Source organism: Nelumbo lutea, chromosome 8 (assembly GCF_056320005.1).
Source record: "Nelumbo lutea isolate HS-2025 chromosome 8, American lotus-T2T, whole genome shotgun sequence".
Lineage (NCBI taxonomy): Eukaryota > Viridiplantae > Streptophyta > Magnoliopsida > Proteales > Nelumbonaceae > Nelumbo > Nelumbo lutea.
In genome coordinates, this window is record NC_142691.1 from 13,950,437 (window position 1) to 14,059,445 (window position 109,009).

General features: G+C 38.7%; 9 protein-coding genes and 1 pseudogene across 25 annotated transcripts; 6 read left to right on the forward strand and 4 right to left on the reverse strand.

Moving 5' to 3' along the window:
• The first annotated feature begins 2,646 nt into the window (after positions 1-2,646).
• LOC148842857 (uncharacterized) lies at positions 2,647-8,964 on the forward strand. Of its 6 annotated transcripts, none has more exons than XM_088958472.1 (11): positions 2,647-3,156; positions 3,448-3,647; positions 3,750-3,843; positions 4,107-4,221; positions 5,343-5,379; positions 5,507-5,576; positions 5,731-5,835; positions 6,424-6,574; positions 6,725-6,807; positions 8,375-8,468; positions 8,550-8,964. In XM_088958472.1, the coding sequence occupies exons 3-11, from the start codon at positions 3,813-3,815 to the stop codon at positions 8,635-8,637; spliced, it is 774 nt and encodes a 257-aa protein (XP_088814598.1). In that variant the 5' UTR covers positions 2,647-3,156; positions 3,448-3,647; positions 3,750-3,812; the 3' UTR covers positions 8,638-8,964. The 6 variants fall into 6 exon arrangements, with proteins under 6 accessions (XP_088814598.1, XP_088814596.1, XP_088814597.1 ...); XM_088958470.1 differs by having other exon boundaries at positions 2,968-3,156; positions 3,591-3,647; XM_088958473.1 differs by having other exon boundaries at positions 3,024-3,169.
• A 1,881-nt stretch (positions 8,965-10,845) lies between these two features.
• LOC148842858 (uncharacterized) lies at positions 10,846-21,185 on the reverse strand. Of its 4 annotated transcripts, none has more exons than XM_088958478.1 (11): positions 20,790-21,185; positions 19,734-19,894; positions 18,665-19,541; positions 15,494-16,212; positions 15,333-15,407; positions 15,066-15,249; positions 14,881-14,979; positions 14,721-14,787; positions 11,902-12,046; positions 11,178-11,782; positions 10,846-11,083 (listed from the first exon to the last, which is right to left on the reverse strand). In XM_088958478.1, the coding sequence occupies exons 1-10, from the start codon at positions 20,847-20,849 to the stop codon at positions 11,197-11,199; spliced, it is 2,973 nt and encodes a 990-aa protein (XP_088814604.1). In that variant the 5' UTR covers positions 20,850-21,185; the 3' UTR covers positions 10,846-11,083; positions 11,178-11,196. The 4 variants fall into 4 exon arrangements, with proteins under 4 accessions (XP_088814604.1, XP_088814602.1, XP_088814605.1 ...); XM_088958476.1 differs by having other exon boundaries at positions 11,902-12,064; positions 20,790-21,161; XM_088958479.1 differs by having other exon boundaries at positions 10,846-11,093; positions 20,790-21,005.
• Positions 21,186-33,431: 12,246 nt separating this feature from the next.
• On the forward strand, positions 33,432-41,553 carry PWP2 (periodic tryptophan protein 2). Of its 2 annotated transcripts, none has more exons than XM_088959951.1 (8): positions 33,432-34,743; positions 35,008-35,259; positions 35,337-35,429; positions 35,670-36,041; positions 37,420-37,764; positions 37,860-38,087; positions 38,205-38,401; positions 40,955-41,553. In XM_088959951.1, exons 1-7 carry the CDS (start codon positions 33,514-33,516, stop codon positions 38,373-38,375), a joined length of 2,691 nt encoding a protein of 896 aa, XP_088816077.1. In that variant the 5' UTR covers positions 33,432-33,513; the 3' UTR covers positions 38,376-38,401; positions 40,955-41,553. The 2 variants fall into 2 exon arrangements, with proteins under 2 accessions (XP_088816077.1, XP_088816075.1); XM_088959949.1 differs by having other exon boundaries at positions 33,433-34,743; positions 38,205-38,406.
• A 2,082-nt stretch (positions 41,554-43,635) lies between these two features.
• On the reverse strand, positions 43,636-46,330 carry LOC148842860 (uncharacterized). 2 transcript variants are annotated; one of them, XR_016103379.1, is made up of 3 exons: positions 46,103-46,330; positions 44,052-45,278; positions 43,636-43,914 (listed from the first exon to the last, which is right to left on the reverse strand). XR_016103379.1 is itself a non-coding variant. In XM_088958480.1 (2 exons), the coding sequence occupies exon 2, from the start codon at positions 45,171-45,173 to the stop codon at positions 44,127-44,129; it is 1,047 nt and encodes a 348-aa protein (XP_088814606.1). In that variant the 5' UTR covers positions 45,174-45,278; positions 46,103-46,243; the 3' UTR covers positions 43,931-44,126. The 2 variants fall into 2 exon arrangements, 1 of the variants encoding a protein (XP_088814606.1); XM_088958480.1 differs by lacking the exon at positions 43,636-43,914 and having other exon boundaries at positions 43,931-45,278; positions 46,103-46,243.
• Positions 46,331-53,977: 7,647 nt separating this feature from the next.
• LOC148842861 (plastid transcriptionally active protein) lies at positions 53,978-68,708 on the reverse strand. 6 transcript variants are annotated; one of them, XM_088958485.1, is made up of 7 exons: positions 67,526-68,708; positions 65,154-65,188; positions 64,389-64,446; positions 60,558-60,682; positions 59,346-59,513; positions 58,146-58,294; positions 53,978-54,265 (listed from the first exon to the last, which is right to left on the reverse strand). In XM_088958485.1, exons 5-7 carry the CDS (start codon positions 59,478-59,480, stop codon positions 54,223-54,225), a joined length of 327 nt encoding a protein of 108 aa, XP_088814611.1. In that variant the 5' UTR covers positions 59,481-59,513; positions 60,558-60,682; positions 64,389-64,446; positions 65,154-65,188; positions 67,526-68,708; the 3' UTR covers positions 53,978-54,222. The 6 variants fall into 6 exon arrangements, with proteins under 6 accessions (XP_088814611.1, XP_088814612.1, XP_088814609.1 ...); XM_088958486.1 differs by lacking the exon at positions 67,526-68,708 and adding an exon at positions 65,434-67,238; XM_088958483.1 differs by lacking the exons at positions 64,389-64,446; positions 65,154-65,188; positions 67,526-68,708 and adding an exon at positions 60,861-61,504 and having other exon boundaries at positions 60,558-60,673.
• LOC148842862 (cellulose synthase A catalytic subunit 4 [UDP-forming] pseudogene) lies at positions 54,984-57,348 on the forward strand (annotated as a pseudogene).
• Positions 68,709-72,711: 4,003 nt separating the features above from the next.
• LOC148842863 (uncharacterized) lies at positions 72,712-74,326 on the reverse strand. The gene is made up of 2 exons (XM_088958025.1): positions 74,086-74,326; positions 72,712-73,776 (listed from the first exon to the last, which is right to left on the reverse strand). The coding sequence occupies exons 1-2, from the start codon at positions 74,137-74,139 to the stop codon at positions 73,015-73,017; spliced, it is 816 nt and encodes a 271-aa protein (XP_088814151.1). The 5' UTR covers positions 74,140-74,326; the 3' UTR covers positions 72,712-73,014.
• Positions 74,327-76,533: 2,207 nt separating this feature from the next.
• LOC148842864 (uncharacterized) lies at positions 76,534-77,547 on the forward strand. Its single transcript, XM_088958171.1, has 3 exons — positions 76,534-76,761; positions 76,907-77,032; positions 77,191-77,547. Exons 1-3 carry the CDS (start codon positions 76,705-76,707, stop codon positions 77,335-77,337), a joined length of 330 nt encoding a protein of 109 aa, XP_088814297.1. The 5' UTR covers positions 76,534-76,704; the 3' UTR covers positions 77,338-77,547.
• Positions 77,548-85,965: 8,418 nt separating this feature from the next.
• LOC148842865 (protein kinase PINOID 2-like) lies at positions 85,966-87,694 on the forward strand. Of its 2 annotated transcripts, none has more exons than XM_088956592.1 (2): positions 85,966-86,593; positions 86,726-87,694. In XM_088956592.1, the coding sequence occupies exons 1-2, from the start codon at positions 86,016-86,018 to the stop codon at positions 87,585-87,587; spliced, it is 1,440 nt and encodes a 479-aa protein (XP_088812718.1). In that variant the 5' UTR covers positions 85,966-86,015; the 3' UTR covers positions 87,588-87,694. The 2 variants fall into 2 exon arrangements, with proteins under 2 accessions (XP_088812718.1, XP_088812719.1); XM_088956593.1 differs by having other exon boundaries at positions 85,978-86,593; positions 86,789-87,694.
• A 9,672-nt stretch (positions 87,695-97,366) lies between these two features.
• LOC148842866 (early nodulin-93-like) lies at positions 97,367-98,653 on the forward strand. The gene is made up of 4 exons (XM_088958573.1): positions 97,367-97,695; positions 98,049-98,110; positions 98,208-98,283; positions 98,376-98,653. Exons 1-4 carry the CDS (start codon positions 97,605-97,607, stop codon positions 98,468-98,470), a joined length of 324 nt encoding a protein of 107 aa, XP_088814699.1. The 5' UTR covers positions 97,367-97,604; the 3' UTR covers positions 98,471-98,653.
• Positions 98,654-109,009: the final 10,356 nt, after the last annotated feature.

The following is a 109,009-nucleotide window of genomic DNA, read 5'->3' on the forward strand; positions in this document are numbered from 1 at the left end:
TGTTAAGTTAAAGATAAACACTAGAAACATGTAAGAGTATATAATTATTTTATATAATAACTAATAGTTATTTATATTTATATACTACTTTTAATATTTCTTATAATACAAAAATAATAATAATTAATTTTAGATAGAATTATTTATCAAACTTAAAGATGACAAATTTTCACATTTCCCTTATCCTCGTGGGGGTTTACCCCAAATGAGACAGGAATGGAAATGATTTTCCCCCACATGGATCCCCATCCCCATATATATATATAAGAGATTTGTTTATGCTAACTTGCGTAAAGTTATAAAAATCTCATAGTGACAAGGTGGCACCATTTATTCTCAAGTAAGATTTAATTGTTATTTCCCATTCTAATAGAGTAGCTTCACATTTAATTTCTTAGGCTTTATGGGTTTTTATTTATTTATGATTTTTATGGGTAGTGCCTATGGGAATAAAACAAAATCTTCTAGAATGGCCATAATACCGAGTGTACGGGAAAATGTATTCAGTGATCATAAACTTGATGGGACATGCATCCAAAACTTTTACTGATCAGCTATATTCATTTAACACCGAGGGCCTGTTTGATTTGATAACACTTGGAATGGATGACTGAATAGCTTATCGCTTTGTCATCTAACAAATAAGTCATGCATTGAGTTGTGACTTGTTCGTTTTTTAATGGCCAAATGGGATGTTGGGTTGATTATTATACCCCCTAAGTATTTTTCTAGTATATTATTGTTTTTATCCATACAAGACAAAATAATAAGTCATTCAGCTCTACCACCTTAGCCTCTTATCAAACAGCCCCTTAGTAGATGAAGGTGATTTTTCAAGTACATGGTCCGAGTGAAAATTGTATATGATTAATTTCATGAAGGGTAGGAGGGAAGGAATAAAACAAACCCAAATTAAAGCAACCAGTTTTTGCTTTTTAGGCCCATTAATCCTTGAGCCCTTGACTACTTGACTAGTACAAGCCTACAAGGGCCGTTCATATAGAACTCTGCTTTTAAGTTTTAACCAGGGATTGGATAATTTCATTTGGTATTGGACTCATGCCTATTCAATATGAGGTTTATCACTTCTGCTACAAAAGGAAGTGCCATCTCATGTCAGTTATTGAATGATTGATTCTAGTTCAAAACCCTCAATTCTTCTTTCTCTCTTTGTGTTTTTCAACAAGTATACAACTTTTGCTAGCTCAGAACTCAATCTCGAGTCTTTCGTCGTACAAAAATCACCACTTGGGTTGTAGGTCATATCAATGATCAGCACAACTGGCACCCAATAAACAACAAGAATGTCTATGACCCCCCAGACCCCAAACAGATGTAACAAGGCATCTACCTCTGCTACCGTAAATTATTAATAACCCATCAATGTCCATATACTACACAATTATTTAATTAGAAGTTGTATGGTACTCTCCGGATTTGAACCACTCTCAAGCAATTATATTAAATCAGGCTGAATTCTTATCTTAAGAACCAAAGTAGTGGCAACAGCATATGTTGTCTTACTATTAAACAAAACCACAAAGCAAACGTATTGTTGTTTTCAACTCACATCTTGTCTATTCCAATGTGAACACTTGCTGATCATCTCTCAAACATATAGTAAGGAATTTTCTGGTTCTGACTAACCATGATTCTCTCTTCATTTTATGTGGGGTAGGGTAAGAGTTGACAAATTAAAATTAATTATGCTCTAAAGCCAAACTTTTCCCATTGATGTACATAATATGGTTTTTTTATGCATTCCATTTCCTGATTCTCATGCTCTCATCAGATTTTAATCTGAGAAGTGATATAGCTCACTAGCTGCTCTCAGACATGGTGAAAGGTATGAATCCACCTCAAACACCTATGGTAGTGGCCAATATGATGGAGTGCATGGTAATAAATTTGGCATTTTAGAAATAGTGAGACCAGCCAAACAGTCACTCTCCCAAAAGCAGTGCTGAAGATAAATGTGTAAAAGGCATCCTCCTTTCCCTCTCCAAACAATCTCTTGGCAATCTGTTTGTTACTTGGGAATTACAAAATGGTCTTATTTCCCTTTAGCTTTTAAAAGCATATGCTCTCATACAAAAAGTAGTTCTTCTTCCTCCTCTTTTTGCTTTTTTTTCTTTTTCTTCTTATTCTTCTTTTATTTATTTTTTCCTTCTTTCATGTTGTCATGCTGTGAACACCGATTGCCTATTGTTGATCACCTAGATTCAAGCATCTTACAAGAAAAATAAATAGATGGAAAGGGACACACTCATTGGGTATGTGACACGTGGCAATCGGTAACATAGATTTGGGATGTCAGGGGAAACATGGGAGATGGCAATGGCCTGCCTGCATGGACTCTAGATGCCATGTGAAATGAACCATTTCATTTTAATCTAATTTAACATTTTAATTCACATTATCATCATTCAGTCAGAACAATTACTTATCTTCTACCTAGTACTTTCAAATTAGCTATTAACAGTGGAAATTGGAAAAGAGTGTCATTTTTTTTTTGTAAAATGTCAGTATTAAAAATGAATTTTTTCCTTTTGCATTTTCCTGTTAAAATTTATTATCATTGTGATGATAACTATTCTATTTTAAAAAGGAAAGTAAAAGAAAGAAAGACAGAACAACCCTGGCAGTGGATTTGCAAGCTCAACAAGTGAAGAAAGTTGTCCAGCTAACATAAAATAACTTGCCTAGATCGATTCCTAATTTTTCTTAATTCGCTTTTTTTTTTTTGCCTAATTTTTCTTAGTCTGCTAGAACTTTTTAAAGGGTTGATTTTGTATTTGGCTATTATATGATTTCCATTCATCATACAGTAAACAATTGTAGACGGATCTTGAAAATAAGATTGCCTTTAGTGTATTGATTGACTAAAAGTTTCTCCTAAATGAGGAATGCCGTGGGGACTCTAGGGGCAGAAGAATAATGATAAGGGCATTGTGGTCCTATCAAATGAATTTGACTATTCTAGTTTTGGATTTTTCAGCTCTGTTTGCCTCTCCACTGTTTTTGTATCTGTTTACATACAGTCATACACTGATGCACATAAACAAAGGGAGGGAAGGAAAGCAAGAAAAAAAAAAGTGGGGGAAGAGAGAAAAGCTCATATGCTTTTGTGTCTCCTCCACAAACAGTGAAGTCCAGGTTGGTGTAAAAGGCAAGGGATGAAATACCCAACTCTTTTCTCTCCTCTAATTCCGGATTATTTCCATTTTTATCAATTTTTTTTCTATTTCTGCAAAGTTCATGCTTCCATTTATTTTCTTTTATTTTTCTCCTGAACTTTGAATCTCTTCTTAATGTTCGCCCATCAACCACGTAAATAATAAACAAAGAGATATTTCACGATAGCATTGTTATTTTTAATATTTTTGATTTGAAAAATATTCTTGGGTTGTTGTGGTTGAGGTGCTTTATTTTGCCCACTGCTTGCAGGCATAGATTCTGTCAGTATTAGAAATCGAGAGACCCTCTTAGTTGGGGGGTCTCATTCATGCATGATGTGCTTTGATTTATGGTGGATTCTCTGCTCATAAAGATTTCCTGCTTTCCCCCCCTTTCTTTCTCTCTCCTTCTAGTGGACGCCTTTCTCTTTCTGGGCTTCTAGGTGGTTCCGGGCACTGCTTATAGCTGGTGTAAGCAAGAGCAGCTGATGTAGATTCACCAGTTTTATTCCATTTTCACCCACCCAGCTGGGTATAAATAGAGATTGCCAATTTGGTGCTTCTTCATCGCAGGAATTCTTCTTAATCATTGTTGCAATAGGCGGGCCTGTTGGCGCAGTTCTTCGGGCAGTCGAGATGAGTTTTACTAGCCATTCTGCGGGTTCTGGTTAGTCTCTTCTTCCCCTCTTCCCTATTGTCTTATGTGCATCTGGATTTTACATTTGGTGTAGTTTTCTATTAAGAATGGCAATGCATGTTGTGGATTCTGGTTATGTTCACTTATTTTCTCTTGGTATTTTCTTAACCTAGGGATTGAATGTATTGATTTTTTGTAATATTAATATGCGAATGATGATATTATTGGTCTGTATTTTTTGTACTATTAGTTTTTTTTTTCCTGTGCTTGACTCCAATTATGCAAAATATCAGGTAGTAGAGCTGCTAGAAGGACATTCGAGTTTGGGAGGACCCACGTGGTCAGACCCAAAGGAAAACACCAGGCAACTATAGTTTGGCTACATGGTCTTGGTGATAATGGCTCAAGGTATTATTGCCATGTTTCAGTTGCCAACCCCAGATGCCATTATAACGAATGCTTGTTTAGCATTGTTGCTATTTGAAAATTCAAGGCCCGTGGTTTTCTTTAACTGCTTTTATTTAGTACTTGTTTCAGAAATGTGCTGTTCATTTTAGTCTGGATTTACATACTGTGACTGGTGAAAATGGTATACATGGTTAACTTCATTTATTAATTTCTTGATCAAACTTGTACTTGATATGTGATATAGTTGTTCCTTATTCATGGTCAGTGACAACGTGCATGAGTCAACAATGGGTGAGACAGGGACTAGGATGCATTTATAATTGCCTGGATTATTGTGTTCATCCTGTCCTTTGCACCAATGTCTGTTAGATTCCATTCTTTATCTTTTTATCTTGAGTATATTCTTTGTGTGGAAGACTGGGCGACCTTTTGTACAGAAGAAAGAGAGTCAAAATGTCAAATGCTATTTATGTTCTCTTACAAGGGTGATTTATATTTAGCCATCTTGATGAATACATCCTTTTCATCAAGATTCTTATTCTGAGTGATTGGATCGGGGAGAAACTGGTTCCATGAACTAATTAGCACATGGTTTTTTGTCTCTCTTTTTTCTCTAAGCTTTGTTATGGAAGCCTCGAATAAGAAAAGTGAATATGCTGAAACATTTGAATGGGGGACCACTAGCTCACCACATGAGTCATCCAGCCAACTGAACAAATAAATTAGTTTGGCCTCATATGGAACCCATCTCCCAAAAGATATTTATATCATTATGCAAGTAAGTAAAGGATGGAATCTGTTTTGCTTGCATGCCTAAGCACTTTTAGACATTCATTTTAACAGAATTTGTAGTTTTCTGCCACTAGGATGATAAAGAAGATGCTCCACTTTGAGTGTGCTACCATGATTAGATAAATTAACACAACTGTAGCTGGTGAATCTTTAAGTTCTGCAATAACGGTCTTCAAACTTCTTAAAGAGTAATGAAGACTATTTCAAAATCTGTTCCTCATATTTCATATTCTCAGATAGGTTATTTGTCCTGCTCTGAAAAAGAATATTTTTCTTATTGAACAGAGTAAAAAAAAGTTCTCTTAGTGTTGTCTTTGTTTTTTGTGCAGCTGGTCTCAGCTCCTGGAAACACTTCCTCTTCCAAATGTAAGGATAATAACTATTTTCCCATCTTATACAGTGTTTCACTAGTTTTCATCATTTTCATTGACTGAAAATTTCTTCCTTTATTGATCAATTTGTTATTTGTGTTTATTGAAATTCTGTGCTGCAGATTAAATGGATATGCCCAACAGCTCCTACTCGACCAGTAGCGATCTTTGGTGGTTTTCCTTGTACTGCATGTAAGATTGATTTGCCTTGGAAAAACTGGATTTGGAATCACCTTCTTGTGTTAATTTACTGCAATGGAATACTTTTTCAAATGCTTCAAAGTTGAGTTTAGCTACTGCACTAATGCAAAATATACTCTAACAGTGCTTTTGTGATTTACACCAGGGTTTGATGTGGGAGACCTTTCAGAAGATGGTCCTGATGATGTGGAGGGTTTAGATGCTTCTGCAGCACATGTTGCAAACCTGTTGTCAACGGAACCTGCTGATAGTATGTTTCCCCTCTAGTAGTTTTCAGCACTCTTTTAAACTCATTTTAATGGGAAAAATTCTTAGGTCTGACTACTGTCTTTTATGAAGATGGATTATTTTATGTAGACCTAATAATACTTCATCAATTTGAAAGGCTTATTTATTTAAAAAAATGACAAAGTTTAATTCACTAGTTGTTTAGAAAACTTCTTGGGGGAAAGGGACAGAGGACCCTCGTTATTTTTCTCTCTTCTGGTGTTTGTATGCTTACCCACACTGTATCATTATCAACTAATCGTATCCCTCCCCATTTTTCCCTTGTAAATTAATTTCATAATAACAAATCTTTAAATATAACTATCAAATTATTTTGATATACAAGCGGTATTCATATCTCGCACCGTGCCTCGTTATGTATGCTCACATATTCAGTCTGTAGTTCAATTGATCAATCTTCTACCTGTAACATGAGGTCTTCAGGTTCAATCCTTGCTTATTCACTGGTTCTGCAAAAATACAATAACCACACCAAGAACAAAGTACAAACTTACATTATCTCAAAATTTCATTGCCCTGGCACTTATCCTCTATTCCTCTTTCTTAACAGTTAAAGTTGGTATTGGGGGGTTCAGTATGGGTGCTGCAACTGCCCTCTATTCTGCAACTTGCTGTGCTCAAGGGAAGTATGGGAATGGCAACCCATACACTGTCAACCTAAGTGCAGTTGTTGGTCTAAGTGGTTGGCTTCCGTGTTCAAGGTCTGTATTTTTTCAGCCTGATCTTTTGTCCATCATCCACTGCTCACTTCCACTCCCACCCGTGCACTGTTGTAATGGCCATTTATGCACTCTCCCTTGATATATGTAGTTCATTTTTATGCTTATAGGTTGATGATTGTTGTTTTCTAGGAGTTTGAAGAACAAGTTGGAAGGGTCAAATGAAGCTGTTAGGCGTGCCACATCTTTGCCCCTTCTATTATGTCATGGCAGAGGTATTTTATATTTATTTCACTGTGATTTGTTGATATGATAAGTTAATTCACTCAGAATTTATTAATTGTTTTATAGTCTGTGTTTATGAGAAAGCATGCAAACTGTTGCACATAATGAGTTCAACCACCACTTCTGTGATCTTAGGCTGACTTAGTTTTCTATTTTGTGCCAACACCACACTAATTTTACCGTAATGTGTATGCTTGCCTTTGCATAATTGATAGGTTTGACAATTATCATGATGTTAATTCAGACCATTTTTCAAAAGTTTTTCTTAAACCCACTGTAAAAAATAATCTTATTTTCCCAAAGTACCAGAGAAATGATTTGCTGTTTCCACCTTATGAAACTTGTACATCAGTATGACAACATTTTCAAGAAGCATAGGTCTGAGGAACTTATTTCTTGTCTTCACTTTTTTTTTAGTTCCTGACTTACTGTATTTTCTAATTTCATATTTTTTGCTAATTCAAGAAAAACAGTTCATCAAATTTGAGTATCAGTGGACTTATTTCAAAGCATAGTCAAATATTTAATAGGCACTGAAATCTAGAAAAGGGCGACGAATGAAAAGATGGAAATAATCATTTTTTACCATATCAACTGAGATATCAGGTACCTAATTATCACAACAAGATAACCGTGGCTGCTCATCTCATGTGTTTTAACTTTTAAGACTTGATTCAGGATTCCCTTTTTTGCTCCTCCTTGATTCAGGATTTCCAAGAACCTCTCCTAGAGCCAGTCGATTTAGAGGAAACTTGGTCTAAAGATTGAGATACTTGGAAAAATGATTGTAATAGCTGAAATAAGCATGCAAAGGCTATTGGCATCATCATCATTGTAGTCCTTAAATTATCCATTTCAAACCTCCTATTATTTGCTTAAGGTCCCAAATTCTAAACGAGGACCATCATGCTCCTCACTGATGTTATTCTAGGCCTTAAATTCTCCATTTCAAACCTCCTACGATTTTCTCAAGGTCCCAACTTCTAAATGAGCACCATCATGCTCCTTACTGATGTTGTCGGTGGTTTTCATTGCACAGGTTGAAATTATCTCGTTTAATTCTCCTTTATTTTATGACATATTGAATTCATTATTGGTTCCATTGGACAAGATGAAGCTTATTTATGATCTTTATCTTCAATTTCTATTTGATATGATCATTCTCATTCAATCTAAATGAACAATTAAAAAAAAATTGCTTGTAATTTCCTGGCCACCAACAATCTGCTCCAATGCTCTATAGCCTATAGATCATAGCCCTTTTTTTACAGTTTAGAAATTTACACTTTGTATTTCACAATGTCAACCGCATAGCTTGCATCCTAATTGAGGTTGCTTCTTGTGCTGCCTTTCATTTAGGATGCAGTGTCGAAGTCAGGTTCTGAACTTCACATCAGGCTTTACCAAATGTGCTGATTTGCTCATTATAAATGCCAAAATATTGTCATTTACTAAATAATTACCCCTATACATGCTTTAACCTGCAGAATGCAGAAGGTAAATTAGAAACGTTATTTTTTATATGGAGATTGTTGACTTGTAATTTTCTTCTGGCAGCCGATGATGTAGTCCTTTATAAGCATGGAGAGAAATCTGCAGAAGTGTTAAGTTCATCCGGATTTCGTAATCTTACCTTCAGAACCTACAATGCGTATGATTCTAGCCACAATGTTCCTGATTAATATTTGCAAGGAGACCAATCTACTTAAAAGTATTTTGTTTTACTATGCAGGCTTGGCCACTATACGGTTCCAGAAGAGATGGATGAGGTCTGCAATTGGCTTACTGCAAGGTTGGGGCTTGAGGGGTCCCGCCCGTAATCATACCGCCATTTTAATTTTCAAATAATAGCTTAATTACAAGAAGTGTTAAGAGGGTGCCGGGAAATGATATTATTATCTCTGTAATGAATAGAAAGTGAGCAGTTAGGAGTAGATGTGGGTGTGGAGTATATGGTATAGTGGCATCAATCTAGTTCTTCCCTTTTGCTCTTTTTTGCCTTTCTTAAAAGGAACTTTTGAATATGCTCTTCTCTCTTATTTAGGAGTAGATTTTGGCACCTAAATGGATTGGTAATGGCGCAGAAGAAGCATCCAAAGTTTTTCATATGGTACTTGGAATTCTTTTATATATTTGCTTTTATCAAACCAAATGTGCTAAATCCCTTGGCATCAAAGTGTTTGTTATAATTATGGTATTGCTACTTTGCCTGTTCTAATAACAATATTTCTTGCACAGGTAGAACTCAAATGCTGAATTATGGTTATGTCCAATTGATTGGGGCATTAATAGGGTTGGTTCGGTTTTATGAAAGCCAGTTATCGGCTTGTTTGTTCACTCGCCATTAATCAATGGAACAGCTAGTTGAGTAACTTTTAAATTGTAGAATAATTAGGGAAATTTGAGAAAGAGAAACCAATTAGAGGGAATCGGACTTTGTTAAACACTCAGCCTCCTAACAGTACAACACATTGTAACGTTCCCACTAACCCACTAACCCAATAATCACTTTGATAATTAGAAGAATAAATTCAAATAACACAACAGTCAGAATCAAAAGAAAGGGGGATCATAACCTTGCCCACTCGTCTGTTTCTGAATGAGATGTCTTCAATAGAAAGAGAACATGTATACGTGTATCATCCTGCGCATCAGTGAGTCCAAGTCGGGGATATCAACCAATCAAGGGTGTCAATGGACCGGTTTTGATCGGACCCCGTCCAGTTAAAAAATCATTTTGGATGGATTGGATGGACCAACAAGACATTGGATTGAACCAATCTGGTCCAAAATATTTATTAGATTGGATTGGACCTGGTCTGTCCATAACAAGCTTATATTAGATTGGGTTGGATTAAGCCAATATCTAGTCCATTGATATAAAATAAGAATGTGTCAATGGAATGGACCGGGTTTGGGCTGAAGCCATTCTAAATCAAAATGAATTTGAACAGATTCAACGGTCCTAACTGGCCCAAAACATTCATTGGATTGGATTGGACCTGATCCATTTATAATGAACTCACATTGGACTGGATTGAATTGGACCAAATCCAGTCCAATTGACACCCCTACAACCGATTCCTGCTTTTAAGTTGAAGTGATAATGAATGGATTTGGAGGATCCCCTCGGACCCCTCCATTAGGGCTGCAAACGGCTTCTGTTTGCAACCAAGATTTTTGCAGACCTTTCATGTCTCACTTTTCTCCATGACCAGGAATGCCAACACCTAATCATGCAACGCACTCGTTTGGTTGAAACATGTCATGAACAAAGCATTTGAAGTTTTTGCTTTAGCATTTTGCCATATCCGACGGGGGGCATTGTCATGCACACGTTTTACGATCATTTCTGCACAACCATTGATGTGGTAAACTACTAAGCTCATTGTCATGAAAGGTAGTCCGTAGTCATGCCAAACAACACTAAGGCTGCATTTGCCATTCCTTATTTAAAGGACTTGTCTCCTTTTTGGGTGTTAAAATGCCCTTATAAACACAGAATTTTTAACTGCAAAAAGGAGACAAATCCTCAACATAAGGAATGCCAAATGCAGCCAAGTGTTGTAAAACTGGAACGGTAAAGGCGTAAAGCTATAAATATCAGTGTAAATTTTACAGCCTACAGTCTAGCATTCATGTTACCACTCAGTAGTCAGTACCACAAAATGTTTTGTTAGAACTTGTTAATCTATCGAAAGCTGTTACTCTCATTTCAATATTGATTTAGCTGCATTCATGTTACCAGTACCACAAATTTTTTTATCTAAATCAAGAACCAACTACCAAGCCAACCAGGATTATGACGAACATTGGCCAGTTAAATTCGTATCACTTTCCGGCCGTTGGGGGCAAGAAAGCAGAAGTGCGGAATACCAACACGAGATCCATCTCCATGATGGTATACCTCTTTTTAGTAAAGGAAATGTTTTATATTAAGCAAACACCAAATAGAATAAAAAAGAACAGAACAGGAACAGCGAGAAAGGAAAGAAACCACACACACACACACAAAAAATAAAAACACGGAAACAAGCTAAAGAATTTAAAAGAAAAGTGCTGCTGGTATCCAGTCCTACATGAGTTGCCATTTTCCTTGCTGATAAAACAAGCACAGAGCACTATTGATAAATATGGGGAGGTTTACAAGTGCTGCTGGTATCCAGTCCTACTACCATTCTTTGATGTTTGAAATGCTGCAGTACCTTGTTGTAAATGATGCCATTCTGAGTTCAACCATTGCCTGGCTACCCAAACTATAATAACCTACAGGACCCTCCAACAAGCAAACATCAGTTAGCACCTCTATTAACCCTGGAAGAAGGTAATCAAATCTAAGTACAAGCATGATTAGGCTTACCTCATCTCATGTGCATAACTCACTTTCCAGTGCCACTACATTTAGGTTCACTATATGGAGTAAGAGGAGGAAATGAAGGTACAGCCTGCAATATGAATTTGCGCCCACTTTTCAAGCCAGGAGAAGAGCTTGACCTCAACTCATGCAAGCGACTGTGAGGAGGAGAAACTCGCTTCTGATTCGGGGAGCTTGCTTTCACTGCCTTGATGGGTGTCCGAGTGTCCTTCAGTATATCAGGTGTGTCATCCTCCAGGATGTCAAATAGCCTGTTATCAGAATCAGACTCTTGGAGTAGCTCACAGCCACCTAACCTAGAAATAGGAGTGATGGGTGAACTCCGCCATCGAAGGGAACCTATTGCTGACAAACGGCCACTTCCATGACATAGTTGGGTTCTTGAAACCTTGGTACAGTCTCTGGAATTGGATGAAACTGAGGAGGTTGAGAAATTGTCTCCACTCATTTTTTGTCTTCTTTCATTGCTGTTTGATTTTAGTGGAGATACCGGGGACTTTCCATAAGATGATAAAACAATTGAATCAGATTCTGGTGATGGGAGACATCTTATAGCAGGAAGCCTGGATTTTGATGCATCTTTCCCATGGCTGGATATAGAAAGAAATAAAAATGACAATATGATATCAGATCATTGTAACAAGTTCAGACCTGAATCCAAATCTATGTTCCATCAAGGAATTTAAATTCACAACCACTGAAATCATACCTTGAGTACTGAAATGATGGTGTGAGGGGTGAGAGGTTGTGTGGATGAAACTGCTCTGGGTCAAAAATATCATGTATTGTCTCCTTATCCAGCTTCTCACTAGATGTATCCTCCCATCTTTCTCCAGCCCTTTTATATACCATTTCTGTGATTTCACCATATCCTAAAGAAAAGTAAGTTTCTTGGTACAGATAAATGGAAAGAAGGAAACGCAGTACAAGCAAACCAGCAATGAAAGATATTTTAAATAAATTGCAATATTTAGTTACAAATTTCAATTAACTAAGAGTCAAGTGACTCAGGCAAGACTGAAAAGAGTCATCACTTGGACTCGAAGGAGTCATGGCTTGGAGTCAACACCATGACTCAGCCCCCAATGCTTAAGAGTGAATTTGTGGGAGTCAAGGTATCAACTTGGGACCTGCAAATATACTCTTCCGTAAGTAAAATCCTATTTTTGAAGGACAATTCTGAGGTATTTAAACCATGGTTTTGAAAACCAGACCGGAAACAGAAGCATTTTGGCCACTGGTTCCCGGGTCAAACTGTCCAATTGCCAGGCCAACCCCAGGCTGGGGCGGTTTAGGGGTCCAAAACCAGGCCCGGACCCATGGACAGTCCCAGGTCAACCAGTCCAACCATCCACTTCGATCTGGTTTTCAAAACCATGTATTTAACATAAGATGATGAAAAGGTTTTTAGGGGTAAGTTCCATAACCAACCCTCACTCCCAAAACAATCATATTTTTACTGAATTGTTATTTGGATGGAATGAAGGTACCTTTGCAGAATGCGGATAAATTTAAAAGAACAGGGTAAGGTAAAATACTGTTGCAGGATGTACTCTATAGTTTAATAAAAAAAATTAAGGTGGCCACCAGCCACCCGGAAGAAATGGGTACAATATTAATGTAACAGAGAAGAAAGAGATAAAAACTAAAGAAACCCTGAAGGAAATCCTTTACTTCCAGGTAACCCAAAAACCTTTTACGTGATTCTTTTACTTGTTAAGCTCATCAAGAAACACTTCCTATCACTTCAAAGTAACAATTTCTTTTTAAATTTGTATCAAAATGAGTGTTCAGCTGTGGAAAAAAAAACAAGGCCCTGGCTGACTTGCTTCGTCATCTTCTGATGGTTTTGGCTATAGTACCAAGAAGTCATGAAAGTTAAACTCCTAGAATTGACACCTACTTTATAGCATGCATTGTGCATGGCACAGGAAAAAGAAATTGAACCTCAACCAATATCAGCGAACCAAACAGGAAAACAAATGGAAATTACATAAATAGACAAGTTAGCTTCTATTGTCAAGAACAATAGATAATGAGAAAAGAGGATGAGAATGTTTACGCAGGTAAGGATTAATGGTAATTAGTTTTCACCACCAATGGTTATAATGCACCTGTTTAGAATTATGTGCAAATAATTATTGGACCATAGTACCATACATGTAAAGACGGTCCAAATCAAATATCCCACCACAGCAACGTTATATTTGGGCAGATGAGTTGCCTTCATATGGAACCATGGATGCTGGTATAGAGTGTTTTATTGCTCTCCAGTGCACTTGAAATATTGGCATTTTCAATCACAAATTTGTCCTATGGAATGGAGAATGACTTTGTTCTCAAATAGCACCATCAAGTATTTCAGACTAAAAAAATTGCAAAAAGATGAAGAAAACATAATGACAATTTTGATATACTCCCCCCATGACTATATCATTTAACAACTCAAAATCCATGAAGAGCTGTTAGGGTGACCAGCACATTTTTGAGACATTTTCCAGTAATGCCCAAACCTGTCACGGTACAAGGGTATCCCCCTTACACTCATTTGCTAATTTTACAGGTATAGATTCCAAGAAGGCATCAATGGAGAGGCTTTAGGTGGGCATCGTTTTTCTGTTGAAAATTTATCTTTGTGATTTTTGTAAAGTTTGCATCTACTTTTTCTAAAGTACTAATTTAACTTTGGAGAATAACAGTGAGACAAAGTATGTTTCTGTATATGCACTAACATGTGAGACTCGGGCCTTGATTTCAATAATGATTATCAACAAATTGTATGAACTAATAATATAGTCATTCACTACCAACTATGGCATCTGTTTGGAAGTTTTTTTGTCTCAAAACAAAATTGGTAGGGGCACAAACGGATCGGATTCAGATCACCCAGTCTGATCTGAACTGGCCTATATATTATATATTTATAAACATATTTACTTATAAAAAGGCATGTATATACTAATATATTTATTAACACATTTATTTATAAATATGTTTATATTGCATTTTTTGTAATTTTTGTATAAAAAGGCATGTATATATTAATATATAATGAAAATAGTTGAAAAAAATACTTATACTTTTTTCTTTATATAAACTTTTATGTTTTTTCTTTGAAAATTTTGTCAAATTTTTCATAATTTGAATCAAACCGGATCATATTCGAATATCTGGCACCCTTAACGGATTCGTATTCGAATTCAATCACCATTTATGGGATCCGAGCGGATCTTTGATGTGTGCATCAGATCAGATCCCGGATATACCCTGATTTGAATCCAATCCAATCTGTTTGCATCCCTAATAAATGGAATGCTGTTTTCCCAAGCTATACTACCTAAAATAACCGGCTACAGGAAACAATACATAATATTTGCATCCCAGTTTGCTCCTCCAGAAATATTCATCCTATTCTTCACTTTACCAGGAAAAGATTTCATTATAGCATGAACAGTGATTAAACATTGTTATATTAGTGAAAAAACATAGATCAATCTAACAATAACTTTCTAATAAAAAAATACTTACCTTCCTTCACACCAAAAACATTTTTGCACCCCTCACATCGGCATCCATCAGAGCATCCAACACCAGCCTTTTATTGTCAAGGAGAAGGATGTGTCCAATCAGAAGAAGTTCAAAGCATGCATAGCAATACATGAGATTAGAGAGAGCGAGAGAATCAAACCTGATAGCACTCACAATACTTTTTTAGACACATTGATTTCTTGCAGTTACATCCTCTTTTGTGCCTGGCAGAAGATGGCGTCATCCTGTTACCGTCTTCCTGCAGAAACATGACTATGAAGTGTCTATTTCAACAATGCAAAAGAACAATATTCCCATTGATTTAGAGAAATAGAGAATTGTTACCCCAGTGTTTGCTGGAGATTCAGTCACATGCCGTACAATCTTTGGAGCGAATGCAAGTGGGTTGCGGGATTCAATCTGTTGTCGGGTCCCAAGAACTGTGTCTTCATACTCAGGCTTGTTGAAACACTCTAGGCATGCACAAGGTTCTGCACAATATACTCCAGCTGCAAAGCACTCACAGTAACTGCCAGAAGGAAGAAAATTGCACGTGAATTGCAATGACAAGAATGTTAAGTTGCACTCATGGCCAAACCTCATATCACTTACAGTTTCAAGCATTTTGACCTCTTACAATTGCAACGCTTGCAGCCCTCCTTCTCAATTGTGTATGATGCCCTCTTCCTGAAGATATCAATGCTCATCATAGTGCTTCCAGTAAGGCAAAAAAATCCAAAGGCATATCTTTTAGGACAATCATTTACACTTACCTCTTCTTTTTGGGGCTCAGTTGGTTTATCTCTTCAAACCTGTCAGCATTCTCTGAGGCAGACCTTTTTGCATCAGGAGTCATGTGATGCTCAGCAACCTTCGACTTCTGTGAATTGCTGCCAGACTTCAAAATTTGTGGGGACTGTGAAGGGACCACCACTATAGCCAGACTTTCTTGTTGATCATCAGAAGTATTAGCTGAAAATTTCTCAACTGTATTTGTTGCAAGAGAGATCATCTTTGAGTCTTCGGGTAAGTGGTGGTCAATAACAGCCTCTGACTTCGCCTCTAATATGCTAGGATGTTCCCTTTCAGTGAATTTCATGCTTGCAGTTGCACTAGAGCCCATCGCAGCAGCATTAACAATGCTATTTAGGTGCAAGCCAATACCAGATGGCCTAGGAACAGACAAGAGAGCATTTCCACTCTTTTGAACAGATCTATCAACCTTATCTACATTGGCTTCTGTATTTTCAACTGCACAACAAGACAACCTGGAAGTTATAGGCTGGGATAACTTGACCGGTTGCCTCATGCTAGAAGTCACACTTGATTTGAGATGAGATGAATCCAGAATCTCCAAAATAGCAGGTAACTGCAAATTGTCCATACTGTTCTCCGAGTTGCAACTATGGCTGGTCCCAAGAATGTTCCTTTGAGCCTCAGCTGCCTCAAATTGAAGGCAACGCCTACGGGTGCCACGGTTTTGACTGGCAGCCTACATTATTGACTGATGCAATTATTCTACTGCAAGGAATCTTCAAAAGCATTGATAATTTAAAAAATAATAAAAGCATGCCAGAATTGCTTGCTTCTGTTCTCTCAGGATGGGGAGAGAGAGAGAGAGAGAGAGATCTAGCCTTCCGTCAGTAAAAAAAAATCAATTTTCCAACAGCATTTCTATCAAGGATGATAGCCCAGGAAGAAACTAGAAGAAACCATGGAGTACCTTAAAAACAGAAAAGAAAATGAACTGTGGTTTCTGAAGTAATATTAAATTTCTGAAAGCAAATGCTTCACATCCATTCCGTACGGATAGCCTTAACCCCATTGGCCCTTACTCTAACTAGCATGAGTAAATCAATTACCACAGCCCCATCCATCCCCAAGAAGTTAAAATAAGCAAATAATGGTAAATATCATAAGAATTCATAGAATCCTTAAAGAAGCTAAATGCTACAATTTCAACAATAATGCATAAATATCATATAAAACCCTTGAATATCAAAACGCTTGATAATAAAATCTTAGCATGATGTTCCGGTGCAGGGGGCCAGGACTCAAGGAAGTCGTACCTGGCTTTCATTGACCACTGCTACATCCAGTGCGGTTTGATCGGAGGAGTAACAGTGGCAAAGTTAACAGGGGTAAGGAAGACAACCCAGAAGTTGGCACTCCAGCACCCATGACTAGGGGTGCTCATAAAAAACCAAAAAAAAAAAACAACCAAAAATGCAGTTAACCAAACCAACCAGTATATCTTTTTATGTTATATATAATATATATGCCACATATTATATATAAATATATATATGATATAAATATAAAAAATCAAAAAACCGAAAAATTGAACTAGTCAAAAGCAGAAACTGGTCAACCAGTGGTACTGGTTCTGTTTCAGTTTGGGAAACTGCAAAAACCGTGAGCACCTATGCCAATGGTTGTTCAGAACAGAGAACTAGTTGTCATTCTGTTTGAGGCTAGATAGGATGGTGACCACATCACTCGACATTAATCAAAGAGTGATTAATACTCCAGGGGTGCCAAAGGCCCACTAATGCTCTAAGAGAAAGACTAAGTGCCACCATCACCAGAGGAGACAGAGGAGACCAATGAGAGTTGCTTCGACATTGGGTGAAAGGGGTGGCGTTTGGGTCCAAAGACTCCAAACTATGGTGCAATCATCACAAGGACACCTAGCGGTGGTTCCTATGATGTCAGTGGTCGGTGGAGGTAATTTGGCACCTAGTCAAAATCCCAAAGCTTTTTTATTCAATTTCTAATTTTTAGTCACCCTCATCTCAATTGGAAACACAAGTAGAGAAGATGGAATCATGGAATCAAGCTTGAGTTTGGATGCATTTGGCTAATGTTGTTCATTCATTCATTCTAATAAAATATCCTCTTAAAAGGCAATTAAAGTTATAAATTCATTATTCTTTAGGTGAGAATTAAGAATTTAGGACCCTAACATGGATTTGTTTGGCTTGCCTCGAGGGCCGTGATTGAACCCCCCCCATCTTGAGGGGGAGTGTAGAAATAGTTAATAGCCACGAGTGTGAGGTTCCATACCCACACTTAGGCTCTAGTGTGTGTGGTTCCATACCCACACTTAGTTATTTTAATCCTTTTAAGCTGGGTCGGCTGGCCTTATCCTATGTTATGATTTGTTTTATTCTTTATAGGACTAGAATTTATCTTTTTTTTCTCCTATTCTTGTAAAGAAACTAAACTATATAATGAAATTTATGGGGCAGCAGAATTATCAACCAAACCCCTTTCTCCTCTCTTCTCTTCCCTTCTCTCCCTCTTCCCTTCTTCTATTCGAAGCCTAGTTCTTTTCTTTCCTTTCTTTTCTAAATTGCAGTAAGACAGAAATCTACTAGCTTTCTTTCAAGTCAGGTCCTGGTTCTGATTTACCAAACAAAAATAAAATCCCAGTTCTGATGTACAACTCAGCCTTAATCTCAATTATTTTCCAGTTCTAATTTACAACAACAAAAAATCAAGTTTCCTAGGTAACCACAAATATCAACTTCAGTATTGACTGGACATAACCGCAAGTAGTTGGCTCTAGAATCCCCCCCGCCCCAAAAAAAAATCGGGAAGGCCATGGTTAACTCTAGAGAAGTTGAGTTTAGTCCAACTTCTAATATCCAAAACCATGAGAACACCTAAAACCCTTAAACAAAAATAAAAGATAAGTCAACAGAAGACTAGGCAACAACTTCTGTAACTTTTACCAACATACTTGCATAATTGTAGATTTGTAGTTTAAACTTAGATTAAGCCACATAGAAACAGTAATTGTTGTGACATCTTCCTGAGTAAACCATGTGAAACAACTATTTGGTTCAAACTTTTTTTCCTTATAATTAAAATGAGATTATGATGTTACCTCATTTAAAGAAGAAGAAGAAGAAACAAATTAAGAGGCATGTTATTTCTACCTCAAGATCTTGTGGCATCTTTTTCTCAAAAGATCTCCTTGATATTACTCCTGAGTTCTTATCATGATCTTCATCTGCCTGAGCAATATGCAATGATTCATTCAGCACCTCAGTAGTACAATCCCATTTATCCTGTTTCCTCACCTCCGTATTCTGCAGCTTAACTTTTTGAGATTTATTGTGACAAACACTTATGGACAAAGTAGACCTTTCATTGTCAAGAGACTCAAGACCCACAGTTTCATGCTCCGTTTTCTTTGATTTTATGAAGGTAGATTCTGTAGAAACCTGGTCCACTAAGTTTTCATCGTTCTTTGTAGCAGAAGCAAGTTCAGGAGACAAATCTGATTCAACAAAATCATTGACTTGCTCGGACAATAAACATGGAGACTCATTGGACAACCTTTCAGCATCTTTTTGTTTGTCTTTGGTTTCAACTAATTTAATAGGCAACAATGACCTCCCTAGATAGTTCCTTTCACTTTTCTCTAAAGAGGTCTCACATGCCAAAGCTCTAGAATCTGTATCTTTCTTGGCATCAATCTCAATGTCAGACTTTACAACAGTTTCTTCTGAGCTGGTACATTGATTTTGTATTTGTTGAGGTGTATCATTAGATTGTTTCAAATGTGAATCAGCTGAATTTGGAGAATCCGCATCCACAGGATCAGCCAGATATTCATCAATGTACCCTGAAGGACTGCATGAATGAACCTGTGGAGAGTCATTGCTATCACATTTTTTCTGAATATTATTGCTTATACCAACCATTGGTTCAGTAATAGATGGTCCAGACACATCTGAACTTGCTATAAGCATCTTGACTCTATCATCATTCTGAGAAAACTCTGTATTTGATGAGTGAAAATATTGGGGCCTGAAATATAACCAGGATTTCCATATGACCAACTTTTTTTATATTGTAGTAATGAACTATTCAAATTATAGAAACAGAACAGGTAAAATGAAGGAATGAGGGAGTCCCAAAGAAGCTTGCCCTATTAAATTAGGAAATGCCTATAATGTTTTTTATTAGCAAATGCCCTATTAAATTAGGAACATCCAATACCTCTTCAGGAAGCTTGCTTCACGCTTAGTATTGATGCGAGGTGAGGTAAAAACAGGTGCTGGAGCAGAAAAATTAATCTCTGAAAACCCTTGTGCAACACGTACGGTCTTGACTGTCTTTATAGGTGACAGATTGCTAAGGTAATTGAAGAAGGGAGAATCCTATAATAGAAAAAAAAATACATATACACAAAAAAAAAACATACTTTAGAATGCTATGTGTGCAAAAAAGGCCAATTCAGAGAATATTTTGTCAATTTCAGAAATGCACAGTCCATGATAAGTTAATCCAGAGAGCAATGACCCAATAAAGATGTCAAACTAATTTAATGCTCAATATCTTCAGAGGTTGGTGCCTTGTTCACCCAAGGGGGGAAGACCAAAAAAAATCAGAAAGTGATTATATGTTGAGCTTTTCTCCATTCAGCTTTCTACCGTAAGATTGTCATTCTCTAAGCAATTGCAAATCTATAAACCCTCACCAAGACTCAATGGACAAAGATGCAAATAGAAATAAGAGTTGAAAGTGGAAACCATTAAATGATTAACAAAATATAAAGAACAATTGAAATCAGAGAGTAACTTCATGAAAAATCCAAACAACGATCTTATTTCCAACCAAAATTACTCGGTAACAACTCGATCTCACAACTACCTGGTACCCAACAAAAAACTTCCCTTTCAAAATCAGTAGAACCGTCTTTCAAATCTACTTCACTCCTCAACCCCCAAACCAAAAAGGAACCACCAGATGCTACAATGACAAGGATCAGAACCCTAGACATCATGTCCCAACAAAAGGTCCAGAACAAAGCCTCAAACTCAGAGCATTAGAGCATGAACAAGCAACTAACTCCCACGCTTGTTGAAAAACAAATGGACCAAATAAAAACTGAAAAAAAAAAAAGCATCAAACAATAAAATGCAGGACTAAATGGCAACCGCTGCTGCAGATTAAGCAAAACACCAATCAGCAAAGAACCAGGAAAGGACAAAAGGACTGAAATATTTAAATAAAAAATAACCGATTAACTGCTGACAGGAGAAAAAAGAATACTTGAACGGGGGGAGATGATGATGATGTAGTGACGATCCGGTCGTTTTCAGGCGAATCCATGATTCGAAACCCTATCCTTATCCTGGAGCCCTCTCTGCATCTTCTCTCTCTCGTTGCCTGAAACCGACTGAAGTCTCTAAAAAAAAATGAGTTCCTTTTTTTTTCTTTTTTTCCCCTCTCTTACTCAGGAGATACAAGTGAAATGAAGAGAGAGAGAGAGAGAGAGAGAGCGCCAACTCTTAAATCCGGGCGGGAGTTTGCTTACACCGTGATATACGGAGTATATACGCTATATTTAATAGAATAATGTATAAAGCACCTGTTTTATTACTACACTAGGGTTACTACCTCCAATTGACTTAGTGGAGACTCGAGACAATCAACAAGAGTTTTTGCGGTTGTCTTAGGTCAGCGTAGGATAAACATTAAACGGTCCACGCAAGGCACAGACCCTTGTCTGGATGATTAAAATTCATCTGCAACCAAACAAGCCTGTAAAATCGATGTGTATATTCAAATTCAGTAGGGTCGTCAATGAGTCGGGTCGACCCATGGACCTGAACCATTTGAAGTGATTATAATGGTTCTGGTTCTACGATTTTGTTTTAATTAATAATTGAATTTGTTCTAATTTTTGCTTGTCTCAAATTGATTAAAACATATAATCAATTATTTTATTAAGTATATATAATATTTTTTTACTTTTCTTATAATTTGTATCATAGTTTAAACTTAAATGATAAATTTGATAAATAAATAAATAAGATAATATTATTTAATTTATTAACACAAAATAATTTAATATTTTTTACCATTGTTATTAAGATTATGTTATTAAAATTTAAATTTTAAATTATTATTTAAACAAATAAGTATATTTTCAATATAATCGAGACTATCAAGTCTAGACTGTTCAGATTAAACTGGTCGGGATAAATGTTGCTGCACTGTACATCAAAAAAGCTCCCGGTATATTATCCTCCAAAAAGAATGTTGCAATAGGCAATAGCCACCTTTGTAAGTCCTCTTTTCTCTTGGGGTGTTTGGTTGTATTGTCTTTGCATTTTAAAATTTAAGTCGATCAATACAAATTTGTATGATAAAAATTTTCTTATCGAAAGTATTTTGAGTTCTCAATATAAATTGTTATTTTTATCTAAAACATTATATGTGATGTTTCTTGTACATGATGTTCATATATGATACGGCAATACATCTTTTACAGATTTGTATTGATCAAACCAAAACGTAGGAAAAACAAAACACCACCTACCAAACACCCCGTTTGTTAACAAACTTTTCACCTTTCCTTCTCAAAAGAAAAGAAAAAAAAATAGTTCATGTTGATCGACATTTGACAAAAGTTGGATTGTATGCTCATTTTTCGAGGGTGTTTGGTTCCGTTTATGTTTATTCAATAAACGTTTATTAACAATACCACATAGGCACCACTTCAGCATTTTCTCTCTCTTGTTCTTCTGCATGCATAAAAAATGAATATAGTCAACTTTGGCATAGTTTCATTGGATATGAATTAATCCATAATGCTTCATAAATGGGTGTTTAAGCCAACTTTTAAGTGTTGAGGGTTGATGGCGTGTGATACTAGTTTTTTTTTTTTTTTTATTGATTACTGGCCTTTGACTCCATAGGGCCCTAATTCAATTTCCATGGCATGGTACAGCACTTTTGGAATCATTAGTAACGGGGCTTGAAACCACATCTCGTCTGGGGCTTACCCAATTACGTGCCAACTAAGCCACCGCTCGATTGAGTGTGGCACAAATTGAACGGCTGAAATGTTGTTTTCATACTATAGATTTTTTTTTCCATATCCAATTTCAGTTTTTTTTCACATTACAATTGCTATTATTTTTCATCAACTCATTATTGACCTTTCATTTGTATTTGTACTCTTTCCAAACCAAGCCTCAAATTCAAATTTGTTTTTATCATTAACATCTATTCTCCATCCTCTCATTAACCCACCATTAGAATCCCTTGATTCTCTCTCTACTAGCATTAATTGCATTAAATTCTCTGGATTAACTATTAACCCATAAACTCTATAGTATAAAATATACAAAGACTATTCAAACCTTTTTTTTTTTTGTCAGAAGACAACAAATTCACCATATATCGAGTTAAAAGACACTAAGGCCTCGTTTGCTTTTTGGTAAGTTACTTACCCGGGTAAATGCATTTACCTTAAAAACACTTACCTGGGTAAGTGCGTTTACCCATATTCTTTTTATTTTCCATGCAAATAAGACAACATCCATTTTAGCCATAAAAATCCATTATTACAATGGGCAATTTTATCTCATTCAAGTGTTTGACAACTTTCTCCTAAGGTGCAAAAGTTATTTACCCACCTAGGAGATGGATACCTAGGAAAATAAACTTTTTCTGATTCCTACCTAAATATGAAAAAAGAACATGGAATTCTTGACCAGTGGGAATCAAAATCTCATTGAGCAACTTTCCCTCCTCTCAAAATCCAGAAAAAGAATGCCCCCTAAGAATTACAACTAACGAGAGATGGATGATAGACCAAATGTGCACATCTGAGAATCTCCCTCTAGTCTGAATGAGGACGCCCCCGCCATGTAGCAAGAGCTGCTCGGGCCTCTAGCACAACTGGATCACTATTCACTAAACAGACATTTAACAACTCGACCAGTAATGATCTCTAATAGAAACCCTAATTCCTCCACAACATTGCGCTAGCTGAAGTTCCATCAAAATTTACTTTTATCTGTGGAAACAATAGGCTTTTGCCACGATGAAAATAATGACTATGCTGAATTCAATGAGGGGCCATCGGACAGTTTGTGTTCTGTGCACCCATGGGTACATTGGACGCATGAACCCACCAATAAGGAGTTACGCATTAACATTTTGAGTTTTGGCTTTAGTTAACAGGCTTTCTATCGTTAGTAACCGGAGTCCGATTGAACCGAACACAAAAGGACAAAAAATACATCAAACCACTAAAGGATTTCATTTGAACTCATTCCTTTCCTCCACCGAGCCTTAACTCGAAAACATCCACATCCCACCGGCATTCGTGGATGCAAAATCCACTAGCGGCGGTCCGGCGGTAAGTGGTCAATCTTCTTCTTCTTTTTCTTCTTCCCATTACTCTTCTTCCTCTCCTTATTCATCTTCCTCCAATCTTATTCTTCTTGCTCTTATATGAGTTCACGCTTCTCGAATCCGAACTCTTTTATGCAAGCTCAGTTCCACTGATGCATGTCTTTCCAATTTTATCAATGTTCTTATAAATCTCTCTCTCTCTCTCTAACGACCTAATTAATGACTGCATGCCTTTCCAATTTCCTCTGGTCTCTAATTTTTCCCTTTTGATTTTATTGCTTTAAAAGTAATTAGTGATAAACCTATTGATTTTTCCTCTGATCTCTGATTTCACTGTTTATATATTCATCATCTCGTATTGTTAAAAGCCTCTCTAAAAGCCTTTTCTGTGAAAGCCAAAATCTGGTCTGAATCATCTCATTGATCTTAAAACAGTGTGTAGATGTCGGCAACATGGAAGCTTGTTATACCCTCGCCAATGGGACGTGGGATGTGAGATGTTTTTGGGTTAGAATTCGGTGGAGGAGAGGAGGAAGAGGGAGTTTAAAGAAGCTTGGAAGAAGAGGAAGGAGAGGAGGGCGAGTAATGGGAAGAAGAAGAAATGAGATTCTCTGCTTACTGCTAGACTGTCGCCGGTGGATTTCGCATCCACCAATGCCGGTGTAAAGTGAGAGCGCCGGTGGGATGTGGGATGCTTCTAGGTTAGGGCTCGGCAAAAGAGAGGAGGAAGATGGAGTTCGAATGGATTTAATGTATTTCTTGTCCTTTTGTATCTGGTTCAACTGGATACCAGTTGATGACGGTAGAAAGCTCGTTAACTAAAACCAAAATTAAATACGTGGTAGCTTCTTGTTGGTGGGTTCACGCATCTAGTGCACCCATGGGTGCATAGAAGGGTGACTCAAAGAAATATGACATTCAATTTCTTCAATCTATGCATGGGTTAAGATACCCACCTAGAGATGATCAAAACCATGCCTATCCATAATCCATTGGCACTAGCATTTCCATATGTGCCACATGAAGATCACTCATTATCTATGGAGAACAAATGATAGAGCCACTTTGATAAATTCCAATCCATCTAACTATGAACATGAAGAGAAATGTTGGAAGCAAACCAATTTGGTCGAGTAGCTAGGCATTTGAAGAATAAGTGTTTTTTATCCTCTCATTGTCTTCTCCACACATGATATTCTTCCCTTCGAGTGCAGCTATGTTAAGGCTGCAATGCATGAAAGAAGATGGTCATAGAGTCAAATCCATATTAGAGGGATGGAATGGTTGTTTTCTCTCCCCAGTTCCCACCCCAAAAGAGTAGTGGTAGTTGAATCTCCCCTCTCCCTTCTTATGCAATCGCCACTAAAATTTTTCCATATAACTTTTGTGAGAAGCTCACCTCGCTCACTACAAACTTCTAGTGGGGCTTCACTGATAATAACCATATCTAATTATATGAAGAGATAAATGGTCAGTTGTTTCTGATTCAAAAGAGTTTGAGTGCATGATTAGGCTTCACTAAAAACTTCTAGTGTTTTGTTTTTGTTTTTTTAGCTAAAAGGCAATAGATTTCATTAATATAGAAGGGTACATAAGAAAATGTACAGTGGAGAGATTACAAGGGCATAACTCTCTCAATGTGTAAAATGCTTTTATGAGTTCCAACTTTAGCCAAACTGCCTACTATAGAATTTAACTCTATGGGAATCCAAAGCAATGATGCATTCAAGGATTCCAAGATATCTCTAGCCTCATCCAAATAATGAGCTAATCTCCATCATCCTCTAGTGTTTTTCCCTAACCATCTGATGGTGTAGATCAAGTCCCCTTTGATAATTAGGGAATGGTTTATATAGTAATTTTAACTTATCAAAATATGTCATGGGCTATTGTAAAAGTATAGAGTACCTTTGGTCATGGAAGAAACTATTGGAATGTAAAATCTAACACCAGTTGCAATGATTTGTATGTGGTCCATCATGTTAAATTGTTGTATGCATTTCATACAAGGTTCAACTTGGGTGGTTGGTAATGGATGATGGATAAAAGCCTTTTGGGACCCTTGGCTTCCTACAAGTGTTGAAGCACCCTTGGTTGCTAACAATATCAAAGTATGAAAATGGTGAAGATTGGTTATAATTGGTACAAAAGGATACGTGAGTTCTTTGGTGAGGGTTCTACCAAACTATCATGGTCATTCCCCTTATGTCTGTTCAAATTTGAAGACTTCATATTTGAATTTGAATCTTAATTGTATCAAGCCATATTCGAATTTAATTCGGTTTTGTTCTATTTTTTTAAATACAAACAGATTAAAATTTAATTATTTTCAACTTTTATATAAAATAAATTAATATAAATATAACATACTGAGTTTATTACATATACATATTTATATATAATATAATATATATTAAACATATTTTATAATATTAAATATAATTATATAAAACTTATATATTAAAATCAATAAATATTAAAATATAATCATATTCGGATTGGATGGGTCAAACCTGAATCCATCCTGATTATTACTCGAATGTAGAATGTAACATCCGAACCCGATCCGATTTCATAAATACATCACATGAATCCGAGATAATTGGATTGGATGTTGGATCAAGCCTCAAATTTTAGATATCATTGAACGGACTAATTCCCATATCCTTCATCCTAAAACCATAAAAATGATGCATTGGGCTGGAGAATAACTTTTAACAACTACTTGACTACCTCTTCAACTTATAAGGAGCTCTCATTGGATACCTATTATTTCTTCAATTGTATCGTATCATTTGGGTCCATCTAGGGGTGTCAATGGACTAGTTTTGGGATAAGACTCGCCTAAATCAAAATCAAGTTGAATGGATTAGACGAACCAATAAGACACATCAAATTGGACCGGTCCATACATAATGGTCCAAAGTATTTATTGGATTAGATTGGATTTGGTCCATCCATTATGGATTTATATTAAATTGGGTCAAATTAAACTAATATATGGTCCGCTGATATAAGATAAGAATACAAGTGTCAACGGGCCAAGCTTGGTTTTAAACAAAACTAAATTAAAACCAATGTGAATAGATTGGATGGTTTGGATATTGAATTCAACTGGTCCATAATGGTGCAAAGTCTTCATTAGATTATATTGGACCTGATCCATCTGTAATGGATTTATATTAAACCGGGTCATATTGAACTAATATATAATCCATTGATAGAAAATAAAAATGCAGGTTCCAATGGCCTGGGCTTTGATATAAACAAATATTAATTAAAGTTAATTTGATTATTTGAACATATTGGATAGTCTAGATGTTGAATTGGACCAGTCCAAAATGGTTCAAAGTATTCACTAGATTGGTCCAGATGTAGTTCATTTGCAATGGACTCATACTGGACTAGATTGGATTGGACCAAATATGATCCAATTAACACCATTAGGTCCATCACTTGAAAACTATTTTGGCATAAAATTCATCTCCCTCCTATGGTTCATTTATTTCTGTGTTATAGAATACAAACTTGTTGAGGACATCACCTAACAACTTAAGCTTTTAGGTTGAACGGTTTATTGAGATGATATCAAAGTACTACTTGACAAAATGGTCTAGTGTTCAATCTTTATTGCCCCCATTACAACTAATTAAATTTCATCACAAGGGGGTGGACTTGTGATTGTCCATGCTTACAACTGAATAGGCTTTTGCGTGAGGGGTGATGTTAGATAATAAAAGGAGGACATCACCTAAGATCTTAAACTTTTAGGTTGAATGGTTATAAATTATATGGGTTATAACTTGTTATAATTATAGGGGTTATAAAAATACCCCTATATCATATATGAGTAAATTTCTTAAACTACCCTTATGGTTTAGTTAATTGATTAACTCTACCCTTACTGTTTACATATTGTCTTAGAGTAGATCTATTCATGAGGCGGGCTTTCACTCTGTATTAACAGATTCTTCTAAAGCCCGAGCTCGAACCTGGACCGACCATCGAACCTACAACTTGGGCCCGAGCCTGGCCCTCATAAAAAGCCCAAAGCCCAGGCCCGAAATTTAGCCCATGTTGTTACTACTATTGAAGCGGCTGAATAAAGAGAGATAAATTATAAAGAAAGAATGTATATATTAAATTATAAAAATATATATATTTTAATAAATATTATATTATTTATGTATTTTATATAATATATAAAATACACATTATGTATTTTATAAAATATATAATGCTGAATCGGGCTGAGCTGGGCTAGTCCGGCCCAAAACACAATCGGGCTTACTATGTTAGGCCCGAGGTCAGACCCGTGGGCCTAATTACATGTCCAAGCTCGATTGGGGTGCGGGCCGGGCCATCGGGCTACCCGGCCCGTGAACATGTCTATCTTAGAGTACCCTTACTATTAGCTTTCCATTACATGTGATATCACATGATTGATATATTTTTCAAAAATTCCTAAAATACCCTATCATTTAAGTCCACTTCATCTCCATCTCCCCCATTAAAATCTACCTTGTTCTCGAATAACCTTGGGAGCATGTGGTCGCCGATGGGGTTACGACACAAAGAAAGATAAAAGGGGGGGGGGGGGGGAGAGAGAGAGAGAGAGAGAGAGAGAGATTTGAGGGGAGAAGGGAGTGTTGTTGCTCCACCGCTAGGTCAATTGTTCTCAGTTTCAATTTTGTTGCTATACGCTTGATTATCAATCAAGTATATATGAATCATTTTCACACAAAGTAAACCTTTCATTGTCAAGACCCACATCTTCATGCTCCTTTTTATTTGATTTTATGAAAGGTAGATTTCTGTAGCAACCCGGTCTACTTAAGTTTTCATCACTCTCTCTAGCAAAAGCAAGTTTAGGAGACAATTCTAATTCAACAAAATCATTAACTTACATTGATATTGTAGTTGTTGATGTGCATCATTTGATTGCTTTGAACGTGAATCAACTTAATTTGGAGACAAATCTTCATGCTCATTTTTATTTCATTTTATGGAGGTAGGTTATGTAGCAACCTGGTTTACTTAAGTTTCCATCATTCTCTGTAGCAGAAGCAAGTTCATGAGACAAATCTAATTCAACAAAATCATTGACTTACACATTGATTTTGTATTTGTTAAGGTGCATCATTATATGTTTCAAACATGAATCAGCTGATTTTGGATCCGTAGGATCATACAAAAAATGGTTTTTGAAAACCGACCTAGAGACTGAATCATGGGTCCGATTATCGGGTTGAATGGTCTGACTGTTTGAACCGAATAGTTGGCTTGTTTTGACAAAAAAATTATAAATAAAAAATGGTCAAAACTGTTCAAATGGTTAACCGCCTAGGTCAACGGTTTACTGACCAAAATCAACAGTTTTTTGAGAAATCCCGGTTTTAGGGAAAAATGGAACTGGTCACCTAACTGGTTCTCGATTTTTCGGTCCAACCGTCTGGTCCAATTTGGTTTTGAAAACCATGATACAAAACATAAACCCTTAGTCTCAATATTGCAGCCTCGAAGAATTAAAAGGAGGCAAACCTCAAAGAAGCTCCCCCACAGAAAAATCAAGAGGAAGGTTTCTTCGTGCAAAGAATAGAACTGCAATTGGGCGTGCGGTTTAGAAAACACTATCATATCATTACTTCTTCCTCTGTCTTCGTCCGTCCACTACTAGTGCAAGGGCCGACGCAATCTCAGCTGCAGCATAAAGGATGCCATGTCCTTCCTCTTGATACTCGAAGATCCACTTAAATGAATGTTTCTCCTTGAACTCCAATTCTTAGTGCCAAAAGTTTGGCGATTCTAGTGGTTCACTTATGGCACTGGGGAAGATGACGAGAGGGAGATAGAAGAGGAAGATTTCAACAAAATCGTCGGATTTGGGTGAACTGGTTATAGCAACATTTGAAATTGGTTGATGGATCTGGTGTGCTATTTTGACCTCAGATTGACGATGGATCACCTGAAGCTCTTCACTTTAGAGTTTAGAGGCACAGGGGAAAGAAAACAAGAGATGGGTGAGATGAACAATACTATTGGTGCACGTTGAATCAGTTATGGAGTGCATTTTCTTTTTCCTGTGTGCATTAAACATAAAGGCCCCGTTCGCTTTTCAGTAAGTTACTTACCCAGGTAAATGCAATTACATGGGTTACCCGAGTAAGCGCATTTACTCATGTTCTTTTATTTCCTAGGTAATTAAGGCAATGACCATTTTAGCCATAGAAATTCATTATTAAAAGAAGACATTTTTGTCCCATTCAAGTTTTGACAACTTTCCCCTTATGTAAGAAAATTATTTACCCATCTAGGAGATAGGTATCACTTTTTTGGGTAAGTGGTACATAGGAAAATAAACTTTCCCTCGTTCCCACATAAAACCAAAAAAAGAATATGAAATTATTGATCAATGGGAACTAAAATCCCATTGACCAACTTTCCCCCCTCTTAAAATCCAAAAAAAGAATGCCCCCAAAGACTTTTCTGAAGGTTGTGTTGACCACTAGTGACAATTGCACTTAAATCTAAAGCATTGTAATATAAGAACAAAATTGTGTTTTGTCTCCCTGTCTCCGTTCTCTTTTGTTCTACCATCCAATAGCGATGGCTGCACTGTTGGTACACATTCCCTCCCTCCCTCTACCTGCTCTCTCTCTCTCTCTCTCTCTATCTATCTATATATTATATATATATCATGGTTTATTTTGAAATTTGAATGAAAATAATGGATAAAATAGTCATTTTAGTATCTCTGTCAATGGATGTTAGTGGCAAGGAGATTTTAAACAATTGTTAGAAAACTTAGGAGTACTCTAAGACACCATATAAACAGTAAGGAAAGAATTAGTCAAATAACTATAAACCATAAGGATAGTTTAAGAAATTTGCGCATTTACAATTTGCATTGGGGGTTGATGCATCTTCTATTATTATAGAAGGAGGCTCTCATGCGGAAATCAAGAGTTTGTTGAAGGCAAATTTTGTTCCTCTATGGCACATACTATTGATGATTTCTTAATGGTGCATCTCTCTCACTGCTTAGTCATTTGGATATCCATGAAGTGCAAAAAAGGTGCCCATGTTTTAGCCATAAAAGCACTTCACATACCTAGAATGTTCACTTGGACTATGGCACCTCATTTTATGTTTGAAACTTTGGTACTCTATTATATCGGGTGTTTACGAATGAATTGAGGCCCGTGCATGCTGCATTGGAGCCTACTTTGCCATAAAAAAATTTATATGGATTATAAATTTTAGGTAAATGTTTTAAACATCATCTTTCTTGTTTTATGACAAATGTTTTTTAGACCTTCCATGTACTTCAATTTCTATAAATTTCTCCCTATAGAATATATACAAAGAGGCTCATTTTGTTCGTTTAATGCTATGAACCAATAAAAGACGATGACATCATGCTTCCAAACACTTCAAAATTCCTAACATGCTAACATATGATAATATTGGAGTTAGGGGCGTAAATTGGGATGTGCCACTTGCTGCTCGGCCCAACACACAACACGGTATGGCCCATGGGCCCACAATGGGCCGGGTGCAGTCCGTATGAGAAAATTAGCTGTTGGGGCCCTTGGGACCCCCCAAATGACTAGTGTTAATTTTTTAGGGGGGTTAATATAAATACCCCCTCAATCAACAACTATAAGCTTAAAAATAGCTATATAAGGGATTATTTATGTATTTTGTCTTTTAAGGAAATAGAAAGACAATAATGCCTTTTCAACAGTTATATCTTATAATATAACAGTTAGTTTGAGACTTTGGGGCATTTAGATAAAGTGATAAATGACTTTACAATGATCAAAGTATCCACCCCAATAATTTAAAAACGATTAGTTTTTAGAGTATTTTGGATAATTAAATTATTTTCAATTTATATAAATAACCTTATCCTTCACCATTTTCATCATACTAATTCAACAATTCTCTTCTCAATTCTCATACTCTCTCAGTCTCTCATCTCATATTGTCATATGCTTAGCAATTTATGAGCTTTTGGCCTTTGAGGCTTCAATAGTTTAAATCAAGTTTAGATTTTGAATTGGTAATCCAACTATCCGGGTAAGTGTAATTAAATTAATTTTATTTATTTTTTAGAATTAAAAAAAGATCGAGTCTTCCTCTTGAAACAAATTCACCAATGGTAAGTTCACTAGCCCGATTATAAAGTATTTAAAGTAGAGGAGGTTGCCAAAAATGTAGGATTGACTTTGCCAAAAAAGGTTAGGAAGGGAAAAAGAGTTGTTTGTCAAAAATGTATGATTGACTTTAGCTTCAATAGCAATGGTAGTATTGTCCACTTGAGCAAACATTTGCCCTTCCATGAGAAACAAGAAAAAGACATATACTTTAAAGATTTGTTGGATGTTGAAGATAAAAAATCACTACTACACTTGATGAAGCAGATGATTAAAGTCAAGGATATGGAGTGTTTTTTTTTTCAATTTTATTTAAATTATTTGTTTTTTTCAACAATGTATTTTTTATTTTCATTTTGTATTTTTCTATATTTTAAATAAAATAAAATTCCTATTTTTTTTCCAATTTGTTGTCTATTTTGTATTTTGATAAGTTTTTTTTTTCATTTATTTGTTAGATTTTTTATTTTTTTTTTTAATTTGTTTTCGAAGGAAAATTAAGTATTTTAGTTTTACTTATAACAAAATAATAACAAAAATCAAAATGTCAAAAAAAAAAAAACAAAAAAAAAAAGTTTGGGATTTTCTGCCCCAATTCAGCCTAAGCCTACGATACAATCTATAGCCTACCCGGTCTAGACTTGTGGCATGGCACGGGTAAAATAATACAAATGAAGTAAAATAATACATGAAACTACAAAGTAAAATAATACTGTGGTAGTGCAAACTACAAAGTATTTGGGTGTAAATTATGGTTTATTTTTGTTTCAAATTTTACCTTGTTTTGTTTGATTGCATTATAAATGAAGTAAAATAATACATGAAACAAAAGGTCCCATTTGGCACATCTTTCTAGGTGGGCTATCGATAGTTTAAAAGTTTAGCGGTTTGTGTTTTGGTCTTTTCCCATTTGGTTGGGAAAAGATCTAACTGCCAAAAAATGTCACTCAAAGATATAAGAAGCCCATTTTGGGCTATTTTCAAGAAACTCTAAATAGAGTTTTTTTGACTTTTTTCATTGCTTCTTCACACGGAAAGATGCGCCTTAACCAAGCAATCTTTAGGCTATTAAGATCTTAAAGCAAAATCTCACATCATCTTTTGTCTCCTATATCTGTTGGAAGATCTTTTAAAAAAGACTTGTGAGACAACACCTAAATTAACATCCAAAACAAAATTAAACCAAAATTTGCATATTTTTCATTTGCACTCACATGCATTTGTACTAGTGCAAATAAACGCGCACTGACCAAATGCAGCCTAAAAGGGTTTGTGTCGGGTGACTCGGGTCGCCTGGAGCTAATGGGTCGGTTCAACTTCCCCCGCAAAACCGCGCGATCAGAGAGCTCTTCGTTTTAGGGTTTAAAAGTGAACCAGAACGGTCAGGGTTTAGGGTTTAGTTTACAAAACATCTTCTTCGTTCTTCACCGGTTTGCAGGAGTGTCAAAGCTCAGAACATCGAAGCCATGAATTTCCGATTTCAGAACCTTCTTGGCGCTCCTTATAGAGGAGGAAATGTAGTTGTTTCCGGCAACTCTCTACTTATCTCTCCCGTCGGCAATCGAATATCGGTCACCGACCTGATAAAGTCCGAAACTTTCACTCTACCCTGTGAGAGTTCCTCCAACATTTCCCGAATTGCTGTCTCTTCCGACGGTAACTTTCTTATATCTGTTGACGAAAATCTTAGATGTCTATTCATCAATTTACGTCGTCGAGTCATTCTTCATCGTATGTCGTTTAAGAAGCCTGCTTCTGCAATCAAGTTCAGCCCCGATGGGGAGTTGATTGCGTTCGGTGTCGGTAAATTGCTCCAGATATGGCGGTCTCCTGGGTTCCGTAAGGAGTTCTTTCCGTTTCAGTTAATTCGAACTTTTGCCAATTGTGATGCCACAGTTACGTCATTAGATTGGAGCCCGGATTCGAACTATATTCTTGCTGGTTCAAAGGATTTGACGGTGAGACTATTCTGTTTGAAGAAATTGAATGTGTTTAATAAGCCATTTTTGTTTTTAGGGCACAGGGATGCCATAACTGGTGCTTTCTTCTGCATTGATAAGAAGTTGAATAAGGTTTCTAGGGTTTATACAATCTCACGTGATTGCGCGTTATTCAGCTGGACTTACAATGATAATGAAGAGAAAACTGACGATTTAAAGGGGGAAATTTCTGATCCTCCTTCTCCGGGCACACCAGAGCTAAGACCTCAGGGAGACGCGAACAGTGATTTGGTGAGCTTTCCCAATGGCAATATTAAGAAAAGGAAGAATATTGAACATCATGCCGACAATTTAGATGAAGAACGCGGACTTCTTCATAGAGGGAAGTGGGAGTTGTCCAAGAAAGACTATTTTACTCAGGCATCAGCAAAATTGACAGCCTGCGATTATCATAGAGGTCTTGATCTCGTAGTTGTGGGGTTCTCTAATGGCGTTTTTGGGCTTTATCAGATGCCTGATTTTGTATGCGTTCATTTGCTTTCGATATCAAGGGAGAAGATCTCAACTGCTGTTTTTAACGAGCTTGGGAATTGGTTGACATTTGGGTGTGCAAAACTTGGACAGCTGCTTGTGTGGGAGTGGCGATCGGAGAGTTATATTTTGAAACAGCAGGGTCACTACTTTGATGTTAATTGCCTTGCTTATTCACCCGATTCACAACTTTTGGCCACTGGAGCGGATGATAACAAAATAAAGGTGAATGATAATATAAGTGAAACTCATGGTATTCTCATTGTCATTTATTTGTTATCTGATGCCAATCCTTCATATGCAATTATACTTATATTTTGCACAATAATATATACCTGCATGCATAACATGTATAGTCAAGGTTTAGAAGGCTGAGTGAATTGGTTGGATTTCTGTGACACATGTTTACCTTTCCCCCTGTATTTATATGTATGTTCATCAGTTTGTATGTGGAGCTTGGTCAGCAGATTTATTGCTTCCTTGCACCAGGTATGGACAGTTTCATCAGGTGCTTGTCTTGTAACCTTCTCTGAGCATACTAATGCAGTCACAGCAGTACACTTTATGGCTGGTAACCATTGTCTACTTAGTGCATCTCTGGATGGTACTGTTCGAGCTTGGGACTTGTTCCGCTACCGAAACTTCAGGACATTTACCACTCCATCTTCTAGGCAGTTTGTCTCCTTGGCATCAGATCAGAGTGGTGAAGTTATTTGTGCTGGAACTCTAGATTCTTTTGAGGTATTTACTTTCCTTTATTGATATTTAAGGCAGCTCTGCATTCTTATTCCTGACAGAGTTTGTTGTTAAATTTATAGATCTTTGTTTGGTCAATGAAGACTGGCCGACTGTTGGATGTCCTTAGTGGTCATGAAGGGCCAGTTCATGGTTTGATGTTTTCGCCTACAAATGTAAGTGCATCTAAGTCTAGTTATGTCAGGTTGTCATAATGTTTCCTTACATTCAGTTATGTTGCTTTGCTGTGACTCTAGATTAGTCACAGGATTATGTGAAGCCAATCCAAGTGTACCATTCCCATGTTAATGGGAGATTTTACTTACTAGTAGGCAGAAATAACTTTTTCGTTGTTGCTTCTTCTTATGTGATGTAATGCTTAACATTTTAATAAGATATTTTGCTTCTTCCTGTAGGCTATATTGGCTTCATCTTCATGGGACAAAACTGTTCGATTGTGGGATGTTTTTGATGGAAAAGGTGCTGTTGAGTCATTTCCTCACACACATGATGTTCTCACACTAGTTTACCGTCCTGATGGAAAGCAATTAGCTTGCAGCACATTAGATGGTCAAATCCATTTCTGGGATCCTATAGATGGCATATTAATGTATACAATTGAGGGTCGTAGGGACATTGCAGGTGGGCGACTCATGACTGATCGAAGATCAGCAGCTAACTCAACTTCAGGGAAGTTTTTTACCAGTTTGTGTTATTCTGCTGATGGGAGTTGCATTTTAGCTGGAGGGAGTAGCAAATACATTTGTATGTATGATGTTGCCGACCAGGTTAGCTCTCATGCCTTTTTACCATTCAGGATGCATTTCTTTATATGTTTTTTATGCATCTATAGTTGATTATGAGGGTGTGGTGATGTGGAATCCTTTTGACTCTGAGTGGACCTGGCATCCAGAAGCCTTCCTAGGTTGATTATTTCATTAACTGCATTTTCGCGGATGGTCGAGTCAACATATTTAACAATAGAAGCTAGTGAATTGTTGCCCTAAGGTTGAACTGGTGAATCAAAAAGATATCTGGCTCCCATTTTATTTGACAGTTTTTGCAGATTGAATAATTGAACTGTCAGTTAAACAATAACAAAACAATAGAAAAAATGTTACCCCCAGGTTCATAGGAGGGTAATGTCATACTGTGAAGATGAGTTGATAACTTGACAAATGCATGTGGATATCCTATTGCAGTTCTATCCTGTCATTTCCATCCATTGGGAAGGTGATTCAAGAGCAATCTTTTTGTCAAGAGATTTGTTTACAGTTTGATGGCATCTTGCTTGGCACCCATCACCCATGGGCCTTGTGGTGTATGGGAATTCCTGATAAGCAGTAGGTAGGCCTTATGGGCAGGATTTGATGGGGGAAGGGTTTTGGGAGGCGTCCATGGTAACTGTTGTAGGAAAACATTTTTTAGGTAATGGCAGAGGTTGGGTCCGTATCCAGTCCATCCTCTCAGGACCCCAGATAGCTGAGACCAACATTGGGTAATGCATTAATGGCCTTTTTTATGCACATCCGGAGATTTGAACTCCAGTAAATAGTCTAATTGGGTCTGGAGTAGACAGGGGGTGGATGTAGAGCAGATCTTCATTGTCTTAAATACATGTATAGCTTATTTCTTTGTACTTCTATTTATACAATTGAACAAAGTTAAAAAAGAAGTAAATCCTGTTTAAAGGGAAAAGAGCATGCCATGCTACATGTGAGGCAACAAGTTGGTTATTGAGGTAACAACCTTTGATATATTCCATTTTTTAGCCTAGAAATTACTGATGGTAGCTTTAGAGGTGGGAGGGCCAAGGAGGGGATCATAAAAAAAAACCTGGAGCTGCTATGGCAGCAGTTTCAAAAAGTAAAAAAAAATCACTTAGCAATAGATATAGACAGATTGGCAAAAAGAGAGAAAGGTTAACACTTAACAATGATAATCTGTGTTCTTGCTGATGTACTTACATGCACTGATTGCATGTGACTGGTTCTTGTACTACTGTTTTGGATATCATGTTAATGAAGCTGACTATAATGGATGATTTCTACTGTTTTGCCTTTTATTCTCTTGCTCTTGAGATTTCAGATTCCTATACGAAAAATGCTTGTGTCTACTACAGTATTTGTCAACTAAGACGTTCCGTTATTCCATTTTATATAATAGGTTTTGCTGAGAAGGTTTCAGATAACACATAATCTCTCTCTGGATGGAGTTTTAGACTTTTTAAACTCCAAAAAAATGACAGAAGCTGGTCCTTTGGATCTGATTGATGATGAGATTAGTGATGTAGAGGAGGGCATTGACCAACAAACCCGAGCAAAGTTGGGGTATGATTTACCGGGATCCATGCCAAACCGTGGAAGGACAGTTATTCGAACAAAATGCTTGAGGATAGCACCAACCGGCAGGTGTTGGGCAGCAGCAACAACAGAGGGAGTCCTGGTGTATTCTATAGATGAATCTTTTGTCTTTGATCCAACTGACCTTGATATTGATGTCACACCAGAGGTATCTATCTTTTCTGTTTGGCATTTCATGAGCTTCTGAATGTGCTTTTTTTTGTATTTGTGCTTTTACCTTAATGTTCTCTTTATTGTAAACAGGCAGTTGATGAGGCTCTTAATGAAGATCAACCTGCAAGAGCGCTATTGCTTAGCCTTCGTCTAAATGAAGATGCTCTTATTAAGAAATGCATTCTTTCTGTGAATCCAGTTGATATACTAGCTGTTGTTTCTTCAATCCCATTCAGATATTTGCAGAGGCTAATTGTGGCAATTGCAGATCATATGGAAAACTCTCGACATTTGGAGCTTATTCTTAAATGGTGGCAGGTCTGTTTATGGCTGTGGTTTTGGGACTTTCTGCCATTTGTGTTAGACATGGTAGTTTACACTGCACGCGTGCTATATCTATATAAAAAAAATCTCATCAGCTTCTTTGTGCCACAGGAACTCTGCAAAGCCCATGGTCACCATATTCAACAGAATTCCAGAAGCCTGCGCCCGTGTCTAAGATCCTTGGAAAAGGCAATTATTAGGTCACATCAGGATCTGTCTGAAGCTTGTTCTTCAAATGAGTATACTCTTCAATACATATGCTCAACAGGTGCTAAGAGTTGATGCTGGCCTTTCAAATTGTTAGACATGTATGGTAAGATTTGTGGAAATAACTGTAATGTCTACACTAGTCATTATGTTATGTGGATCTTATGGTGTAAGATTCATGTATTTTCTTCTTTGTTTAGTGATTGATTCCTTGGCTTTTATTCAGTTATTGTTTTCAATGTTACACTTCCGTGTTTATTTTTACCATTGTATTAGTAAATCATCTGTTAATAGTTTAAAGCTAAAGTGTCTATACAAGTCCGTTTGTTATGCAGTAATTTGCAGTGTCAGTGTGTCACTTCATAGTGTTCCTCTTCCAAGGCAATCTGGACACTGCAAACTTCCTATTTTATTTTATTAGAACAAAATACAAATAGGCTGAGGACTTGAAACAGTAGTTGAATATTATGTCCATTCAATGCTTGCTGGAAAACTCTTGTGGTTGCAAGAAGGTTTACGAGTGGACGAAACACCAGGTTCCTCAAGATTCTTTTTTGCTTTTTGTTTAAAAAATGCTTCTAATGGTAAATTGTTAATTGTAGAATATTTATTAAAATAAAACAACAGAAAAGATTTTGAAGATGAGAGATGTGATGATGGAATACCCTAACAAAAAGTGTTATTAAGGCTCAGTTTGGAAGGAGTACAAATATAAATATATACAGTGCAGATACATACAAAATAATACAAAATACAAGGTTTTGTACTCTACATATTTGTATTTGTACTCCTTCCAAACTGAGCCTAAATACATACAAAATGCAAGGTTTTGCACTCTACATATTTGTATTTGTACTCTTTCCCAACTGAGCCTAAGAGACTATATATAAAGATACAACTAATTACATAATGAACAATAAGACCTACAATGCACTCCAAATATCCTTCACAAACCAGGCTGTATCAGGACTAAAAATCCAGTCTAGAATAAAAAAATCTAGTACTTGACACATAACCTCCTTGTTGATCTTTTCTTGCCCTAAAGGTTCTTCCATCTATCTCCCTGTAGATATCTAAAAAAGAACATAAAATGATGCATTCTAAAATATTTTTGCCTTGAGACCCTCATAGAAGGTGGGCCAACCAGAGATATTTTCAGGGTGTCCATGGGTGAATGTACTCCACTCAGAAAATTCATCAATTTAGTTCATTCCTAAATACACTGTGAAAGGGATGCCTTAAAATATATTCTTTTTGCCTTGCAACCCTGCAGAACAGGTGGGCCATCTCGAAAAGTTACCTTGATGATGTTAAAGTATCCTTCCAAAAGTTTAGAAGCAAATGAAAAGTCCAAACCTTTTGAAATGGATAAAACTGTGACTATATTTGCATGGAACTTTGGTGGCACACTTAATCTAGCTAATTTCTTTGCAACAGATATTAGTATGCTAGTTTTTTATAGTAAATACAAAAGAATTTATTTTTTAAGAAAGGAAAAGATGTGGTGATTACATCAATAAGCAAAGAATCATACCATTCTGCACATCTATGGTACCCCACCCTATAATCCACCACCAAAAACCGCAAATTAGAAGTACCGCCACATGCCCCTACTAGTTGCCTTCTGCAGATTGTAAGGTTGTTCTAGCATTGCCGGGTGCCTTCTGGCAAAAGGTTTCTCCTGCAAACTATGATTAGGTTTTCCAATTTTAAGTTGAACAAGAAGTAGATTAAGTATTGGCAAACCTTTTCAAGGATTTCCAGGATTCGTAATTTCACTTATGATGAATAGTTCACTCTGGGCTAAAACTGACTTGTCATTTGGTTGTCATCATGCATTCAGTGTCAAACAATGTTGGTTTGATATTCTGGTAATCTGATGACCTGACTAAACAGTGTGGACATTAAAATTCCAGTTAAATTTGCAGTTAGACCATGCACCTCATACACAGGGAATTGGTATCCCTCCACCACAAAGAGATAATAAAGGAAAAGGGGGAGGGGTCTTCATTATTAATAAGCCACGGAAGCTTTATCTATTGCATGTGTTCTACTAGAGGTACATATTCTACTAATAATGCTTTGTGATACATGATTTGCAGTTTTGCACTATGCATTTTGTTGCTTCTGGATACCACCTTTTGGGCATTGCATTTTAGGCTGGTTGCCTATCCGGCTATCCCTAATCTGGTTCATTTGCAAGAACAGAACTATACTTTCATCTGATCTATATTTTCCCACTTGAGAAATGCCATTTTATTCTGCAAACAGTTCAGCTATTCACTTGCTAGGGGTGGAGTTTATAGGGAAACTTTATGTTGGGGTAAACCGTAAATCTAGGCCAGGGTGATCAATGCAAAGTTTTTGGGTAGTATGTGGAGATGAATGTTCCAGCTTTTAGCTGTTTATGATTACAATTCTTCTACAGTTGGCACCTTTTCTCATCTTAATATTCTTTACTGCTGATTATAAAAAATACCATTCAATGAATAGAAATTGAGAGTAATGGGATATTCTTTGCTCGACTTTGAGCTACCGATGGTCCTACAAGATTGCTTTTTTGTTGGTTTTATCTGTGCATGAATCTTGTTACCCAAAAAAAAAAAATCTGTGCATGAATCTCATTGTTTTATTGTTGACTTTTATGTATGCAGGTATCTCACTCCAGTGACATGACTCTAAACTGGGTTCTTCCAAATTTTCAAATGGGCCCAAGTTCTGACAGAAGATGGGGAGACCCTGGATTTTAGAAGTTATATTTGATATAATGGATTTACAGAGTTAAAGATGTTAGAAAACTTACGGTGAGCTGAAGGGTACTTGGGAGGTGACCAATACTGAGGTGGTCGAGTTGTCGATTGTGCTGCTAAGCCCTTATTGGTGGCCTTGTGTACTTTATGACTGAGTTTTCTGCTTGGGAGTCATCCTTGTTGAGAACAACACTCCCCATTTTGACAAGTGCAACATCTATTGATGGCCAGCTATTCAATTTTGATTACATTTCTGAAATTGACAGAGGGTGCATAGAAAACTGAATGAAAGGCAATTTTCCCCGTTTGTAAAAGGTGGTTTTCTAGTGTTAGCTTTCCTGAATTTTGATCTTGTTTTCTGTAATAACTTAACAAAGCCTTATTATCCCAGTCATCTGGTTGGTGTTTTTTTTTTTTGTATTTTTTCCTGAAGTAATTATTTCCATGATCCATAATTTGTACGATAGGAATGATTTTAATCCAATGTACTTTATCATCCATAATTAGATTATTTCCATAATCTAATTTGTACGATAGGAGGCAACGCGAAGGCAATGCCGTGACATTACACAACCACACTAAAAAGCACAGAAACTGGATGACTGTCTGCAGCAAGCTCATGGTTGAAAGATCATGCCAAGGAAAAAAAGGTCCAACAATTCAAAGAAACTGTCCAAGTGTCCATTACTCTTATAATACCCTCAATCCGTGAGGAATTCCTTTTTGCTTTTCTTTGGCACGGGGAGTAAAGCAAAATGCAGAATGCTCTGTTGTAAGCTCGAAATAACTCGTTATGAGTCCTCTCAATCCTGGTTATTGAGGAGTCCATATGTGATCCTTGAAGGAATGGAGTGGATGACTCCATATCCAGCATTGCAAAACATGGCCACGTATTATGAAGTTAAAGGTTCCTATATGGTTTTTAATCCATCGGCAGAACTCAGAAGTATCGTTTCTCTCCCTAAGGAGTAAGGAGCAAATGTTCATTAGTCTCAGTTTGGGAGGAGTATAAAATACAAGTGTTTAGAGTGTAAAACTTTGTATTTTGTATGTATTTACACCATACATATTTGTATTTATACACCCTCCAAACTGAGTCTTGGAAAGTGTACAATTACAAATTTGTATAGTGCAAATTAAAAATAACATTATACATATATTTGCACCGTAGATATTTGTTTTTACACTAGCCGAGTTAGGAGCAGGGACCCGAATGACGAGGATTAGGCCTACAAAGACCACAAGTGTGTAACTCCTCATATACATCCATGAGAAGACTGAGCTCAAGCCGTGGTGGGATTCTCTGAACACATGGAGCTTGCATCAATCAAGAATCAATGGGTTGAGACTTGAGAGGACTCGAATTTTATTTTATTTTCTGCTGAGGATCAGGGGCGAGAATCCTCGTTTCCGTTCAAACATGGAGACGGGTGTTAAAAGAACAAGAAAGTAGTAAAAATTTCAGGGAATTGCAACTGCAAATCTTTCCATGTTTACGAAGAAGTAATAAAAGAAAAGCTCTTTCGGTGACTCTAAAATATCAAGCAGGAGTTAGAAATATAATATCAATGGCATATTTAAGCATAGCAGTCCAGGATGTTGTAGCAAATATGCAAGAGCATCTGGCTCGGGTCCATATACTATATTTATTACATACCCACGATAATAATTGAAGGAGTCTGGGCCCCCATCAACCGCTGTCTGGGTGGCTCTGGGTCTGTCCAAGAGTTACTGCTTCTACGATATGCATTTTTGGACGGTGGTCAGAACTCAAAGGTTCTACAACTCCATATGATAAGACACCTTTTAACATATTATTGCCTTATTGGTGGTTGGCGTGTTGTCCCTCCCTAAGGTTATGTAGGCCCTGGACGGCAATTACCAGTCCTCTGTCGCCACTGGCCACATTCAATTCCATCTCATGTGTGTTCTCAGCTGTACAACGCATCCCACCAAAAAACATACTTGTAACTTGTAACCTTGTTTGTAACGGGCTAAAACGCTGTTAATACAATCTCGATTGGATGAGGATGTCTGTTGTAACTTGTGAACCTTTTCTGTGTTCAAAACGTTTTGGAAAAAGACCTTGACAAAATGTAAGTGTTGTATCGTGTAGGGAAAAAGAATGTAGATATTAGTCTGCATATGTTACCCAACATTCCATAACTATGCATGGTGGGGTGGGATTGGGATAGTTAATTATCAACTAATAGTTTGTTACCTGTGGGATTGGCAACAGGAGACTTGTTCAATAACTGTCCTTTGGGACTACAACTTGAATACTTGATAAAACTCATGTCTTAACTAGTACAAAATTTCCCCTCAATTTCCTCTTAGCCTTTGACCCCAAGATCCCAATTGATATTTGTTAACGACGACATCTGCATTGCTTTTTGGTAATGTCCCCCCTCCCCTCCCCCCAGTTACTCAGGTTGCAATTATTCTCAAACACCCTCTGATGCCGTTTAAATAGGACAAGGGGCTCACTGTCCAGTACTGAGAGTTAATGCCCACCTCTCAGAAACAATCCATACATTTTCAATGGCAACAAGAAAAAGAGTGAGAGAGAAACAGAAACAGAAACAGAAACAGAATTCGGCAATGCCTTTGCCAACATCTAAATGGATTATGAAATATTTGAAGAAAAACACAATTGATGGTAAGAAATAAATTTCAACTCAGAGATTCCGGTTTTTTCTCCATTTCCGTTGCTATTCTTTTTTGTCTATAATATCACATCACTAAAACCCTTCAAGCCAGAACAGTTCAGCACTCTGCTGAGCAGTCTCCGTACTCCCCCTTCTCAAGTGAGAATTGAGAAAGTTTGCTTTGATTGCTTCCTCCCGACCTCCCTCCCCCTTCCCCTGAAATGCCAACATATATTCAATAAAAAATTTGCACTTTGTAAACATGAAACGGTCAAACAAGGAAACGACGATCGACGTGAGAGGAAATAGGATATTCCAGGGGGTAAAAAGCATCGAGTGAGGTGTCACCTCACCTTTGAAACAAGAGAATATATAACCCAGACCAGCTGACGAGCAATGCAATCACATAGGAATGAGGCTGTTCACTTTCATGGCTCGTTATCTGGTGATGTCCGTCGTCGTCGTCGTCGCCACAGAAGCGACACGCTCTCCAATGACTCGATGTCACCCTCTGCGGTTGGAGACCCATTGTCTGTATCATAGCTCTCTCCCCACAGGGTTGTTCTCCGGCGGCTCCTTGGCTGCCCTCGAGCTCTTGAGGCACCAGACCAGCTGCTGTTACCGGCACTGGAACCATTCTGGACGCTGAAGAATAAGAACACGAGCAGCCTTCCTCCAAAAGGCAAAAAATCGTCATCCCCCATCCCCATCTCCTCTCCAAGTGCTGATCGAATCGTGCTGACTACATCCCCAAGGTCCCTTTGCCGTTCTAGCCTCCGCCAATCACGCTGTCTCTCGGGGTCCGCTTCTGATGGCCGCACAAGGGGGTGTACTAGTCTTGCATGCTTCCTGAGGTCTGTATACGTCCCACTGAAATCGCACGTCTCACACGAGCAACTCCTAGATTTTGCATTCATGAACCGGCGAGCAGCCTCCACAACAACCCACCCGTTTATTTTCCCGCGACACAGTGGGCACACAAGATTCGTACTCGATTGGCCCTCGCAGAACAAACTGGTGTCTTCGGGGTCAAGTTCTCCACCTGGTGGCTCTTGTATATCCATTGGAGCAACAGCCGAGGTCACTCTACCAGAGGCCGTGCTCGATTGAAGAGGTGTTACTTCTGCTGATGGAGTCTGTGAAAATGCCTTGCGGAACTGGTCAAGACAGTTCGAGTGGCGATAACTTGTATCACACATGTAAGGGCGGCATCCCTTCTCATGGGAAGAACAGAGGAGGAGGACTGCGTTGTGGGGATGTTCCATGCAGACAGGGCATCTAGCTTCTTCCCACTCTTTCACATCCTCTAAGGATTCCGACGGCTGTTTGGATGAAGACCTAGCCTCTTCCCATTCTTTCACGGGCTCCGAATGGTTTTTGGATGAAGACCGCCTGGCGCGACTAGAGCTGCAAGGAAAAGGAGAAGCCCTAGATCTGTCAGAAGACAGCGAACGGTCTCTTCTCTCCTTCGGCATTCTGCCACTTTCAGATACGATCACCAAACACTAACTATACAGAATGTCACTCTTTTAATCTCAGAAGAAGCAGCAGCAACAGCGGCAAATTGAAATCTTGAATTTCTATAACATCATATCAACACAAAAAAGCAGTTCTTTAAGTACTCGTTTACTAAAGACTAAACGCCCAAAAAACCACAAGTAAAACAGATAATACTAAGTGAATCTGATATCCCAACACATCACAATCGCATTCAATTTGAATCTAAAACATACAAAGGAAATTAAAGAGAAAACCCATCATCTTTATAAAATATTAGGGAGGTCTGGGGTAAATACGAGAATACAAGAGAGAAAAAAATCCCCCCGATTGAGAATAGAAGAAGTGAATCCACGACTAGTGAAACAATTATAAGAAAAACGAATTAAAATCCACAGAAGATGGTGGGTGGAACAAGAATTGAAGACTCAAAATTTAAAAGTCAAACTAACAAAAGTATATTTATTGGGTGGAGCTTTCATATAGTTCCTCAAATTAAAGAGGCTGAAAGATCAACAACACTGTAACCGTGTAACGAAGCTTCCCTTTTCTTTTTAGTTTTTTCTTTCTCCTTTTCCAAGTGAGAATATGAAATAAAGAAAAGAAAGGCGTACATCAAATTCCCAACCATGTACACCAATCGCATACATCTCGAAACAACAAACCAATTGCGAAACCCCGATCACAAACAACAACAAGATCCGAATTTCTTCCTTTGCAATACAAGGTACCATCCTCAAACACGAAACCCTAATCAGACACGGGAAACGAACGGAAACACCCAACACCAAACCCCAGAAAAAAAGCAATCCGAGACTAGAACGACCGACGGAAAGCAGAAATCCACTGGATCCCACCGGATCCAAACCATAAACGGGGACTAAAGTATTCTGTACATAGGGTTTACCAGAGCCTTCAATGATCCGGAAACGATTGGATAATTAGATCCGTTGTCCGTCAAAGGCAATCGCTTTCATTTGCTGGGATTGAGTTGACACAATCGGAAGCAACTTCGAGCAGGTTAAGGAAGAAGATAGTAGTTCCTTTTAGGGCTCCTTCCCCTGAGGAAGGAGAAGAAGACGACAACGCTTGAGAGAGGAGAGGAGAGGAGAGGGAGAGAGAGTATTAAGAGAGAAGGGAAAAGAAATTATGTGGTATATTTATAAGGCATCTCTATGCTGACGTGGATGGCTCGGCTTCTCGCATGCGGTGTTGAGGAGTGAGAGTCTCAACAAACTTTATGAATTTTATTTAATTTTAAGTCGGCGGTAAATATTTTTTTTGGGAAAAAAGCCGGCTTCCCTAGTTTAAAATTACCAAAATAACTTCTTCATCGAAAAGTATTTAAAAAGAATAACATGGTAAAAGGTTACAAATCAAACCTGAGGTGAGGGCAAAACGGACAGTCAAGAGAATAAAATCTTTTTTTTGGACTTTTTGGGGTGGCCAATGGATTCCAACAAATGGAGTTGGATGTTAATCGAGTTCGAAGGGTAAGTTTTTTTTATTAATTATTTATAACTCGGATTTAATCAATAAAATTAATTAGTGAGTTTGATTCGATTAAAAAAATATAAAATATAAGAATATATTATTTATTTGGCTGAATTCGAATTGATGGAATATTAGTTATTTTGAAAGGTAGTGGAATATTACTAGCGCTAACCCGTGCATTCACAAGATTTATGTTAATGAGTTGGATTTAATATGGGTTTGTGTCAATCCTAACTCAACTCTCCAACACTCCGATCTGAATTTGATCCAACCCAACTTAAAAATACATAATTCTTGAATCAACCTCACCATATAGGGTTTAACTCGATTTTCATCCAATTTGACTTGTATAGTTTTAAATGTATTTTTTAACACATTTGAAGATTTAAAATACATTAATTTAAATAAGAAAATTGTTTTATAGATTCTAAGATGTTATTTTTTCCATTTAAAAAAAAGAAAAAAAAAATCAAAATCAATATATAAATAAATTATAAAGCCTATAAAGTTAGAAGTCAACAAATTGCAAGAATACTTAATATATGTGCAAGGTATCATGACCCTATGGGGGCAGGTCAATCAAAACTCGAACTTGACTCGGGTTAAAGAATCAAAACTCTAACCTGACCCTAAACCAAATATACTTGACCCTAACCCAATCCTATAGGGTCGGGTCAAGCTGGATTTACCATCTAACCCGACCCATTGGTATCCTTATATACAATTATTTTATATAATAATTAATAATCATTTATATTTTATATACTACTTTTAAAATACAAAAAAAAAAATTAAATTTAAATAGTGTTGTTTGTCAAACTTAGGGATGACAATTTTCTCCATTTCTCTAATCCTTGTGGGGATTTGCCCCAAATGACAAGAATGGCAATGGGACGTGGTGGGGAAAGAGAACCTCTCCCCATCCCCATTCCCACAAAAATTCCCATCCTCGTCCCTACGAGGATCCCCATTCCCCATGATTTGTTAAAATGTTAACCATTTTGTTTTTATTTGTTTTTATTTTATTTAAAACAATAAAATAAAATAATTGAAATTTACAATACTATTATAAAAGATTCAAACATATTGAACCATATTTTCAAAAATATTAATATATAGATGTATGTGTACATATATACATATATAAGGTATGCATAATATAAACATATATAGTAGTGGGGATCCCACGGGGCGGGGATTAGGGTCCCTACGAGGCGGGGAGTGCTCTCCCCATCCCTGCCCTGTCCCCATTAATGGGGATAAAGTTTTCCCCATCCCCATCCCCATCCCCATCCCCACCCCATTCAGGGCAGATCCCCACGGGGATGGGGATGATTCCCCCCCCCCAATGGGGGGAAATTTTCATATCCATTAGTGGGGATGGTGCGGGGACGGGCAGAGAACTCCTTGCCCCATGTGGACCTCGATCCCCACTAATATATGTATACACACACTTAGTTTATATATGTATATATATGTACACATACATCTATATGTTAATGGTTGAATATGTTTTAAATTTTTATAATATGATTGTAAATATTAATTAATTTATTTTTACTTTTTAATTAAAACAAAAACAAAAACATAATAGTTGACATTATAAAGAATCATGGGGAGTGGGGATCCCCGTGGAGACAGGGATGGGGATAACTTTGTCCCCGTTAGTAGGGATGGAGATGGGGACGTGGATGGGGATTTTCGTAGGGATGGGGGATGGAGAGAGACTCCTCATCCCTACTCGGCCCCGTTGCCATTTTGAATCAAACTAATGAAATTAACCAACTTGATTTATAATATTTATAATCGGTTTTAGTTCAACAATTTCCTATTCGACTAGGTTGGATCAATTTCGCTTTGGCCATTTGTAACTAATTAAAATCTAACGACTCGACCATAGATATATATTAATATTTATATTTTAAATATATATTTTTAATACAAGAGTGGAAAATTCCAATATTTCTTAGTTTAAAATAGTTTATATCATAAATTTAATTTTTAATAATGCCATTGTATTTTTTAATTTAAATTTAATTTTTTAAGTTTAAATCTTTTGAACCGATCGACCAAACAAAAAATTGACCCAAATCGATATAACCTGAGTGACTAACCCCCCAATTTGACCAGGTCGATTTGGTTGGCCAAATAACGTACAACTGAAATGAACCAACCATGAATAATAGTTTAATCTCCAATAATTATTAAAAATGTATAGCCAAATACACAGTAAATTAAATTTAAAAATCTAAATAACTGTAGTTTAAACTCCAATAATTATTGAAATTTTTTTATTAAATAACAAAACAAAAATAGATTTTTACATAATTATTGAAAATATATTTATCACAAAAAATAATAAATAATTACTAAAATACAATAAATATTAATTTTATTATAGATAAATATATAATAAATAAAGATTAAAATTTTAAAATTATATTAATAAACAATATTTTTTTGAAAGTTATTTTCTATAATTATTAATTGTATAAATGGAATAGGCTATTTACAATATTATTTATTTATTTAAAATTTAAAATATTAATTACTTATTAAATTTAATAATTCATTAAATTATAGTATTATTAATACATAATTTTGTTATTTTAACTATTTAAAATATATTATTATTTGAATAACATTTAGATTGAATAATCTAGAAAATCATAATTATATTATTTGTACTTAATTTAGTGATGAATTTTGTAAAAATATGTAATTATTAATAATATAAATAATATTAAATAAATTATATTTTTTGTCTTTTTAATAAATATTTCAAAGTTATTATATGTTAGAATATTTAAATAATTCTTAATTTTTTTAATTCAAACTTTCTTTAGATAGATGTAGTTAAAAAGTGAGGGAGAAGATGAGTAAGAATCAGAGATAATTTAGGGGAGAAACTCTCTACTAAATTAGAAATAACTTAAGAGAAAGTTGGGGATAGTGGGGGAGGTTGTTTAGGAATAAATTTTAGGATATTAGATTTTTTAGGTTATTGGAAGGTGTGTGGAGAGAGAGAGAGAGAGAGAGAGAGAGAGTACTTTTGGTTCGGTGGAGAAAAAGTTCTTTTTTACATTTTCAACAAATAAGAAAAAAAGGGCATGTTTGATTGGTTGCTTTTCGGTCTCGTTTTTTTTTTAATTGTTGTTCATTTTGACCAAGAATAAGCAAGAGAATGAATAACATTAGAGCCTTTGATTACAAAATTCTTGTCATGGGCTTCATTTTTTTAGAATGAAAAAATAAGCCTATAACACAAAAATTGAGGTAATCTGCAATATGAAAAATAACCATGGCCCATGTTACTCATTTTCATTCTTTGAAGAAACTCTATGCCAACGGTCATAAACTGTCAGGGTAGGTCTTCAAAACTGTTATGGTAGATGTTTGTTGGCGGATTGCCATGAAAACTTACACTAATGGACAGGCTCTGCAAGGAACATAAATACAAATATATATAATATAAATATATACAAAATATAAAGTTCTGCGGTCTACTTTGTACAAATAAAATGAAATGAAAGTTAAAGAAGGTAATTGTCATTGAGCAGCTATACAGTACATGGTACAAGTTATGGGGTCTACGTCTACCTTCAACTCAAACTCAAACTCGACTACAAAAGAACTGAATTGAAGTCGAAAGTGAAACGAATAAGACGCGCCCAAGTTCCACTCGACTCGATTACAATTTACACCGCTTCTGAATTCTGATGATGGCCGGCTTAAAAAAAAGGTTTTATTTTGCTTTCTCTCCGTCAAAACCACCACCAACGAAGAAAGTAATGATGGGCACACCCATGACCCATGACCCATATTGACTACTGGAGTCTGGACATCCGGTTTGTTTAATGGATAATTTTTTTGGATGGTAAAGAAAACGGTCGTGGTCAACTTTCCCGGAAGGAAGGTTCATCAGCCAAATTTGAAAAAATTAAGCCATAATTCGGTCACATATATTAACGAGGTGTGTTGAAAGTTGAAACATGATGAGATCATGAGAATCAATGGTGGATTGGTTCATTGCATGGACACCCACCCATGCATAAATCGAAATGTCCCACTTCCTACCAATACCATGAATGTTCTCAGGTGTCGGCCGGGTCACCATTGTGACGCCATCGCGATTCGCGAAGAGGAGACTGCATTGACATTCATGCACGTGAACCGGACGACGGAATCAAGGTCTCTGATGATGCGGCGAACGATGTTGGCAATAAGCATTTTAGAGGGAGAGAGAGAGAGAGAAAGATGCATTGCTTACAGACAGGTGGCTTGGAAGAATAACGAGGAGTCTAAAACTAATGGTGCTGTGGGGGTTTGAGGAATGTGGAAGTGGAGGGCAATTGCAATTGGATGAGAACCGATAATCAGATTGCAATTCAGGCCTATGGTGAGAATGGATCAATCCGTAGGTGCCAATTTGAATATCTCACTCAAATTGGTTCTAAGGAGTGTCAATATGTTGGCAGAGGGCCTTGAATTGTTAGGCTTATGTCTGCCTATTTCTGTGAGCAGTTTGGTACTTAGAGTTCAGATTGGCACCCGACAGAGCGTGCCCCACACACGCACATCTCAGCGTGCATTGGAAGCATCTTCGGTAGTCGTTATGGAAAGATGTTCCCAACATGTATTGCAAGACGCCCATGCAACTTCTGCTATTTGTTCCTTTTTTTAATAAAATATTCTGTTATCTTCAATTATGGTACCGGAAAACCATGATACCGAAAAAACTTACAACCAAGAACCAACAAACAGGCATCATAAAAGTGATACCAAACACATGGATTTTCATCAAAATTCACGGAGGTTGTGATTGGTCAAAGCCTTTCCGGCCCCTACAGAAAATTCTTTTTAGCCGAAGATGAGCAAGGGACTGCAAGGGGTAACTGTCATGTACTGCTCCCAAACAGTGCAGGATGTTTTTAACTTTCCTCATTTATTTGAATATTTGGACGTTTTCATGGAAAAGTTTAAGGGCAAAAAGCCTTACGCCAAAGAGATTGATATGAAATTCTTTTCCTCGATCCAGTACAGAAAAAGTTCAGTTTGAGAAGATAAAACCTTCTCTGTGAGCCCATGATAAGCTTTTAAAGCCAAACAGCCAAACAGCCAAACAAAACCATCAGGATTGATGTGGATCTCGGGGCCCATGTTTCAACTTATATCGATAGCCAGATTTTTCTGTACGTTGTGCTCACACTTGACGTTGTTTGCTCACACCTTCCCCCCTCCCCCCTTCGGGTTAAAAGGACTTTTGGCTCAGTTTGGGAAGAGTGCAAATACAAGGTTTAGAAATACTGTTTCCATGGTTTTGCGCTGTAAATATTTGTATTTTGTACTCTTCCCAAATTGACTCTTCATTTCAAAAAACCAAACCAATACAATAGAAACAAAGAAAACAGAATCAACAAAGAAAAGAACCAGCACCAGACTCAACACAAGACTCGGAACCAACAAAACAAACAGAAGACCCGAACCACTAGACTCAGAACCTAACAACAGGACCATGAAAACAGAAGAGAAACACTCAGAAATGATGGACAATAATTCAAGAAGCAACAGCCTATCACCCCTGCTGTCTTCACCCAAAACAGCTTCTAACCAACTTGGGATACACCCTGTAAAAAAACCAGATTCAGATAAACCCCTTTGAGCGGCAGCATGAGCTGCTCTATTTGCTGATCTCTAACACTTCACTGTCGCTATTCCTGCCCTTCTGAGCCAACCGGTCCATAACTTCATAATCACACATCACAATGATCTGATCTAGGAGCAATTGCTTAGCCTGCCCCTCAAATTTCCTCCAACAAATTTGTTCAATATCCTTTGTTACCCTCTCATAGTTGCACAATGCACTCATACATTAATGATCATGTCTTTAGAGCCTGAAACCTCCTGTATGGAGTGAGTTCTCACATCAGAACCTTTATGCGACTATAGATGAGCAATGGATCCTTATCTTAAACAATCACTTGGAGGGTACTTTTTAGTTCTTTGGGATGACAATAGAAGGGGGCTAATAGGGATGAAATAAGGTATTAGCTCTTCTAGTGGATGATGAATCACTAAGGTTGTGTTTAGCACTGTTGGTGTTTCAACTTGAAGCATTTTGGGTTGATGCACTCTCCATCTTTCATGCTTGTATCCTGTTCAGTGGAAAATACGTGTTTAATGGGAAATGTGTTTCCTCTTGGAGAAAATGTGTCAATTTGACATTTCTTCAAATACACCTGATATGGATTTCCATGCAGAGTATTATAATTATTGACTGAACATTTTCCAGCCAAAAGAAAAAGCCTATGGAGATCTTAACACCCATGTGGCATTAATGCAACTGACTTACTAATCACAGTACCAAACACCTCCTAAAGGAGCAATGCTAGAACCAGTGGCCCTCAAATCACAAAAGGATAAAACATAAACAGGTTTTTGCACAAAAGCAGGGAGAGTTTGTGGACATGTTGTCTTTTAGTGATTCAAGGACTCTATTGCAGGCAAGCTCATCAGACTGGGATTTGTCACACCAAAGTTTTCTCTCATAAAGAATGCAATTGCATGACTGTCAGGTTCATAGGAAGAAGGAAAACAGAGAAAGAGACGTGGACATGCTTTTTCAATGCACATAACCTTATTCTTTTCTAATCTATCTCAGGTAGGGAAATGATGTAAAATGATATTGATAAAAAAAAGATGGAAAATGACAGCATTTCATGTTGGTCTGCTAATTGAATCATTTAGTGAAGGATGAACAATCAAGGAATGTTGTGGCATCAACTTTGGAGCCTCACTTACTGTTTGTATATATTTAGGCAAATTTGAGCCCCCAAACCCTTGCCACAAGGCCTGAACAAAGCTCTTTTTGGGAAAGTTTAATATAAAAATATTGAAAATTAAAATGGCCAGTTTCACTTATGGCCCTGACAGAAACACCAATAAAAGGTGGGATGTGTTTTAAAAGATTTTTATTAAAAATAAAGAAAAAATGAGATCCCCTCTTCCTCTTCATCCTCCTCCTAACCCCCCTCCTCTTAAGGAGGCTTACACCTCCTTGCGTCAAGCCTCCGCGTTTTAAAACATTGGTGGGATACAGGGTAGATATGGATTAATGGAAGATTGAACAGGTGACCAATCCAGAAGAACCCTATTCGGTGGATGGCTTGGATGGTACCTCCTATTTTTGTTTGGGGTAGCTTATCTTTGTATTTCCACTGGTTCTACTTTTTATTAAAATCTGAAACTATCAGAAGAGAGTGGTGGCAAAGAGGTAAAAACACCCCTGTGAACAGTGATAAACTGATAATAATATCATATAAAAGAGACTACCTACAAGGCTACAATTACAACAACTATAGTAGTATGCAACAAGAAAAATCATTTTGCAGAATTGCAGTCTGGCATGTATTAACACAAATATAGTAATGAAAACGGATATAGCATGCTGGGGCAACAATTAGCAATAAGCAGTCCTTGTTACAGGCTGGGAGTATTATGTAAGGGTACAAGAATGTACTTCCACCTCTTAAATTAGAAGTAACCCTTTCCAAGACAGTTTAGACAGCGTTGCACCCTGTAAAACCATGACAAACCTATAAGATTATGCACATAGGCTTTAAACTCAGAATCAAATTCAGTCTACAACCTCTTTTTGAGTTTCAATGCTTGAAAGATCATTTAATGATTGAGGTTTTCAGTATGGGATCAATTCATGAAAGTCAAGTGTTATGGACGCCTTCCTCGGGAAGACGTACCATCGCCGCCGGCAGCAACAGGCCCCGGGCCCACCAGCAGCAGCAGCAAGGATTCAGTGATGCTCATCCTACCCAGTTCGGCAACAGCAGCCTTATCTAGATTAGATTAGCTCATTTTGCTTGTTCTTATCTTATTCTATTGTTCTTATCTTATCTTGTTAGTAAGTTATCAGATTGGATTAATTTATCTTGTTATCAGATTAGGATTAGTTTATCTTATTATCAGATTAGGATTGGCTTATCTTATCCTTAGCAAGATAGAGTTGGAAGTCTCCCTATTCAGCAAGGAGACTCCCTAAGATTAGGACTTTTGTAATCTCCTATTTAAGGAGCTGCTATCAGTCAATGAAGATATCGAATATTCAGTTAAAAGAAGTGAATTAGGAGAGTTGGTGATCTCTTGAACAAATCACCAAAGGCACCAAGATAGGTTCATCAAGAAGGGACAAGGGAAAACATGAGGTTTTCCCCGTGGACCGACCCGTGACGAGATCCTATTTCCGGGCCCATAACAACTTGGTATCAGAGCCTACCGTCATGGGAGATCTGGAGCAGCTATCATCCAAGGTCCACGAACTGGAGCATAGGCTCGTGGAAACCTGCGTGGAGGTTCGTGAGGTCAAAGACGATGTCCGGGAGCTGCGACGCTTGCTGGAATCGTATTTCTCTAACAAGGAGAGGGATCCAGAAGGGGCTGTAACCACAAACAGCCACTGACCAGACTTGACGGAGTCGTCCAGTGAACAACAGGTCGTCGCCCCGGTAGCCACAGTCATCCCCAAGTACAGCAGGCTAGAATTCCCGTCGTACAACGGCAACGGAGACCCCTTAGGCTGGCTGTATCACTGCGAGCAGTTTTTTCGGAATCAACGGACAGATGACCGGGATAAGGTAAATCGTTCTATATTGCTAGAAGAGGATCATGTTAAAGCAGAAACAGAACGTGCCAAGGCACCAGTAGATTTCACTACATTGCAGCTTCACAATTTGATGTATGAGAAAATTCATTTTGGGAAAGCCATAAAGGTGCGCAAAGATTTCAAGTCAAAGTATCCGGATATTGAACTTGTGCCTGAGGAAGGGTTTTTCAATTCAGCCCCTCAAGATATTAAGGGATCTGTACTATCAAAAGACAGTGCACATGACTGATGCTAAGGCGGCTTAATTTTGAGCTTTTCCGGCGAAAAGAACTCTGCAAACTTCATGAGAAACTGGAGCAACACAAGAAAAGCCTTATGGAGACCATTGCACACTGAAAGAAATTCCTTTCAAGTCTCCCAAAATCTCTGAAGAAAGCATCATTGCTTGTCCAACACCAACTAGGGGTTCTGCATACAAAGAAATTAAGGCAGCATAATTTAGCAGAATTACTGCCACCTCCACTCTATGTGATTTACAGCAAGGCTGTAAGGGAAGCCATGTGCTTTCTGATGGATCCTCAGCTTGGAAAGAAGCTAAGTTATGTCCAGTTTCCACAGAGGTTCGAAGGTATTGATCGGCACGATAGATACGCTAATCGCAATATAGTGTTCCTTGATATCAACAAGAAAGGCTTGGATGGGATCCAAGGACCAGTCTACGTTGGAACTGGTTGTGTCTTGAACAGGCAAGCATTGCATGGCTATGACCCACCAGTGTTTGAAAAGAGACCAAAGATGACTTGTGATTGCTGGCCTTCTTGGTGTTGCTGTTGTTATGGTGGATCAAGGAAAAAGTTGAAATCAAAGAAGGGAGAAAGAAGTTTGTTTGGAGGGTTTGACAGCAAGAAGACGAAAGTGATGGCAAAGGACTATTCCAAGAAAGGCTCTGCCCCTATCCTTGATCTTGAAGAGATTGAAGAAGGGCTTGAAGGATACGATGAGCTAGAGAAATCATTTATCATGTATCAGAAAAACTTTTAGAAGAGGTTTGGACAGTCACCTGCCTTCATTGCTTCCACACTTATGGAAGAAGGTGGTCTTCCTGAGGGTACCAACAACACAACCCTCATTAAGGAGGCTATTCATGTTATTAGCTGTGGCTATGAAGAGAAAACTGAATGGGGAAAAGAGCTTGGATGGATTTATGGCTTAGTCACAGAAGACATATTGACAGGGTTCAAGATGCACTGCAGAGGATGGAAGTCGGTGTATTGTGTTCCTAAACTAGCTGCATTTAAAGGTTCAGCTCCTATAAATCTTTCAGATCGTCTGCACCAAGTTCTCAGGTGGGCTCTTGGATCAGTTGAGATATTCCTTAGTCGGCATTGTCCTCTATGGTATGGCTATGGAGGAAAACTAAAATGGTTAGAGAGGTTGGCCTATACTAACACCATTGTTTACCCTTTAACTTCCATTCCTTTGCTTACCTACTGCATCATTCCTGCTGTCTGTCCTCTCACTGGAAAGTTCATCATTCCCACTCTGAATAATCTTGCTAGCATATGGTTCATTGCCCTCTTCCTGTCCATCATAGCCACTGGTGTGCTTGAGCTCCGATGGAGCGGTGTTAGCATTTAGGATTGGTGGTGCAATAAACAATTCTGGGTGATAGGAGGTGTCTCAGCTCATCTTTTTGCCGTCTTCCAAGGCCTTCTTAAAGTTCTTGCAGGAGTTGACACCAACTTCACTGTAACTTCAAAGGCTGCAGATGATACAGAGTTTGGGGAACTGTACCTCTTCAAATGGACTACACTTCTCATTCCTCCTACGACACTGATTATCTAATGGTTGGAGTTGTTGCTGGAATATCGGATGCCATTAACAATGGTTATGGCTCATGGGGCCCCCTATTTGGGATTGATGGCTCTCAAGAAGGACCTCAGAACAACATCTTATGCAACTTGTTTCCTGATGATACTGGTACTGAGCTCCCCATCAGTCAGCTAAGCTCTTTGTTGGTGCTGCTGTTAAAGTCTTGGTAGAATGGTGTAATTTAGCTTCGGCCGAAGCCACATGGCTCCCATTGGCAGAGTTCCCAGGCCACATATCCAGCTTTTGAGCTTGAGGACAAGCTCGTAGTCTAGGAGGGGAGTAATGTTATGGACGCCTTCCTCGGGAAGATGTGCCATCGCCGCCGGCAGCAACAGGCTCCGGGCCCACTGCCAGCAGTAGCAAGGATTCAGTGATGCTCATCCTACCCAGTTCGGCAACAACAGCCTTATCTAGATTAGATTAGCTTATTTTGCTTGTTCTTATCTTATTCTATTGTTCTTATCTTATCTTGTTAGTAGGTTATCAGATTGGATTAGTTTATCTTGTTATCAGATTAGGATTAGTTTATCTTATTATCAGATTAGGATTAGCTTATCTTATCCTTAGCAAGATAGAATTGGAAGTCTCCCTATTCAGCAAGGAGACTCCCTAAGATTAGGACTCTTGTAATCTCCTATTTAAGGAGCTGCTATCAGTCAATAAAGATATCGAATATTCAATTAAAAGAAGTGAGTTAGGAGAGTTGATGATCTCTTGAACAAATCACCAAAGGCACCAAGATAGGTTCATCAAGAAGGGACAAGGGAAAACAGGAGGTTTTCCCCGTGGACCGACCCGTGACGAGATCCTATTTCCGCGCCCATAACATCAAGCCTCTTTGATTTTATCTGAGTCATAATGGAGTTCAACTATCTTGACAAATTTCCAAGTTTTTGACCAAATTTAATTTGTGATAAGCCTAAGTCATGTAGCATATACCAGAAGAGAAAAAGGGAGGAGTATAGACCTGTTTCCTTCACATGTAGGGCAAAGACAAGGATTTATGACAACAGGATCATATAAAGGTGACCATTCTATTGTAGATTTCCCTTTGCATAATTTGCACGGATAGAAACCTTTTCCTTTACAAACTCCACACGGCATTGCGACTTTTTTCTATAGAAGCCAAAAATGAAAAATATAGTTAAGCACAATAAAGTAGAGAGTTGTGAAAACAGAATCCAAATGAAAAAGGAGGTTCAAAGAGAGGGGAGGTTATTTTGGGATAAAATTAACTTCAAATGGTGCATTGACTTGGAAGAATGACTCCAGATGCTAACTAACTCAAATCTCTTGCATTCTCTTTTTATCCTCTAGCAGTACATGGATCAATCTCCACAAATTTTATTTAGTCATCCTACATCTAAAATATGTGAGGGCAACTATATATTGGCTGGTTAAAATTTCCCTTGTGTGTGGTAGAACCTAAAATTCAGTCTACTTGGCCAAATTCTTTGTCAACCAGTTGACTTTTCCTATGAAAATTAAGTTAAGGAGATGGAACTAGAACTCAATATCCAAATGGGTTAAATTCTTCTCTAGAGTCTAGATGACCTATTTCAGCCATGTTATGATAGATATTGATTTGATGTCCCACCATATACTGTTGAACAGTTCAAGTTTATAATTCCCAATTTTAGCATGCCCCAAAATGTCTTTGCATTGCCATATGCAGGGCTTCTAGGCTGAAACTTGTCCCTTGAACAAAGGGTGGAGCAGGAAACATGTAATCTCTTCTTGTCCACTAAAAAATTTGTTAGGTGGAAGGTTCCTGATTATCTACATGAAGCATTGAACTAGGCAGTGGAGATATGACCAGGCCAGGACATCTTTAATCTTGTGAATGGTTTGTGAGGGTCACATCTTCCTCCAATGGCTGAAATAGAACTGTTAGTGGGTTTCTCATTGCTCCTGTAAATTGCTCTGTCAGAGCAAGAAGGCTCCCTTGCTTCAGGAGGCTTCACTGGGAACTTTGCAACATATAGATAAATAAGTCAAAGTATCCATCTTAAAAAAGGATAAACAATTCAAAGAAGAAAGTAACATTCTCCATCCTTCTCAGGAATCCTGGCTAGGCATGACATTACTTTTAAAGCTTGATATTAGTGGCATTTTTTTTATCAGCAAGAAAGCTTGATACTAGCATTAAATAAATAAATAAGCTTACCCGTTTTGCTTCGGAAGTAGCTTGTAATGCTCGAATGGTTACAGAAGATGCAAGTGACATAGTAAACACTCCCCCAAAGAAAATAGCAGCAGCAGAAGCTACCATGTGTAATGGATAAGGAATACCATTTGCCATTTCTGTTTAGCTTCTCATTGACATTACCTAAAGCTGTTAATAGAGTCACAAGCGGTTGAGTAAAATGCATGTGAAAAGAAATAGATTGCTAACTTTTGAAGGAGAAACATAATTTATGATCTACTATACTTAGGGTTGAATTCCATAATTTTTAATTCATCTTAACGGAAAACCTAAAGTATTATCTTACAACTACGAAGATTCTCCTGATTTACATTTTTTGTTAGAAAGAATAGATATCATTCATTCAAGGTGGAAAATAAGGAGCACAATCCAGAGGGATAGAGTTCCACCAACTGGGCCTAGGGCCAAGCTCATCACTACAAAATAGGGTAATAGACACCTGAGAGGTAAGACAAGGAGACAGCTTGTTAGCAGTCGTTCTAGAGCAGGAAAACTTAAGCTGGGTAAAATGGCAAGATAACTGCAGATTATATCTGGTAACATAGTCAGACTGCGATAGAATTTTTGTGTTTTTCTTTGTAATTTCAGTGTTTACTCACAATGCATCAGACTCCAAAATGGACTGGGAGAATAGAACCAAGCAACTTGTACGGCATAATAGAACCTTGGGAAATTGAATTAATGACAAGATGTAGGATTGGTGGGTACAATTTGGTCTGGAGGAAGTGTTAACAAATGTCTGTTGAGTAGAATACAGACTTTGTATGATGTATTTTCCCACAAGGAGTAAGAACATATTTAACAAGGAGACATAGAAGATAATGCCTTCCGACTTGCATAGTTATAAGGGTAGCTCAACTCTTTTTTTTAATTGGAAATGGTAAAATTCATTAAACCGTTAGATTAAGGAGTACAATTGTCAACCACCCACAATGAGGCTAGCACACCTATTTCTTATCACATCCATTTGTTAAGCATACAAGAAAATGCAGCTTTCATCAAAACAATGTGCATGAATTTACACCTAAAAGTCTGAAAGTCTACCCACTATTAAAGGGTAAGTAAATCATTACTTAACAGGAATTTAAAAATGGATTCCTTTCTTGCAGAACAAGAGCGAGTGCTTTCTGTAGAACAAAGGATACGAAAAATGTGTTATAATCAATAAATCACCTGGGCTGTGAAATTAATCATTCCAGATATCCACAGTCACAAATTCACAATCCTTATCAGCTTTTGGTAGATGTCATTAAGTACTCTACTTGTAGTCTCCTGTCTCCATTTAAGCCCTGTGCCAACTATAACAGAATTCAATTTCATTTTTTCAGCTTCCCGAAAATGAAAGTAAGAAAAAAAAAAAAAAACTTTTCATGAGGAGAATCAGATCCAAACATGCTATTAGAGTGCTGGACTCATAATCAGTACGTGCATATTACATAAGCCAGTGTAGAGTTGTGAGTAGCCGATAACTCTCACCAGATCGGCTACAATGGAGGATAGGATGGAGCAGATGCAGCTGAACTATCACAAGGTGGCTTCGGATTTGAGAGAGGTGAAGGAGACTCTGTCGGTTATGGCGACGCAGTAGGAGAAAGTGAGAAAGGGTAGTAGCCGGGACAGTGATCAAGAGGGCTCCAGTCAAGGGAGCAACCGAAGGGCTGGGGGTCCTCTCTGCAACTTTCCAAAGCTGGAGTTCCCTACCGTCTCTAGCAACGATCCCGTGGTTTTATAGGGCGGAGAGGTATTTGATTTTCACGAAATACCCAGTCACCAGAGAATTTCAGTGGCGGAAATCTACCTACAGGGGGAGGCGGTACTCTGGTTTCAATGGTATCGCCGTTCGCACCCTCAGGTGTCTTGGACGGAGTTCACGGAGGCCATCTGCATTAGGTTTGGTCCTACAGCTTTTGAAGATCACGATGAGGCGCCAACAAACTGGTACCCTGGGAGAGTACTAAACGGAATTCGAGAAGTTGGCGATGAGGGAGCACGGGTGGCCGGAGAAGGCGATGGTGGGTTGCTTTATTGGAGGGCTGAAGGAAGAGATACGCATAGAAGTGAAAGCTCTGCAACCTCCAACAGTCATGGGCTCATGGTGACGGTGGGTCCCGCACGTCTCCAGGAGGAGAGGATAAATCGGTTCAGGTAATTGAACCGACCGGCTGGACATCCAAAATTACTTTATTTTTCAAAATTTTTCTTCATATTAATTGTTACCCCAACCCTCCCGATCATTTTTTTTTAAATTGATTTATTTTTCAAATTTGCCTTTCATACCTTAAAGTATTTAAATAGATTAATTAAGCAAACTAAATGAATTCCACTAATTAAGATCATTAAGTAAACTAAATAATTAAATAAGCAAATTAAATTAATTAGAAAAACAAAGTTAATTAATTAATTTAAATAAATAAAACTAATCAATCTAAATAAATAAATTAGACCAATTAAGCAGTGACGGGATCTGCTCCTCACCAATGGGCGCCTCACAGGCACATCCACTGTCCATTATGAACATCTCCCATGAATAATAACAAATAAATGCGGGAGATATTCCCAATCCAGGTGTGAGGAGAAGATCCACCTCAATTAAACAAGGCTTTAAAAAACAGCCCAAAAGAGAACCACTTTGGCCACTTGTTTCTAGGTCAATGGTTCAACAGTCTAGTCCAAATGGATCAGTCATGATGTTTTAAAAAATAAAAAATAAAATATAACAAAAAATAAGAGCCAAAACCCATTTATCCGATTAAACAATTGGACAAATTTCTTAAACTATCGTTTAGAAAACTCACTAACTATATTCCTAATATTTCAATATTCTCTTAAAGTATCCAATTATTGCGATCGTTAAATTGTAATGGAGACATACGAAAAGTCATTTTTACCCTTACATTAAGAAAGGATGCCAAATACTCATCATAAATTACTATTTGACCCTATATTTAACACAATAGGCGTGGGGTGGAGAAAAACATCGTTGCCTACAACAACCGTTGCAACTTTTGTCCGATGGTGAGACGGTGAGGACTCTCTCTCCAAATTAGAATTTAGAAATCCTGCCGTTAATATTGCCATCCTTGAATGGTCTGCTCACACGGCCCTCTCTCGGTCGGGATTTGGATTGTTCAAACAGAAGGCGTTGGTGCTCTCTTCTCTGGCGTTTCAGCTACCATCCTATGGCAAATACAATACTCCACCACGTGTATAGGTCTCTACGATGTCATGAAGCAAAAATGGTCCAACCCTAATTAGGCAATATGAAGGATGGGTAGGAATCGGGGAGGAAGGGAGAACCAGAGAGAGAAATAAGAGAAAGGGGAAGAAAGTGAGAGAGGCGTTTAAATCCACTGTTGCAATTTGCAGCGGTGGTGACAAAACAAGGATAAGGGAAAAGAGAGGATGAAGGGGAGAGAAGAATGAAATCGAGAGGGAAGGAGAAGAAAGAATGGTGGGGAGAAAAGCATAAGAAAAAGAAGCAAAGAAATGCTTGCTGGTAGTGATAACAAGGAAGACTAAGAGAAGATCACCGTTGAGATTCATTGTTCTTGTTGGAAGACAATGAACAATGGCCAAAAAATGGAAGAAAATAAAGATGGAAAGGAAAAGGAGAAAAGAGAGAGAGAGAGAGAGAGAGAGAGAGAGAGGATGATGATGGAAGGATAGTCATCACCACCGCCTACTTGAGTAAAGAAGACGATGATCTTCGCTGGAAAGCAGATCAAACATGGCTAGGCCTTTGCTAACTACAACATCCAGAAATAATCTACATTGCATATGGTTATGGGGCTTTGTGGAGGAATTATTAAGCCTTCTTTGATGGCTTTGAATCGGAAATACAATTAGGACAAGATGATTTGTAGGAAATGCTATGTAGTCCGCATCCCAGTGTTGTCAATTACAGAAAGAAGAAATGTGGTCATAGCAAGCAACTGAGGCCAAAGAAGAAGATCAAGTGAGCACTTGTTAAGGGTTGTTTACATCTATCTGGTGGGGGTATTGCATCGTAAAGTATCGACTAGTCTCTTTCTAACAGAACGGATTGCTTGGTTTCAAAAGGATTTTGTCTTTGTAATTCCTTTAATGCGTTAAGTTGAATGCTTTGTTCATGACCTTGGAACAGGGGCTATTCACGATGGTGTTGTTCGTGACCCTGGAACGGATCCAAAAGATTCTCAAGGATTTCTAAATTCTAATTTGGAGAGATGATGGTGGTGACTGATGAATGATCTATTCACACGGTTCGTTGATGTGCATGCTACACCAAACCCAGTGTTCTTGCGAATGACTACCACATGTTTTGGTCTTCATCTCTTTGTGTAAGTGAAATGGGCATTTATGACCATTAAAGGGTATTTTGGGTATAATATAACATTAAATCAAACACACGGAGTCAAGTATAAACAGTTTATGATAGAGACTTAACGGGAATGGAGCTATGCGAAAATTGTTAGAAATAGTAGGGATACTTTAAGATAATACTAAAATAATAGGGGTATAATTAGTCAATTTCCTAAGCCTTAGGGGTATTTTAAAAAATTTGCCCCAAACAATTTAGCCGTTCAATCATCTGGGACAGTAATTTGTTGATTAATTCAAAATTTTTGTTTTGAAAAATTTTGGGCCAAGTATAAAATGGAATTGAGCAATTCTTGGGTTGAATTGTAATTTTAAACTTAGTCAACAACCATTGACTTGGATGGTTAAACCACTAAACTGTTTGATCAAGTAAATGGTTTTTGGGTCATTTTTTATTATTTCAAAACATCATAGGTTGATCCGTTCGAATTGGACGATTAAACCATTGACCTAAAAACTAATGGCCAAAGTAGTTTTGTTTAGGTTAAATTTTAAAACCCTACTTAATTAGCTTGATTTTACTTATTTAGATCAATTAGCTTTGTTTATTTAATTTAATTAATTAATTTCATTTCCTTAATTAATTTAATTTACTTATTTATTAATTACTTAATAAGGGAAACTTTTTTTTCTCAATCCTGTCACCTGTGTTCGGTTGTTGAGACCAGTTATCCTGCCAAATCTGCTTCCCAGTGTTTGATTGCTGAAAAAAATTTACAGGATTATTAGATCCATCACAATTTGACAAATCCATACTCTCCAATTACAGGCAGACACAAAACCCAGAGGCCCACCACAATTCTTTGAACTGCCAACTTGACCACAACTCACCCAAACAAATGAATGCTTTCCACTCTTTACTGTTTATAAAATAAGTATATTACATATAGCTTCCAAAAAAAAAACCATTTTGATTAATTGAGAAGTTTATGCTCATCAATCCATCCATGTGTTACAATCAAATCAGTGGTCATGATCATAAATAGATCATACCAGGGGACCCCAACTCCAATCAGATGGAATGGGTCATTTTGTATAGTCTATAGAATGAATGAAGACATGAAATCATTCAGCTTTACCATTCCTTGGTTTGATTTTTCATCTTCTTCCTAGATGATTGATATTTACCATTCAGCTTTAAATTTTACATAAAAAAAAAGATTGATATTTCCATCACGCAAAAGCCAACTCTGTCTCTAAAGAAATCAGTTTGATTAACACTCAAGTTGTATACTATTGCTATTCATACTATTGCTATCATCATCTCAAAGCCAACTCAGATTGGCTCAAACTAGCATATACTACTGCTATTCATCATCTCAAAGCAACAGAGTATGAAATACCCAAAGTATATACTACTCCACTACAAAAAATGAAAATCCCTTCCTTGGGTTGACTGAGATGTATTACCTAGCTTGAAAACCCTTTGAGTTTCCTGAGATAACCTGGAACACAAAAAAAAAAAAAAAGAAAAAAAAATACATATATGAGTTTGAGCATTATTGAGAAGAAGATGAATGTATTTGAGACCAAATCTACAACAGATCTAAAATAAATCTACAAACAGAAGAAATTTAACACAGACAAATGTATTCGAAACCAATATAATCAGATCTAAATGACAATTCTGAAACAAATATATAGCACATAGCAGGTCTAGAAAAAGCAATAGATCTATAAAAAGACATACCAGATGATAGATTTGGAGCTCTGACGTTAAAATAAACGCCTTCAATGGTAGACCAGGCGTGTTTTTGGATCTAGATGACCATAGATGGCTCTAGGCGTTGGGAAAATCTCATGGAGAGCTCATTCATGAAAATAGATAAAAATAGTATAGAAAAGAGTAGAAATCGTGAGAGGAACACAAATACAAGCTTACCTTCGAGAAAGATCGTTGGAAATGTCGCCAATGAGAAGATGTTTGGATGGCGATTGAGAAGAAGACGACGCAACTTTACCTCATTCGATAAAATTTTTGTAGCAGTTTCCAGTCGCAGTGGGGCTGCACCTATTTGGTGAGACCCCGTGTCCTAAAAATTGAGAACCTAGTTCTCATTGCATCTCATCGTTTCTCTCAAAACAAACATGGGAAGAATATTCCTATTTTCCTATCCCAGTCACACAAACCAAACGGACTGTTAAGGGCAAATTTCTTAAAATACCCCTACTATTTAGCTAATCGACAAACTATTACCATTACTGTTTAACTATTGTCTTAGGGTACCCCCAAGTTTTTTTTACAATTGACTAGCTCTATCCTTGCAGTCATTATCCGTTAATACTCCATCAAAATCCGTACACACATGACACCATGTGATGCTTAATTATTTTTAAACCCAATATTACCCTTGTTCTCTTCCTCTCCACCGGCAACCCCTACCTCTTCCTCTGATCTCTCTCTCTCTCTCTTCCCTCCATCTTTCTCTTTCTTCCTATTATCCTTCTCCTTCTCCTCCTTCAAACTTGCCCTCCTTATTTCAGGCTTCATTATTTCAGATTGGGTTCTTCAGACTAAGATGAGAATTATGGGAAAGGGAAGTGGAAGGGACTGTCTTAGAGAAAACAGATGGAGAGACGAGGAAAGAATTGCATAGGGTTGCCTTCCTCATGTTACTCTTTGCCCCTCTCTCTCCCTCTCCTTCCCCTTCGTTCTGAACCTTCTAAACCCAACCACAACTTCTTTCTTACAACCCCAGCAAGTTCACGCCTACATTCTTATAGGGTCAGTAGTTTGGAATGGGATTTGACCTACGTTCCCCAAGCTTGGTACTGTACACATCTAGATAAAGACAATGGTGTTTTTGGTCCTTGGGGACCCAAATCTAGAGAGAGAGAAGAGGAGAGGGAGAGAGTGAACTCTCTGTAAGGAGGCTGAGATACTTACCTCGGAGACCCAATACCATTGATGTCTCCCTCCTTACTATTGAAGAAGGTATCTTTGAGGTGAATGCCACTGCTGGAGATACTCACCTCAGAGGGGAGGACTTTGACAACTAAATAGTGAACCATTTCGTTCAAAGAGTTCAAGAGGAAAAACAATATCAGTGAAAACCCCAGGGCTCTAAGGAGGCTGAGGACATCATGTGAGAGGGTCCTTCTACAGTGGTTCCAGATCCCAGTCTTCTACAGAGTTCAAGAGGAAGCATGACATCTCCCTCTCTTTCTCTCTCTTGCAGGTCCCAGCTCTGCTATTGGAACACGAAACCTGGTACCCCATTGTTCCTGCGGAACCAATCCAGACAGTGGAACCATTTTGAAGTGTGCCATTGGCCTCGCGATCTCGAACTCACCAGCAAAATCCATGTCCACGAAGTATCTCTCTCGTTCGCAGGTCCCAGATCTGCTACTGGAACACAAAACCTGCTCCTTTTACCGCAACAACCCTGTTATTCCCGTAGAACCAATACCAAACAGCGAAACCAATCCGGACAACAAGGAAGTGCCCGCTCTGATTGTTGAATGGAGAAGTGGCGGCAGAGCAAAAAAAAAAAAAAAAAGAAGAGGGTAAGAGAGAGAGAGAGGAGGGGTAGGGTAGGGTGGAGTGGGCCGAAGTCGGATTCCAAAATGCGTGAAGGAGATGCCGAAGAAAGATGGATGAGGTTTTATAGGAGGGTAAAACTGACATTTCATTCTTTTGTCAATATAATTTTTTAAATTACCCTTAATGTTTAATCAATTGACTAACAATACCTTTGCTATTATCTAATACTATCCTTACTGTTTGAAAAAATGGTCATTGACGTTAAATATTAACGGAAAATCTGAAATACCAATTTTACCCTTTTGTTAAATCCCTGATTCTCTCTCCTCTCGCTCTTCACCTTCTTCGCTCACGGTATAGTGTCAACGAAGCCATCGTCACCACCGCTGCAACCTTCGAAAGCGGTGGTCATCACTGACGGAAACCAACCAACCGATACCACATGAGCCACCGGTGCACCGAAATTTTGTGTTGACAACGATCCTACATGAACCAGAAGAGTGAATGAGTGGATGGTGGAAATGCTGCTGGTTTGGCGTCTGATTGGCTCGAGGAAGAGATTAAGAGAATCCATAGCCCTTGAATAGAAGCCTCTATGTTCTGAAATTCAAAGAAGAAAAATAGCACCGCCAACAAAACTTGCGTCAGAATATTCTGACCCCCTCTTCACACCTCCTCCGTCAAGCTCCCTCTCATGGTTTACTTCCATGGCTGTAGCTTCGTCCTCCGCAGCATAGCTTCCACAACCTATCACGACTTCTGCTCAAACATGGCCATTCAATTTCTTGCCTTGATCGTTTCCATCGAAAACCACCTTGCTCCCGAAACCCCCTCCCAGTGGCTTACGAGGATGCAATCGAAATGTTGCACTGAGTTATGAAACACGCCTCACATAGCACCGTTGGAGGTTGAAATGCACTTTAGAATATGGAGTATACCTTTCAAATCCATATTCACATTTTATTTTTGCCATTTTGTGTTCTTCAAACAAGAAAGAGAACTATAGAGTAACGGCCTTGTTCACCTTCTTCAAGCTCGTGACACCAAACAGAGCCGGCAGTGAGCCTTAATGGAAGTCGTCAGATCAGAGCCAACGACGAACCTCAAGAAATCTCTGGTTGTTTTGTGCTCTGAGTTCGAAATAGGTAATGGGTGAATGAAAAAAAAATCGAGGTAGTTGGCGGTGGCGATGGAATCGTTGAGAGGCTTCTGATGAGGCCAGAGAATCGTTGAGATGAACCGGGTTGTCGATGCTTAATGAAAGCCAGGAAGAATCATTCGAGTAGGGTTTTTGAGGGAATTATGGGATTTGGAGATTTAAAGAAGCATCTACAACATCGCCACGAGATCGATCGACGAGGAGTTGGGAATCGGAGGAATCAACACTACCTAAGCTTAATGGAAGATGCAGAAGCCTCGACTTGGCGCTGAGAAAAAACAGCTCCAGAAACGGATATTGGCAATCTCAGCATTCTAGCGCCACTACCAACACCTCTCGCAAGAAATAACTACTGTTGAAGGGCCATCAATTTGGTTGTTGGAGAATTCCGCTTATCTGGTGACGAAGACGGTTGGAAGAAGATAGAGGGAAGAGAGAGAGACGGGTTAGAGGAGGAAGGGGTGCCGGTCAAAAGGAAAGGGACGAGGGCAACATTAGTTTTTTTTAAACATCACATGGTCACGTGTGTACGGTTTTGAGGAAATATTGACAGACTCATAGAATTAGTCAATTGTCAAAAAAAAAAAAAAGGGAAATTATTAGACAATAGTGAAATAGTAGGGGTATACTTAGTAAATTAGTTAAATCATAAGAATAGTTTAAAAAAATTACCCTTTTCAAAACAGTAGGAGTAGTATTAAATAATAGCCAAACAATAGGGGTATATTTAGTCAATTAGCTAAACCATAAGAGTAGTTTAAGAAATTTATCCTTATCTTAATTAATATAATGTATTTAATTTACTTGTTAATTTAATTAATATTTTAAGGTCATTTAATTAATTAATTTAGTAAATTAAATTCTTAATTACAATTTAGGATAATTTAATTAGACACAAAAGTGATTTACTTGATTAACTTAATAAAGTGCCTCATTTTTAAACTTTAGGGTCGAAAGAAGACTTTTTCAAATTTTTGCAGTGCCACATAACATTGCCTAACGGATTTGTTAAGTTTGCCTATAAATGGTCTTTTTACCAAAATTTGTGGTTGAAAATGACAATTTTTTTTTTCTTTTGGCTCCATTTGGAAGAAGTATAAATACAAATATGTAAAGTGCAAAACCCTATGCTTTGTATGTATTTGTGTTGTAGACATTTATATTTGTATTCTGGTATGGATCTCTTCTTTGATGAGAGAAGGTATCTTCTTCTTTTCCCGAGCAATGGTGCCTGGCACCGCTCATAGAGGAGTATAAGGACAAGAACAATGGATATTTAATTCACTTTGGTGATTTTATTCTTAGATAGGGGTGTTTAGAAATCCCAAACTGTTACAGTTAGTAGTGGATGATAACTGGATTGATCCTCTACCACTGGGAATATTCTTCCATGCAAGGTGGCAGGTTGCATCCGTATCAACTCCCCACCCTAGAACTCTTGTCCTCAATGGGATATCGTTTCAGAAGATCAGTCTAGAGCTCCCATGTGGCATCTGCCGCAGGAGTGCCTTGCCATTAGATCAGGAGTTCTGTTGCAGCTTGCTTTCCCTTCTTGATGATGCGTCAATCCAATACTGTTATTGGGCAGGGTAGGAGAGTGCCTTCAGCTGTCAAAGGTAGCAAGGTGGCCATGGGGTGTATATGGGCCCCTAGTTTCTTCTTCAACCAGGAAACATGAAAGACTGGGTGTAGCTTACATCCTGCTGGTAGGTCCAAACGATAAGCTACTGGACCTATCTTTTCCAGAACTTGGAATGGCCCAAAGAACCGGGCTGATAACTTCTGGGAATTCCTTGTAGCTATGCTGCTTTGGCGGTATGGTTGCAAGCATAGATAGATCCAATCTCTGACTTCAAATACCCTCTCTGTTCGATGCTGCTTTGCAAAACGCTTCATCCTTTTTTGGGCTTGCCTCAAGCTGTCTCTGAGTTTAGTTAGGATGATCTCCCTCTCCCTTAATTCTTCATCCACTGATTGTACCTTAGTGGTGTCAGGCACATATGATAATAGTGTTGGAGGGGGATACCCGTAAACTTTTTCGAACGAACTTTTAGTTGAGGAATGGTGTATGGTATTATACCACCATTCGGATAAAGAGAGCCATTTGGTCCAACGATGGGGGAGAGAGTTGGTAAAACACTGGAGGTATGTCTCAAGGGTCCAATTCAGGACCTCAATTTGCCCATCGGTTTGGGGGTGGTAAGCTGAACTCATACAGAGCTTGGTCCCCAGAAGCTTGAAGAACTCCTTCCAGAACTGGCTAGTGAAGGTTGGGTCTCAATCACTTATGATCGATATTGGCATCCCATGCAGCTTGAATACCCCGTCTATAAATGCTTGAGCGACATCTTGGGCTGTATATGGGTGGGACAAAGGGAGAAAGTGCCTGTACTTACTCAGCTTGTCTACTATCACCATGATCACTAATTTGCGATTTGAAGTTGGAAGTAGGGGTGGCAATGAGCTGAGTTTTTCACGAACTACTTGAGCTTTGCTCTGCTTGGTTTTAGCCAAGCTTGAGCCCAATTCAATGGCTCGATTGTTAAATGAGCCGAGCTCGAGCCGACTTGAATATATATTTGATATTTAATATAATATATATAATAAAAATATAGAAAATAATATATATAATAAAAATATTATAATTATTAATTATTATAATTCTTAAAATTTTAAATATAAAATAAAAAAATTATATATAATTTTTATTTTTATAAAATATTTTTTCATAATATCTTTATAATAAAATATTTTTATAAAATATAAAATTAGTTGAGCCGAGCTCGAGCTCAAGGTTCTAGCTCGAACCGAGCTCGAGCCTTATTGAATAGTCATGAGCTGAGCTCGAGCTTGGTATTAGATATTTCAGACCACACCTTTTCAAGGATAGGTAGAGGTTGGAGTAGTCCCGAGGTTGGGAGATTCTCGGCCTTGTGTCATTGACAAACATCACATTCTCGGACCTACGCCCACACCTCCTTCCTGTAGCTCTTCCAAAAACAGTTCCGCCTAAGGCGTTGCAATGTGTTTTGGTACCTCGACTGCCCACTTGTAGGGGAATAATGGGCTTCTTCAAAGAGTTTGGTTCTAAACTGGGAATTTGGGCTTCTTCATTGAGCACTTGTAGGTTTGGATCAGCGGCCACCTCTTCTCTAAGTGCTTTAATCCAGGTAGGAATTGGTTTTGAGAGGACATGCAAAGTTTTAGTGTGGCAAAGCCCATTAATTTACTTACGAGTTTCTACTGGGATGGAGTGTGGATTTTTTGTTCTAGTAGATATACTAAACTGCGGTGGTCGGTCCAGATAGTGAATTTGTTTCCCAACAGATATGACCTCCATTTTTGAGTGTCGATTACCACAGCTAGGAGTTCCTTGTTATAGGTCGAGAGTGAGAGGGCCCGACCCTGTAGAGCTTTGCTGAAATAGGACAAGGGTCGACCATTCTAGGAGAGTACTGCCCCAACCCTGTTTCTTGATGCATCACACTCAATGGTGAAAGGAACTGAGAAGTTTGAAAGAGACAGTAGGGGGGGCTGTGGTCATTGCTGTCTTCAATTTCATTTCTGAAAAGCCAGATCAGCCTGCGCCTAAGCCCAGCTTCCCTTCTTGAGCAATTGGGTAAGTGGCCTTGCTAGAAGCCCATACCCCTTTATAAACTTGCGATAGTAACCTGTAAGGCCCCAATACCCCCTTAGTTCTTTTTGTGTCAAAAAAACTCCTTAATTCTTTTTGTGTCTTGGGCTTGGGCTAGTTCTGAATGCTTTGTATTTTATCTAGATCCATGCCTACCCCGTCAGCTGAAATGATGTGTCCCAGGTACTCAACCCGATCTATGGCAAACCTGCACTTCTTCATTCTAGCATACAATTTATTTTTTCTTAAAACCCCCAAGGTTAGTCTTACGTGAATTATGTGCTTAGTGGTGGATCTGCTAAAAACCAATATATTCTGGCACTGTCAAGGTATTTTAGCTAGCAACTGCTTTTCCTAAGTATCATTTTCTCATCTTATTCGAAACTAATTCGTTAATTGGGATATTAGTAATAAATAGGTCAACTTAGATGAGAAGATATGATTATTTTATTAATCTGATCGAAATATTAAGCGAGAAATTTGGAGAGGTAAGGGCCATTTTTTATCTTTCTTTTTTGAGAGGTTAATTTGCCCTTTCACAAAAGTATGCTAATTTTACACAAATCTATTGATGTTATAATTAATTAAATGGGGGATTCAAATCATATATCTGGATAATCTCTCTCTCTCTCTCTGATCCAAAAGAAGTGACCCTTCTACGAACGAACTGGCTGCAAGTAACACTCTAACATGGTGAAGAACAGATCTATCTTTAAATTTATTGTCATTAACAAAAAAAAAAAAAAGAAAAGAAAAACAGATCACACATTGGCACTGGTAGAGGGGAAACCTTATTGATTACGTTTTGATGGAATGATAAACCAAAGAACTTACAATTCTTCTGGCCACAATCCAGTTCCTCTAGTCCCCTTTCTGCAAGCGATTAAACATCAAACAACTCCCCAGGAGGTCACCAAAGACACAGATAATATTAATGAAATGATGCGCCACACCACACCCACACATGACAGGAGTCCATTACCAACTTAATTAGTTAATCCCTTTTGGCATCTTCATTGCTGCTTCCATCCAGGCCCAAGCTGTGCTTCACGGCATCAGCTGCACCCTGAGCCAGGTTCTTCATCTGATCCCCTGTTTGCTGCAGGATACCGCCCGTCTTCTCCTTGCCCGCTTCGGCCGACTGGCCAGCCTCCTCACTCTTCTCCTGCAGGAAGCTGCCCGTCTTATCTTTGCCTGAACCAGCGTTGTCTCGTGCAGATTGGGCAGCCTTTGAGGCCTTGTGTTTTGCCGCGTCGGTCTTCTCACTAATATAGCTGCCTGTTTGGTCCTTCATCTCTTGGGTACGGCCTCCGGTAACTCCGCCACTCCCTGATACATTGTCTTTCGCCGCATCGAACTTCTCCTTGAGATAACTCCCTGTTTGATCCATGCTCTCTCGTGCCCGGCCTCCGGCAGCTCGGGCAGTCTCTGATGTCTTGTCCTTCGCTCTGTATGTACTGTCTTTCATTGCCTCTCCGGCCTCTCTTCCCTTCCCCATCATCCGATCCGTGCTCTCTCGTGCCCGGTCTCCGGCAGCTCGGGCAGTCTCTGATGTCTTGTCCTTCGCTCTGTATGCAGTGTCTTTCATTGCCTCTCCGGCTTCTCTTCCCTTCCCCATCATCTGATCCATGCCCTTTCGTGCCCGGTCTCCGGCCACCTGGGCAGTCTCTGATGTCTTGTCCTTGGCTGTGTATGCACTGTCTTTCATTGCCTCTCCAGCCTCTCTTCCCTTCCCCATCGTCTGATCCATCTTTTCCTGCACAGAACGAAACCCATCCAAACACAATTTAAGAGTAAAGGAAAGCAAAAGAATTCCTTTAACTACACACTGTTACAGACTTCAGTGCTTATTGTGATCATCACCATGCACACTGCAACTACTCATATATATATAGGTCATGCATTCAACCTCAAAGTGCTTATTGTGATCATCACCATGCACACTGCAACTACTCATATATATGGGTTATGCATTCAACCTCATACACGATATATAATCACTACATGGGTCGTTCCAGAAGCATCCCCATGATCGTTTTGATTTAAGTACTTAACTCATATATACCTGAGCTTGGCCTTTGGTCTCGCCTGTTTTGTAGCTCTGCTGGTGGGATGACATGGAGTCGGACTAGAAAGAAAGCAAAGCACAAATCAAAGCAATTCAACAACGCTAACTCTCTGTAGGAAATGCTTCGAAAAAACTGATGGATAAATAGGGAATGAGATCTTCTGTTCTATGTGGACACAATGGGTTCTAGCTTGATCTTGCATGCGTATTTATAGGCACTGTTGATTGGACGCGTGTCCTGCTTCCCGACACGTGTTACCTTACGTGTGCCGCTTTCCCTTTGTAAAATGCACAATCATCAGAAATCAGAATAGCCGTTTGGATTCTATTGTCTGCTCTGCTGCCTTCTTGAGACGATCGGATAAAATATTAATATTACCATCAAACTGAAACCGTCAGTTTAGTTGCAAACCAGACACAAGGAAAGACTGGGGAGAGTTTTTTTACTACCTGTAATCATATATTTGGATGCTAACCCTTCACTATCACTTCTACTAAATTATATATTTTTATTTACCTATAAAAATATATATTTTATTTTATTTTTTATATACTGGTGTGTGGCACGTGCATTGCACGTATTATATATATATATATATATATATATGCAAGAGGAGATACTGGAGAAAGACAAATAAATGGGTTGTTGGGCGTAATTTGATGATTGACTAATGTTGTGAAGTGTTGATGATAGAATAGTAAATTATATATGCAAGGGTATTTAGATAAACAAAAGTTGAAATTATTGGTTAAAATTGGGATGCAAACAAAGGATAGAATAGAAAATGAAGTAATTAAGATGTTTTGTTTTAAATATATAAGTTTGAATATGAACCCATTAATAATTTTTTAATAGACCTATTAATAAATTCATATATTATAAGAATAAAATGAAAGTTTGTGTTATTAGAAAGGGGTATTATCATAGGTATACAAAAGTTGGACCCAAGGGGAATGAGCCTGAAACTGTCTTTCTTTTTACTATATAGAAGTGGAAAAGTTTGAATATAAACCTATTAATGAATAAGCATTTGATAAGGATAAACTAAAAATTTGCATAAATAGAAAGAGCATTATAGATATATGAAAGTTATACCAAAGAGGATTAGTGTGGAACTGTTTCCTTTATATATATAGAGAGAGAGAGAGAGACTTTTCTTGGTTTTCTATAATTCATAAAAATTAAATTAAAGTATTTCAATACCACCGTTTAACACTTACAAATGATAGTTGTTTAAATATTTTAATTTTTAAAATCAATCAATGATCTAAGATTTCAAAATTAAAACCCCTTTTCATTTTTTTTTTTTGGTTTTTACCTTTAGTCTTTAATTGCACATTTAACCACACATGCACATGACACGTATTATTACATTAGTAAGGGAAAAATTAATCCAAATTCCCATAATGTGATTTCTATTTACTCAAATCTCTCCTGTATTTTGACTCCTCTTCAAACCATCCTTCACAATGTGGATTGTGAAAATAATGAGGTTTTAGCCGGAAATTTCTGTGGTTGATTAATCTAATCGATCCTCTGAAGAATCACTAGGCAAAATCAGGATGCTAGAAAACTTAAAGCCTCACGTCAACGCTTTCCATTAACCAAACTAACAGAAGGGGTGTCGATGTTACTTTCTTTGAAGGAGGTTTAAGTAGAGGTCAAGGTACACATTATTATAACCGTGGATCCATATTCAATCCACATTATAAATTAATTATATTCGAATCTCCTTAATTGGATCGTGTTGAATTTGGATTCAGACAAACGAATACCATTTCATCCCTAATGGACAGAGGCGTATCTTATACATAATTTTGCATACTTTTTTTTTTTGCGTAGTGCATAATTTTGCTTACTTAAAAGAAGTGATTAGGATCTGATAAAATAATCCAAAGTTTATGTTTTCCTCAATTGATGAATTTGACTATTTCGAATAGGGGTGATTATGGGCTGGGCTTAGCAACTGTTATAAGAGTTATAGACCAGGCCTGGGCTCGGCCCAGCCCAAGTTCCGGGCCTCTGATTTATATATATATATATATATATATATATATATATAATATTTATATTATCTAAAACTATGTATAGTTATAAATATGTGTAAGCAGTAAGTAGAGCAGGGTCTAAAATCTAAATACAAAATATAGGCCCAAGCCTGAAACTTCCGGGGCGGGCTTTCTGGGCCAGACTGAAAATGATGATCCCTAATCTGGAGCTATTTAAAATGCTATGGAATAAAATCATCAAGAGTTCCTTGAATAGGGATTTGTGTGGATAATTCGTTCTCCATTACCAAATCTGTAGGGAGAATTTGTGGTTCTCCTCCCAATTCTGAGATACCAGTGTTTGAAGGTTTCATTGTTTATGGTCCTAGTCAAGCGGAAAAGATTTTTGAGGGTTTGTTTTCACTCCATATATAGAACAAGCCATAATGATGCAACAAGTAGGGGGAGGGATACATATGTCATCGCTGCAGATAGACTCAGAAAGCTATAAATGCCCCATTGCAAGAACTTGGCTTCAACACACAATCCAAGAATTCAACAAACAAGAGCTTCTCGACTCCCCTTGCAATCTCTCTTTCTTTTGTTTTCGCTTCTATCAAACAAAAAATGGCAAGCCAAGATCTTAGCTACCAGACCGGCGGTGCAGCAGCTGGTCAAGCTCAGGTGCATTTACTAGCATCCACCCCTGATGATGATGATGATGGTGTTATTGATTAATTCATGGCTTTCATTAGTATATATTCATGGTATCATGTCATGACATCATAATCAATTTTTGCTAATTTTCTTTTCTTTGTTTTCTGAGCAGCTTAAGAGGGATGAACAGGTGTCCAATGCTGCCCAAGCCGCCCAGGGAGGGGCATCTGAAGCTGCACAGTCTACCCAAAGCTCCCTCCAAGAAGCCAAGGAGCAAGCAACCAACTTCCTTCAACAGGTATATAATAATAAACATCTCTAATATGGGTTAGTGTTTCTCTCAAGCCAAACCAGAAAATCCAGATTTTTCAAGGTTTAGGGTTGGCTTTTCAAATAGATGATCAAGAGTTATATGAATTCAATTAGCCTGACATTTTGATTTTGTGTTACTGAAAGACTGGGGAGCAAGTGAAGAACATTGCACAAGGAGCTGCAGAGGCAGTGAAGAACACTCTGGGGATAAACAATAGCAATGAGCCCAACAACCCAAGCTTGGACTCAAGCGCCCACCCTAGCAACCCCGGCGGCCCAGTAAGCCACTAAGAAGATTTGATCCAAGCTTCTGTCTTCTTGTTTCTTCTGAAAGTTTAATTTTTATTCCCAGTTCTTTCTGAGGTTGTTAGTTGTGGGCCTCAACCAATTCTATTGTGGAAGTGGTTATCTTGTTTGTTTCTTGTAAGAAGAGAGTGCTGCAATCTCTCTCTCACTGACAATGAAATTATAATTTTCTTCTTTCGTTTCTTCTCCCGTAAATCAGAATGCTATTTTTTTTTCGTTTCTTTGATGGATTTGACTTTGTTCCTTTCTCTTCAACAATTAATTTACTCCATACAAAGATCCGATTTGATTAAGAAACTAATTGGGTCCAAATGAGCCATAGGGTATATTTGCCAAAAAAAAAATAAAAGAAAGTGGTAAACTGAATTAAGTTTTATCTCAAATACAAAGTGGGTTGGCCCAGATGTGGCAGGTTTTAGGTAATATCCGTGCCACGTGGCAAAAGAAAGCACCGCCGTTATGCATAAATTTTCAGACGTGAACCAAGTGAAGTACTAAGGTGGTCTTCAAAGCTGCCGAAATAAGCCCTCAAAGCCAAATACAAGCAGAGAGGTCCAACCAAGAAGGTGGGGAAGCCCACACACAGAAATCATCCAAATATTTGGCCTTTTTGGCCACAAGGTGAGCAGGCCTAGAAAAAGTCTACGAATATACAAAGCCTTGCTAGCACGGGCCGGGATTCTGGGCTTTCTGAGTCTATAAACTTATATATTGCATATTCTGGTTTGACCCATGTTCTGGTTTCTGAGAGAAAATTTAAAGGATCAAAGACAAAAGAGATGATGGGTCTCCTTCTTGGAGAATCCTAGCTCTCCAAGTTAACTTTTGCTTGGTAGGTTAAAAGACAAACAAGAAAAAAAACTGTAGACACCAGGTGAGAGGACGGCGCTTTGAACTACAAGCGGCCTATGAGGTGTGTGCACCAAATGACCCACACCTTTGGGCTAATGGGCTTAAAGGTGTCACTGGACTGGTTTTGGGTTGTACTCTGTTCAAATCAAAATCAATTTGGACGGTTTGGATGGATCAATAACACATTGAATTGGACTAGTCCATACTTAATATTACAAAATATTGATTGGATTGGATTGGACCTGGTCCATCCATAATGGATTGATATTGGATTGGGTGAAATTGAATCAATATCCGGTCCATTGATAGAAGATAAGAATACAGGTGTCAATGGACCAGTCTTGGGTTGGAACCAATTTGATCAGATTGGACGGTCCAAAATGGTCCAGAGTATTATTCATCATATTGGACTGGACCTAGTTTATCTGTAAACTGTAATGGATTCATAATGGACTGGATAGGATTGAACCAAATCCGGTCCAATTGACACCCCTAGTCTGTAGTCTGTACTATGATGCCATTGAAAGACCATTTACGTGATGAATTATCTGCAACTATGTTCTTATTTGGTCCTATGGTATGAGGTGAGAAACTAACTAAAGGCTAAAGCTTTTCTGAAGAACGGTTGCCTATTTTGTCAGAGGAAGCAATGCAATAGAGATGGTCAGGAGGAATAATCAGTGAGTGTACCGGGAGCTTCCAGATTCATGGGCTCCGAGGCAGTCTGCAAATGAGTCAATTTGTCAAAGGAGTTTCTGTTGGCATCAGTGGCCGGAGCAGAAAAAAGTTGTTTGTTATGTACAAGTACAACAACAATGTCTGTTTTTGAAGCGTATATCCTGCAATTAGTCTTATGTCTGCTGCTTCATCTCCTCTTTATTGTTGCTTCTTTCTTCCTCTTTTCTTGTTTCTTTTCCCTCTTACCTTGGTTTTTCTTTTTTTGCATTAGACCATGGCAGAGTGCAAACATTAATTATAGAGTAAAAAAAATCTTGGGAAAAAGGAACTAATGGAAATATTTAGAGAATAACTAAGAAAACCCATTGAAGAAAAATTATTTTTCTTTTTTGATATTGTGAATATGTGTATTGATCTGAACATTGAGAATACGTAAGTGAATGGAACATGCATGAGGATTTAATCACAGCCATACATCAGGAATAGCCACGTGTGCAATAAAAAATAATGATTAGAAAAATGGAGCACTGTAAAAAAGACTCAAGAAAAGAAAAACGAAGTTATTAATATATCAAGGACTAAAGCCAGTTTCAAATGCATTTAATACTTGTACAGAAGAATAAGACGTAAAGTTGCACTGAGACAAAACGAAATGCAATTTTAGTAATGCCAGGAGTAAAAGTAAGGAATTAGTTAATGCATGCTTAATAGTCTAAAATTCCTTAAAAACTGTTTTTTCTCTTTTAATCCAAATTGGTTAATTATTACCAGTAAGGAGAGGGATAGAAGGGGAAATCATCCAATGAATCTAGATTTGTGGCAATCACAGAATATGTCCACAAAGTGAGCATAGTAGATATAAGAATGTTGAGATACATTTATAGCCAAACCAGTAGGGACAAAATAAAGAAAAAGGAGTCAAAGTATAGTAGTAAGAAAACAATTCTTTAGCAGAAAATATGGTCATAGATAGACTAATTGAGAAATAGGATTCAGGTAGAAGATCCCACAGATTGGATAAGAAGAAGAAGATGATGATGAAAAATGTTTGAGGAAACATTAGGTAGAATTCTGTGAAAAATAAATAAAGCTTATATATTGTGATAAGGTTGCTTAAATACCAGAGTTTATTCATTTTTCTCCATTTCATTTCCTGTCTTATTTTCTACTTGGTGTTTGAGAAAGGATCATAACAAAGGATCTTTGTATGAGAAACAGTGTTTGGAAGTTGCTTCATGCATGTGCAGGCATGTTCTCATCCATGTGGGTCGATTTGGTACATGAGAAATTGACACTCTTTCAACATGATATGCTCATAACCACAATGATGATACTCTCTTTTCCCTTTTCTCTTCAGGATTGATGATGATGATGATGATTCACAGTTAGGTCCCTTCTTACCTGTAAGTCCCCACCTCTGTCTATACCATCCTAAAAAGGAACTAAAAGGACCATCTTAATGGGAAACATTATAGGTGAAGAAACAATCAATCTTCAATAGGTCTCACATGGATGGACAGTTTAGTTGTTTGTAGGGTGGGGCTCCAACGCCATCTTCATCTAGCTTCAATTAGTCTACAGAAACTTCAGATTATCTTTGTTGCTTTTAGTTCTTCCTTGCTATGAACTCTGAATATTAATGCTTTAGAAGTAGATATTATGAGAAAGAATTAATTGCTTTAATTGTTGTTTGTTTCTAGCTAGTTCAAGCCTTTGGGTAGTGCAAATGAGGAACACCTCTCATCTGTTTTGAACTCAACTAACCAAATTTCTGCTACTGTTAATATTGGGTAGTCTTTTCCTTCACTTTTTCATAGCCCCTACCAACCAGACACAATGTTAACTGAATTAGACTGCAGATGCAAACGTGAAGAAAAAGAAAACAAAAGGGGTGATGAATTGTAGATTCCAGTTTTATACTTAATTACTTAGAAAAAAAAGAGTGCTAAATTTCTTAAGTAACGGCCGAAAGCTAATCATTTAAACTGCCAAGTGTCAGACATGATCTACTGTGATAAAATGAGTTTGAATGTAAGTTATATATAACATAGAATTTTGCAACAATTATTTCTACACTTTGAAATATATGTGGATGTCATTGATTAATTCTTGCTTGCTTATCCTGCTTTCAGACAGATATGCATGTCACCTTTTTGAATGAAAAAGGGGGGGGGGGGGGAGGAGTGTTACCCTATAAAAAAAAGCTTTAACTCCTCCAATTGACCAAAATGTCCTTACCTCTTTAATGACTAAAATACCCTTGTGAGCCAAATGGTCCTCATCCTCGCTGAGACATGGTGGAATTGTAATTTGGAAGCAAATTTTTAAAGGGAATGATTTGCAAAGGGTTGATATGGGATTTGATGGATGGGAAATTTGGTATAGAATCATTCCATAAGAGAAATGTGATGGATCATACATATCTGCTAGAATCATTGGACAAATCTCGGTCTGGACTGGAGAATTCCTAGACAGGCCTTGAAGAGTGGTCCCAATCCTCCCCCTCACCACACAAACTCACTCTATACCAATCTCTACTGACTACTGACAACATGAGCATGGAAAGACGGGTTTCCCATTCTTCAACTTGACAGTGGATATTCCTTTGAAGAGGTAGAAAAAGTTAGGTTACTTCAAAACAAAACTGCACCGAAATTTACACAGGAACAAGAGGTACATCTTGGATTTGTTCAAAACAAAACAAAACTGCACCGAAATTTTCATGTAAGTTCATTTATATATATATAACTTGCAATGATTTGTATTTGTTTTGAAGAAAGTAAAGGGCAGTTAGGGGATCTTCACTTTCATACTCAATAAAAAAAGAAAAAACATGAATGTAGTATGTATGTATTTGTTATGTAGTAATGAATGTAACAAAGAAGAAAAATGAATATCTTGGACCACATAGTTTGGATATGCTCCCCGACAAGTCTCTATATGATGAACAGGACGAGTAGATAAGTTCCATAGTAGATGCTGGTATAAACCCTTTAGAAATTTGTCCACTTTCACTGAAAGTCATGGACCCTCCTGTTAAATTGTTTTTAAGAAGAACCCATTTGGATTTTCTCACAAATTGTTCTTTTTTCTTCGGTGTTTTGGGTTGTCAGGTTGGTCATGTCTGTCTGGTATTCTCGGCACATAATGGGAGTGGAAGTCTGCAGTTTGGTTGTTATTTTAGGGATGAAACTCCCCATCTCCTCAGATTCTGTCCTCTTATTGTTTTCTTTTGTTTCCTATTACTTTGAGCTGAGCTATTGACATGTTTCCTGCCAAGTTTCATTCTGTGGGTTTAGTGGTGCTGAAAGTTCACTTTCGAATTGGTTGCTCATGCAGCTGTTGTTTTCAGGAAAAAACCAGTTCAGTTCTGGTTGAAGCTCACAAAAAAAGAAGAGCTAGCTAGGGAGGCATGGTCCTTGTACATAGTACATACTCGATCGACAGCCCAACTACACCACTTTGTAAAGTGGTTTGTTTGCTCAGCTTTGCTCAACACGTCTTCTACTTTAATTTGTTCTTGGGGGATCAAGTTTCGGATCCAAGCCACAGGATGGATGTCAGACCAAGACCCCTCCAACTGTAAGCATTGGAAACTTGGACAGAACACCCGGGTTGATGGGTCAAGTTAAAAATTGCCACCTTTTAAGTATTATCCATGCACCCACCTGATTATTTCTCTAATTAATTAATGGGCCTCACTAATCCTCATGTAGATAAAAAAGTGGTAGCAATATTAATTGAGCACTTTTTTTGGGTGGTGGGTGTGGGAGAGGGTTAAAGTGTTAGCTAAAAATCTGTTTCCTTTAATAGTTGGGGATCCTTTATCAACCCTACCCCACCCCATGCACCCAGAAAAGAATGAGACTTGAAGCTTTCTGAAGAAGGGAATGAAATTTAAACAATAAAAAAATAAAAAAAGATCCTAATGAATGGGTTTGCTACCGAGTCAAGTCTTTCAGCGACCCTTCCTTCCTTTAGCAGAATTTGATGGATTGATCGATTAGATATAGGGAATAGAGAAGGGCCTTCCTTGATCTCATTATGTTATATAGTTTATGGTATACACAACAAATAGACAAGGAAATGACCAAGGAGAGTTGATGGGTAGTTGAGATGTAGCGGGAGAAGTGTATCTATGGACAAATGATGGAGTTTTGAGTTTTACAATATCTTTGGTTCTCTGAGACGACGTTGCAATTAATTATCGCTTGGCCTGCTTCTTGGAATTGAAACCAAAAGGAACAAAACAAAGATAAGATCCTCTGCAAAGAAGAACGAAGCTCTATCTGCTGCATATAATATTCAAATAAAGAGTGAGAAGATTCATGTTTTATTGTTTTCTCAAATTTCAATGACCTAGCACCTCCAAGTTTGCGAAATATTTTAAGGATCAATTGATAAGAATGGGTCTCAGTTGAGTTGTATACTTTTGATGGCCCACCACTTCTGGGTTTGATGGAAATCCCAGAAACCAGACTGATGAGTGAAGAATCCTGAGCTGATACCAAGTACTCAAAAAAACAATAAAGATAATTTGGAAAGCAAGAGGGATTAAAAAGGAGTGGTAGACTGCAGAGTCCTCCTGATTTTGCTTCAACTTGGCCTGAAGCCAAGGGAGATGAATGATGGAGATCCATCAAGTGAAGGGTCTCTATCCATGAATTTGTGAGCCATCGCCATAGCCATACGTACTGCTCTTGCTTGGGCTTAGGAATAGGGTCCAGCGTGAAGCAATGAACCTCCAAAGGGCAAAGGCCATCCATCATGTATTCTTCTTGCTTTACCTTTTACTCTGTGTTTTTGTATCTTTTGTTTTTTGGACCGTCTTGGCTTTCGGACCACTGACTCGTAGGTGAGACTTGACCTCGAGTTGTCTCAAGTTAAAGACTTAATAAGGGGATTGCCGGATTGGGACCCACCACTCAGCTCTCCTAACAAATTCCAATTAATTAATTTGTCATCCTCGGCAAGCATATTACATCCAATTGGGTCTCATTAACGATCAAGAACCTAACCTAATCTCTTTCCTATGAGTTCGGTTTCGGATCCGGGTTCGGGTATGTATACGAGCGGTTCGCCTTGGTTCTAGCCCACTCTCCCATAGCCGGTTGTGGATTCCACTGGTCATTAGACTTTGAAATCCAAAAACTCTATGTATTGCTGCAAGTAAAAGGCAAGAAAGTAAGCTAATTCAAGCTGTCATCATGCCAAATTATTGAGCAGAATATTAAAAAGCACCACCAACAGATCAGAACCTAAGGTTAATTATTATACCCTACACCACATATGAAAATGAAACTAATTGGAGGGTTGGACCCATAATTCTGACCTGATGGGCCCGTTTCCTAATCGGGTACAAAAGTATGGACCCAAATTGGACCCAGATCCCATTAGCATCGGACGGGGGTAATTGAGTAACTGAATAATTAGGTACCAACCGGACCCTATGCATCCCCAAGTCGGGTCCTACATGAGATGGTCGATGGGTGTCTCAACTCTCAATAGTTGGTAAACCGGCCTAGTCCATCCATGTACATAAATCAACATGTAATGATAGAGTAGGGAACTACCGGCTAGGGATAGAGTAGGATACACCTGAGGCCCATTGTCCATACCACGGAGACTCCCTGAGAGTATGCACTTCCACACCTATTATGGAGGGATGGTGACCGACCATCTGAGCTATTAGGTCATCAACCCAAGAATGAGTCAAAGGTCCCTCAGTCCTTTGGGATAGTATTATATATTAGGTGGAATCAGACTGGGTCATTGGTCGGTTAGCCCTATGGATTGGTCCGGCTCGCCCATTTTTGGGTTTGGATTTCATCAAATAAGCTTGGATCGATAATATTATATTATTATTAATAATATAAGTTTATTAAGTTATTACCAAATACTAATTTACAATTTAAGAAATAGGAATTAATTTATTAGATTATAAAATTACATATAGGAAGGACTTTTCATGTCCAAATTGGGCTTCGGGTTTATATAAGGATGGGTTTGGGCTTAAACTGTTGATAAAGAGATAAATCTCAACCCGGCCATGAACAGCTCTTCTTGGTGCGAATTCCCCATTAATTCATTTATGAAAATCGTACCAATTTTTTTGATAAATTAATTATTTATGATTATTTTATAAGATATTTATATTTATATTTTTGGAATATTGAATGGAATAAATGACTGCCCCTTTTTTTTTTCTACATATTATATAGGAAAATAGGAAATGATGGAAGTCGGCACCGTAGTCCGGCTCTACAGGACCAGAGGTACGCCATGGTGGAAAATGATGTCCTTCACAGTTCAAATATTGCTTCCAGATTCTAATTCAATTATAGCGCCACGTGTGTGACAGCTGATCGGTAACGGTTTTAGTTTTACATTTTACAATTCACATGCATGGCAAGCTACCCGTACCGTAAACAGGATTTGAGGTGGGAATTTATTGTGACCACGGGTGCTACATGCATGTACCTCCCATTCATTCCAAGCTCCGCTCTCCACCCCCCCCCCCCCAAACAGTCAAACCCTAATTGCCTAATGCCCACCTCCCTCTACAACTGCAACAAATACGGTTCCAATTGTAGAGAAAGTTTCCCAACTTTGGAAGTAAAGAGATATTGGAAGTGGGGTTATGATTTAATTAATTGGGTGTTATTGGTTCTCATAGGAGGGCTCTTTTTGTCCATTGGATTGGTATCAGATGAGGCTGAAGGGGGGGCCCTCCCCATGCGAGGGGGACTGATTCTCACTGAATCAATCAAAGTCTCAAAAAAGAAGAATAATAAATTATTAAAAAGGATGCCTCATCTTTTGACAAAGACAGGGAGGTCTCATCTCCGTATTTCTGTCTTTCTGCAAGAAAATACCCAAAATGCCACCAGTCGTCCCAGACTGGGCTCTAGGATATTTGTATTGTATAGAGCTTCAGTGGCAACATAGTAATATGATGTAAGGACAAGGGTATTTATTGCCCTTTGTTGTTAAAACATGGACACTTTAGTAAAGGTGGGTTTTTCTAAGCTTAAACTTCATGCATTAAAGGGAATACTCATATATATATAAAGCCTTGCAGGCCAAGAGAAGAAGCACATAGATGTTGCGCTCCACAGCCACAGGCCACAGCCATGACTACTACTACTACTACAACAAGCAGAGATGAATCCGACTACGACAGTAGCTGTTCTTCGACCACAGTGCTGGACTCCCGCCACAGCTGGATAAGCGACTTCAGCTTTGGCAGCAGGAGCTCTATCTCAGTCTGCTCTTACAGTGACAACTCCCTCTCTTGTGCTCAAAAGCCGCACAAGGCCAACCAAGCTGCCTGGGAGGCCATGAAGCGGCTTAGGGGAGAGAATGGTCAAGTTGGGCTTGACCACTTTCAGTTGCTTCGCCGCCTCGGAAGCGGAGACATCGGCAATGTCTATCTTTGCCGGCTCAGGAATCCTGTCGTAGGCTTGCCTGAGTGCTTGTATGCCATGAAGGTGGTGGATAGAGAAGCACTCGCGTTTAGAAAGAAGCTGCAGAGGGCAGAGATGGAGAAGGAAATACTGGGTATGCTTGATCACCCTTTCCTCCCAACTCTCTATGCCGACTTTGAAGCTTCCCACTACTCATGTCTGGTCATGGAGTTTTGTCCCGGCGGCGATCTGTATACTCTACGGCAGCGCCAGCCAGGGAAGCGGTTTAGCATCTCATCTGCTAGGTACGCTTCTGATTCTCTCTCACTTTCAGAGATAAGATCAAGTGTCTTCGGTTGCTCTCTCCTTTTAGCTAGCTATTTCTTGCTTTTCTATTCTGGATGGTTCATGGACCAAGTAGTGAACAAAAATTACAGGTTTTATGTAGCTGAAATCCTCTTAGCTCTGGAGTATCTACACATGTTGGGGATTGTATACAGGGACCTTAAGCCCGAGAACGTGCTGGTAAGGGAAGATGGGCACATCATGCTCTCAGACTTCGATCTCTCCTTCAAATGCGACGTGGTGCCCAAGCTTCTGAGAACGAAACCCAACCCAGAGGCTACACACAAGAACGTTAAGAGCTTGATCCCTTCATGTGCTACACCAATACAACCTGTGCTTTCTTGTTTCCTAGCGTCTACTAAGAACAGCAAGAAAAAGAAGGAAGTGAGCTCGGGCGCAGTAGCACCTGCAGAAGTTGATTTGCAGGAGGTCGATCCCGAACTGGTAGCTGAACCCATTAATGCCCGTTCGAAATCTTTCGTAGGGACTCATGAGTACTTGGCTCCAGAAGTAATCTCGGGGTCAGGCCATGGAAGTGCTGTGGATTGGTGGACTCTCGGGGTGTTCTTGTATGAACTCCTGTACGGGAGGACACCCTTTAAAGGTGAAAACAATGAGAAGACTCTCGTCAATATCATTAAGCAGCCATTGACCTTCCCTAGGATTGGTGTCAGCAGTAGCAGAGAACTTGAAGAGATAATGAAGGTTCAAGACCTTATAAGCAAGCTCCTGGTGAAGAATCCAAAGAAGAGAATAGGGAGCTTGAAGGGTTCAGTTGAGATCAAGAGGCATGAGTTTTTCAAGGGTGTCAATTGGGCTTTGATTAGGTCAGTTAAGCCTCCTGAAGTCCCCAGAGATTTACACAAAATTAAGAGCAAAGCTTCTTTACCAAAGCTAAGCAGAAAAGAAAGAGAGGCTACATATCAGCTCCCTCACCATTTTGACTATTTTTAATTGTAAATAAATATGAATAGATAGAGATGAAACACCCATCTTATACTAATGAAAGAGTTCTTTGTTTCTTCTGTTTTTGGTAGAGAAATAGAAGAGTTATTTACTTATTTTGTGCTTTCTCTCTTTCTCTCTCTCTCTCTCTCTCTCTCTCTCTGTTGTGTGTTTATTTGAATCTTTTCTACACCTGAAAAACGACTCAAGACCTATTGACTACTGTTATGCTTGACATGTTAATGCAATTCTTTTCTGTTTCCTACTAATGAAATAATATCCATGAAGTTTTTAATTTGTCTAATTTCCTCCTCTAGTTTGGATCCCTTTTTTCTCTGTATGAGTGCATGCCCTCAAGCTAACATGGGAAAAACCATAAAAAAAGAAGAACCATAATTATTCTAATTTCTTTTGTAATGAGAACTCATGTGATGATAATAATGACTCTTTTCAATGATGAAAATAATAATAATAAAAAGGAAAGTTATAGTAACTTGGCATCAACCATCCATAGTTTATTTTAGCTTTTTTGTTTATTTTATTTTTTTCCTGTGTTTGGGTACTCACCTCTCCAGTCTCCACAGCTTGTACAAGTTATACATTGTTCTCTTTTCTTATTTTAAAGAAGAAAAACAAGCCCATTATGGTCATCACCTGCAACTTTTGTATGAATTCTCTGTATGGCACTTTGCTTCCCTTTTGATATGATTATCTCAATCACAGCTTAAGCCACCAATATAATGGATGAATTAATAGTTTTTTACTGACATTATTATATATGTAATTGTAAGTGATTGAGGATGTTGAGTTCTATCTTTTCATTTGTTTAGTTTACTTGGATTGTGTTTGTGTTTGGAAAAAAAAATCATGAGGGGAAAAAAATTTGTTTTTCTTAAAATTTTTCACTGAGGAGGTTATGATGGCTTGAAATGTGCTGAACTGAACTAAACTGAAGTGTCTGAAGAAGAGCACAGAAGCAACAACTAGAATCAAGTAAAAAGGTAAAGGGGTATTGTCGTCATTTTTGGCACTGTCAAGCTATTGATGGCTTTTACACCGACGGTCAGCTCACAGATGCACGCGGGCTTTGGGCTTTTCTTTATGCGGGAAATACGACCAAGAGTCCAAGAAAGGGACAGAGGTCAGGGGCAATCTCGTAAGTAGAGTGAGGTTTTTGAGGACTGGGTGACTGGGTACTGGTCCAGCACAGGCCCACAACTTTACATTCTTGGACTTGGAGTAGGGATTAGGGAGCCTTTTGTAGTACTTATCTCTCTATCTTGCGCTCTGGGGTGGAGTGTACACAACCCTCAGTCCATCTCAGAGATGTCTGGAAGAAAAGTGGTAATTAACTGAGATGGTTACAATCATTAGTGTTTTAATTTAGCGACTCATAGTTAGAGGACTTAGGAGTTGAAAGGTTGTTGGGCTTGGTGCAACACATACGCACCTAACCAGAAAAGGGCTTCCATATTCCAATGCTGTTTTATAGACCATAGCTATGATCAAGAAGCCGTCTGTTGCTGTTGGTTCTTCATCTGAAAAAGTGAAAACTGCTCTCGGCCCAGTCTGCCCAACAGAAAGGAGCCATGGTTGGTTGGAATGGAGAGTGGTAGAATGGTGGTGATGGGACCTGGTAGCTGCAACACAACATGAAACCTAGGGCTTATGCATGGTGCCACGTGGAGCCATCATGGTAATGTCACATCATGGCATTCTTTTTCCACATTCATAGGGACCCTCATGGTCATGGTCATGGTAGGGCTCAATACATTGAGTCAGGATCTCGACCTGAAGGTCAGATTTATCGACAATGGAGTCATGGAGTCATTCTTGGTGTGAATGCAGCCCAACCCTGGGCTATCAATGATAGGAGATTGGGAGGGCTTCTGTTTGGGGGGTGCTTTGTATTATTTGTATTAATTTAACTGTGGTGGTTGAACACCAATGTTCCCGAGAAGCTATTCAGAGCATATTCATATTTGAGCAGTGGTTTGGGTGTTCAAAAAGCTCATATTCGATTTCTGGATTTTTACCAAATATAGCTTATGGAACTCCCAAATGGGCACTAAATCTACTTTTGTCTTTCTGGATTTTTATCAAACACCGCTTCATGACATTCTGGATTTCTCAGCTCAGGTAATGTCATAAGCCTCTGTGTGAAAGCTGTTCCATATGGGTACTAAGTAAGCTCAAAATTTTGATACAATATATCCTTTATTGGACGTCTCATATCGTACTATATATTTTGGATAAACAAGTGTTTTAGGACTTTTTTTTTTCTTTTTAATACAAAATAAAAAAGAAAGTTAAACAATATAACAAGATGGTTTTTAGTACCGATACACCTCTGCCGATACCGGAGAGTATCTTCAACCATGGCACTAGGCTTGGGTTGTCATTTATTGGCTTGGATCAGCTCTTTAAATCCATTAGATTCCTTTAAAACCCAAAGTTTGAAAAACAAGTTGAGCCCACGGTTCAAGGCCCAATTTGCATTCTATAAAAGAAAAGAATCAAGTCCACGCAAGTTCAGTTCAGCCTATTTAGCTAAATAAGTTTGAACTAGGTGCTAGGCCCACAACCCATGCAGGGGAAAGCTTATGAACAGCTAAGCGAGCTTGTGATTCCATCAAGTCCAGCTGGAACTAATCCAACAATTTTAATGCTAACCGGGTTTGTTCTGGTCAATCTTTATCAAGAGCATCCATTTTGCAGGTGGTCCTACTAGTCCAGACCCAAGACAACAAGACTTTCAGAAAACAGGGGAAGCCAAAATTTGGACCTAGAAAACATCTCAGACCCAAGATTGTGTCTAGCGTAGTTTGGCCCCCAAAAGTGCAAAATATGAAGAATTTGTCGAGAAATATAGGGACCTAAAAAAGTTGATATATACCTTATGTCCAAACACGGTTCTCCACTATAAAACCAGGACAAAAGAGGGTAAATTTTATATTTGAGCAGATATATGTCAGATGTTATAAATGATATTTTATAAACTAAGCTACCTCAGGAATGAGTATCCAGTAACAGTAGTAGTAGAGATGCACTTTTCTTACATTTTTAAATATTAAACTAAACCCAATGTCAAAAGACACAAACACCCTTGTGTGGTGGCAACCATGCATTTGATTTGCATCCCCAAATTTATCAGAGGATTGCTCCGTCATCTTCATTGCTCTTGCTAATGACTCTAGAATATCTTTGATGCCAATTTTTGAACTCAATCAATATCAAGAGAAGAACTAAAGTCAGATACAAAGAACCTCAAAAAATGGAACCAAAGCTACAAAGAGATTACTCTTTGTACTTTCTCTCCAGTCTAAGATAAAAATCAAAATCTGAAAAGCCTCTAAATCTTCCTCTCCTAAACAAAGTATGAGACTTTGCAATAAGAAATTGTTACGGTAGAACAAATTCTAGACCTGCAACTGATTGGCAAAAGTAGAGAAAACAAGAAATAGAGGAGCTGAAGTCCACTATAGAAAACGTCAATGGAGATTACAAAGATGTGCAGAAATTTTTCACACAGAAATCCTAAATCCCAATACATCCAATCTCTCAATCTCAACTTCTTTTTCAAGTCAAAAGATACATAAAAGAGAAAATCCCTGGTTGCAATGCAAATTTATTTGCACTAGTACAAATGCATAAGGGTGCAAATGTACAAAATGCAAATTCTTGTTTAATTTTATTTTGGATTTTACTTTATTCTGCTTCATGTTTTAATTTACTTCATTGCACTGCCATGGTTTTGCATCATTGCAATTTTATTTGCATTGCAACCAAACACAGCCTAAGCAACATAACATATTGCATTCAGGTTGGGCTCACAAACCACTATGAATTTATTTTAACCACTATAAAATTTCACTTTTGAATTTTCTCAACTTAATTGGACTAAATCATGAAACGGATCGCAATAAAGAATTCAAGTCATAAATACAACAGAAATCTAATTGCCTAATCTAAAGGAAAGAATGAAAGTAGTGATGGAGAGTAGCAGCCCACGGCCTAAAGCTTTGGAGGAATAGAGAGATGACACTGCCTGATTGGGTTAATTAAGCATGGGGTTAGCTGCAAACCCAGACTAGACAGGCTCTATGCCATTAAATCTTTTATCTTCTTCATCTTGGAATTATGGATACAATTTATTTTTTTCAAAAATGGGGTCCATCTGGGGCGTCAACTAAATGCAAATTGTTTGAATAGAGTTATTGGGGATGATGGACACAACCTTATTGAAAGGACAGGACAGAGTCACAGAGGGATGGGCCTAGCTATACTAAGAAAAAACGACCAACCCACCTGGAGAGGAAAACTGGGCCTTTCTCGAGAAGGCCCACATTATCCAAAAATATTAATATATTTTCTTGACATTGTGAGGCTAGATAGAAAAGGGGAGATGTAATCCGGGGCTCTTATGGTACGTAAAGTGGCATGCAATTGTTGTTTTCATTTCTGCTGCTGCCATTGTTGTTTTGTTTTGATGGGCCATCGTTGTTTGTTGTTATTGTACATTTAAGGTTATCTCTTTCATCCTAGCAATAGTGGTGGGCCATCTCTATCTGTAGAGTCTAACTCTAGATTACTACCACCACCAGAGGTATAGGAAGGGGAATTACCAAAGAGGGTTGGGCCTATCCAATTACAACCTAACCTAGTAAAGCGGATGGGCTGACTTACAGTTTAAATCCATTTTGGATTTTGGGTTAGCTCAGCGCTGGATTTGAAATTATGTGGTTAATTCAAGAGTCATTTATTAAAACACACAATATAGTTTTATGAATTTATTAAAATTTATTTATAGTTTAAGTTTTAATTAGATAAAAGTGGAAAAATACAGTTTTGATTTTAACATTCATTCAAATAAATTTAATAAAAAAAAAATAAAAATGAAAATGCCATTTTTGCCCTGAACAACTACTCTAATTTGCTCTATTTAGTCAATTTTATTTTTTATATAAAAGTGTTAGGGATGCTTTTACGATAAATAAGGGCATTCTGGTAAATGACCCTTAAATCTAAAAAGTTTTAGAAGCTGAAATTTGGCCCATGGGCTCAAAGTGTTAGAATTTATGGGCGCCTCCACCATGTATTTGAAGGGAAGGGAGATCCATTATATGGATGGCCAAAACTTGCAGGGAGGTTGAGCAAATTTTCAAAAATTTTCTTTCTCCATTCTGGAGAATCCTATTTCTTGATTTACAAAATTGCATTTTCAAGGTTTGTTCTTGAAACAAATTGGACCAAGTCTGAAACCAAAATGAAGCAAGTGGGGAAATACTTGATATGAAATAATAGTAACTCGCAACGTAGGTGTTCACACCCTAAGAGTTGACCAAAACTTGCCTCCACAAAAGATGGCACAGATTACGGTGAGGTAGGATCAAAAGGATGGTTCTTTAGCAAGAACCCTAATTCTTCAGCAAAAATCAGGCAAGGGGCTGGTGAGCACAATTTTAGATTGTTTCTTCTAGCAAGAAACAATATCAAGAATTATTTTTGATCAGATCCAAGAGTAGAGATCGAATTGGGTAGGGGCAGCAGGAGTTGAGGGAGAAAACTGCAGAATGCTGAATATATAAACTAGTGAATTCGCCCCCCCCCATTTATAGTCTTCTTTGGATCAACTTCCTAATCCAATTAAGAAAGAGTTTTTTTATCCAAATCTGATATTTAGATCTGGACTCTTAAATGGATAAGACTTCGCCCCCTTTTAATTAACTGACTTAAGCTCAGTTCAAAACGGGCTTTAGGCCCATTTAATCACATCACTCACTTTCCCTTTAAATGCTGGCTAGCTTGGCTCTCTTTGTATGGCGTGGAACCCTAGCATTGATCTACACATCAGCCACATGGCTTCAGCCTAGCCTCTATTACAAGGCCTGGCCGAATTCACTACTGAACACAGTGAACCCCTGAGTCTATCAATATAGGCTATAAATGGGCCCAACATTTACACTAAATGGTCTTTGGGTCCAACCACCTTATGAAGGCCCAAGGACTGTGGGCAGATGTAAGATTAGCCCATCAGGTATTACCCTCAATGGTCTTACACTGAACCTCTCAGCCCAAAATGATCAAACACTGCCCAACAAGAGAGGACCTCTCCCTCGACTGCAAGATATAATGTTGCACTCTCTACTCACATGGATCCTGTGAATTAAAACCTTTTGCAAACAATTTATGAAACCATAATATATAAGTATATCTCTATATAAATATATTTTGCAAAACAAATTTCAATAAGTTTGAAATCAACTACCGGCAGTTTAGGTTTCCATCAGAGAGAGTGCATTCCCCGATCATTCACTTTGTCCGACAAAGGGGCTGATCCTGACACTGTGATCACCCACTCAGGTGAATTCTCGAATTGCCCCAGCATACCTAGGTTTTGACCCCCTCTAAGGATCTCATTGATTGACATATCAAAGACAACCCAATCCGACACCTAGTGTAGTACCTTAATCGAGTCTAGAGGTCAGGTGTAATATTCCAGTTTTTCCCATCTATCTCCAAGGTCCAAGGCAATTCTAAAATTTGGTCCAGTTCAAAGTTTCAAGAAAACCCACACTGCATATACCTCAGGTCTCACCGTGGTAGCTGAGACAAGCCACCCCAACCCACTTGGCGGCATATCGGTGTTAGCCTTGGCAGGATAAATCTCCCAAGATCTATCTAACGACTGTGAAGATTTTAAACTAACACGAGTCTCATAAGTGTCCATTTTAAGGGTATTACACAGAAACACACCAAAATAACATGAATCAATTATGCACTTTATTCCTTTGCAATAAATGACAATAAGTACATCAATTTGATTGGAGCTAAGGGCATACACTGTCTAACAGAATTCTAGCTGTTGATTAGGAATATCATATAGAAGTATTTAATGACATTATCCCAGATTGAATGTAAGAGTGGGTTCATGTTGCCTTGGTATTCTAATTTTCTCTCTATATTTTTTCAAGGGAAATGGTCCAAAAATCACCATGACTTTTCACAAATTTCCTTAAATTTACCATAACTTTTCAAAACGTCCAAAACTCACCATGTCAGTCAGTTTTTACTTTCCAAAACTCACTACCCGTTAGAGCACCATTAGGCTCCGTTTGGTTTGTGGGAAGATTTGGGTGGGATGGAAAAAGATGGGATGGGATGGGAAAGTGTAAAAATTTAACTTTCCATTGTTTGGAGGTTCAAACTTCTTTCATATATAAGATTTCTGCTTGTTGAGATGAGAGTCTTTCTTGCTCTCAACATCCAAGGATGAGTCATTGCTCTCAACATCCAAGAAAGAGTCTTCTTACTCTCAACGTCTAATGAACCTCTAACCGGTTATTTCACCTTCATTTTTTCATTTTTTCTTAATTAGGGTACTCATTTTTTCATTGAACGTGGGGGTGGTTTTTCGTTCCAAGACCACATGTTCCCTAACCAGAAGCGGCTAATGAACACAAAGAAAAAGCAAAATTTTCCGAGCACCCATCACCCACTAAAGCCATGTTTGGGAGTGCTCATTCAAAATAAATGCTTATTTGGGCCATTAAGCACTTATTGATATTTGATAAATAAGTCTGAAATAATTGCTTATTTTTTAAGCCCAAATTTCCATTTTTTTTAAAGTGCTTATACAATAAACACTTATTCAATTATTTTCTTCTAAAATTATCCCTAGTTGAATTTTATAAAAGTACTTTTATGAAAGCATTTTGATTTAATAAAAGTTTTTTCAAAAGATATATTTTGAAAATTTGAAAGAAAATGAAGGACAAAATAGTCACAAATGCTTATTTAAGTATTTATTAGAGAAAAAGACTACCAAACACCCAATATAAAAAAATAATTGCTTATTTTAAAAAATAAGCACTTGAAAAAGTTGGGTGCCAAATGCAAATAAGTGCTTATTGAATAAGCAGTTATTCAATAAACACTTATTAACTTAAACACTCCCAAACATGGCCTAAATTCTAAAACGTATAGCTTAATTGGCTGGGTCTCCATTAGAATATTTTTGTTATTTCTTTCTTATGAAAAGAATGTGGTGGAGAAATTTCATGTTTCAGGACTGAGGAGTGAGTGGATTCCTTTTGGAATGAACATGAATTTGATGTTGTGGTGGGAGATGTAACAATCATAGCAAATCGGTCATAGGAAGAATACTTGGATTTTTTTTCAAGCCTTTGACTTGAGATCTGTAGGTGACGATTTGTATCCTTCATCTTTGCATTGTGGTTTGGGTTCTTGAACATTGAATAAACACAGAGTTTAGGAGATCACTTGGACAACAACTTGGAATGATAGCCTGGTTCTCCTTTTCTCTCTCTCTCTAAAGATGCAAATTAACTATAAAATCTGAAGATGAAGTTGGGTCTAATATGCAAATATATAGTATCTAAAATTTATATTGGTTTGGCCACATCATCATTCCATGTGGATTAGGCAGGAAAAGTTTTCTAGAAAAGATACTTAAAGTTCCTAGATAATTCTTTTATCATCATCTCTAACAGTATTAAACAAAGGAACTAAGATTCATATGTTCCTTTAAATCTCTTTAATCAAACACTTCTACTGAAACCGTCTTTAATTAGTTTCATTTATACTCAAACATTGATCAGACAAGTGCTGCCGGAGGTCTCAGCGGCAATGATTTTCCCTTTTTCAAACGGTGGAAAAAACAACGGCAATTGTTTCCACGTTCTCAGACGGTAGAAGAATCAGTGGCAATCGTTTTCTTTTTATTAGATGGAAGAAGAAGTAGTGGCAAATGGTAATGGTTTTCCCTTTCTTGAACGGTGGAAGAAGCTTCTTTCAAACTAATAGAATTTTGGGTTGAAAAATGGCATGGATAATTTAATTTTAGGAATATTGAAAAATGGGTGGAATACGAGAGGATAAAACAGTAAATTAGCAACATCCGTTAATCGAATAAGAGAGGATAAAATAGTAAAAAATGAGTTTTGGATGTTGTGAAAAGTGATGATGAGTGTAAGAGAGTTCTTACGGTGAGGTTTCCCTTTTTTTTTCAATTCAAAAGATTGATTGCTCATTCAAACTACTTATTAGTTAATAACTGTAACTCAAGAAAAAAAAAAAACTGCTTATACAATTAATAAAAAATCATGTTTGCTTGGACTTGGTCATTAATGATCTGATCAGTGAACAGAAAGACGCACGTCATTCACTGCAACTCTGCAAGCATAGAATTCGCAGCACCAAACAAGAAGATGGCAGAAAGCCAGAAACTATCAAACCAGTGAAGAGTGTGGTACGAAAAGATCTACAAAAATTGAATCTGACATTAGCACTGTTTGGTTGCAGAACCTCAAGCCATTTGAACCGTTGGATGTAGAACACGTGGTCTCTTGCGGTTTCATTGGATCCGAAGAACCTTAAACCGCTACCCACGGTTTTCCGGGTAGCTTTATCCAAACCGACGGCGATACCTTTAAACAAACCAATGAAAGAAAAAGGTAGGTTTTATGGTTTTCGTGTACGGTGTAAAAAAAGGAGCGGGTTGGACGATAGGGACGTGCGAGTCAACAACTCAATGCCCTATGTTGTACACCTTATTTACAATGGTAGTCTTCTCTCTGGGGAATTCAAAATGCCAAAAGAACGGGGATAGAATGGACAATAAAACATATGAGAACAGTCTCTGTGTAAGCCTCTAACGGCCTACCCCAGGCAATTCGTTAGAAAAACGGGGGTAGTATGGGGAAAAGAGCCGAGAATGTACGTTCCAAACAGTAATGGAAGTAGTAAAACAACAGACTCGGACGTTGGAATGAAACTAAAACCAGCAAACTCTACTCCCAACAACCCTGAACTTCCCCAACCAATCTCCCTATAAATCATATCCAACCTCAATCCCTTCTTCATGCAGTTTCCAAAGTTCCATCAGAACTTCTCTCTAACTTTAAGCTTCTTCTCATTATCTTTCTGAATTGTTCATTTAATCCAATTTTTCAGTTAGCTACATTCTTTAAACTTTCCTAGCTAGCTTTCTGTGTCATCTCAAAGATGGAGAAGAATGTAGCTCAGTCTCCTCTCGAGGGGAATGGGTTGGCATCTCTGGATCAGAAACTCGCCCTGGCAAAGAGATGCTCTCGTGGTATTTGTCTATTCTCTTCTGATTCCGCAATGCAATGCAGCTCCAAATGGAAAACCCAGGCACCCACCAGCTAATAATTATTGCTGAAATTATCCCTGGATTAGATACAGTATTTGATCATAAAAGTAACTTTACAGAAACCTTTTTGTGCTGGAGGACCCACTAATGCAAAAGATCATTGTTTCATGCACAATCCCTACTTTGATCTCCTAATAAACAAAACTATTCTTCAAAAGTTTGAAGCAAACCCATCAAACTTGAGAAGTTTTTCCTCTTCATTTTTTTTTTTCTTGTTCTGTACGTTTTAATTTTCTGAGATGGGTAATTTGATCTTGTTTTTGGTTTTTCAACAGAGGGCGTCATGGCTGGGATGAAAGCAGCTGCTGTGGCGACGATTGCTACTGCAATTCCTACTGTAAGTCCTATAATGTATTTCTCAGCCAGTTACAGCTTCTAGAGTTCGAAGGGATCGACGTCATTAGGCGCTAACGTCTCGATTCTATTCTTTGCAGTTAGCTAGTGTGAGAATGCTGCCTTGGGCTAGAGCTAACCTCAACCCTACTGCTCAAGCTCTCATCATCTCTACAGGTTCACCAACTTTCTGTCTCCTTCTTTCTTCTTCTTCTTGATCGTAAATCATCTGTGTTAATTTGCTCATGGAATGAACTACTTGGTGGCAGTGGCCGGTTCCGCCTACTTCATAGTCGCAGATAAGACAGTTCTGGCAACTGCTAGAAGGAATTCGTTCAAGAATCACACTAACATTCAAATCTAACTTCAAATTAGTAGGGAGTTGGGACTCCAGACACGGATTATCGATCGGCCCCAGGCCAGATGTTCCCTTTCTCACCTGTAATAAGTAATAATAGTGGGTTGTTTTCATTTCTATGTATGTAAGTCCCAAGTCTGATGTATGTAAGCTTATTATGAAAATAAAAATTACGTTTCGATAGATCAACACTTTCTGGTTTCACAGACGTTATGATGATCTTATTTTGAATTAGACAAGAGATTAATCGATCGATGTTCAAAGAAACTGCGTTGGGATCCCCAAGTAATAATATTTTTAGTGACGACGGTAACTAATAAGAAGCGGATAATAATCATGGTTGCTTGATAAATAAATGTAACCGGCTTTTGACGGTTAGTTAATGTTGAAATTGTTGAAGGTCTGGCTTCACCAATCACCATCTATGATCTATCTACCTTTGAAAATAAAATTAACCCAACCTCTCCCTAAGGTCCTACTGAACTGGTCTAGGGCCCATAATTATCCATCGAACCCAGTTTATTGGAGTATTATATTTAATCCACGGTTCATAAATCCAATTTAAGATTCTGTTTTTGGAGATCAACTTGAGAAATTATAAAGTGGGCTACTGTTTGTTTCCCGTGCATCAATCAGGATATGGGCCAATCCAATGGAGGTCTTATGAGAGGTAAAATGGTCCCTCTCATTCTCCAAGTGAGAGTCGTCACAGCTGTTCTGGTTCTGGATCGATCAGGTCTGGTACTGGTAACGTGTAGGGGCGATATATATAATTCTGTAAGAATCTTCTAAGCTGGTAAATAATGTTAAGTAATGTTTGGCTTCCGACCCCTGGCTTGCTTTCAAATCCTGTTGTCCTTTGACCCACGTGCTTTCTTGTTAAATAAATATAAAGATTAAAAATTTCAATCCAATAATTAACTCAAGGATCAGGTTACAAGTCACAACGAGGGAGACCTCTGCATTAAGGAGAGAGAGAGAGAGAAATGGTAAAAGATGAAAGCTAAAATTTTTATATATGGTGTATTTTATGAAAAATTGTTTTACTATAATTAAAATATGAATATACCTATGGTCAGGTGATATGTTATAGTGATATCTTTAATGCTATTATAATTGAAATTTTAATATAATATACAGTAAAACTTTCATAATGAAGCCCCATAATGGGCCATACTCCGAATAAAGCTAAATTAATCTCTAAATGAAGCCACATGATCACATTTCCCTTTAAACATGGTGTCACGTATACATAGGGGATCCCATAAATTAATCTGGACTATTTGGACCAATGAAATTAATCTCACTACCAGTTATCTGCCAGTTGGCCATTGTGGAGTTGTCAGTTTTCAGGTACGACATAGTTGTGTTTGGGTGTGTGTCATCTCATCTGTTTGTCTTTACTCCACCTTCCTCTATGGTTGGAGCCTTGGAGGAGCGGCAGGCTCTAAGGGCTGTTTACTGTTTGATAAATGGTTTCACCGGCTGAATTGAATGACTTATTATTTTGTCATTCAGTCAATAAAACAAAAATATTTATTATTAATATACAACAACATAATGTGAAAATAGCTTGTAATCAACGTAAACAATGTCATCCAGCTTATTCACAAAGAAACGAAACAATAAGCCATTCAGTAGTTCAGCCCCTTCTTTTTCCTACCCTTTTCTTTCAAACCAAAACACAGCCCTAAGATTCAGCCTTTCATTACCTCAACGATAGTTATTTAAGTACACTCTTCTCCAATCCAATCTCTACCACAACTTTTCCCATGCACCCACATCATTACCTACCACACATATTCCTTAATCAGGGTCAGAATTTCATCCTCTCCAACCAATCCTACGCACAGTAATCAGCCACGCGTATCAGGAGGGTATACATTTACAAGAATGTAAAATACATAACAATAAACTTATGTAAAAATATAAAAAAGAAATTAAGGTGGTGTTGGGAACCGTGGAATGTCTATGATATATTATTTTTTAGTGATTAACGGCAAGTGTTATCTTAAATGCTGTAGTTGAAAAGTATGGAATCAAATACAAGGTGTGGAATAAAATGCACCACACCTTGTATAAGCCCATAAAAATGTAGTGTGGACTAATTCACACATTTTTGTTCATAATGTAGAACAAATACCCTGTTAGGGTGTGATGTATTTTCATCCACACCACAAGTGTGGTGTAATTAGTAGCTAAGTTTTCCATGGTTTGAGATAAATTGATAGTGGGCGTCTTTCTAACCAATGGGCCTTTATCTATTTCCTTAAACACGTGGCAAATTGGTGGATACCTCGTTGCTATTGAAATTCGATACAAAATCATGGAAATCTAGGTGGTGGCCGACATGCATACATAGGAATTAAGAATGATACGAATTAGGCAGATATTTAATTGGGGCACTGCATCTTCGACCATATAAAAGTCCAAAGTAAAAGTAATTTTGTATGCTGTGGCATCTCTTTTGTAATGTGATTCATGGACTACATAAAAGTCCAAAGTAAAGTAATTTTGTATGCTTGCTGTGGCACCTCTTTTGTAATGTGATTCATGGACTATATAAAAGTCCAAAGTCAAGTAATTTTGTATGCTTGCTGTGGCATCTCTTTTGCAATGTGATTCATGGACTATATAAAATTCCAAAGTAAAAGTAATTTTTTATGCTAATTGTGACATCTCTTTTGTAATGTGATTCATGCATCGTATCAAACTTAACTATTTTGCCATCCACATGAACAGGTGATGAATATTTTAATTATTTCAGTGGAAGAAAGGCCCCAAACAGGTGATGAATATTTCAATTCACAAGTGGGGTCAACTTAGAATTTGATTGCTCTACTTTCCATCATTGGGCACCCAGTATAGGTTTGGTCCTTAATCCTTACCATGAAGAAAATCAGGCTCAGTTTGGAAGGAATATAAATACAAATATATACAATGTAAATATATAAAAAATAATATGAAATACAAAGTTTTACACTAAATTTGTATTTGTATTGAAAGGAGTGCAAATGCAAATATATATAGTATAAATACATACAAAATGTTGTCGCATGGATTAACTGGGGCAACGAGGTAAATTCGCTCTCCAAGTTCCGAAGGCAGGTTGAAGACTGTAGGCCGAGACAAGGTATTCCTTCTGAGGATCGTAGAAGCTGAGGACTGTAGGTCGTCACCTCGGTAGCGAGGTTCCTGGAGATCTGAGGTACTGCAAGGCAAGAAGTATCAGAGGCCTCGGGTGGAGACCCAAGGCGGAGGCTCCGACGCTCACGTTAGTACAAGGTGTAAAATAAGAGGAGGTGCAGACGAGGTCTTGGTGATAGTCCTCGAATGCACCGGGTCCGCAAGAGTAAATGCTAAGGAAGCAATGTAGGTGCGGAAAGTAAATGAGGGAGCTGTGTCAGAATCCTAAGTTTTGGATCCCCCATTAAGGGAGAGTTACCTCTTATTTATTCTTAAGCAGGCTAGAGGTAGGTGAAAATGAATGCACTGGATGAGGGTCGTACGAGGTCAGGCGACAGGCCCTGGCGGGTATGTCTGACTGCCCTGTGGTTGGCTCTGTACGAAGGCAACAGGGCTTCCCCCCTGCTATGGCTGGCGCTATTATACGTCAGTGGGCTGGGCCTCCTAGCTCGCAATGGGTTGGGCCTAGCTAGCCCACATCATTTCCCCCCCACTCCCAAGGCCGAGGTGAGGCCTTGGCTTCGGTTGGTAATGATGGTAACAATCAAGGTATGGCTTCGACTTCGGCCGTTGGAAGTAGTTGTCACTATGCATTCAGACTCGTCAGCCGAGGGGTGTCCTACAATGGCATCATTTTCATTGTTTGCGTCATCCCTCGTTGATTCGGAGGCGCGTGTGGTGCGGATGCCTCGTTTTGGCGGAGGTGTCCCGTATCACGCACGGTCAAGTCGCGTCAAGGGCCTACTGTGTGGAAGACGGTCACTTCAGTAAGCACATGTTTGCTGGGTAAAGCAGTCCGCCCGGTGGCTCGCCAATGGGCGGGCCCTACAGTTTGCTCAATGGGCTGCAGCGGGCGAGCCTCGCGGTCCACCTGACGTCGTTTCGTCTTCCAAGGGCATGCACTAGAAAGTGCAGTAGAACTGGTTCGCAGAAGCAGAGGGTTCCCGTGACCATTGGATCCGTGTTGATTTGAATCGTTGCTTGGGCGTTGTTTCGCCTTTTGAGGACGGGCACCGAGTGGCACATTGTAGTTGGATGGTAGAAGCGAAGGTGTCTCAACCATCGGATTCAATGAGAAACAGGCCATCCATTCTCCTTTAAATAGGGGCTCTGGTGGTGACTTTCCTCTTCATTTGAATTTAGACGCCCTTGCTATCGAGTGAACTTGGCTCCTCAGCTCTCAATCATTTAGGACTTTCCCAACTCCTCCATTCTCCAGGATGTTTCGTCTTCACTTGCTTAGGTAATTGACTATGTTGTTTTCAGACTCCGGCCCAGAATGCCATGAACTCCCGAACACCTCGGGAGGGAACTCCCCTACAACTCCTTCCTCTCTGTCTTCTCTAGTTTTCTTTGCCGTATCCCCCTTTCGGTGGGAGGTGGCTATATTGAGGGAAAGATTAGCCTCGGGGGGTGCTGAGGGCAATCGTCAGGGGAGTAACTCTCCCCATGAAAGCATCGCATCGGCATCGTCGGGGGAGCCCGAAGGGTCTCCTCTCTCCGAGGAGGATGCTGTGGAAGTCATCGTCAGACCGGTGTGAGGGAGCACTACCCGAAGGGTAATTGACGCTGGTGTTCCGCGTTCAGAGTTTGACAGCTCCTTGGACGTGGGCCAGGTCAAATCCCTGGCGAGGATGTTCCACATACCACAGTCTTATGACCCAATGGTCCCCGATGTGGGTGATCGACCGTGGACCCTCGAGGAGAGGGAAATTTGCGTCTACCAGCATTTTTTTTGAGTCTGGCCTTAGGTTTCCCCTCCCTTCTTTAATCTCCGAGCTGTTGGAGTGGCACGATATCACTATCAGTCAACTCGTACCAATGACCTTAGGACCATTGTAGATATGATAGTGTGGGCTCGACTTAGGGGTGTGGAGCTGATGTTGAGGATGTTCTGTGCCATGTTCGTGCTGAGGAAGCACTCTTCCGATGCCAACATGTATTATTTCTACCCTCGGAGGGGGAAGCCTGTGTATAACCCCTTGTCCATCCATGGGTGGAAGGACAAATTCTTCTACATATCCTGCCCCGAGGGTTGTCGGTTCATGTCTAACTAGGGGAGGCCTGCGTCATCGTCGAGAGATATCCCCCACCGCTCCTAAATGAAGAGGCTAAAGTTGTAGCTCACCTGCTAGTGATGGGGACATTTCAGGCGAAGCCGTTGGTGGAGGAGGAGGTCCCCCTAGTCTTCACTGGGATTAGCCCAGCCCCCCTCGGTAGGAGTGGTTTTGTGGTTACTTAGCACGTCTTCCACATTTTTCTCTTTAGTGTACTAACTTTTTTTTTTGCTATTTCGCAAAAGTGCCCATGGATGCCAAGCAGCATTTGTTGGAGAAGGCCTAGGCGAAGTAGGCCGGGAAGAAATCTAGAGGATAAACACCGAAGTGACCCGACGATGAAGTTGCCCCCTGCCTCGGCGAAGGTGGGAAATCCGTAGGTCCCCGCTAAAGGGAAGGATCTGATGGTGGCACCCCAGGAGGTCACTAGTGGGGTGAAGAGGCCCTCAGAGGGGGCCAAAAAGCTAACGGAGGCGCCAAAGAAGCCCATAAACGGGTTTGAGGCGGGTAGGAAGAAGCCCGTAGTAGATACGCCGAGGGAGGAACCGCTGCGGAAGGTGGCCAATACAAAGTGACATGCTGAGGAGGTGGTGCAGAGGTCCATGCCCAAGAAGCGCCCATCCGGGCCTTCATCAGCCCCTCCATCAGTACAGGGCTCCCCAAGAGAGCTGAGGGGCCGGAAAGATCTTCCTCCCGCAGTGGCAGCTCCGAGAAGGGCCAGGACCTAGTGAGCAGGGCCATCCTACCAAGGGATCGCTACCGCCTACTACAGAACGACTCCAAGGCCATCTACGACGAGGGCTTGTACCACTTGGCTTAGGTAAGATGCTTTTCGGTTTTGCATTTCCTTCTCTCTACTACCCTTTCGTTTGCTAACTAGTTTTGTTGTAGGTCTATCGACATTTTGTCGGTTTGGGGGACTAAACGAGGCTGGCCATGTCTCGCATTGACAATTTGGAGAAGGAGAAGAAGTCCGCCAAGGAGAAGTCTCTAGAAGGAATGAGAGAAGTTCTAGAAGGCAGCTGTCGCCGTAGAGGACAAATACTAGAAGTTCCGAAAGGCATTCCTGGATGAGCAATTAGTTTGGGAGCACCTCGAGATTCAGTTGAAGGAGGCATGGCAAGGACTCTCCAAGGAACAGATGGAGCGGGTCTGGCTGGAGAGCATTGTCACAGAAGCGGAGAGACGGGCAACTGAGGCTGAGAAGAAAGCTGTTGGAGCCATGAACTCGGCGAAACAATCAAACAAAGCAGTGGCCGAGGAGGTGGAGGTGTACAAGAAGTCCTCCAATTACTTGGACACGCTGACGGAGTACGCTTTGTCTTCCTACTTCGATGGCTTCGAAGATACGAAGAAGGCGCTCCTACTAGCGATGCCGGATTTTGACATCGAAGGGCTCCAGGTGATCATCGGCGCTCCCAGCAAGGCCCGGCCTCCTAATGACTCCAGTACCCTCTTGCAAATGGCGAGACGCAAGCGTAGATTCCCCCTCCTTTTTTTGCTCAATTGTTGTATTGTTGTGTTTTTTGTTTGTTTGTTTATATTTTTTGTTTTTTTTCTTTTTTTTTTATGAATGTATGTATGCTTGGCCTAGGAGGCCTTAACAAACTATTTGTAAAGGCGATGCAAAACAAAAATTAAACGACAAATGAAGTCATTTTTTGTATTCACTGTGCTTTGTGTATCTTGTCTTTCTTCATTCTCTTATTTCTTCTTTTTCCTTCTTTCCTTTTTCTTCTTCGAAAGGTCCTTGCCCCTCTAAATAATCAGGACCACAGCACACACGATTCGCTCATAGTGTACATTTATTTGCATGTTTACTTCAAGTAATTGGGGTGTTGGAAGCCAAGGCGAGGCCACATGTCCAAAGTGGGGCTCACCCGGCTCCACTTTTCCTTAAGTGTCATCTTAGGCAAGGCCAAAGGGACCTTGGCATTGTAGCCAAGGTCGTGTAGGTCATTCATTCATCACTTAGCCATATGTAACTACATTCATTGGAAATACATTTTGAGGTTCTCTGACTTCCATGTTTGGGGGACGTGTTTTCCATCCAAATGTTTTAACTGGAAAGTGTCGGGGCTGAGGACTCACTTAATCCTGTAGGGGACTTCTCAGTTGGGGACCAGCTTTCCTATTCCGGATTCGGGGACCATGGCTTTTCTACGAATGAGGTCCCCTTCTCGAAAGCATCTTTCTTTTACTTTCGAGTTGTAGTAGTGGGCCATGCGTTGTTGGTAGGCAACTACCTTGATCTGTGCCTGCTCCAAATCTTTGGCTCTGAGAGCTTCATTGTTTTCCACTTTGTTATATGCCTTGACTCGAAGCGTTGGCTGGATGATCTCTACAAGTATTACCGCTTCGGTACCATAGGTCAAGCCGAAGGGAGTTTCTCCCGTGGCCATCCAAGGTGTAGTTCGGTATACTTAGAGTATGTTGTTCAGTTCATCGGCCCATAGTCCTTTAGCTCGATATACCCTTGCTTTTAGTCAGTTTAGGATGGTTCTGTTGGTGACCTCGGCTAAGCCGTTTGTCTGGGGGTAGCCCACCGAGGTGTACTGTTTTTTGCTGTTGACGGAGGCACACCATTCTCGAAATTTTGTGTCATCGAACTGCTTTCCGTTGTCGATGACTAGAATGTGGGGGAGGCCAAAGCGACAGATGATGTTTTTCCATAAGAAGTTTTGGATTGCCCGAGCCGCGATAGTGGCTAAGGGCTCGTCTTCGACCCACTTTGTGAAGTAGTCCATGGCAACAACGAGGGGGTCCATTCCCCACTTAGCAAAGGGCCAAGGGCTGCTAAGGGTTGAGAGAGTTGTTGCAAGCTGAAGGCATATGTTGGCATGCCTCTAGCGTTGATCACATCTTCGCACAATTTTGGCTGCGCCTTTATGAAGTGTTGGCCAAAAATATCTCTATCTCAGCATCTTCTGGGTGAGAACCTTGCCGCTGAGGTGGTTTCCATAGATGCCTTCATGAATTTTCCTGAGCACGTACTCCCCCTCTTCGGGGTGAAGGCATCGGAGGCAGGGCAGGGCGAAGGATCTTCTATACAACTTTCCTTCGAGCAATGTGTAGTGGGCTGCCTGACGCCGAAGTCGTCTATCCTCGTTCCTATCGTCGGGCAGCTGTTCTGTAAGGAGGAAGTTGACGATAGGGTCCATCCATGATGTCTCGGCCCCTATTGGTAGTACTTGAGTTTCTTCGATGGTCGGTCAAGATAGCTTCTCTACACAAACAATACAGCTGAGGATTGTACCCGAGGTGCTGGCCAACTTGGATAGGGCATCGACCCTCGCGTTTTTCAGCTCATTGGACTTGTCGTAGGGTAAAGTATTGGAAGTGGCGGGCTAGTTCTTGGACTTTGGCAAGGTTCTTAAACATTTTTTGTTCTCTGGCTTCATACTCGCCGTTCACCTGGTTGACCACTAGCTGGGAGTTGCTGAAGGATTCAATATATGATGAGCCAAGGTCATTGGCCAATTGCAGTCTAGCGAAGAGGGCCTCGTACTCGGCTTTGTTGTTGGATGCAGGAAAGTCGAACCTCAGTGCATATTCGATGGTTGAGTCATCCAGGGTGAGAAGGACGGGGCCAGCACCAGTTCCTTTGGTATTAGACAACCCATCCATAAAAAGCTTCCAGGCAAGAGGAGCGTCTTCGGCGGGGCACCCATTTCCTGATTCATCTTTCGAGGCTCGGGGGAGAGCTTGGTTGAAAGTGCACTCCGTCATGAAATCTACGAGGGCTTGTGCTTTGATGGCAGGCCTCAGCTAGTACCATATGTCAAATTCGGAAAGCTCTATGGGCCATTTGATTATGCGCCCCAAGGTCTCGGGCTTGGCGTTGTTAACACCATAATGGTGTGAGCTTGGAAGTATGGCCTAAGCTTTCAGGCTGAAACCATGAGAGTAAAGGCCAGCTTCTCTACTTCGGGATATCTGGTTTCGACGTCGCATAGTACTTTGCTGACATAATATATCGGTTTTTGTGCTCTGTTTTCTCTTATCAGGATTGAACTAACTACTTCATCCCCAACTGACAGGTAAAGGTATAGAGTTTCTCCTGGTACCGGGCGGGCCAAGAGGGAAGGCAAGGCGAGGTACTCCTTGAGTTCATCGAAAGATCGTTAACATTCCCTCATCCAATGGAAGTCCTTCAGCTTCTTGATGGCTCGAAAGAAGGGAAGGCAACGATCAACTGACTTTGACATGAAGCGGTTGAGCACCGCCACACGACCGGTGAGCTTTTGGGTTTCCTTCACCGACCGAGAAGGCTCCATGTCTAGTATGGCTTATATTTTCTTAGGGTTGGCCTTGATACCTCATTGAGTGATGGTGAAGCCTAAAAACTTGTCCGAATTGACGTTGAAGGCACACTTGTTGGTGTTCAGCTTCATATAAAACATCTACAAAGTGTCGAAGGTCTCGGTCAGGTCTAAGGTGTGGGCCTCGACTTTCAGGCTCTTCACCACTATATCATCTACATAGGCCTCAACGTTTCCCCATCGGATCATTGGACACTTTGTTCACAAGACACTGGTAGGTAGCTCCTACATTTTAAAGCTCGAAGGGCATCACCTTTTAGCAATATGTGCCCTGTTCGATGATGATTGAGGTATTCTCTTCGTCTTTAGGGTGCATCTTTATCTGATTGTTTCCGGAGAAGGCATCCATAAGGCTAAGTAGTTCATATCTTGCAATGGCATTGACAAGGTGGTCTATTCTTGGCAAGGGAGAATTGTCTTTGGGACAAGCTCGGTTGAGGTCTGTGAAGTCGATATAGATTCGCCATTTCCCATTAGCTTTCTTAACCAAAACCACATTTGATAGCCAGTTAGGATAGTATACCTCTCAGATGAATCTGACATCGAGTAGCTTGTGAGTAATGACTGAAGGGTCAATTCTAGGCATTTCAGCGGCAGACCAAGCAAAAACGTCAGCATTAGTTTTGAGGAAACTTACCAATTCAGATAAGATCTTTGGGGGAAGGTTGGACCCGACAAGAATAGTCTTCTCGAGCTTGTCCTCGTCCATGGGAACCGAGATGAGATCCTCGGCCGGTTAGCCTCGGGTCGCCGACTCCTCCCTGAGGTCAAGGCTTCTTTCTTCTTTCCTTTCAGCATTGCCACATAGCATAGGCGGGCGACATACTAATCCCCCCGAACGACTTCGACATCGTGCTTGGTTAGGAATTTGAGGGCGAGGTGATAGGAGGACATGGCGGCTCGCAATGCATGAAAAGTCAGTCTCCCCGTGATGGCATTGTTGGGGGATCCAATCCTCATGATAAGGAACTCCGTCATCC

Coding starts and splice junctions, on each gene's coding strand:
- LOC148842857 (XM_088958470.1), top strand. CDS start 3,052: ATGCACATAAACAAAGGGAGGGAAGGAAAGCAAGAAAAAAAAAAGTGG. Junction 3,648..3,749: donor GGGCACTGCTTATAGCTGGT/GTAAGCAAGAGC, acceptor TCTTCATCGCAG/GAATTCTTCTTAATCATTGT. Junction 5,836..6,423: donor GTCAACGGAACCTGCTGATA/GTATGTTTCCCC, acceptor CTTTCTTAACAG/TTAAAGTTGGTATTGGGGGG.
- LOC148842858 (XM_088958476.1), bottom strand. CDS start 20,849: ATGGATTCGCCTGAAAACGACCGGATCGTCACTACATCATCATCATCT. Junction 14,980..15,065: donor AATCTCCAGCAAACACTGGG/GTAACAATTCTC, acceptor ATGTTTCTGCAG/GAAGACGGTAACAGGATGAC. Junction 11,783..11,901: donor CCATCATTTCAGTACTCAAG/GTATGATTTCAG, acceptor TTCTATATCCAG/CCATGGGAAAGATGCATCAA.
- PWP2 (XM_088959951.1), top strand. CDS start 33,514: ATGAATTTCCGATTTCAGAACCTTCTTGGCGCTCCTTATAGAGGAGGA. Junction 34,744..35,007: donor CGGATGATAACAAAATAAAG/GTGAATGATAAT, acceptor TCCTTGCACCAG/GTATGGACAGTTTCATCAGG. Junction 35,430..35,669: donor TGATGTTTTCGCCTACAAAT/GTAAGTGCATCT, acceptor TTCTTCCTGTAG/GCTATATTGGCTTCATCTTC.
- LOC148842860 (XM_088958480.1), bottom strand. CDS start 45,173: ATGCCGAAGGAGAGAAGAGACCGTTCGCTGTCTTCTGACAGATCTAGG.
- LOC148842861 (XM_088958485.1), bottom strand. CDS start 59,480: ATGGCAAATGGTATTCCTTATCCATTACACATGGTAGCTTCTGCTGCT. Junction 58,295..59,345: donor CTACTTCCGAAGCAAAACGG/GTAAGCTTATTT, acceptor TGGCTTCTATAG/AAAAAAGTCGCAATGCCGTG. Junction 54,266..58,145: donor CCTACATGTGAAGGAAACAG/GTCTATACTCCT, acceptor ATGGTTTTACAG/GGTGCAACGCTGTCTAAACT.
- LOC148842863 (XM_088958025.1), bottom strand. CDS start 74,139: ATGTCATCCCACCAGCAGAGCTACAAAACAGGCGAGACCAAAGGCCAA. Junction 73,777..74,085: donor AGACCAAAGGCCAAGCTCAG/GTATATATGAGT, acceptor CGTTCTGTGCAG/GAAAAGATGGATCAGACGAT.
- LOC148842864 (XM_088958171.1), top strand. CDS start 76,705: ATGGCAAGCCAAGATCTTAGCTACCAGACCGGCGGTGCAGCAGCTGGT. Junction 76,762..76,906: donor CAGCAGCTGGTCAAGCTCAG/GTGCATTTACTA, acceptor TTTTCTGAGCAG/CTTAAGAGGGATGAACAGGT. Junction 77,033..77,190: donor CAACCAACTTCCTTCAACAG/GTATATAATAAT, acceptor TGTTACTGAAAG/ACTGGGGAGCAAGTGAAGAA.
- LOC148842865 (XM_088956592.1), top strand. CDS start 86,016: ATGACTACTACTACTACTACAACAAGCAGAGATGAATCCGACTACGAC. Junction 86,594..86,725: donor TTTAGCATCTCATCTGCTAG/GTACGCTTCTGA, acceptor CAAAAATTACAG/GTTTTATGTAGCTGAAATCC.
- LOC148842866 (XM_088958573.1), top strand. CDS start 97,605: ATGGAGAAGAATGTAGCTCAGTCTCCTCTCGAGGGGAATGGGTTGGCA. Junction 97,696..98,048: donor GGCAAAGAGATGCTCTCGTG/GTATTTGTCTAT, acceptor GTTTTTCAACAG/AGGGCGTCATGGCTGGGATG. Junction 98,111..98,207: donor TTGCTACTGCAATTCCTACT/GTAAGTCCTATA, acceptor TATTCTTTGCAG/TTAGCTAGTGTGAGAATGCT.